This window comes from Squalius cephalus (assembly GCF_949319135.1).
Source record: "Squalius cephalus genome assembly, chromosome: 9".
Taxonomy (NCBI): Eukaryota; Metazoa; Chordata; class Actinopteri; order Cypriniformes; family Leuciscidae; genus Squalius; species Squalius cephalus.
The window spans coordinates 9626068-9770246 of NC_137130.1; the positions used below are offsets into that span (position 1 = coordinate 9626068).

Below are 144179 nucleotides of genomic sequence, written 5' to 3' on the forward strand. Positions count from 1 at the left end.
CATATTAGAATGATTTCTGCAGGATCATGTGACTCTGAACACTGGAGTAATGATGCTGAAAATTAAACTTTATCATCACAGCAATGCATTACATAAAAAAAATAGATAATATTTCACTATATTACTATTAATGCAGCCTTGGTGAGCATAAGAGACTCAATTATTTCAAACTTCAATTAAGATTCAATTATTCCAAGCTTTTGACCACCAGTGAAATTAGTTAGTATTTTCTTTAAAGACTAACATAATAATGAGGGTGCATGCTCTTATTCAGGCCCCTGGGATTAGAAAGTACAATAGGTGTAAATGTGTTACTTGCTATCTTTTCTGGTAGCCATATAGTGCTGTTGTTGGGGCAAGTAGCGTATATCTGCTGGCTTGACAAATCTCTTAATGTATGGGAAGCAATTTAATTTAGAGGTTTCTTCAGCTGACCTGCCATTGAGCTGTGCTTTCTCTGCTGATGTCTAGACAAATTACACATCAGATGCTAGGGTCACGGAGAGCAAGGAAAAAAGGAATGCTAAATGTATATAATAAAATGCAAAAGCATATAATGGTTGAGATATCTAAATAAATAGGTTTATAAAAGGGTATTACATCATCCATTCTTGTTGTTGATGTAGGCCTATGTTCAACTATTCAATATTCTGGCAAATATTAATTTGTAAGTTAGTAGAAGCTAGCAAATGATGTGCTTTTATCCTTGAAAACAATAAACAAAACTTTTCAAGATAACTGTACTTTATATGCAGCATAATGTGAAAAAAATGTGTTTTGTGCAGTGAATTATTTGCTTAAGGTGCTGGAAGCGATTTATTTGTAATAGTACACAAAACATCCTTACTTGACAGATCTGAAATGGGTGTCCTGAGAAATCACACTTGTCTGTGTGACAACCCCAGGCTCCGTGAACAGCAAAAAAGAAAAAAGAGGCAATCAGAAAACTAAACAATCAGAAACACTTTTCAACATTAATCTGACATTGGGTCTGTTCTAGTTTCAACTTAACATCTAGTTGTTTTTGTTGAAATTAGATAATTTTATATTCTATATTACATGAATTGAAGAAGATATGTTGGCCCATAACTTTATTCGCAGAGCACATCAATATTCCTGCCAAGATGTTCCTCAACTAGTTGTGTTCCTGTAGAGAAGACAAGCAGTCTGAATACCAGATGAATTTAGAGAATGACATACCAGCAGTTAACTTTTGCACGTGAAGCTGAAATACCAGCAGATAACGGTACACAAGGTGTTCTGTGGTTCAGCTGCTGGAGGCATGTCAGAAGAAGCAAGTTAGAAGAGCGGTGATTATGGTGCATGTAAACTTTTGAATTACCCACCCTTGAGAACATCTAAGACACACTAAGAACTCTTTTAGTATGTTCACTACCAGTTTCTACATCGAAAATATTACCCTCCAGCCCCGACCATTACCACAACAGCAAAAAGAAAAGAAGAGAAGAGAATAGAACAAATAACTGAAAAGAGCTCAGCAGGAAAACTATTCTTGGCTAGACTTCACGTTGCTAAAATGGGTCCATGATAAATGCATTTCAGCAAAAGAAAGGCATCAATCCATGAGAAATTACCCAGATAAAGGAATCAGACTTCCTTGAAAAAAGGAAAAGGAAAAGGAAGCTTCATCTCAGCTGTGTGAGTGCTTTTTCAATTGTCCAGAGATAACTTGCCAAGAGAAGTAGCATAGAAATGTTATGGAATCGTGACAATACCTGCTTAGTACAGAAAGGAAGTTGAACAGCTTACTTCACAGCGACTTCAACCCCTTTCTCGCTGGATGCGTTCTGGCTCCACATCCCCAAACTTCCCGCACACCGAATGTCTTGGGCAAGTGCCAGGTTACTGTTTTGTCAGTTGCTGGGAAAGGCTCCAAGACAGCAGATTTGCTGCTTGTATACTTTCTGAACTCATCATCATTCCCAGCTCTCCCATATGGCATATGGGATCACTGAAACCTCCCATACAGGGAGCACAGGGGCGTCTCCTCCTTCACACACCCTACTGTCATGGAGCACGAGAATAGCCTAGTTCGGGGATGCTATCATCAATGTTAGATTACAAGCCGAGGCTTTACATCTTTACAGTTTATCAGCCATGTGAGAGCTCCATTAGTTACCAGAAAGTAAATTATAGTTGTCACAGGTAACTGGACTTTGTTTTCCTGAGATTTCCTGAAAATCCCATCTCCATCTGTCCAGTGTAACATGCCATGATTAGGGTTTGCATAGGCATTTTATGTTTTCCTAATAGAAAATGACCACGAATAATTAAGACTGTCAGTTAATTAATTCAATTCAGTTCATTTTAGTTGAATTTAGTTTAAATTAATTTATCAAATTAATTCCATGATTTAATGATTTGCATTACAGTACTGTTCAAAAGTTTGGGGTCCGTAGGATTTGTTTAATGTTTTTGAAAAGATGTCACTTATGCTCACCAAGGCTGCATTTATTTGAGAATCAGAATATCAGAAATATAGTAAAAACAGCAATATTGTGAAATATTATTACAATTTAGAAGAACTGTTTTCTATTTGAATATATTTGAAACTGTAATTTATTCCTGTGATGACAAAGCTGAATTTTCAGCATCATTACTTGAGTCTTCAGTGTCTCATGATCCTTCAGAAATCATTCTGCTGATCTGCTGCTCAAGAAACATTTCTTCTTATTATCAATATTGAAAACAGTTATGTTGCTTAATCATTTTTGTGGAAACCATTTTCAGGATTATTTGATGAATGAAAAGTTAAAAAGAACAGGATTTATTTAACAAACTTTTGTAACAAAGATTAACAATATAAATAACAACATAAATATATTTAATGTAACTTCTTATCATTTTAATGCATCCTTGCTAAATAAAAAGGTTAACTGAATTAAAAAAAGATATTTGTAGAGAAAACTTTACAACATTGTCGCAGAAGTCTATTTCTTTATTGTGGAAATAGCCTCTATACTGTACATGCATCAGAGTGTGGACAAAAACCATGTCGAGATTGCTGCATTTTGTTTTATTTTGTTGTGCTCCGTGTAGCTATTTAATTAACAGCCCTACAAATAATATCTATTATTTTGCAGTTTTAAAAGTAGTGTGTAATTTTCCACATTGTTTCACCCAAATGGAATGAGTTTGGTGCAGGGCTATCTGGAAGACAAACTGAGTGTTTAAAAATAGTCTTTATAAATTTGGTGTCACTATAATGGAGAAATTACACCTCTACGGTATAAGAATAAAATCGAAGCAACTTGTTCTATTATATTATTTTATAATATTATATAATATTATACAACTTCTTAAAGCAACATGAAACATTTACATCCCCACTGTCTTATTTCCTTTGTAAACACAGGATGCTCACAGTGATAATCAGCACTCTGTTGGATAATGCATATCCACGCTTGGCTGTTAGACAGTTTGTAAGTGATTGCTCCAGAATTTAGCATAATTTTCCATAAGATTTCTTTTTTAAGTTTCAAAATGTGAGTTAGCTCACAAGTATGACCTTTTCAAAGATGTCTTGCTAGTGCATGAGGACTGGTGATCTCAGTGAAGGCTTTTTTTTGTTGGAAAGTGGAACTTTGCAGATACTGGCTGAATGAGAAGGTCAAGAAAGTTGCTAAATACTGCAGCTGATCAAAGGCTAATGTCTTTCCTCTTCTTTCTCCTTTTTGTCACCGCTGTTTAGAGGTTGGCCTTTTTCTTTTTTGCCGGTCCACATGCATCTAGAGACTTTGCTCTGTCTCCAGGAATACAGCTTTTGTAGAGAACAAGGCTCATTTGTCAAACACTGTTAGCGGCTCCCTGGCAACTGTTTTACCCTTTTATCTTTGTTCAAAAGGAGATTTGCTGTCGCACTTCCATATTTAAGCTGTCATGACATTCCTTTTTTTGTAGCCTGCACTTTGTGAGCCAAGTTTAAACAAGAGTGGTGGCTTAGAAAAATAAGAAAGCAATTTGCTGTTCCAACAAATGGCTGAATTACGAAGATCCACACTGCAGGCGTGTACAATGCTTTGAAGTGTCAGGGAATTGACAATGCTCTCTAGAGTGTTGGCCTTTTTTCTTCCCGTTGAGAGAGTTTGTAGCATCTCAAGTGATTATCCAGCTTCATGTCGCTGTATGAATCTCTAATGACCCGAGGTTGTTTTCTCTTAGCAGTCTGTGCTAACTGTATATATGCTATCTATTTAAAGCACTTAACTGGAGACATTTTTATTGCTGTTTAAAATGACTGCCATTAAATTATTTGTTATTTGTTGTGAGGATTGTGTCATTTAACATTGCTGTATCAAAGTAGTCTCAAAGTAAATGGCAACATTTCACATAGTGTTCTGAATAATACAATTAATATATTCAATTAAAAACCTATCAGCAGAATGTTATGACATTTCTGGCATTTCAGGGGCTATTCAGTAAACCAATGATTTATGTTATGCTTGATTCGAATAATTTGAATTCTTCTTCTCTTTTTTTTGTATTGAATTGCCTAATATGGTAATTGAAAAAGCTTAATTAGAACAGAACTAAGAACCTTTTTATGCCGTATTCAGTCTCGACTGTGTATGCCTAAGACTCTAATTTAAAATATGAGGGTTTTTCTACAGGTACTCCTCGTACTGTCACACAATGTTGAAGGAAGAACAAGATGATGATCGAGTTTCAGCACTTTATTAATCCACTTCAAAGGCAATCCAATCGCAAACAAAACACAACCTCTAACATAGACAACACCGGACCAATGAACACGGAATAGGGCTGCAACTTAAATACAGAGCAAATGAGAGAAATAATGACAAACACCTGAGCGAAACTGAACAATGTGACTGAAAATAACAAACTTAAAGTCCATGAAAATGAATCTAACAAAACACATGCGAAATACTACTTGGAAACAGTTGGCCAAAATATAGTGTGTTCAGTATTGGGATAATGCCTTATGGCATAATTATATTGAAATAATAAAACTAGCTGAGATGGATGTATCAGAATCTACCTTTTTATCTTATATTTGTTGGCAGCACTGGAAAACCCGCATCCATTTTTTTTTATTTTTTTTTTGTCAGGAGATACCAGCCATGACAGCTTCTGATACTGTGAGTATATTTCAAATGTGTTTTCACACATTTGGGGATTATAACAGATGTCATACATGTGGGGATTATGCTGTTTGAGTCCTCACAATAAATAAAAACAAATGTAGAAACATCTCTCACAACATGGTACTTCCGATTGAGCACGGTAATGCTGTGGTGCAGTTAGAGAGTAAATATTAGGGTTGTTAGGTGCATTAATTGCATATTAAATAATTGAATAAATTAATAGATTTAATATGCAATTAATTATTTCCACTTACCTATATGCATAAACTCATTTGGGGGCTTACTAAGGCAAAACATGATGTATGGTAATTAATTGGGATTAATTAATTGCCATATAATGTCATTATTTGATTGAAATGAATAGCCCTGATAAAGATGCTTTTAACTTTGTGATGCATGTGAAACTAGCAGCTATAATGCTGCCCTGGTAATTTTGTAATTTACTAGCTAGCATCTGGTGTCTGCTGGATCGAACACATCAGTAGCACTGGACCAAAGGCAATAAAGGCACAAACATTTATCCACACCCCCCAAGGGCACCACAAATGAAGATGGTAACACATACTACAGCACAACAGAGAATTAGAAACATTGCAGTGTTCACCTGTACAGTTATTTGATTAATTAGGACCTTAAGTGTGACCTGTAGAGCGTTGACTTCTATATGTCAGCATTCCCCAAATGTCAGCTGAAAACTGCTCCTAGATTTATACACATTGTTTTTTAGAAAAAAAAGAACAATATGCATGAGTCAGTGTTAGCATTTATTAGGATGCACATGATAATCAATCGTATAAAGGATTAGAGCTTTGATTATAATGGAACTGCCTTTTACAGGGAAAAGTGAGTCATCTACACAATAAGAACAAAATGGCTACTGAAAAAGTCCCACTCAAGGAAAAATAAACCTTTTAGTGGTACTTTACCAAAGACAGGCAGTGTATAAATTAAGAAAAATAGGCAGTATTACTTGAGAAACATTTATGTATTAAGAGGCTATTGCTATGTCCTAAAGCACTCTTCTGTCTTTTGAAGCCATGTACGTTGCTTTGCTACAAACAGACCAAAAGAACAGACCTTGTTTTCTCCTCTCCAGGCTGTTAAATCCCACAACTGATTGAGTCAATGAGTTCAACCCGAGAGCCGGATAAGTCCGATTTCTGAATGAATCATTCAAGCTGCTTTTGTGAACTGAATGCGCTGATTCAGTCAAAAGAGCCGACTCAAAAGAACAATCTGTTAGTGAATTAGGTATCGCTACTTACCGTATAGGTTTTTCAATTAATAACTTTAATTTCAGTTTATTTCACACAAAGCTATCAAATGCTTTCAAAAGACTTGAAATAAAGTGCATGAATCATATGTAAAACTTTTTTGATACTTTGTTTTAGCTTGAAAGCCTCAGTCCTCATTCATTAGGGCATTGACTGTGTGGAAAAGAGGGATTTCATAATTGTGTTTCAGTGAAGGAAGAATGGGTCTGGAGCAACATGAGGGTGAGTAAATGATGAATTTTCATTTTTGGGTGAATTATTCTTTTAATACACTACCCACATGATCACACTGAGACATGGAGAGTCTGCAATCTTCCCTGTGAGAAGACATTTACAATGAATGATGGTGTCTTTTATCAGAGTATTGTGCTTAGTCAAAGTTAAGCATAGATGAAACTCAGCTGGAGAGATATTGTATGACCTTGATCCTCACCGTGCTGTTTTTATCTGGATGTTTCTTATTTCATGAGGCACATTCTCTAAAAACCTCTCCTGAATCTCAATGAGTTGTTGATAGAGTTTTGAGATCGGGATCAGCTCCCGGTCAAGGCTAAAAGAGAAAGACAAATCAAAACGGAAAAAGAAAGTAAACCTGCAGAAAAAGAGTTAACCACGAAATAGCACCTACGGCATTTCAAGCTGTGAAATAACGAGGAAATAGCACACGTTTCTTTGATTTTCCTTAAAAACTGCAGGGGAACGTGCAAATTGACCTGGCTCCCGCAGGAAATGACTTGCCTCCTGAGCCTCCTTTGCACACTGTGCTTGTCACGGAGACAGAGCAATGGGAAATGTCGGTGTCAAAAGTCCGGTGTTTTAGCTTGTCCACAATGACAGGCAAGGAAATGGAGCGCTACCTGACCCGCATGTGAATCCAGTCAAGCCCTCATCTGTGGGGGCCGTTGGTAAACACACCTTTCCTCTGTCACTCAGCCCACCGTCCTCTCCATTCTTCCTGTCAGATTAACACAGCAATATCCCCCCTGTCAGTTGTCCACCCAGATAGCGCCTCTGAATTCATTTTTCATACAGACATTTTCTCTAAACCCCTACCTCCCCATCCCACAAAGAAAACAAACTGCGATCGCACCAACACACACTCACCGTCTCTGCTGGAATTATTTCACAGATAAATGAATCCAGGGCACAGTTTGGGATGTTGCCAGCAGCTAAGATCTGAAAGAACTTTTAAGGATTAACCATAAATAAAATGTTTATGTGACTTATAGGCTTTCACAGTTGTATAGCTCAGTGTAAAAGGAATAGTTCACCCAAAGCTGTTCCAAACATGCCCTGCAAAAAATATATATGATCAATACATTATGACAACATATGTTTTTACATTGATTTAACTCCTAAAAATAAGTTAAGCAGTTTTCAACTTTTTTTTATTAGTTATTCGAGATTCAACAAAATTTTTTAAATCAGTTTAATGAAATTTAAGTTGAAATGACTTAAACATCATCATAAACAATTTAAGGCAGCAACTCTTTTTTCTTTTTCTTTTTTTACAGTGTGTATGTTATTTTTCTATGGAACTTCACACAGCACTTTTATACAGTTTTTAGTGACTGGTATATCATTGAAAAATTGTGGTGGGTAAGATTTTTAAGTCAGTCTCTTGCTCAAAATGGGTGCATTTATTTGATCAAAAATAAAAACATTTATTAATTTGAATTATTTGTAACTTTATAGATGTCTGCTCAATATACAGTATATATTGTATATTATACATTTATATATTGTTCTGCTCAATTAAATGCATCCTTGATGAATACAAGTATTCATTTCTTTAAAAAAAAACCTTACTGACCCCAAACTTTTGAACAGTAGTGTATAAACTGTTTTTAAGCATCAGTAATGTCAAACATAGCATGAAACCAGAGCTACATTTTCAGTCAGATTCTTGTGTCAAATTTCATTGGTGCACTCTTTTCAACAGATTTGTGTTAATTACTATGTATAAAATGTGAATCACTTAAATGTTGAAATGTGATGTTCTTGAGCTAAATTGCTAAATTGATGTGTAAATGGTGTGTGACACTTTTATGAAAATCCAAGTCATTGTATCTTAAAGGGGTCATGAAATGCATTTAGCTTATGAAGATAGCAAAGTTTTTTGTATACATATACTGTATATATGTCTTGTGTTTAAATTATATCAATGATATCAAATCATTTTGATTTTCAATTTCATGGCCCCTTTAAATGCACTTTAGGATAGTCGAACATCTTTTTATAGAAATGTATAGCTGCAGACATACTGTATACACTGTGACTTTAGCATTTCATTTTTGTTTGCAAGGTTGTTGTCGTCGTCACCTGCCACCAGTGGCTTACTTTAATCACAAATGGTGTGTGTTGTGTAAAATCTAAAAAACAAAAGGAAATCCTGCACACTATCAATACTTGCAAAATTATTAGCAACGTTTCGGTCTCATGACCTTCATCAGGCATATGCATTTTTTGGCATATAAATATTTTTTGATACTTTTTTTGCAAGTATTGGTAGTGTGCTGGATTTCCTTTTGTTTTTTAGATTTTAGATTTGTTTTGGTCTTCTCTCCTACGCACCTATCTATACCTGCAGGTCACAGGTGTGCGATTGTAATTGTTAATTGTGTGTTTTGTAAAGAAATGGAGAATTTCCTTTATTTTACTGTAAGAAACTAAAAGTATAAACATTTTTTTCTTGTGAAGCACGTGGCAACACTGAACTTTTAAACAAGCTCTAAGCTGCATTAATTACTTGACACATTTTAATTAGACATTTAGTTCTACACCACTCAGTGTGATTTTGGTAATGGTCATTTGTTCTGTTTGAAACTTGTCTCTGGAATCTTTTAATAGTTCTTAAGTGAATTTTTCAATTTTGCTTATTTCTGTCAGACTGAATTGGACCCCATTCTCTTTAAAATCCCCCTGTCAAGATATATAATCAAACCAGATGTTAGCAGACCCAGGATACTCAAAATCTTCTGATGATGCCCTGTGGAAATAGTCGTTTTTGCTGTTTAGAGCCCATGGTTGGTGTCACAGATTGGTGTGATTTCTCAGGACACTTATATCAGTGATATATGTGGTAGTTGGGATTTTGTGTGTGCAATTCCATAAAAAAAAAAAAAAAACATCGATTACAGCATCTTTTATGTCTCCAGGTAGAAACCACATCAACACCAACCAAATGAAAATGTGTAAAGAGGCCTCGCTAACAATTCTAAATGAAAAATGCACACGTTTTATTTATTTATTTTATTTTTTACAAAAGATGGGGTGTAATGTCACGTGGTAAGTGTACAGTGATTCTTGAGGAGAAATGCACATGCTTTCAGGAATTTACCAGTTAGGAATCTCACAAGAGTATATGCAGGTCTTGCAGGCCTTGTGAATATACAGTGGCACTGATGTGGACTGACAGGGTGACCTCGGGACTGCTCTTGTCCCACAGTGACCCAGTTACCAAGCCTCTGTCATATGTTCTGTTACAACGCTGTGTAACTCGCTGTCATATGTCATGTGAGCCTTCTGCAAATAGTAGTTTGGAATGTTGTACACAAACTTAAAGGCCCCATGTAAGTTTTTTAGCTTTTAGTATGAATATGTTAGCCTTAAGGTTATGAATAAGCTGGTGTGTTCCAAAACAATGACAAAATTCGCATTTAGGAGATTCAAAACATACAGTCTCTCACTTCCGTTAAAATGGATCACAGATTTTTATGACATCTCCGTGGACTTCAGCTTCTCATCACATCTTCTGTCCAATCAAATGCTCTCTAGAATCTAAAGCGTCCCGCCCCCTATGCTATAAATACCACCTGGGCAAAGCGACCGTTGACACGTCATGGAGCAATATGGGTTGAGATATGTGTTCGGTTGCTTAAACGCTCGAGTTTTATTCTGTTTTCCAACTGTACGTTGGTTAACAATGAAATGGCTAGAATTTATTCACACCTCTACTATTGAACCCAACGTATCATCAGCACTCAGACTTTCTTCCATGGTGCTGTCAAGTGTGACTTGCAGTCTGTGAGGTAAACTAAATGCTATTTTTTTATATGGCTATTTGACAAGGGGAAGGAGCCATTCAATATGTCCCGGCTTAGCTTCCTGTTTCAGTGGAAATTACGTCAATGCGTTCCAAGGCACTTCAGTGGGCCTTTACAATAGCAATAACATGCTGTCGACTCAAATTATTATTTGAAGTTTGAAATACCAGGAAAGGAAGTCCACCATGCGTGGCCATTTTGATAACAATCAGCTTATTACTGAAATTTCCAAAACTATTTGTTAAGTAAATTTAAATCAGGCTATAAAATGTTTCAGGTTTATCCAGTGAATGCACATGTATTACTAAACAGCCTTTATCAATAAGGCTCTTTTAACTAAAAGGCATGGCTTCCTTTCCTACAGGCGTCATATTGAAAGTTGCCATTCATTTTTATAGGTTGTCTGTGCCTTCATACTCTCTGTCAAAGTTCACAACATAAAACCAATATTACTTGTGGGTTTGGCAGCAAAAAGTAATATTTTCTGATATTGAAAAAAATCTTTGTCTGCATTTGACACCTTCACCTCATACAAAGCAAAGAAGGATACTCCCCTCAGAAGAAATATGATTTTATATGACCGTTTCCATTTTATATTTCTAGAGATGAGAGCTCACTATAATATGTTCTGAATCAAATAAGGTGAACCATTTCACGGGTAATGTCTTTTTTATGAACGGTGCAGAGCAATCCAAAACATTCAGCGAAATGTTTCAATATAATGCTTTGAAATTCTAAGAAATATTATTTTTTTCCCAAAGTTTTCAGTTGATAATGAACCAGATTTTTGATCGAAATTTTAGAGGTTAAGGCTAATGTTACACACAATTATTATGTTCTGATATAAAGCATGGGCCATTGATAAATCCACAAATGGTGTTCACAAATTGTGTAGCACATACATTATTTGAGAAAATGAGTACTTGGAAAATATGGTTTGTGAAGGTCTGGACATTCTCTTTGAAATCTGTGATAGTATGTGTTGGGAGATGAAAACAATATCTTTCACTTTTGTGACATTGCAATGTGTTTCTCACAAAAAATGTCATCGTAAGGACCATGAAAATGTGTTTTGTAACATAGGACATTTTTTATTTTCCATTTCATATGCGTACCAGTAAAATTTGTGTTTTTTCCATAGCTTTGATAAATTTATTTATTAATTTACATTTTATCCACAAGTAATTGTACAGAATTGCAAATATTACAAAATACTGCTTGAATTATTTATTATTATTTGAAAGATTATATGTTTTATAGACAGACCACTACAAGACAAATTTAAAAGTTTTCTTATTTAAGACCTAAAAATCTTCTGAGCTCCCTGCATTGCATCTTCTCACTGTCTTACAGTTTCAGTTTTTGGAATTTCAGTCCATCAAAGCAACAGTTTGAACATATTTACACAGGGTATAGCATTAGGCTCCTAGCATAGCTTTAAAAAAAACCTTCAGAGGTCCAGGTCCCGGGGTCGAATGGGAGTGCTGTTGAATAGGACTACTGAGAATACAGCTGGAATACTGAGAAGTGGCCAGGCTGATTTGTAAAAGGCTTTTCACACTGTGAAGAGCGCAGGCAACCACATCTAAAACGGCTGTCCCCCAGGAGTTCCTGCCATTCTCCACCAGGGTCAGAGAGGCATTTGATTTTGTTTTCCTCCACCAGACTTCCCTACGGTTAATCCATATGAAATTCAATCGATATGGATGCCTCTCTGTGCATAAACGAATGCACCTATACATCGGTCCTCTCCATTTATGTCCATTAGAGAAGAAATACCTAAAAGTAAACACATGGTGCATGCTCACTAATTCAGAGGGTATGAGATCTGGTGAAACATTGCACTTTATCTTAAAGTGCATAATTATTACTGGTCATCTTTCATATATTTTGTGCAGCAAGAAGCTCTATCTCAGCCCACATGGTTTCTTTATGTGTTGGAAATTAATGTAAATGGGTTATTTGGTATGTCTGCCATTTGTGGTTTTGTTGTGTATCTGGTATACATAATTTGAGTGTGTTTATTAATAATTGTGTGTATACTGTTACGAACCCCTTTCTAAGGTCTAGGGGCAAGAAAAGGAGGGTAACAAAAATCACAGGGAGAGAGAGAGAACTCCCATCTCCAGGTCCCAGAACAGGCACAAAAGCACAGCAACACCAGATTTCAAAGTAAAAAGATATAACAAGTTTTATTTAAATATTCAGTGGGATATACAGTAATAAGACTTCAGGAGGGGAAACGGCCAGAACAACAAACAAAAGACATTCTTCCTGAGGGTATTTAGAAATAACTTCCCTATCTTCAAAAATAAAATAGAAAACTTCCCTTACTCCCTCTCCATTTTAACAGAGAAAACATGTAATCTCAAATGAAATGGCATCCACCTCTCTACAAATGATCCCACAATTAAGATATGACAAAAAAATAAGCAATGTATTACCTTAGAGAAAAACCTGACCCCACAGGCTAGAGTCCCACGGAGGAGCTCCGTTAGAATGAAAGGAGGAGTGACGGCAGTGGAAGAGAGAGGACCAGGACACAACCCTCTTCCTCCCTGTCGAAACCTGGGAGGAAGGATGGATACAATGTCGGAGAGGCCTCGCTGCTGAAGGGGATAGCGGTGACAGCTAGTGGCTGCTCGAAGTGGTGGAGCCGGAGTGTTTGAACAACAGGAGGGACAGAGAGCTCGCTACTGCTCCTGGGTCGAGGAGGGATGGCTGCCATCCATAAGGGGACGGAGGAGTTGCCACCGTTCGCTGGAGGCCAGGCCTGCTGCCGTCTCGCTGTCAGGCGCCCGTAGTTGGAGGAGCCATTGTCGTCCACCAGGAGGCGGAGGAGTATGGAGCCGTCCACCAGGAGAAGACAGCATGGCACTGTGAGTGAGGGCCTCTCGGCTGGCTGAGGACCGAGTGGCAGTGTGTCCACAGGTACAGGACCAAGATTTTTTTCCCTCTCTCTCCTCATCCTTACGTCTCCTTTTCTCTTGCCTCGTCTGTCCTTACCTCCAGGTGCTGCGGCTGCTGTGACGAGGGAGGCCCCCCGGCCTGCAAAGGGCGATTAGGGTATGTGGCAAGTCGGGCGGGGCCGAGAGCCATGGGAAAGGAGCGAGGCTGGTGGTGTGAGTGTTAATGATTGTCACCTGTGCACCACACCGGTCTCGAGCCCCACGGAGGAGCAGCTCTGGAAGGATAAAATGAGGAGTCACGACAGCGGAAGACAAGAGAGGACCAGCAGTCGTGCGTGAGGGGCTTCCACTTTACTTTCGTTTTATTGTTGTTGTTTTTTGGGATAAAAGTTTATGTTGAACATTTGCTGGTTCCCGCCTCCTTCTTCCTTGAACATAAACCTTAGTTATCTACTAACCATACTCACATGGAAGTTAGCACACAGCATACTTTACTTAATGTTCACTTAACTACCACAACTAACATAACATACACAATGTAAGCAATAAGTGCTGTGACTGGAAGACGACAGTCTTTCACAGAGGAAAGCCTTAGCCTCTCTCCTTTGTTTGAAACACTATGGGGTCTTATACACTGCTCCAGGTGGCACTCCCAAATCTGTCAATTAGATTGTGGGTGGAAACAAAGGGAATACACAGAGACAAGGACTGCATCCGAAATCGCATGCTTCCATACTATGGCGAAAAAACGTATGTGACAATAGAAGTAGTGGTCACAGTGTTCATAAAAGTGTAGGCAAAACGTACTTGGATGACCTACGTCTTCCGGCAATATGTGCATATGATGGACACTTTACTATCCCATGAGGCCACGGGAGAGGATTTGTGAATGTTAGATACCGTGGTTTTTGTTTACACGCTTTTATGTTGTTTATTAAATTACTCTACTATTTAAATGGATAAAGTTCTCTTCGTCATCCTTTGTGGACCAGATTGTTCTATATAATATAATGCAAAGATACAATTCATGAAGTGTATCAGTTCTGCACACTACGTTAAAATGTTAACTTTCTTGAATTTGTTCTTTGTGTCATGCAGACTGTATTCCACTGTATTTTCCAGTTGCCAGGCTGCATCACAGCTATGCAGGCATTCACTGGTCCAAAAACGGAGATAAACCAGCCAGCAAGGCTCTTCATCGCGGTCATAAGTTCCCATCTTTTTGCCACCCAAGGCTCTATTCTGTTCTCTGGCTATGCAACAGCTCTCTTAGCCTCCTTGAGTGCATTCTCATATGATTAGATTACTGCTAACTCACTGAGCTCTGGAAAAGCCAGAGGCGCAAATGGCTCCGGGTCTGGCTTTCAGAGCAATCTCACCCCTGGCCATTTGATCCAAACATTCAGTGGCTGCTGTCATTGTCATTTGCTGCCTCGAAAATGGGTCGTTACCTGCATTTTCATTATCAGTCACGCTAAAGTAAGCTTGGTGAAATGAACCAACATCAGAAGGGCACGAGGGGGGAGGGAAACGCTGTGAGGAGACACTGGGTAGCTCTGAGCAGCGTCTATTGTTCAAACTCGCTTTGAATGGTGGAACACCCACAGCTCCATCTTCCACTCCTGTCTGCCCTGGATTTTAAATATTTATTTCTCTCCCCCATCATCTATCATGCGACATTGCACTGTGAATTTAAAGTGAAAAGATCAAAAGCACTGAATGACTTTCTCTGCAAAGAACATTTGGATCCCAGCCATGCTGAACCACCCAAACAATTACTCTCCTGTCCCTGATATATCGGTGCTACACCACTGATACGCCTCTGATACTTTTCTGATAAATTACTGATCTGTTTGTACTGAGCTGAGGCAGGCAGACAATATCCACATCAGTTGTGCCTCAAATGTGCTGAATGACCAATACGATTCAATAATGCTAACTGAACAGTGTTATTTGAACAGGAATTACTTCCAAATGCCCCTAAAAAGGGACATGGTGGTGGGGAAAATATGAGATGGGAGGAAAAAATATATTTCAAAATATTTGCGATCCCTCGTCGCAAAGACCTCAAAAGTTCTGCGAGCACATGCAAACGCCTAATTGACATTAGGGCTGCACAATTAATAGCAATGAAACCGCACACGATTTGGCAAAGTTATCACAACTGCCTTATTCTGTGTAAGAAGCCACATCATCTCAAAGAAGGATGCTCAACTGTCATTATGAAGTGAGTTTTGAGTAAAAACATGTTATTAAATGTTGTCTGTTGTTGGACAAGAGGTTCATAAATGCTTCTCATGTTTGGAAAGATGTTTGACGCGTATTGCTTTTTCAAATGCATGTTATAAGTGACTCAAACTCGCAGTGATTTCAAATGGAGCAGCGTTTACAGAGCCGTACATCAATGACAAGCTGCACATAAAAACAATTGCAACCTTTGCGATTTCAAAATCGTGATAAGCCAAATCGGTTTAAGTGCGATTAAGTGCGATGGAAATTGCGATTAATCGTGCAGCCCTAAATTTTTCCATCACCATATCCATTTAGGGTCTCCATATTCAAATAACACTATTCAAATATCCAAAAATACACTGCAAATTTTTTTTATATACATTTTTTTATTTAATATTTTGCAGTAAAAAAAAAAAAAAAAAACTGTACCAAAAGCTACTAAGCTGCCCTTTCTTTCTACATAGACTGCATCCTATCTGAAATGGATCCTTATTAGTAAGTGATTTGGAATGGCATACATAGACCATAACGCCAAATAGTGATAATAATCACATGATTCAGCAATATATTTAGCTAAGATAACAATATTATAATCAAATAAGGATAAAAAATACAGGCTACTTTATTTTTTTTAGTTTAAACAACTTAATTTCAACACAGGTGTACAGTAGGCTGAAGCTCTTGCTTATAATGCCTACCCTTTTTGAAACATCTCATATTTTAATAAAAAATAAATAAAAATAATTATTGTCTTACATCATTATAATGTTGACAAACAAATATAAACAGAATACAAAAACATTAGTATTTCCTATGCAATACCATCCAAATACAACAAAAGCAGCTTGTTCATTTGGGTCATTCCAGAATTGGAGGACATTTAGGCATCCATAATTTTGAAAAATTGGCCCTTTATTTTACTATTTTTTATTATGTATTTCATAAAAACAGGCAATATACCATTAAATAATTTGATTCGTCCAGCTCAGGTATCAAAGGCACACTTTTTATAGTACTTTTTTTTTTTTTTTTTTGGTGCTGGATGCAACCCTGTTACCAATACTCAGGAACCCGAAAAAAGTATATTTATTGATTTTTTTAAATATAATTTCCTGCCATTAGGTATAGAAAGTCACAATCACTCTATATAAATATTTAATTTTAGATATCACTTGATTTAAATTGATTTAAATTCATTTCAGTAACTTTTGAGTTCCATCTTTGCCAAATTTTTTACTTTTGACATGTTTTATTTGACTGATTTCAGCATATATTTTCAAGTATTTGCTAAAATGCATAATGCATATAATCCTTCAAACTACGGTAATGACAATAGCTCAAGCCCCTGTGAGCTAAAAAAGGTAATTTATTATTATTTTAATAAAAATTATACGGTAACAGGGTTGAAATTTAAGTAACAGGGTTGCGAAAAGTTACAGGGTAATACATTAATAACATGAAATGTATGCTAAATTATAATCAAAATTATATTAATTATTTAGCTTAATGTAATGGGTGTTATATTTGTTAATATTTGTTAATATTTCACTCAAATTCTCTCCTTTTGTTATTATCATTTGTTATATTTCTTTCATTATTTTGTATTCTGGAATTATTCTTTTAAAATTTCTAGTGCTGGGAAAAAATTAATCGCGATTAATCGCATCCAAAATAAAAGTTTGTGTTTGCATAATATATATGTGTGTACTGTGTATAATTATTTTATATATGTATATATAAATACACACATATGCATGTATATATTTAAGATTTGTATTTATTTATATAAAAATTATTTATATGTATATATAATATAAATTATGTATAAATGTATATACAGTATATACATGCAAATATTTCTTAAATAAATACATGCATATGTGTGTATTTATATATACAAAATAATTATACACAGTACACACATATATATTATGCAAACACAAACTTTTATTTTGGATGCGATTAATCGCGATTAATTTTTTCCCAGCACTAAATATTTCATTAATTTATTCTTCTAATATTGATTTTTATTAATTAAGATGCTAAATATTTAGTTTGTAAATTAAATGAAGACCGGTCACATGAACTATTGATAATAGATTGTCCCTTATGAGTGGACTGAAGGAGATTCAACCCTGTTACTCTAATTATGGTAACAGGGTTGCAAATTAATGCTAATGTTAGCTTTTTCTCATGAATAGAAACTTGCTGTTTAGCTAGCTCTAACTGTTGTCTTTAGGACAAACTTACTTATGTAAAAAAGAAGAAGAAAACCTTCAAATTAATTTGTCTTATTCTGATAATAAGTGTAACAGGGTTGCATTTGTTAGAGTGACACATTCAATCAAGGCTAAAAATTGTATAATAACATGAAAAATCAAAGAGAGAATATACCTTTGTTCTACCCATTCTGGTGGCAAACTGCTTAGTGATGTTATTTCCTGTGTATCATGTCACTCACTGTTTTTTTTCTTCTTCTTCTGCCAGTCTAAATATTTCGGTAACAGGGTTGCACGATGTTGGGGACATAACTTTATTGCAACATTTCTATTATTTAAAATATTTATATCAATTAAAAAAATGCTTTAACAATTAAAAGAGGCATATATAAACAAAATCATGCAAAAAAAGGGATATTTAAAATGTATTTTAACAGTTATATTTAACATTCAATTTGGTCATCTAGAAGGTGGGACAAGAGAAAAATGGCATTTAAGTGGGAACTATAGACTTTTTTTTATTTTCATTAATATTTAGGAAAAAAAAAATCTTCAAGTCTATGTATATTTAGTTTCAGGACAAGTGTTTTTTACACAGTGACTCATTTTTTTGTATATTATACATAGATTATTTGAAATTTCATAGGTGGGACATGAAATGTCCTCCAATTCTGGAATGACCCATTTATCATTCTTTAAATGGATACAAGTGGGATTAAAAGGGAATAAATAATACTTTATTTTAATAGTCTACATTAAACATTCCACTATAACTATTGTGACTTTGCAAATACTTGTCAACTAAGTGCTAACTCTAATTAAAGGTAAGCAATGTTTGAAAAACTTTAAAGTTGGTTGGACTGACACAACAACAAACGTGTAGCCAATCAGCATTTTGGGCCGAATGACGGTGGAGGAGAGAGAACGAGCAAGAGGGAGATTTGAAGAAAATAGAAAGAGATGGCTGAGAGACATTACAAAAGAGAAACGCTCATAAGAATATCACTGGAAAAAGAAGGGTTATGATCAGAAAAGAGCATTAGGACCCGCGTTAATAAGAAAAGCTTTCCAGCGCTGAAGAGAGCGGGAAGGCCTTAAAACAGACACGGGGGTTGCTTTGATTCCTCTCCATAGGTGAGTAGCACTGGTATTGAGTGTCATTGTTTGTTTGGAGCCTGTACTGTTTGCAACTAACAACGAACTCTTGTTTGTATTTACTCTTGTGTTTGTATGTTCATTTTTTTGTGCTTCCTTGTCGTTCGTTCATCATATTCGCTTTATTTTTCGTGTTGTTGCGCGCGACGATAGACATCCACTCTTGCATTGCGTTAACGGATGCCAGCTAGTGAGAGTTGTGCAAACTGATGACTGTTAGAGAATGCGGTGTTTACTATTTAGCGTCCTTGTATGTCATAATGCACACCTTGTGTATTAATTATAGACTGTAAAAAAATAGGTAATAATCTAAAATACTGACTAGTACTGTACAGTATAAGCACACTTCATGCACTGCCGTCACTGCTCCGTCAAATAGCTGGAACATTTAGCATTTATATATGATAAATAATTAGTATTAAATGTTATAATACTATATTATTATTGCTATTGTTATTAGCAGTAATGCATTTCATTATTTTATCTTCACAAGTAAAAATGTCACAATTCCTACCTTACTGAGCAATGTTGGTTGCACCTGGTGGTGATTTCGCGAGCAAGTTAAGTATGACTGGGTTGGGTATTGGTACCCCTGGTGGTAATAGGTATTTTGATTGATTTCCTGATTGATTTATAAAGCACATTTAATAACAACAAATGTTGTACCAAAGTGCTGTACAATTAAGAAAATAGTTTGTAGAATGTCCGAAGTGAACTATCAAAAGTGTTACCAAAAACATAATGCATACACTACAAATTTTTGGGTACATTTTTAATTAGAATTAACCATTTTATATAGGCCTAGATACTTTTCAGTACTGAAAGAAATATACAGTATCTCACAAAAGTGAATACACCCCTCACATTTCAGCAAACATTTTAGTATGTCTTCTTAAGCGACAAAACTTGGATATATTTTAGAGTAGTCAATGTGTATAGCAGTATGTTGTATAGCAGTATATATTTACTGTACTCTGAAAATAACTCGAAATAGCTGGCAACAAAACTGAGTACACCCTAAGTGAACATGTCAAAACTGTGTCCAAAGTGTCAATACTTTGTGTGAGCACCATTGTTATCTAGCACTGCCTTAATCCTCCTAGGCGTGGAATTCACCAGAGCTGCACAGGTTGTTGCTGGGATCCTCTTCCACTCCTCAATAATGTCATCACAGAGCTGCTGGATGTTAGACACATGGCGCCTCTCCACCTTCCGCTTGAGGACGCCCCACAGGTGCTCAATAGAGTTCAGGTCTGGAGAAATATTTGGCCACTCCATCACCTTCAGTAGGGCCCTATAAAATCCATTTGATTTTTTCCCAAATTCCGTTTTATTTTTTCCCAAATTCCGTTTTTTCCGTTTTAATTTTTGCAAATTCCTTTTTTTCCGTTTTAACTTTTGTGAATTCAGTTTTTTTTTACCCTTTACTGTTATTTTAGTATTAAAAAGGGTGCTTTTAATGTTAATGATTAAAATGTACACAAATAAAATTTATTGAGGTAACAAACATCACATTTACTCAGTACTTTTCAGGACAAATACTGTATGATGCAACATAACACTGCACTCTTAGTACTTCAAGTAACAACAAAATATGAATGGTAATGCATGTATTTTTGCGCTTCCAGTCAATGGAATGTTGACAACTTACAAAACAGGAGTTCACCGGACAAATAAAAGTCACGTGGGAACTGCTCGGCTCGGTACTGAGGGCTTAGCGTCGAGTTTCTTTTCGCCGACGAAAGCAGAGCCGTGGAGAGCCGCTTCGCCATGCTTTCATTGTTTTGAAGGGGGAGCTGAAATGACTGGAGGGGTTGTGTCGCCCAGATTTGCTTCCCCCGGTCTGCATTTTCCTCAGACATTTTTTCTCCGTCCGCGATTCCGTGAATGCGGAAATTATAGGGCCCTACTTCAGCTTCCTCAGCAAGGCAGTTGTCATCTTGGCGGTGTGTTTGGGGACGTTATCATGCCGTTCGGCCCAGTTTCTGAAGGGAGGGCATCATGTTTTGCTTCAGAATGTCACAGTATGTTGAATCCATGTTTCCCTCAATGAAGCGCAGCTCCCCAGTACCAGCAGCACTCATGCAGCCCCAGACCATGATGCTACCACCACCCTGCTTGACTGTAGGCAAGACACAATTTTCTTGTTACTCCTCACCAGGCCGTCGATACACATGCTGGACACCATCTGAGCCAAACAAGTTTATCTTAGTCTCATCAGACCACAGGACATGGTTCCAGTAATTCATGCTCTTGGACAGGCTGCTTTCAGCAAAACTGTTTGCGGGCTTTCTCGTGAGCCAGCTTCAGAAGAGACTTCCTTCTGGCATGACGGCCATGCCTTTTTGCAGTGTGCGGCGTATGGTCTGAGCACTGACAAGCTGACCTTCCACTTCTGCAACCTCTAAAGCAATGCTGGCAGCACTCATGCGTCTTTGCCATTCTTTGCCATGAGTTGCCACGTTGAACATCCAGTGGTCAGTATGAGAGAATTGTACTCAAAGCACAAAATTTAACTGCTCTAATACAAGATACACAAATTTGTATGGTCCTGTCAAGCAGACAAAAACATGAACATGATGAATAGGACATGCATGGTTAACCATTGCATGGTTAAACGGCGTACAGCTATTATCACTTAGGGTGTACTCACTTTTGTTGCCAGCTATTTTGACAATAATGGCTGCGTGTTGAGTTATTTTCAGAGGACAGTAAATATATACTGCTATGCAAGCAGTACATTGACTACTATAAAATAAATCCAAGTTTAATTTCTATAGTATTTTCCCTTGAGAAGATATACTAAAATGTTTTCTGAAATGTGAGGGGTGTACTCACTTTTGTGAGATACTGTATGTTGGCCTATAGTCAACATTTCTCTCACTTTTTCCGACATCTTGGATGATGCTTTTTCGAAGAGCTTATTGGATTGTATTCTGGATCAAAGATGCCTATGATATACCTAAAAATGCTGTCTAGATAGACAGCACGTTTTGGAACTGATATCAGAGCCTATTTGTGCCAGGAGTTCTAGTGGCATCCAACAAAAAATGGGAGATGTCCAAAAGCTTGAATACAGATAAAATGATTTTTGGTATTAAAGTAAACTCTCTTTCATTACAGAACAACAGATGCTACTCAGGCTTGACAGATAAGATGGCTTCATCTCTGAGAACGGACAAAACGGCAGGACAAGGTAGAATGGAGTTTGAACAAAAATGTCAGCCTTTATTCATAAAAAGAGAGTCTTTCTTTCTTCTTTTTTTTCCCTCTCAGATTGCTTTCCATGAAGAATTTTAATATATATATATATATATATATATATATATATATATATATATATATATATATATATATATATATATATTTAACTCTTTAAATATTAAAATACCATTTTAACATCTGCAGAATCTTCTTGGGTTTCTCTTAAAATGGTTTTAATTCTCTTTTTGATTATTTTTGCTTTAGTAAATGCTGGTTTTCCACAGAAGACTTTCTCTTTTACATTAATTCATGTGTGATGTTAGGTGCTACCCCGTTAATTGTAATTCGATATCACCTTTTCCCATTAACGTGTTTATATACTGTACATTATGATGCAATGATTGAGTACAGTGCACATGAACTGTCAAAGAAAATAGTTACTGAAGCTTTAAAAGCTTCAAAGCATGCAAAAGCTGAACATAACAGCAATGTATGTGTGCTGTCAGCTGTTGAAGTCTGCTCCTGTCAGGCACAGCGCCAGACGTGTGGTATGTGTCTTCATTATGTTCAGAGAGGACAGTTAGTCATGCGTGACTCAGTAACATCCACAAAACAACAGAGTGAAGATCTGTCTGCATGAATCAAAAACATTTGTAAGTGTGCACATTCACAATCTTTTAAATCAATCAATCGTGACAAATGGTTCTCTGTGGTATTTCTTTTTTTGTTTTTTTTTAAACCTGTTTAAACAACATTTCTTTTCCACCATCCATTTAGTAATCCGTAAGTAATGCAACGATAAGTTTGGAGTCTGGGGCCACTTGTTAAAATATGTGTGGTGACCAGGGACAAGAGATTAAAAAGTGCATGGTAAAAGTAGTCTTATTTTTTAACAAATATATTTTGGATATCCTGATGCTTTACATCACAATACATAAATAATAATAATAAGGTTAAATGAAACCTTTTGTGAATTAATCTGATTCTTCTTACAATTATTCTACAAATTAAATATAATTTAAATGTGTTATATAATACTATATATAATATACTCTAAGATTATGCTACTCCTTAAACATTAAAAATGGACCAATATAATGCAAGTAATGTAAAATAATGTAAAATGTTTAAATCTGTATTACATTTGAAACTTACATTTCATAAGCGTTGCATTTTTAATATAATATTATATTATTATAAATTAATGTTATTATTAATATTCTAATATAATTTTAGTACGATTTTTACTGTGCATGAGAAAGTATACATTGGAATTTTAGTGTTTTAATTTATACTTAGTACCACAATGAAGTAATAAGGTAGTCATTAGTTGGCGTTAATTTTCATGTTACTGTATGACTACATGTTATATTAAGGGCACAGCCAAAGGGTAACATCAATTAATGACTTTCCTAAAATTGCATGTATAGCAATAAATGCTAAAATATTATGCTACCCCTGCATTGTTCAGCATACTTCAGTGTAGCTTGTGCTCTTTTATTCATGGGCTTTCTAAAATGCAAGAGAAATGCCACAGAAATGCTCTCGGAATCCTGATTTGTGCCTCCTCTGCAGCAGAGCATTAGTGACTGAGAGCCCATGAGTCTTCCAAGGTCATTGTTGAACACATCAGGGACCTGAGGAACTGTGTGTCAAAAAGCATTTAGCAATAAACATGTGTTCTGAATACAACACTCAAAAATAACTCTTGCTAAGAAAAGTGCTTCCACTATATGCAATTAAATTGTTTTTACATTATGGGTCCAATATTGGTTTAAATTTGCATATGTTTTGCTTTTAACAGAACAGAGCTCTTTTGTGCTGCAGTGTGGAGCTGCTCCTGTATAAAAGCTAAATCACTGAACCATGGTATACATTTAAAATCCATGATGCCGCAGAGGCTTAAACGTTACCGTAGTGGTATTTAGATATGCTTTAAATCCGTTTTGCGGCCTATCTTCAATTTAGAGATTGTTTCCAACTCTCTCATACCAGTTGCCGCCCTGGATTCCTAGCTTCCACTACCAGTGCCTAATAAAGAAACTGTCAGTTTGAGTTAAGAAATTCAGGCAAGAGTTAGAAAGGACTGTCATATCCATGCTAATTCATAAACCAAAGGCAGTAAAGTTTATTAATGTGTTTCTAGCACTTTTTGAATTCAGGGATCTGGGCGAAGGTTTCTGTACATGGAGATGTAGTATAGAGAAAAATAAATGGTAACATTTTGTGCTAAATATTTCATTACATTACATTTTTTACATTTTATTTTCAGGTGTATATGTACAACCCAAATCCAGAAAAGTTGGGACATTTTGTAAAATGCTAAAATCAAAAATCTGTGATTTGTTAATTATCTTGATTTGACAAAAGTACAAAGAAAATATTTCCAATGTTTTCACTGAACAACTTAATTGTATTTTGTAAATATTTCCAAATTTTGATTTTGATGGCTGCTACACACTCCAGAAAAGTTGGGACAGAGGCAAAATAAAAGTGACAAGCTTATAGACCTTATGTAACCCCGCCCCTTTTCAGCGCTGCGCTCGTTGTCTTTTGACTTCCGGTCTGTATTTTCACAGCGATCTTGCATATTTATGAATGAACGGCTCGTTTTAAAATCTTCCCGGTCTACTGACATTTGTTAAGACATCTGCTTTAAACATTACAATCCTCATGATAACTTTCGTTAACTTTACATTTAAAGGGGACCTATTATGCCCCTTTTCACAAGATGTAAAATAAGTCTCTGATGTCCCCAGAGTGTGTATGTGAAGTTTTAGTTTAAAATACCCAACAGAATTTTATTTACAGCACGTTTAAATCATCATCGTTCGTTTTCAAAACTACAACTCACCGAGTGGTTAGTGATGTTCGTTGATGTTCCAAAACAAGTAGCGTAGCGAAATACAGTTTCTGTCGTGTTTTATTTGGCATTTTGTAAAATCCCATTGATTTCTGTTGGAGGACTCATTGCTCGTTGATAGACTCAAATATCAAGCTGAAGTTTATACGCGGTTGTGAGGTATCTGAAAAAATAGTTTCACTATAGCAAATAACACGGATTGAAATCATACAATGCGTCGATATATTTGTTTTTAATCATCAACGAACTCCACTAACCACTCGGTGAGTTGCACAGTTTTGAAAACGAACGTTAAGGGTTGTTTTAAGGACATGTTTGTGCATGCCGGTAGCCAGCCACTCTGAAGCGGTCAAAGGCGATTCTAAACGAGTCAAAAAGTCGAGACAGGACCCATCGTCAAAATTTCTGTGTCCACCACTCTAGTTCATCCAAAACAAACCAGAAAAGAGACTCAAAGTGCTAAATACCGGAATTATCTTTTAATTAAATCCACTTCAAAAGCTAATTACTCCTGGACAGCAATGCTATAGAAATTTACAGAGCGACTGCAAAAACGGAAGTTCAAAGACAATATTCTAAAGATGGCCAGAGACCCTCGTTTCTCTGGCGCATAAGGTCTATAGAATATCCAAGTTCAACTCTTTTGAAACAGGTCACAATAAATAGGTGAATTGGTAATAGGTGAGGCAGGTATCGTGACTGAGTGCAAAAGGAGCATCTCAGTCTTTGCAAGCAAAGATGGGCCATGGCTCATAACTTTGTGCCAAATTTCATGAGAGAATTGTCAAACAATTCAAAAATCACATTTCTCAATGCAAGATTGCAAAGACTTTCACCATCTTCCATAAATAATATTGTTAAAAATGATTCAGGGAATCCAGAGAAATCTCAGTACTTGTAGAGAAAGGCCCTAAGATGGCATTCCATGAGAACCTATCATGTTAATCTATTAAATATAGCCACATGCTTGGGAGTGCTTTGGAAATCCATTGTCACTTAACACAGTCTGCTGCTGCATCAAGAAATGCGACTTGAATCTCTGTTACACAATGAGAAACTATACATCAGTTCAATTCAGAGATGCCACAAGTTCTTTGGGCCCGAGCTCATCTCAGATGACCTAAAACACAGTGGAAATGTGTGCTTTGGTCAGACTCCACATTAGAGCTGGGCGATTTTTTTCCCCTAAAAAAATCTGCGATTTTTTTTTTTTTTTTTTTTTTTTAATAAAAAACTCGATTTACGATTCGATATTTACGATTCGATTACCTCCTCCCTCCTATTGTATTTAATTAAAGCGCATCAACATAAACAAAATTGCAAAGGCAAACCCTTTCTCTAGCTGAAAAGTCACTGTGCAGTGTGCAACAAAGATTGTTAAACATCCAAATTATTTATACTGTATTTGGATTGAGCTAATAAAACAACAAAAAATTCTGAGGTAACTCTTATGCCTGGTTCAAAGATTACATGATTTGTTTGTCTGCTACGACAGTCACTGTGTCAGATTACACGATTTTGACTCAATAAAATTCTTGTCATGTCGTGGACAAGAAACATGTCAGACTACACGTTGTTTTCCGACCAGTCATCGCGAGCCGTCTCACACACACTCATTCACTCGCACATACACAAGCTCACTTAGCCTACACGCACGCACGCACGCACACACACACACACACACACACACACACACACACACACACACACACACACACACGCTCTCTCTCTCTCTCTCTCTCTCACTCTCACTCTCACACACACACACACACACACACAGTCACACACACTCGCTCACTCACTCGCCGTCCTCGTGGAGGACCGTTAAAAAATTAAACATGCTAGCAGCTAGTCTTTTTGTCGTGATGTCGTGAAGCATCAGGGAGCGTGCTACGGAAACCCGGAAGGAAGATTTGGCGAATGCAAAATGTATGTATTGTACGCTATACTGAAGAGGGGGAGAAAAAAAATAAAAAAAATCGATTTTTTGAAAATATGAATCGATTTGACCTACCAACTCGATTTTTAAATCAAATCGATTTTTTTCCCAGCCCTACTCCACATTTCAGCTTGTTTTTAAAGGTCCCGTTTTTCGTGTGTTTTTGAAGTTTTGATTGTGTTTACAGTGTGCAATATAACATGTGTTCATGTTTCGCGTGTAAAAAAAACAGTATTTTTCACACAATTTACTTATCTGTATACCGCTGTTTTCACTGTCCTAAGAACGGGCTGATGACTTCCTTGTTCTATGAAGTTCCTCCTTCAGAAATACGTAACAAGTTCTGATTGTGCCAGCGGTTCCTGTGTTGTGATTCGACAGCAGCTTAGCGCATGTTGCCCGTTGGGAAGGCCAAACAAAGGTGATTGGACTCCGGGATGAAAATAACAGCGTCTCGACGACATGGCGACAAACACACTCTACAAACGCAACTCTTCCTCTTCTCCGTGGGAGCGCAACAAGACCACGCCCCCTTTTTTGTGTATTCCTGTGGACGGAGGTTAGTCAAAAAACTGTTCTAGTGACGTCATTAAAGAAGGAAGTAGAGGGATGTAGTCCAAACCGGCCGTTCGATATAGGCGACTTCTGTTAAATAAAATATCTCGCTTGGCATTGAACTTTGAGCTTTATAATTTTACAGATATTATTTATACTCTAACAACAACATTACACACTAAAGTTTGAAACATGGGATCATGAAGAACGGGACCTTTAAGAAAAATGGACATTGTGTTCTCAGTCCTAAAGATAAAAAGTGACCATCCAGACTTTCATCAGCGACTGGTACAAAAGGAAAGATCTGTCATGGTATGGGGTGCATCAGTGCAAACGGCTTGGGTGTGAAGGTACCATTGACGTGGAGGCATTTATTGGGATTGTACAGAGATATTTAATGCCATCAAGATGACATCTTTCCTGGGAAGCAAGACAATTCCAGGCCTCATTCAGCATGTTCTACAACAGAGTGGTTTCTTTGACACTCTACACTGTAGAGTGGATGTGCCTGACTGCCTCTCTTATTGAAAATGCATGGCCCATCATGAAAAGGAGAATCAGACAATGACGACCACGGACTGTTGAGCAGATATCTTGTATCAGGCGAGATTGTGCACTTGCAAACTGCAACAATTAGTATCCTCAATTCCAAAACTAGGAAACTAGGAACAAGGAAAGGTGATGTGACAGTGGTAAACATGCCTATGTCCCAATTTTTTTGGAGTGTGTTGCAGCCATCAAAATCAAAGTTTGTTTATATTACAAAATACAACTAAGTTGTTCAGTGAAAACATTGGAAATCTTTTCTTTGTACTTTTGTCAGTCAAATCAAGTTGAAAGAGAATCAACAAATCACAGATGTCCCAACTTTTCTGGATTTGGGGTTGTATGGAAGCTTGTTTCTGCCATCGATCAAAAAATTTTTTTTTTTATTACAAACAAATTACAAATTGCAAAAAGTAATTGCAAATTTTGATCTCACATTTCAGAATTCAGAAAGTTTATCTCTCTCAATTTGTACTTTTTGTATATTATAATATGTATCAAAAACTAAAATAATTAAAATATTTGGGGTTTTTAATATAAAATTTATTTTCCCAATTTTTTAAAAACACACTTTCTGAGTTTGTAGTGATTTTCACTTTTAATTGTGCAACAATTCAGGATGCAAATGTGTGCCATGCTGTGAATGTGTTATGCCACCTAAGGGGCCTGATCAATCATTGTTAAAGTGACTTGCGATCACGCTTTCGTTGACGTTGTGTCACTGCTGTTTTGCTGGAAGGGCAGCGTCTGATCTGCGCTTCAACAGTCTACTATTTGCTTCTGTTGTCCTTCAGAAAAGACATGACGTGGCACTTTAGAAAAGGGATGACTGTGGGAAGATGCCAGGTTGGCAAAGGCTGTGATGGATATGGTGGGTGGTGGCTTGACTCCTGCCAGACTTTGAGACAGATGATTCTGCAGAGTCAACATTGCAATGTATGCAGTCGACGTGAATCAGCACAGAGTCGAATCAAAAAGCCGTTGCCTCCAAATAAGCCACTTGCGATAATGATCTCCCCTGTCTTTTGGCTAATTGTGAATGTGCTGTGCATTGAAGCAGCAAGTAGGGTTTTGTCTGTTAAATGCAGAAATGAGAATAGGTAAGATAGTCGGCTGTGTGAATTATTGCTGGCTGAAGGTGGTACAGTGTGAGTAGAAGAAATAGGTGGCATATATCAATAAGAGCCTGTGGTGTTAGATGAAAAATTAGTCTTCTGCACAATCCCCCTCCCCACACCTGTACACCATCAGTCACCTGCCCAACTCCTGTGATATCTTATTGAAACTCTAGCTTGTTCTTGCTTCCGCTGGCTAAGGCATGATGGCTTCACATTGCTTCCATTTGAATTTGTTTGAAAGCAAACCGCAGACAAATGTCGTATCGTGCCAGCAGCAGCGGAGGGAACAATGCTAGTTGGCAGAACGTTGCTATGCACCTGTCTTAGTAGATATTCCTCAAGTCGTGACCAATTTAACTTGCCTATGACTACTATAATGAGATTTTTTTACTGTACCACATCAAAGGGACCACATGAGTGTGCAGAGTTACGTTAATAATGTTTGAGGTAATTGCACTACACTACATTGTGACCTTTTGAGCCCGTAAGCTGGCGATAATTGGCTAGTCTATTGTTATGAAAGAAACATACAGTGCCCAATTAAGTGTAATTGACTGCTCCATACAATATAAAATACTGAGATAGATGGTGCCTTGTGCAGTATGGCAGTAGTGTTCAATACATATGGTGAAGTTATCATGTACCAAAGCAATTTTATTGATTGTGTAGCAGGGTAGGGTTGATAAATGATTAAAATATTGTGAGTGTTCTGAGTTACATTAATAATGTATGACCTCTAAAGGTAATTCAATTAGAGTATGTGTCGCCTTTGTGCTTCTAAGCTGCCAAAAGTTAGCCATCCTATAGTTGTGTCAGAAATGCATTACATGTCCAGATTTGTCAAATTGATTGCTCCATACAATATATTATACTGATATGAGTAGTGTGGTATGGGGAAGTAGTGAAGTACAAATAGTGAAGTAATGTTGGCCAGCTGAAAACGCTAGGCGTTCTGCTGAAAACGCTTGAGAGGGTTTTGGCAGCACAACGTTTTTTTTTCAGCTGGGACACACTGCTTGCTATGATACGGAATATCTGCAGAAGTGTTACTAGTATCTCATTTCACATATAGTCTGTTTCCGTGTTGTTTCTTTATAAAAAATGTTGATACATTTTAAATTATTTGCTTTTAAATTTATTATGCTTGTTGTTGTCATCTGTTGACTTTGTACAAGCAGAATGTGACGGTTGGTCGGTGTTGGTATTTGTCCCGCCCCTCCTCCACTGTGATTGGACGGATGGATAAAAAGTGACATTGATGAGTGCTGCATTTTACCGAAATTTGAACATTCTTCAACTCTTGGAGACCGTTAAAAAAACGCAGAGTGCTCAGCGTGAAATAGATGCTCAGCGCCTTGCTATGCTCCTGGTGTTTTAAAAATCCAGTCATTCAGATTCTGCATGATTGGGAATGTCACGTGAGGGCGAAAGATTTTCCCACAAGGATTTTTCATTGGGTTCAAGTTGGTCAAGCGAATTTGCTGCTTGATTAACAGAAAGCTGATTGATTTGAAAGTGACTTCTGTTTGAACTGTGCTTCATACATTGCTACACTATTGACAATAGACAATGAACCTTTTTTGGCCAAAAAAGTTTTGCTGAAATTTTGCTAATGTACCTTAAGACTGGATTATACAACATGACTTTTACAATCTGAACAGATTTTAAAACACTAGACATTATCCACTTGCTGACTTTGGAAATGGTTACTGAGAAAATCTGGGCATCATATACTAAACCACTGAAAATCACCAGACTTTCAAGTCTTTCCGAATACAACAAACATGCAGAAACATGCACCTGGTTTGGACAGAGATGCATGAAAAATGTTCTAAAATTGGCTCAAAATATTAAACATGGTTGATATCCTCTGACTGGAGTGAATCATAGCCTGAAGTTAAAAATCGCAGTCTTTACCCATCATTCTACAAATCAAGCAAAAATTTGTGCAAAACTTGTGTAGAGTAATCCAGCCTTTACTTTCAGTTTGCTATTTAGAATCAAACTAGAGATGTCAAATTTGTAAATGAATGAGTCTATTCTTTTCAGTGAATCAATCAACAGGTTAACAAAATGGTCTTAACAATTTTTGCTTTTTGCAATATATCAAATTACAGCTGATCAAATAAATTTCTGAGTAATTATAGTAGCAGTGTTGCAGAAAGTTTTAAAAGTAATGCTTTACAATAAAGCGTTACTCCCTAAAGATACCGTATTGCATTACTTTGTTACTTTTTCTGGGCTTGATTGTTAATAACAAAACAAAAACAAAAGTTATATTTTTGGCAAATGTAAAGTCCCTTTCACACCGAAAGTAAAAATTAAGATGTCCAACACTCTTGCTTCAGCAATAAAAACAACAACAAAAATGAAGCATAAATGTAATGTTTATCTTAAGTAGGGCTGCAACAAACAATTATTTTGATAATCGATTAATCTAACGATTATTAGAACGATTAATCGACTAATCGTCGATTATTTCGCTGGCTAATCAGTAAGTTTGGAACGATTATTCAGCCTTTTCAATTAGTTAAAACACTGAGTTATACATATTCTAACTATAATATAAAAAAAGAAAATCACTTCAGCTTTTCAAATGGTTGGTTTAATGAACTTTGAGCCAACTGAACAGGTCATTCTCTTTAAGTTTTCAGATTTCTGTCCAACTCAAATCACACACAAATGCTCTCTAAGCATTGGTTAAATATTCTGTTCTCTTTCAATAGAAAAAAATAAACCAAAAAAATTATCAGCTGCATTACAGACAAACTTAAACTGCAAACAATTATTATAAGAATACAATTAAAAAAAAATTGACAGCTGAGCTGACAGACATTCTCATCCACCTTTTAATTTACAGTATAAAAAAAAAACTGACATGATATTCTTCATAACATCTCTTTTTGTAAGTCTTCATGAATATGGAACAAAATACAGGCAAGTGATAAGACTATAATAACTAATAGTGTTACAATAATAAAAACAGCCCTGACTCCTAAGCTCGATCAAGCTTTATTCTATGCAAAAATAAATCATCACATTACTGTAATTATATTATTATTGTTAATATTATTGCTATTATTAGTAGTATTGCATTCTCTAAAACGAGATTTACTGCTAGTTATTTAGCTCCAGCTGGAGAACAATCACCTCTCACCGGCTCGTCTCGTGCCGGGTTTTTCCTCTTTAAGTGCTTTAACATGCATGTTGTGCTCCCGTGAAAAGCAAGTTCCGCCTTGCATGTATTGCACACGACATTATTCTTGGTTTGAAGTTTTGTGAAACTTTCACACACCTTGCTAGTTCGGATTCGTTTGCACTCCGTCATAATTCACGCTGTGTTTTCTTCTACCGCTATAGGGGTTATGCGGAACGGCCAACGTTCGAACCGGAAAACAGGTATAAGCATTTCCGGTTTGCACTGCTGTACGCATCTGCAGCGGTAGGTGATCTCTGGGGTAACTTATTTTTCGCTTTTTTAAGAATACAGTTCTTATTTCTGTTTTAATTAAAATGTCACGAATGCTTAAGTATCAGAAAATTTTTTTTTATAAAAAAAATAAAATGCAGTCTTCATTTGATTGTTTTAATCGTCTGCAAGCAAATATAAAAGGTTAAACTACTGATAGCATACAAGTCTAAACTAACTTACTGATAGTTAGCTAACTCTACATCGGGTGCCATTAGCAAAAGCTACATATACTAACTTACATACCTTCATAATCATGAATAAATGAGGAGGCGTAAAAACTTAAATCCTTTATCTAACGGAGTACTCGGGGCTCTGGACGTCCGTTTGGCAATACGATGTACATCTGAAATGGATAGAATGGGTAGCTCCTTTAAACACCGGCTATAAAAGTTCGCCATTCCTACGCTGTGTTTACCTCAGTAGCTGACGACCGGAAGTAGTTATACCCGTTTTGTAGAACCCGGAAGTATGTTCTGCATAACCCCTATAGCATTTGTAACGGCTGCATTACACTCTAGCGCTACAGCGCCGTAGCGGTCAAATCGCGATATTGCAGGCCCTTACATTAGGTCACGTGGGATCAAACGACTACTCGACAACAAAGATATTTGTCGACAATTTTTTATTGTCGACGTTGTCGACAATGTCGACTAATCGTTTCAGCCCTAATCTTAAGTAATTTTTGCTTGCATATGTTGAATTGGATCATCGTAGGTCAGCAGAAAAGACATTGGTTAATAAGTGAGTATTACATTTGTGTAATTTAACATATTTAATTATCACCGGTTTACCTAATATTCTGAGTTTGCATTTCTCTGTTTTTATTCATTTTGAGGAATACTGAATCTGTTTTTGTGCAAGTGAGATGAGTAAATTCCTGCTCACATTTAGTCTAGAACTACAATAACCATCATGTTAACACAGCACACTCAACGCTTCTGCATCTTACTCCTGATTTCTCTCAACATTGGACAGGTGTCAGTCTATAAATGGGAAAACAAAGTGATTGTGTTAATTATTTGAGAAAGTATGTGGATATTTTTTTGTAAATTTAAAAGTAATGCGTTACTTGAAAGTAATCTGATTAAATAACTCACGCTACTTGTAATTCACTACCCCCAACACTGGTTAGTAGCTGAGCTACCTAAATTGAGTACTGTAGCTTGTACAACATGGTTTTCTTTTGTATCATATAAAAGGCCTTAGAACAATAATATTTTAAGATGTAAGTGTGTACTCATTACATGTAGAACTGCTCTCTTAGGAATCATAATCATCTCTAAGGGTTTTGCACAGGTTGAGTGAGGTTGTCATTATGACAGTAGACAAAGAGCTGCCATAGATATAAAACTGCACATATATCAGCATTATACTTATCCATCTATTCAATACAGAATACAATGCAATACAGGCAAGCAACTGCAAAATCCAATCAACACCTCAATGACCATCAACACCTAGTGTTCCACATTGCATCACAAATGTGTCTCTTGTGATCGCTTTTGATTGGATTTTGTCGAAGGGGAAGGTCTCGTGACTACATACATCAGTTAATGTGTCAGCATGTCAATGAATTTTGGTAACACTTGCTACTGAATCTACATCTCACCATAGATTTTTGTTTTGTGTTAAATGAGAAAGGATAGGATATAATTGGGAAATTTCGAAAGCTGGATTCAAACTTGTCACCTACATTAACACCACTGCTCAATTTGTCCCACTGTAACTGTCAAGCTTGACCTGCTTTATTTTAATCTTTGCTGGGTCAAAAGTTTACACCAGACTAAATGAGAATAAAGCTGCATTGAACCATAATTATTGGACATATCTAAAACCCTGTGCATTTTTTCACCATCAGAGCCGTTCACTGCCAATGAAAAGAAATATGTAGATCTTTGATATGCTCTAGTAAGCTATAGAGCTCTTGTCCTTCAGTGAGTATGGAAGGTTGAGATCATAAAATATAAAAATTCTGCCACTGGCCTCTCAATGTGCATCACTGCTGAAATGCAACATGGAGAGTGCAGAGTTGAGACTTGAAAGATTTTTTCACTCTCTGTGATTGGAAAGGGGGAAATAAATCTAGTGAAACAGTAAATCACAGAGATGGCTTGTTTCTATGTATGCCTGCAACAAATGATAATGGTTCTAGATAAAAGGCAATTTCGCCTAAAACTATTCCAGCGTTATATGTAAGAAAATGGGGACTACAAAGGGAGACATATAATCAGATAATTCTGTTTGATAGATATTAGCCTACAATCCAGAATTCTAAATTGTATAAGGAAGCTAGTAGAGAAAACAGGGGCCAGCAAGGACACATGCCTGACATGGAAATAGATAAATGTAGATAATACCAGTAAATAAAGTCAAAGTCACAGTCTGGACATATGCATTAACTTAATTCAATTTCATAATAGCTCTAAAACTAATGCCAAGATCCAACCCATCCTGATGGTATTTAAGGGTAGCAACTCTGATAAATTAAATTAAATTTGACAAAAATGTGATTTTTTTTTTTTTTTTAGCATGGGGCACTTTAATGTTCAATTATGTTGGAGATTTAGAAGTTTTTCTATTACTTTGAAGTTGTTTGTGTTTCCCATTGTACTGAAAAGTAGAACTTACTGACTTTGCTCACACAGGGTATAGCTACCTCCCAAATTTTTTTTTTTTTTTTACTTTTTGGGGATTTTCCCCAATGACCGGACTACAAAAAATAGCTTATAAATCTCTAGTTACACTATATTATGACCATACATTAGATTCAATCCTTTTGTCGACTTGTTTTATTTCTTTGTATTTCTTTTTGGAACTGATTGATCATAAGCCTAATTTATTGAGCTTATATCTGTTCCCATTGTCTCACTGATGTTCTCTGGATAAGTGAGTTATCGGTATATTGGGGGTATCTGTAAAATGTCAGTAAAAGGCAAATTCTTAAGGCGAGACACTGCAGGCAAAAACATAGATTTTTCATGCAGTGGTCAGTTTTGAGATTTTGGGCTAGTTTACTCTGTTCTTTCAAGCTGCTATAAAGAAAACGTTGAAAATATACATTAAGATGTTTATTTTATTACATTTTGCTTACTTGCGGCAGTAAGTTTCTCCCGAATTTACCAAGAAGTTAGCATTCCAACGCGACATGCCGAGTTCCGTCTGTTTACTGAAGTCTGTCATCACGACCGGTATTGTTGTAAAGCTCTGAGTCTCCTGCACAACGCTATGTAACCCAAATATGGGCATTTCCTTTCTATTAGTAACCAATCATGAATGTCCAAAGGGGGATTTAAAGCTTGATAAAATTTTTGCATGATACGTCAATGTTAATTACAGTTTTTCTCAATTGCTAAAACATAATTTCTGAAACCTTGCTCCTTTTCCTGAAAACATTAAACACAAAACCTCATCTTCAAGCACTATTTACAAAACCTCTGACTCGTCTTGCAAAATGAAACTTTCGCCTCAAAACAGTTTTATCTGTGTTCAAAATCAAACACTGCTCTCAAATCATAAACAAAGTGATCAAAATGATATACACTATCAAGCAGTCAGTAAACAATACACCAAAAAATAGAAAACACATTGTTCAAAACATTTATATATAAAATTTTTAATCTCAAAACAAATGTAATATTTTTCCGTCATTGTCTTTTGATGAACGAAAACATGTTCTATCATAGTAGCTCAAAATTGATCAGAAATGACTACTCTGCTTTGCTCTTTGCAATTTTTTTTTTGTTCTTCCTCCTCCTTGTACCCCTATTTTTACAGTACGGTACCCTGCATCTCACAAACTTGTCCTTTGTCTCTGTGATACAGTAATTCTTGTTCTTTGTTGATATGAACCTGCAACCAGTCAAAATCTATTGAGTAGTCAGTACTGTTAACAATTGGAAAGCACAATGTTCATGGCCATACAATTTGTTCATTGTACAGTATACAGCCTACAATGAACTGTACTACAGTATACAATACTAAAAGGGACAAAAATCAAAGGAGTAAACGTGATCACTGTGCTTCTTGTCTTTGGACATCATTTGAAACAGGTTAAATCAGTTTTGAGTGGTTGTTCAATGACGTGTGTTCTCTATTTGTATTTGATTGTTGCCACTTGTGTTTACCAGTATGGATGACATGTGCATTAGAGTGCAGAATGTGTTTTGAGAATGAGAATGTGTTTAGAGTTTTGCTGAAAAGTCTAAGGCCCCGTCCACACTACTGCGTTTTAGTTTAGAAACGGAGAATTAAAACGAATACGATCTCCGTCCACACCAGCGTTTTAGCTGCGTTTTAGAATTGATCTCCGTCCACATTAAAACGACTGAAAACGCGGATCACGTGACCATTCACCAACACTGGGCATGCGCGTGCCGGTGTAAACCTAGAGACTTTCAAACATAGACAAAATGCTTTCAAACATCAAAATGTCATTTATTATATGTATTTGTGTCAAAATGACATATAAACATCTTTTCCTATTCTATTTTGCCTGGAAACGCTTCCAACACACTTGCGTGTCGCATGGAAAATAGGTTGGTTCTATTTCTAGCATGCATGCGTTTACCGTGCGAGCCGCACCTGAGACGCGGCAGTTTCTTACTGTAAGAAACTGTTCCAGCGGGTGAAGTTTTCTGGTACTGAATATTACCTGTGTACTCCATGACTGATGACACCCAATCATAGAGCCGAGCGTGAGCCTCTGCGTCATCGTTTCTAAAGTCCTCCGTTTTGACCCGTCCACACTAAAACGCCCTCCGGAGATTCAAAACGAAAAACGGGTCGGCAGCGTTTCTAAACTTCTCTGTTTTGGGTCTCTGTTTTTGCCGTTTTAGTGTGGACGGGAGGTGCAAACGTAGCAAAAGGTCTCCGTTTTTAAACGAAAATGCAGTAGTGTGGACGGGGCCTAAGTGAGATCTGCAAATTGTGTTTTACCATGTGAAATGGTATTGACAACAGACTGCACAATTAGCTAAATGAGTTCAGGCAACTGAGAACTTTGTTCATCCAATGGCTTTTAGTGTTTTAGCAATTGAGAAAAACTGTAATTGAGTTACTGCAGTTGTAGGCCTTGTATGCCTGCCATGTTATGTTAGTAAATAATCAGTTTTCATGAGCTTGAAATATTATATATTATTATCACTAAGGGCCTGAGCATTTATTCTGTTTTTGAGCATTTTTTTTCCCAATAGAAATGTATTAAATTCCCCTATTTAAATCTTTAAATGCTGTTTTCTCAAAATGAGTTTTTTGTCATTCTCCAGTACAAACATCTCAGCCTATGTAGCACATATGTACACCAAACTTTCCAGTTATACACTTAGCAGTATTCTGAAGATAGTTTTTTGAGGAATTTGTTAATAAATCATTCCTGGCCTGATTTATGTGACATTTTAATCAAAAAAATATGGCGCAAATCGATTTCCTAGGTAATGAAAGCATATATCCTGAAATCCCTCTGAATTTTTTTTTTCATCTTGTGTGTAAACACAATGAAAAAATAATTTTGCACCTGGCTTTATCATATGTTCAGATCTATCTACCGAAAATATATGCAAAACTGCGCATATTTAATGAGATACTGCCTAATTTGCATAATTAAACATACAAATGTCAAAAACTTGTAATACATTTTTTTTATATACTTGTGTAAGTAATCAACTGAGAAAGTTTCATGGTGATATCTATTATTTTAAAATTTTATCCTATTCACCTTTAGTGTCTCGCCTTAAGCTGTGCCATTATTTATAAAGATTAATTTATTGTATTTGTAGCACACAATGATGCCATTAGCACACTTCAAGTTTTCATGGAATGCCATTGTAATGTGTTTTAAAACCACTAAAAGTAAAGGATAGTATGACCTCAGTTTATTATCAGTATAATATAAATGTATGTACAACACTCTAACACACTGTAAACCCGAATAAGTTGGCAAAACTTAAGGCAATCAGTTGCCTTAGAATTTTTCAGTTAAGAAATTCAAAGTTTAAGTAAGCAGAAATTGCAGATTTTAATTTTGTACTCAAACTGTACTCAATTGTGCAGCATTAGTATACGCCAAGAATGAAGGCTCAACTTTTATTCTCGCTGTATTATTGTTGTCGCCGGCGCTGCCATGTCGTGGAGACGCTGTGTTTTTCGTTGTGAAAGCCAAACTAGCAAAGTTGATCGATCAGCTTGGTCATCTGCATTTTCCGGATCAGATTTGGGCTCGAATTGATAAGGTAGTATCGACATTATCACCTGTTATTATTGGTTTGGGAGCTTATGTTCCAAATATGGTAAGGGGTGTGACATTTTTGTCGCTTAAAGGAGAACTCTGGTCAATTTTAACATTGAGCTAATTTTTTTGTAAATTTGGAGTGCTGTCAGTACAGAGAACAACGACAAAAATCGGTGTTGCCTACACCGTGTTATCCTCTTTTTAAAATTTGCACCCTGTTGACTTCAATGGGGCAAGTTTTAAACCTGCTTTTAGCCTCTTAACATCCTTGATGTGTCATTACAAGTGCCCAGCCACGTGAGTGATTCCTTCAGAGTCAACACGCGGTGAATCTGACTGCAGTAGATGTGCAAGATATGAATAAAAATGATGTTATTTCAGCCAGCGCACATACCTGTATTTACATCCTGTTTGCGGTTGAAGTCCACAGTAATCAATTGTCGAGTTCACGCGCATAGGTTTAGTACGTACGATCATACGCCCGAACTCGACAATCGATTACTGTGGACTTCAACCGCAAACAGGATGTAAATACAGGTATGTGCGCTGGCTGAAATAACATCATTTAAAAATCTAAAAGCAGGTTTAAAACTTGCCCCATTATAGTCAACAGGGTGCAAATTTTAAAAAGAGGATAACACGGTGTAGGCAACACCAATTTTTGTCGTTGTTCTCTGTACTGACAGCACTCCAAATTTACAAAAAAATGAGCTCAATGTTAAAATTGACTGGAGTTCTCCTTTAAGGTTTTCAGGCCAATCACAATGCAATTGCACATTGTTTGTTTTGACAGAGTCTCAGTAGCACTGATGAATCAGAGTCAGACGGGGATGATGGAAGTGAATACATACCTACACCACCCTCCTCGGACAGTGAAGACTGGAGCGATGAAGGTCCAGATTTTCCAAAAGACAGAGAAATTAAAGTAAACAAGATCAACACTAGTTTTGCTCAAGATGAGCTCGACGTTGACTCTGGTGATGATCTGGAACATGCAACAGATGAAGGAAATGATGAGAAAGAAGAGGGTATTACAAAAATAACAGTAAAGAAATGCCAGAAAGGAGATAGAAGGATATGGGACAAGAAACATTTCTGTATTTATTGTAAAAAACACGAAATGATCTCCCTCGGGAAAACTCCCGCAAAAGAAAAAGAGTCCAAGCTGCAGCTTTCCGTCTCATCCCTATAAAAGTAAATACAACACAAAGATGTTGTAAAATCATTGGCAGGATGATGCATGACGAGGTGTCTCTTGAGGTAAAATCGGACGAACTTATTTGTGAGTACGGTGACAGATTATTGGAGAGGCATGGGAGCGATCCATCTAAAGATGGCTATGTTAGTCAAAAAATGAGAGAACTGGGGAGATTTGTAATTGCTACAAAGTCTCTGAAACCAAATGTGAAAAATCTTACTGATATCTTAATTCCACCAATGTTTAAATTGGCTGTTGATGCAGCAAAAAAGGCATCTGGTTACACTAACTCAAAGTACCGCTATGATAGACCATCTCTCGGTGTAAAACTCGGACACTCTCTTAAGACAGTTGGTGATATACTTATAGGCAATTATGTAAAATCAGAAAATGAGGTTGCTGCGAACAGAGTCAGGAGTTTTCTGGGTTTAGTGAGTTCAGAGTGGAACCACTATATCTCACACCGTGCTAGGACAAACCTAGAGGAAAACAAATGGAACAAGAAAGAAATGATTCCTCTAACTGAATACATTACACTTCAAAAATATTTGAAGTCAACTGAAGAAAATGCCAGAGAGAAACTAATACAGGGTCCTGATCCTAAAGCATACAGTATGCTAAGTGAAACTCTTCTTTCCCAAATCATACTTTTCAACCGAAGGCGCCAAGGCGAGGCAGCTAAAATGCTACTTCAGACTTATGAGAGCAAAAATACAGATACTCTTAATGAGGATGTTATGCAGTGCCTTTCAAAATTAGAAAAGGACCTGAGTAAGGACTTCACTAGAGTTGTTATAAGAGGCAAAAGAGGCAGAAAAGTACCAGTGCTTCTCACCAGAGAGATGACAAGATCATTTTAATTTCATGTAACCTCAATGTGAACATTTTTATCATTATAATCTTAGCTAGCTATAACAAGCTAGTTCAAGAAATGTTAACTTGCTAACATGTTAACAATAGCATGGTATAGCACGTGCTGTATGAGTGCAGCAATATTTGATAATAATGTTTTAACATACTTGCTCTCAAATCAAGCCGCATGCACCACTTGTCACTATGACGTAACTCTCCTAGAATAAATTTGAACAGAAATTATTCTGAACAAAACATTAATCACTACTAAATCTCCCACTTAACTTTAATTTTCAACAAAAAAACCCATTATATTACACTTAATTTCAGCATTTACTCTCCCTTTCGAGTGCCATGAGCAAAGCATGCTTGGAAATAGAAATCCCAGTTTCAGTTAAACTTAAGTTTGTCTAAATTAACATAATTTCATTTTTGTTTATTTATTAATTTATATAACTTATTTATAACTTATTTATTTCACTCAAAACAATGAAACAATTCAGTTTACTTGAAGGTGACATATGCCCCTTTTCACAAGATGTAATATAAATCTATGGTGTCCCCAGAATGTGTCTGTGAAATTTCAGCTCAAAATACCCCCTAGATAATTTATTATAGCTTTTTGGATGTGAGCAAAAACACTCAGTTTTTGTGTGTGTCCATTTAAATGCAAATAAGCTGCTGCTCCCCGCCTCCGTTCAGAAGAGGGCTGATCCTTTACACAAGCTTCGAGCAATAACAAAACACGCAAATAATCTCACTCATCCAAAATCTCAGAAATAACCAGTAGTGGAGTGCAGTCTACAGAGAGACTCAGGAAGGAAGGTTGCAACTTTCAGACTGCACCTGGACGTTTCTGAATGGTTAGTTAATAAATGCATTTATGTAGTTGTTGTGGAGTTACATTAACTCATGTTTCTGGGGGATTTCCGTTGAAAATAAAATTAATCCACTGCTCTCTTGTCTCCTCTGAGGCTGGGACTCTAAATAGTGTTCTGTGCTCGTCTGTGCAGCCAATGACAGAACAGTTTGCATGCTTTGCTCCAACTTTTGCCATTGCGTTAGAACTGGTTACACTGTTGTCGCTTGCGAAAATCAAATGGCGGCTCCGTGGGTGAAAACGTGCAGATTAAGGGGCGGTAATATTATAATAAGATCCCCTTCCTACAGTACGTCAGAAGGGGAGCGAAATCTGATCATCTTATTTTTTGACAGGTTTGCAGAGAAAGGATTAACAAAACAAGGTTACTGGGTTGTCACTTTTTTCACGTTTTCTGGGTTGGTAGATGCACCGGGGACCCGATTATAGCACTTAAACACGGAAAAAGTCAGAATTTCATGATATGTCACCTTTAAAATATATGTTTTGTGAACTTGAATGAAAAATAAAGTTCTAAATAGTCATAAAACTAATTAGTTCAATTTAAGTTTGTCCTACTCAAACCAATTAATTATTTTGAGCGTTAGGGTTTACAGAATTGCAATTGTAATGTGCACCAAAATACATTTGAAGTTCGTGCTGAGTGAATTCTGCATTTCAAAACTTAAATGCAAGAGTAGATATTTAAAGTGTACTTAAGTATACTTGGAATAGTTCCACTTTATTACAAACAAGTATATTTAATAAAACTTTAGTTGAACTTCTTGAGCACTGCTTTTGGACAACTAAAATGCTGAGTTGTTCCAATTTAACAGACTTTAACTATACCAATTTATAGTGGGCCAGTTATACTTAGTTATACTAAAGTGCATACGAGTAAATTGTGCTTAAGTATACTATTTTTTCACTAGGGATGCACCTCAGTTTTTGAGTGAAAATTTTGTCAATATTCAATAAAATATGAAAAAATTGCATTGTTTATCACACTAGTGTTCTTTAATGTTTAACCAGGAAGTTTGTTTTAATTTAACTTAATATTATTTAATTAATTTATTTTAACATTTAATTTATTATTAAAGGGGCTCTAGGTAACTTTTTAACCTTAACTGAACAGCTTCGGAGTCAGTGGAATGGTTATATTACTTATTTCGGGTTGAATGGTGGTGGTTTCGCACCCCCCCTGGTGCCCGAGAGCGGAAAAAACTCACTTGCAACTTTGGGACGCGGGTCGGTGTCAGGAAGTATCGCATGATATCAGGTCTCGCGATGTAACGAATTGCTTGACGGCACTGCACACTTAATTACACGCCCCCATTCAAGCACCGGCTAGCTAAGCAAAGGGCAACGATAGATTTAGTTATGGCTGAGCCTGTAAAAAGAAGCAGAAAGCTAGGAAATCTTTGTCGGAGGACCAACGAAAGAGGAAACGGGAGACTGACCGAGCAATAAGTCAGACTCGAGTAAAGTTAAATATCGGACCGGCTTTTTCAGAATGGTGAGAACTGAGAGAAACAGAAGCCTGCAAAACGGATGCTGACCTGGCCTTATTGCTGTTGCACTTGTAAGTATCTTTGGAATAAACTGTGTTTAATATTTAAATTTCAAGTAATTGTGACCTCAGGATGTTTGCTATTGTCTGTAAAGTTTTTTTATTATGATCGCTGTCTGTTACGGGCTTACTAGTAACGTTACGCTAGATACTATAACTTTGATGTTAGGCATTGTCATTAGCAAACACGTGTGATTTCTGTAGTTGTGTGGCCGTTCCTCTGTCGGTTTTATTTGTGTAACTTACACTTTTATTTTATGTCACTAAGTCAACGCGTCTGATCAGGGGCGCTGCTAAGGATTTTGGGCCCCATGAAAAGAATCTTGACAGGGCCCCCAACACAGCTGAGACTTTTTTCATATTAATTTACATAAAATCATGGTTTATGGTATTTTGACTATCATTCTCATATATTTAAGTCAATCAGACAATTTCCACACCCGTAATTTGTCCTCTCTAATACTGCACTACTTCAGTACTGTATAATGTATATACTGTGCATAGCTGTATGTGTCATATAGTGTATTCACATATATTTGTATGTATGTGAGGCAAAGCCGTGCACCCGCTGCACCCTGCTCTATCGAAACGTGCTAACTTGTCGAAAAATGCTACCGTAGAGACCTGGGGCCTCATGTACAAAGTGTGCGTACGCACAGAAAAGTGCCGAAGGCTATGATCATTGTCACAGGCGGTCCACTAACAATTTAGGCCTACTTACAAACCCACCTTTTCTTGTGAAATATTGGGTAACATACTGTCGACCCTTTGCCTCTTTCCAGGGTTTCCCAAGGTTTGATCACCCCAAATTTAAGACTTTTTTAAGACCACTTTAATGAAAATTAAGACCTACATCGCAACCAATATGCAGTCGTAAAACACCAGATCAAATCCCAATAATGACTATTACTAACAAATGTTTTAATTAAAAATACATTTATTATAAAAAAAACTCATTCAACAACACACTGCAAAGTGATGTTTTTGGTAAATATCAAACATTCATAACAATAAACAGATAAACTAACTTTTCAAATCGTCTTAGTAAAGTTTCTCAGCATTCAAATTGCTTCAACCATTGCTTCAGAGGGGTAGACAGATAGGTAAGAGAGATATAGATAGTAGGGGTGTAACGGTTCACAAAATTCACGGTTCGGTTCAATACGATACACTTGTGTCACGGTTTGGTACGTTTTCGATACAGCAAAAAGAAATAAATGCCAGAGAATTTTTTTATTATTATTATTATTTTATTTTATTAAAACTAACACACTTTGACCAATGATGGAGCTATAATAGACTCTTCTTAGGAGCATAAACAAAACAGCTCCTTGGAAAAAAATGAAATGTAAACTAATATTGTAGTAGTTATAAAGGTCTATTTTTAGTTCATATTAATATTTGAGGGCAGCAATTGTATTCATAATGTCAAAATAAAACCGACGTAATGTTACTTGAAGGCATTATAGCCTACTATTCCTGCCAAACTTCCATGGTTGCAGTTAGTGTTACTACAGTAAATCCATGGTGAATGTTGCTGATCTGTGGACACTAACGTTAGATAGTTCATTCATGGCACAATGTTTCTTCCTGGCTTCCACGCGCTGTTTGATCCGTTAATAACGGAGAAATGTGAATGTTTCTCACTAGATCTCGCAGCGATGTTATTACTTCTGTGGCGAATTAAAATGATTTATTTACTGGATCTCTTATTCCCGCTGTGTAACAGTGTCGCTTGATCAAGATCGCTCGCGCTGCACTGGTCCAAACTGATGAGCGGTCCTTCAACCACACAATAACGAGTAGCTCAGTTTCGTTCCGCTTACATTACGTTTGCACATTTGATGTTGGACAATGTTGTGGTCGCGCCGGCGTCTCTTACATTATGAGCGCGCTTGCCACGCGCCACGCGCGCGCCTACATTTGAAATAATGAAATTTTGGTCGGCAGGAAAAATGGTCCAACGAACCGTTCGGTTCTATGATACTTCATCACACCGGCGCTATAAGTGAAGTCAAGCTGTTTGTGTTGCCTGGATACAGTTTGGGCGGACTGAACCATTTTATGATTATCGAGAGGGGGAGAGGGGCCCACGGACGTTTGTGTTTCCTAAACAAATCAGTGATGCGCGGGTCAATGTATAAACAAACCGCACCCGACCGACGTTTTCAACTAACCCGCCCGCAACTCGGACCGCAAAAAACGGAAAAGAAAATATTGTACCCGACCCGCTTCCTGACCCGCATTTTTTTTAAAGTAGCTATAATGCTCATCGTAGCGTCTTAATATAACTTAATATTCTAATTTTGTCAAGAATTATAAAAAATCGTCAATATAAGCTCATAATTTGTACTAAAAAAGTCTAAATGTTTAGTTTTAAAAACAGTTTTAAAAAGCTGGCTATGTCTATTTTGATGTTTCTGCGCAAGTTCAGCAGACAGTGAGGTTCGGGTTTGTTCCGATCAGAGCTCGTGAGCGGAGAGCGCATTTCTGAATATTCCGCTCCGCTCATGGTCGCTCGCCCAACCCAGATGGCCTGCTGGTTCGAAAATATGTGGAATAAGGGCTGCCTCCGACTAATTTTTTTTCTAGTCGACTAGTTGTTCATTTAAGCCATTCGTGGACAAATCGCCCCTTTATTAATTACTTAAATACACTGAAAAAAATGATTCATTGACTTGAATTGAGTTGAATTTGCTAAAAAAAATTGTTAATTGGTTCCACATAATTAATTTTAGCTACATTTAAACAAATGCATTACGTTGAACTAAGTTCAACTTAATGCATTAGTTAAAATGTAGCTAAAATCAATTGTGTGGAACCACTTACGATAAAAACATTTAGTAAATTCAATGAATTTACTGAAATCATTGAATTTACTACAAAAAATTATCGTAAGTGGTTCCACACAATTGATTTTAGCTACATTTAAACAAATGCATTAAGCTGAACTTAGTTCAACATAATGCATTTGTTTAAATGTAGCTAAAATCAATTATGTGGATCCAATTAACATAATTTTTTTTAGTAAATTCAACTAGTCAATGAATCATTTTTTTCAGTGTAGGCTAGCCTACAGGAATAAGCGTAATGACCGCACGCATAAAGCTTGCCACAAAGAACCGGTTAAAGTAATGATTATGAATGTGTCTAAATTAGCAAGGAGACATTTAATTGTTTAGTAATAAACTGGTGTTTTCTGTGTCGCTGCAAAGATGAAGTTGACAATGCGTAGATTGCGGACTCGCCATGAACGCCAGAGAGAAATGCACATTTCATATGGATTAGCCTACATAATCAGAGAGTATAGCCTATTTATTTTGGTTTGAATATTTTCGTTTAAAAGTAGACATTTCAAGCTTTCTGTAATATATAGCCTATATTTATCAAATCTGTGAGGCACAAGCTGAGTTTCGGCGCCCTCCAGTTCACATGCAGTGATCGCGTACCGGCGCCTTATTTTGTCTGCTATATATTTGCTTCTTATTTAATAAATACGGGCAATTGATTGATAAAACATTGATCAAAATTAAGATACAATTTATACAAAACGAAAATCTTTTAAAAAGAGTTTTCTATAAAACAAAACTTAATGAAGTCGTCAAAATCATGTTTTACCAAAAACAGCACCGTTGCTAGGAGGGCGTCAGCGCCTCTGCCTCTCAGCGCCTCTGCCTCACGAGTGGATGATAGCCCTGAAGACGCCTAGCAATGATATACCTTTACTGGTAGTATACCTTTAGTTAAGTTATCGCAGCGCGCTAAGAGACAATGTTATCGGAAAATGCAGCCCAGGTATATGCATAATGGAGATTCCAAAGCTCTCTTCTTTGGTCAGAACCATGGAGAGCGATCGAGGATTTACTTTTACAATGCAACACAATATTTAAAGAGCATCAAGCTATTAAAATCTATATTATGTATACGCACAGATAATATAACAGTAGGCTATATTAGTCAATATTTTTTTATTAGGTTAAGCAGTGATTGGATAACGTTTTTTTATTTTTATTTTATTTAACGTTTTTAATTAAAGGCCCACCCACAATTGGTCTGGCTTATCCAAAACTGGAATCCTGGCGCCGTGCCTGGTTGGTCGTGCCAGTTTTGTGGTTATCAAATGTGTAAATAGCATCGCAAGAAGTAGCCTACACATGACAAAGCCAGCACTTTGGTCATCATCTTTCATTATTTCGGCAAATGTCTCCCACACTTTGCTCTTTCTATTTGTGTATTTGCGGAGCTTCCACTCCCCAGTCTTCACCTATTTTCTCTTGCCGCCTCCATCTCTACCTGCAGACTGAGCTCGTGCGTCATCTTCGCGCCAGTTATTCAGCCAATAAAGTGTAAATTAAATTTAAAACGTATTCATAGAAAATTGTGTCTAGAACTATATAAATGACAAAGGTTTAATTGGCATCTTTATTTCAAACGACCCGACCGACCGCGACCCGAATATCATTAAAAATATTTTTGGATGACTCGTAACCGCGGGTAACCGCGGGTGACCGCAGGCACCCGCTCATTTCGGATCAACCCGCGCATCACTGAAACAAATACATTTTTTTGACACCAGGAAACAGCAAATAGAATAATTTAAAGTTAATAATTTTTACTATCAAATATTTTTTTTAGCACCACAATTTTATTGGGGGCTTCTCTGGGTCCCCTCTTAGTCATGGGCCCCGAGAATCGTCATCGTTTACCCCCCATTTACAGCGCCCCAGCGTCTGATAATAGGCAATAAACATGTTGCACATATCATGATCGAGCTAGAAAAAACGTTCTGATGTTTTCTTAGACAGGCAAAGGTAACCGTCATTCTACTAGATGAACCTTGCTAATATAACTTTAGACAAATATTAGCCTCCGATATATATATATATATTATGCTCATGCCCACTCTCCCAAAAACAAACAAACACGAAAGCAGTAGTTCGCCTCGTTCATATCGTTCGTTCCCGGTAAAAATACTAGTATGCATGACAACACAATAAAATAAAAAAATCGCCATCAGTTGGAAAGAAAGTATTGCTTTACTTGCCTCGGTAGACATAACTGGTTTTGAAATAGCCGGTTCCTCTGCTCAGCTGGGTTGACAGCTGATCAGCTGGGTTGCTCGTGGCGAGGGGGGTGGGGTGACAACAGTTCGTTTTTACGACAGTGTATGAAAGCATTTACTACCAGACACTAGGGGGAGCTTCGTAGAGAAAAAACACTCAAGAGTTGCCTGGTGTCCCTTTAAATAAAGATTATTTAATATTATATTTAATGTAGGTTTTGTTTTATGTTATAGCATGCCATGAACAATCTGTAGCATGTGGTATTTGGAAAGGAACATCCTCTTGTATTTAAATTTTTATTTATTTATTTTTTGCAGCACATTGTTCCAGTTCACTAAATAGTTAAACGGCTAGAGACGCTTTACTGTTGCAAAATACAAACGTTGATTTGGAATCGTTTCTCACTCATGTAGGACAGGGTTATTAATCACCTGTCTTATCTCAGAAAGAATATGCACTACAGCCTATCCTAAGAGACCAAACTTCTGAGCATTCGCAGTCTGTCTGGCGAAGGGCTCAGGTTCGTTTGCTTTGCAGCTGATAGCGATGAGAGGAGATAACGTTTGACCTGGCTGTGGCCTGATTGGTGAAGTGTTTCTGAGAAAATAAATACACAAGTAAGGACTTTTGAAACATCTGCAAGGCAAGATATTTCTGCATGCCTGTCTGGTAGTATACTATACTGTGGATGGAGCCTCTATTATTTGTTTTAATGATAAAATGTGTTATTTATGCATATAGATGATGGAGTAAGATGGGGGCAGAATGCCTCCTGCTCCACTTTTAATTCTCCTCTTGACCATACACTACCGTTCAAACGTTTGGGTTCAGTTTTCAGTAACTTTTTTTTTTTTTAAATAAATAAATACTTTTATTCAGCAAGGATGCATTTGTCATGGTGCAGGCAAGGAGGAGAAACTGACAGCATTAAACTGACAGTAAAGACATTTATATTGTTAGAAAAAATTCCAATAATGCTTTTTTTGAAAGCTCTATTTTATTAAAACATATTTTAAAAAGTTATGGTTTCTGAACAATCATGTCACAATGATTTCTGATCAAATGAATGCTGCCCTGTGAGCATAAGAAACTTCTTTCAAAAGATTGACTCCAAAATTTTGAATGCTAGAATTACTATTAATTTTGACATTTGTAAACATCAACATTTGTAAACAGTTTTGACATTTGATCAACATATTTTTATTGAGTTTTGTATTTATATTATGCTACATTTTTATTTAAAAAAGGTAGGTAAAGTTAGGTAAAGATGACCTCCTTAGAACTGGGGCAGGAGACCCCCAGAGGCATGTTGTTGCTGGTGTTGTTATTATTATTTATCACACTGCTCTCTGGAATACATGGTCAGTCACAAAATTCAGTGGTCAGCTGTTTCTGAATAATATCTGTAGTCTATGACAACACTGTATAACTAACCCCTTACCTGGAAGCCTACGCTAACTGTATATAATTCCATAATGTAATAATTGTAATAGTGGAGTTATTGCAATTTCATTATTTTAAGTTAATTTCATGCATCTTCATTACACAATTAAATCTAAATGCAGAACAGAATCAGTTTCTAGAATTTTTGTTATTTTTAACTCAGCTGAATTAAGTTACAGTGATTAATTTAGTGTAGTTGTGCATGTAAATATATACTAGCAAAAAAATAAAAAGATAGAACATTACGACTGTTTTATGCTGTGTGTTGCTAACTTGTTATATTTGAAAGGCAGTAACTGTGGGAATTATTTTGTTCCCTTACATGTTTAAGTATGTTGCATTAGTATGTGTGAAATTGGCAACTCATATAGTTAACGGCAAAACAAATAAACTGATTTGAGTCTAATTGTAATGGGTTTTATGCAATTCAGTTAAATTTCAGCTACAGAAAGAATTGTAGTAGTTTATAGTTTAATGTTATGATCTAATGATGCACAAACATGTCATGATACTCATGATACCTCAATGAAAGTGCCAGTTGCAAATTCATATGCTGAAATCCAAATAACATTTCATTCAGGTCCAACAACAGCAACTTCTGGACCTCGAATCTGATTGGCTGAGAGGTCTCGTCAAAATCTACTGTTGTTGTGTCATGGAATGTAGTTTTAAGAGTTTTTAGGTGATAATGTAGTTGTTTAATAAATTTCAAATATGTGGTTTATTTATAAAGATAGTGCCTATTTAAAAATTTGCTTAAACGTTTTGGGATATGTGTCAGTGGCCGTTCAACGCTCATGTACCCCACAGAAAACAATCTTACCTCTGCCAGATCTTCTGGCTCTGGCTCTGATATCTTGACCAGATTGACCAGTGTAAGAAATTAGAAAATGCCAGGTAGTCTACTTGAGGAACGACCACTCCCTGAGTCCCACTCCCCTGTGTCTTAAAGGACCTTTCTGGAAATTAAGATTTGAACTCTCTCTTGTGAAACTAGCACCACCATTCGAGACGCAAGTCTCACCTAAGCAATCCTAATCTACATCTTTTTCCCTTGACCCCCCATTCCCCCATTCCCTCTTTCTATCATGCTGAGATCACCTGAAATTCACCCAAAAATCTATATGGTTTAATGTGAATAATTATCATACAGTATTACACATGTTTGGTATCATTTGAAATGTCTCAGTGCGACTGGTACAAAGGTCTCATTCCCAAAGAAGTAAAACAAAAGGTAATAAAGTTTTTAAGAGTTTAGAGAGAACTTGCACACAAAGGAGGGTGGGTCTTCCAGGCAAGTTGCCTCCTGCTCTAAAAAGGTGTAAACTCTGAATGCAAATTCCCATTGTTAGCAAATGTTTTGATGTGAAAAGAAGTTTCTGTATCTATATAATGAAATGCAACAAGAGGCTCAGGACGATTTGTAATGAGATCTGCCCATAATGCTCTTGAGTCAGGTAAATCTTTTTCTCTTTATTCCAGAGCATTTGATGTTTTGTACTGATTATCTTTGAACTGATTATGTAATTGGCATGATACATTTACCTGACATAATAAATTGTAAACATTTGATTTTATTCTGACTATTCTACTATTTTCAGTAAAGAGTTAAAAAGAATAGTCACACATTCGCTCACATTTAATAATGCACAGATATCATTAAAACATTTTCATTTATGGATTCAGATGAAATAACGAGATAATGCATATGAAAAAAAATATTTTATTTAATCAAATTACTTTGCCACGAGGAAAGACAGTAACGCGCAAAAACCTTCACCCGCTGACCGGATACCTCCATTGGGCCAATTGAGACGGCTTACGTAAACCAGTGTTATCATTGGAAATCCCCATGATCGTTGAAAGGCTACTACAACAAAGATATTGCTTTCCTCAGTGTATTATGAATATGAGATTGACCTGAAGAATAAATTCTGCATCAGATGCAGGTAATCACAATCACTCATTCGATCTCTCTCTCTCTCATAATACTCTACTCTAAATAATAATTTTAGCTCATAGCATATAGTTTTAAGTATTTAGTATTTTACATAATACTTTTACATACAGTACAATAGCTTTTAACTTCAATGAAGCAACTGAGCATTCCTTTGTTACTAGTTCAAAAGTGACGTTTTAAATGTAGTAATAGAGGAAAGTCTTTTGGTAAAAGTAACAGAGACTTGGACACATCTGTTCCAATTTGAGATAAATTGTAAACCTGTAAATTTGAGATTTGAATCCTTGGCGGAAGGAAGTAGTTCCACACACAAGGGTTTTTAAGACACCACGTTGTTGTTTCTTATTTATTTACACACTTGTGCTGTTGAACTGTTATAAAAACACAATATCACACTCATAATCATGTGATTTGGCTCTATATACACTCTTATATGTATAATAATAATACTATACTACAACACCACTGAAGTTTTAGGCTGCATATGTCCCTTGTGGTTCAGGTGGATGCTCTGTCGTCTTGTCATGGCTTCTTGTTTTCCAGGCCTAATTCTTCTTGGCAGAGTAACACAAGGCTATGCTATGTGAAGATTTATGGGGCAGAGAGAGCTACAGTGACAGGCCCTGGCTGAGCGTCTCCTGGGACAGAGTTCTTGGGCTGACACAAATGCTGCAGAATGTTCCCAAGATCCTTTCTTCAGCCAGTATATGGGACATTATATTAGGGTATGTGGCTTGCAATGTTGGGGAAGCTACTTTGAGACTGCAGCTTTGCAAAGCACAATTTTTTTTTTGTGCTTTGCAAATATATATTTGGGAATATATATTTTTTTAAATAGTCCTACACTGTAACTCTCTGACAATATCATTTATCATAATCAGATATGTATTTTTATGGCACAGAGACAATGAGGTTTGAATGAATAAATGAAGTGTGAAACATTGAATACATTTAAAGGGATAGTTTACCCAGAAATTATTTTTGTCATCATTCACTCACCCTCATTTTGTTCCAAACCTGTATGAGTTTTTTTCTTCTGTTGAACACAAAAGAATGTTGGTAACCAGACAGTTGATGGTAGCCTTTGACTTCACTTTATTTTGATGGTCCCTTTAACACATTCTCTTGACTATAAGTAACGTTACACCTGCATGTCTACAAACTCTCATTAGAGTGTTTGTAGAGTATTAGTTGACTGGTAGGGTTAGAATAAGTTAATGTACTTGCAAAGGTACTGATAGTCAGTAGAATGTATATTGGAGGACCATCACAATGTTAGCAGATAAGGAGACAGTCTACTAATACTCTAATGAGAATTAGGTGACATGTAGTTGCAAAGTTACTTATAGGGCCCTATTTTAACGATCTGAAACGCAAGTATCAAATACGAAACGCAAGTAACTTTGTGGGTGGATCTTTGTCCGACGCAAATCTAAAATAGGTTGGTCTGAAGTAGCTACATTACTCATAGGTGTGGTTTCGGTGTAACGTGAAATAAACCAATCAGAGCGTCATCTCACATTCCCCTTTAAAAGCAGGAGCGCTTGTTCCATGGCGGATTGCTATCATAATTGCGGATTTGCCAGGCACACGCCAGGAGCGGTTCACAGCCGAGGAGACCAACATTCTTGTCAGGGCCGTAAAAGACAGAGAATTGATATTGTATTAGGGGGTGGGAGAAACCCACTCAAATTAGCTTCGGTTAAACAGGCGTATAATAATTTGGGTAAATGTGTAAGCTAGATCTATGCCTATTTTTTTCACATCTTCATCATGGACACCACAATGATTTCCCTCGTGTGGAATATTTTTCCTTGTAATTATGTATGGTTTGCAAAAATGGCAACTGCCGCGTCTGTGTTGATCAGAGAAGCAAAGTGTATGCGCGTTGTGCACACGCTACATTATGGCCAAGCATGTGCTCTTAAAATAGCATCGGAATAACGCGCCACTGACTTTAGACTAGGTTTTTCCTGGTCTGTGGCGGTATTGTTTTCTGGAACTGCAAATAGCACCAGTTCTACCAGAAAGACTCGGGAGAATAAATACTGTGACAATTTAACATTTATTAACAGCCCAGCAAGCAATCAAGTTCTTTGGCGTAGGCCCCGTCTGTAGCTTGCAATCCGAGGGTCTGGACTCTGCATATCCTGCCTGAAGACGAAGGCAGGGGCGCAGCCGACCCCCTGCGAGGTATAGGAAGGGACCATCCTGGTGGTGGTGGTGGGGAGGATGGAGGTGAATGGAAGCGTCACCATCTGCGAACTCAGACGTGTGTAAGTACCAATCTTTTATACCACAAGTATAGGAATACGATTGGATAGATGAGAAGGTAATAAGTGATGTAACAATTGAGTCTTCCCGGCAGAACTTATGCTAGAGGTTCATGGAACGTTTGCGCCGGCTATTGTCAACGTTTTGATTAACAACATTCTTTAAAATATCTTCTTTTGTGTTGAACAGAAGAAATAAACTCATACAGGTTTGGAACAACTTGAAGGTGAGTAAGTGATTACAAAATGTTCATTTTTGGGTGAACTATCCCTTTAATTCCTGAACGGCATCTTGGACAAAACAAGTAAAAATTTTATGTTGACTTTGAAACAATTTTTCACACATAAATGGCTAGTAAAATTAGCAAATGATTACCAAAAAAAATGACAAGTAACACATTGAATTAAACTAAAGTATTTGCTTGTAAAATGTGCTCTAATATTTGTTTTTACAACTTTGAAAAGTCATTTACTGTGCAGCAGATGCAAATGTCACCTGAAGCATCTGTCTCTTATCAAGATACGAAAGTAGATTTCTATACCCATAATGCAATGTTGTGATCACATCAGCAGCCGAGTGACAAACTGCGCTTGACTTCAGGGACACACATGTGGGCTGGTTACAATATGGAAGCCAGGTTTATATGTCTTGCAAATGATCATTTATAAAAGCTGTAGGCAAGATGTTTATAACTGTCAACAAAATGAAAAATATGGAGCTTGTGGTCAATGCTTGACCACATGAAAGGTCCAATTAGTGCTGAGCGGTACTGTGTCATGACTGATCTCAGCATCCAACCCGAATCGCATCACCTCAGCCTCCTCCAGGCCAAAGGAAGCAGACTGAAGTGATAAGATGGCTTAGCTTTCACAGATAGAGCTTGTATTTCTGATAAAACGACTTACGAGACTGAAGTGATAACATTAACTTTTTCCACATAATCCAGTTGCTTTATCTGGTTCATTTAATTAATTAATTTTCTTTAATACATTTATTTATTGTGTATATATATATATATATATATATATATATATATATATATATATATATATATATATATATATATATTTATTAATGCTGGATTTGGAATCATTGAATCATGTAGCATTTGAGAAAGAACATCACAGGATCTGTATTTATATAGTAAATGTCTTTTCAGTAGAAAGAAATGGAAAGCATATCCAAAAGGCCATTATGGTATAATGAGGGCAAGAAATTCCTCTAAGGCAAAATATACAGAATTGTCACTATTTTTCCCCTCCTTTGACTCATTGCCACAGATTCACAAATAAACATACAGAGAAATGCACAATTACATTTATTGTTTACATCACCTCAGGGTCTAACATAGCTCAGTTCATCTGGAAACTATTTTGAACCATTTTAAAACAACATCACACAACAAACTGACAGGAAAACATACTTAAGCAAAGCACCACTCAGGTCACATATACTTTTCAATTCACACCCCTTTCCTGACAGATACTTCTAACAACATCATAGTGGCAAATAAAAGAGTGTGCATTGTTTGGTAGACCTTCAAATACAGGGTTACCACTGTGGTGAAAATTGCTTTTATAAAGTGCCTCCAGGCTCAAGAGATTTTCACTGCAAGTGAATGGCAAACACTATTCATGACTGCAACGAATCGTATTTTAGTAAAGCAATGGGAAATCTGGAAATTAAACGTTTTATCAAGGGTTGCAAGAAATAGGCGCTAGCTTCTAAAAAGCGTAAAAGTTACGTAACTGTAAAAAAAACAAAAAAAAACAAACAAACAAAAAAACGTATCTGTATATGTTAGTCAACATAAAAACAAAATGGACCCTAACAATGAAAAAATATAAAATAAAATGAAAATAGGTTCTTTATGCGGTAACATCTAAATTATACAAGTATAATATTAAAAATATTATTTAATATTTCTGAATCTTAATGTCTTGTCTGTCTGATTGTCTGTTATACACTCCTCAATCCAATCCATTTCTCTTATTAAATATGAAATATCGGTTTCACTTGTAAATATGTGTGATTATGAAAGACAATAGGTTGTAAAGCTGTGTACTTTTAGTTCAAAGAATCTTTGTTCAAAAAAGTGTGTCTGTATCTGATATCCGATTACCCAGTTGTTGTTCTCGTGTGTAGATTTAAATTATTTCTCTCCTGTTATTTCCGTCCGATTCTCGTTCAGTTATCTCTCATTTTTTTCTTTCTCTGACCTTGGCATTGCGCTGTCAGCAAGCTTTCCCTCCCAATTATCAGCACCGCAGCAGGGCAGAGAACCTGATCTGATTCAGCAATTAATGCCCCCTCCACCTGCCCCATCCTGCTCACAATGACACACCTCCTCTAGAGACTTCACTCGCCCCTCACATCTCTATGAAAGGACGGAATTGTTGAGGCAAGGAAAGGTGAGGAATAGGGGAGGAAGAAAAAAGTTACCTTCTAAGCATAAATAACACATCAGATTCTTTCCTCAAGTGCGTTGTCTTATATTTACCTACCACTCAAATAAACATGCCCTGTAGACATGACCATGCAGTTTATGAACTTTAATGTTCCAAAAGGTCTTAAACAACACTGGATTTCATTCAGAATGTGCATGCGCATGTACTGTATTTGTGCAAATATGGGCTTTTTACCTACTGTTTTAATGAGTGGTAGCTGGTAGCAAAATCTGACAAGGTAGGGCAAATCGACAGAATACTGAAAGAGTCTGGTGCCATGTGCAGTCGCAGAATGAACCTAAAATAGGTAGGACTAGAATTTATTTTTGTAAAGTGAATTTATTTTTGAGAATTAGGAGTGGTCTGACCAAAATAAATCTTTAGGAAGTACACATTTCCATGTAAAATACTGCAAACAGCACTGGACTTGTTGATACCACTGGTGTAAAGCTATGAAAATGACCACTAACTACACTTAAAACTAAATGTTCTAGAAGGGTGTTTTCTCAGTGATGCCATTGAAGAACCATTTTGGCTCCTCAAAGAACCTGAACATGTCTTAAAAGAACATTTTTTTTTTTCTTAGTGTGAAGAACATTTTAATAATCTAAAAAACCCTTTCCACTATAAAGAACCTTTTGTAAAATTGAATGGTTCCATAGATGGTAAAGGTTCTTCTTGTAATCATCAGTGCCAACTTTTATCTTTAAGAGTGTATATAATGACTCTCAGTCTTGATTTAGCATTGTTGTTGGTGTCTGCAGCCAAGAATTTTTATTCCATTTATTGTGAGCTGAAGTTTTGCGGACATTGCTGCATGGTTGGGTTAGGGTTAGGGTTAGGGTTAGGTTAAGTTTTCCTGAATATCAACAATGGTGTCAACGTTTTAAATGATTAAATGGTTTATATTTTTTGTTGCATTTAAAATTTTACATTTGGGCTTTTTACTCCTAGCCTCAGTACAATGTAAAATGCAACTGATCGTGTGTAGTCTATAGACCTATATAAAAGGTGAAAACAGGTTTTGAGAATAGCACACTTGTCAAAGAACTTGAGTGCATCTTTAGAGAGGTACGTTTGCAAAGAGTGACGAATGGCTGTACAGGAAAGGTTGCATGAAAAGCCCTTATATGGAGATGTTTTGGGGGTGCATTATGCTAATTAACTAACTCATTGAGATCCCATTGAGATCATTGAGTGCATTTCCATGGCCACAGAAAAACAGACACTTTCATTTCCAAGAAAACGATCAAGGAGAGAGGACTGGTTTTCTAAATGATCATGTCCGGATTGTTTAAACCTGTCCTGACCTCTGAGAACATCCCCAGACCTTTCTAATTCTAGCTCTCTATTTGTCATCATTTGCAGGAGAATCTAGCTGCTAACAGCAGTGATTATTATGATAATGGTCCTTGCCATTTAGGAAGAGTGATTGAACAATGTTTACCAAGACCAATCCTCTGCATGCTAAAGTGAACCTGCTATGACTTTTAAAGAGCTCCTGTTCGGTCAGCAGAATGAGTCCCAATACCACAATAGTTTTTGCCCAAATACTATAGTTTCTAAAGTTATCTGATAAAACTATAATAATTTAATAATATCACAACATTTATTTCCATTAAGAGGTGCATACATTTTTGGTCAAGATAGTCTACTCCATCACATCACAAAGACTTTCAATTAATTTAAGGTCTGGACTTAGAGGTACGAATTCATATGTGAAAATGATTCTTCATGCTCCCTCCCAACAAATCTTTCCCAGTTTGAGCTTGATGAATCTTTACATTGTCATCCTGGAATATGGCCATGATTTGTCTTCCTACGTGGTTGTTAATGATTGGATCACAGGTTTTCATTTCTTAAGGCCTGTTCACACCAAGAACGAGAACTATAAAGATAACTATATTAACGTCCACACTAGTGGGCACTATTGTTCTGTTTATTCTAAGCATGCGCTTGTCTGTCGCTTTAATTGTTTGAACTTGTTAGAGCAGGATGGATTCTGATTGGCTGCCAATTTGTTTCTCGTTCATCAGCTGGATAAAATCGTTCTGAAAGTGATTCCAACTATATTTTTTCCTTTGTGCAATTATAGTTATAGCTCTGGTGTAAACTCTGCTATTCTTAAATATTCTTTATAGTTATTGTCTTTGGTGTGAACGGGCCTTTAGACTCTTAAGCATTTACCTGTTTAAATCCAAACAGAAACTTTTTTTGGTTGGGTTGGTCGGCCTGCCTATCCATCTATCCTCTATAGAAGAGATTGAAACTTTGGATTTCAGATAAGGTGGAAATATTTTAAGGTGCAAATATGAACCTCTAACTATCAAAAAGGTTCAAAGTTGTACTTACAGGTTCTATAATGATACATTGTTTTTTTTTGTGTGTTTTTTTGTGGCTGTTCTTTTTTAACCTTTCCTTCATAGAGTATACCTAAAGTGAAATCAAAAACAATTTATGGTGAAAAAAATAACATGCTAGCTTTTGCTCATGCTAATTTCTAAAGTCATTATTACTAAAACTATTGGCTATATAAACATCTTCCATTCATGTCATTGATCTAGTCTTTGCTTTCTTTATCTAGTGGCAATAACATCATGCCTCACCTGCAATGAATTCCAGCCTCCTCTGCAGGAAAACCAGCTCAGAGGCCACTGTAAGCACTAAAACAACGAACCAACAAGCAACAATAATATTGATGTTATTTAAATAAAGCCACTGAGGAAATAATGAGCAATTGACTGAATTTAATATTTGGCAAAACCAAAAATAATGTATCTGCACTAAATATCTCACATTCTGTGGTCTCCCATTGCCATTCTGTTTGCTATGAGTGGTTAGTCTATTTACATTACAATTGGATGGCTGAAGTGATGTAAAATCAATGCTAAACGTGTTTACGTGAATCATATCGCCTTTTGCCAAGGTAAACGCAATCAATTGTAAAATATTGCTGAGCAAATTCTGTTACTCAGGGAAAGGCTTGGATGGATGATTTGATCAAATATAAGATCTGTGTGAGATAATACTCCACCCCAAGCGCAGCCTTGATAAATGTTTATTAGATAGCATCACTCTCACTGGTGTGAGTATTCTTCAAGGCTTGACAGTTAGTATGAATTGAAATGGCATGTTTGGTGGTCATAGAGCTACACATATAGCACACTGAATAATACACCTACCTGTTAGATGCATATTGTGATGTATTTGGAGGGAGAACTGTATGATTCTTTTGTACAGACAAAACTATGAAATTTTTAATTTGGTATTTGTCTTCTATAGTGTGCTATAAGTTCCTCTCCCTCATGGAGAAAGGTTGCTTAATTTCGCTACCATTTCTGCCAAACAATGGCCATTTTTCGTTGGTCTTCCTTCAGTGGTGATAATGCTATCAGACTTGTCCTCCTGCGGATGAGCGATGATTCTGATGATGATTCTGAATATTCTGAAATTTATCAATCTCTGAACTTTAGTGTCACGGTCATGATAACCTTCATGGGGTGAGAGAAAATGAGTGTCATAGGATTTTTTGGGATCTTTTAAGGTGACATTTTGGAAGAAAAACAGAATCAGAAAACATTAGATTATCCGTTTCCTCTTTCTTTTGGTTGTGCTTGGAGCATTACCCATGTAAAAATCCAAAAAGAGTTCTATTTAATATATCAGATGTGTCTTCTAGACAACACTGAGATGAAATGGAAAGCAAACATACTTTTCTTAGGTTATGTAAAAAAATAAAATAAAAAATAAATAAATAAATATATATATGCATATATATGTATATATATATATATATATATATATATATATATATATAATATATATATATTAGGGGTGGGGGAAAAAATCGATACTGCATAGTATCGCGATATTTTCTGTGGCAATACTGTATCGATACACGGGCGCCAAGTATCGATCTTTTATTATTTAAATTACACATGAGAATTTAACTTTGGTAGTAGAATGCTAAAAATCAATTGCTCATTCAGTCCACTAGATGGTGCTGTTTGTTTTCTGGTGAGGTCAGCGGGGTGACTGTCGGGTTGACTGTCAGCGTGCAGGAGGACGTAGATAAAATAAACATGGCAGCATCAGAGAAAGAAATCCCACACATAGACTAATTCGTGGCGGTGCGCCACAGAATCAACACCTGCCACATATTGCGTTTCGTTATAAAAAAAATGTTTACGCAATTTAAAACACGCAGCATATTCATTCAGCGGCATTTTCTTTCCCTGCTCTCCCTCCGTCTCTCTGTCACTCACGCGTCTCTCTCACAAGCAATTTTTTGTCTCGCCAAAGCCTTATTTGATCGGTGAGTGATGTACATGACTGCTGCGCTTGCGATAATGCGCATATTACTGAAAGAACGAGCAGAGAGAGAGAGCCCCGGTCGCGCGCGCGCGCACCCTCGCCGTCTTCAAACTGTCTTGCTCTCTCTCACTCTCGCTCCCTCGCGCATATTAATCAAAATCAATTGAGAATTGACACGATGGTAAAAGATCGGAAGACCGAAGTTTCACGTGCAGCATTCGGGTTCTTTTTTCCCTGAATTACTGCTGGGTGTTGTGCAAAAAAAAAGAAGAAAAACTTTTACGTTGCCTTATCTTCTCTGAAAAGCGTTCCGCACATTCAGCTGACATGAAAAACACTTTCAATAAACAAAACAAAATCCAACGATGAAATGTTTTCTGTGTTGACAAATCTTGTGCGATGTCCTAACTGCCGGGATAATCACACGCGTTGTACAAGTCCGCTAATGACACGTCTGATTCGCGAACTACTCCTTTGAACCGATTCAACCAAAACAATCTTTTAGTTTAGACTGTTTGCGGTAAATGCAGTTGGGTTGTCGAGGTCAAAACTCTAAATAAGATGTGAATCAAATAAACTTACTATAAATAATGTTATGTCATTGTTTTACTCTTACACTGAATGTTTGGATTTTGTGAAGGTGTGAATCATTTTTGATTAATATTTAATATAATAAAGTTCTTCTGTGTAACAGATTATTAACGGAGATTATTAAAATTGATGTGACATGAACAAACAGATGTTGACAGTTTTCCTTTGCGGACATAATTTGAATTTGGAAAAAGGTAATAAATTGCAATATATTGCAGAATATCGCAATATGTTTAAAATCGCAATAATATCGTATCGTGACCCAAGTATCGGGATAATATCGTATCGTGGTGCCTCTGGTGATTCCCACCCCTAATAAATATATATATATATATATATATATATATATATATATATATATATATATATATATATATATATATATATATATATGCATATATGTATATATATATGCATATATACTGTATGTATATATGTGTATATATATATATATATATATGTATATATGTATATATGTGTGTGTGTATATATGTGTATATATATGTATATATGTGTATCTCATGTCTCCTCTGAAGTTTCAGAAGAGGGAATCATGAATTTTAATATGAACTCAAAGTTCCAAACCAAATTGTAGTTCTATACCCTTATTGTATGTCAACAGATGTTTTTTATTTCACCTATGAAATAGTAATTTTAGGACGATCATCTGAGATGATGTTTGATGGGCAGTTTTATCACTAAATTTACCGTTGAATAATATAATTACAATTGTATAGACTCACCTGAGATGAAGGCTGCAGTCATTAGAATAGCCAAATACAATCTATTTTTTATATTTTATATAGACAGTCCCTCCAGAAAAACGTGATTATGTGATCGCATAATTCAATGCATAATCAGCCAAAGTATGGAAGTAAAATAATGTCAAATGTTTTTGAAATAAAAAAGCCTGTTGAATTGCACTACTTGAAAAAAGAGGCATTGCATTAACCATGCTTGCATTTTAATGCATTGTATTTTTAGGGCTTGCATTTTTATGGGCTGAAATTCAACATGGTTGAATATTTAAGCTGTGAATATTTCAATTAAAAACATTTCAAACACATTTTCATTATTAAAAATTCAATAATCCATATTCACCTTTCATATTTCACTTCCAAAATATTCAAACTGTTTAAAAATAAAACCTATAATATTCAACAGGCAATTTTCGGTCCATTTTATTTCGCTTTGCAAATTCGCTTCCACAAATTCAGTGGTTCAAATTCGACAGTAAATTCAACATTGACGTCCAGGAGCTGCAGGAAAAGCAGTAGATTACCGAGCATACTCTCCATCTGCTGTAGTTGACCTCACCAGCAGGTGGTGCAAAAGCGCGTGTTGTTGACAAACACCAGCAACAGTTAGAGCAAGCCATTCATTCATAAAATGAAAATTTGTGTCAGTATATATGCGGAAAAGATGATAAACACACAAAAGCTGTGTTTATGTTTCATTCAATAACTTCATTGTTACTTTCCCTGTGTAGCCTACATGTTATCAGCTTTCTCTATGATCGGTTTCCCTCAATACCTCATACTCAAGGATTCCCCTTCCGTTGGGACACAACGCTTAATGTAGCTTAATGGACTAATACAGTGATATAAAAGACCAAACTCGCAACTTATTTGGGAAGTAGGCTACTATATAGGCTACAGGCAAGCAGATGGACTCAGAATATGAACTTAACGCACAAAGTTTCATGCTGAGCGTTTCGTGATATACTGGCATACAATCAACACTTGATCAATTAATACTATCACTTTCTCTTCTCTTCTCTTCTCTTCTCTTCTCTTCTCTTCTCTTCTCTTCTCTTCTCTCCCTATATATATATATATATATATACACTCACCTAAAGGATTATTAGGAACACCATACTAATATTGTGTTTGACCCCCTTTCGCCTTCAGAACTGCCTTAATTCTACGTGGCATTGATTCAACAAGGTGCTGAAAGCATTCTTTAGAAATGTTGGCCCATATTGATAGGATAGCATCTTGCAGTTGATGGAGATTTGTGGGATGCACATCCAGGGCACAAAGCTCCCGTTCCACCACATCCCAAAGATGCTCTATTGGGTTGAGATCTGGTGACTGTGGGGGCCATTTTAGTACAGTGAACTCATTGTCATGTTCAAGAAACCAATTTGAAATGATTCGAGCTTTGTGACATGGTGCATTATCCTGCTGGAAGAAGCCATCAGATGATGGATACATGGTGGTCATAAAGGGATGGACATGGTCAGAAACAATGCTCAGGTAGGCCGTGGCATTTAAACGATGCCCAATTGGCACTAAGGGGCCTAAAGTGTGCCAAGAAAACATCCCCCACACCATTACACCACCACCACCAGCCTGCACAGTGGTAACAAGGCATGATGGATCCATGTTCTCATTCTGTTTACGCCAAATTCTGACTCTACCATCTGAATGTCTCAAGAGAAATCGAGACTCATCAGACCAGGCAACATTTTTCCAGTCTTCAACTGTCCAATTTTGGTGAGCTCGTGCAAATTATAGCCTCTTTTTCCTATTTGTAGTGGAGATGAGTGGTACCCGGTGGGGTCTTCTGCTGTTGTAGCCCATCCGCCTCAAGGTTGTGCGTGTTGTGGCTTCACAAATGCTTTGCTGCATACCTCGGTTGTAACGAGTGGTTATTTCAGTCAATGTTGCTCTTCTATCAGCTTGAATCAGTCGGCCCATTTTCACCCACAGGACTGCCGCATACTGGATGTTTTTCCCTTTTCACACCATTCTTTGTAAACCCTAGAAATGGTTGTGCGTGAAAATCCCAGTAACTGAGCAGATTGTGAAATACTCAGACCAGCCCATCTGGCACCAACAACCATGCCACGCTCAAAATTGCTTAAATCACCTTTCTTTCCCATTCTGACATTCAGTTTGGAGTTCAGGAGATTGTCTTGACCAGGACCACACCCCTAAATGCATTGAAGAAACTGCCATGTGATTGGTTGATTAGATAATTGCATTAATGAGAAATTGAACAGGTGTTCCTAATAATCCTTTAGGTGAGTGTGTGTGTATGTGTATGTGTATATATATATATATATATATATATATATATATATATATATATATATATATATATATATATATATATATATATTAGAGGTGGGCATAGATTATTTTTTTTAATCTAGATTAATCTAGATTAATTTTGAAATTAATCTAGATTAATCTAGATTAAAATGGCTCATTTGAATTCTGCCGAAGGCATTCAGAGTATGTGTGCTACCCAAATAATGACTATAAAAGTAAGTCTTTGAGAACGGGTTTCTCAAGCCAGGTGGCGCATTAGACCAGGGGCTCATCTCCTGTTTCCAAAATGCATCACAAACTGCTTGAGAAAGCTGTTCTACTCATAGACTGTAAAAGGTTACTACTGTACTGTTACTGTCCGTAGGCAACATTAGGTAGGCCTATGTTATTATCGACAACTACTATAGGCTATCAATTAGGGATGGGCGATATGGCCTAAAATCCATATTGTGATGTACATTGCAGCCTCTTGCGATAACGATATTATAATAAAACCATTTCAGAACAGGTTACACAGACCCTGCTAAACAACTGCTAAATGTAATTTTTTTTTTTTTTTTTTTTTTTTGAAAGGGTGTATGTAGTTTTGAGAACATATATTGTGCAAAACTGTAAGTATACAACATAATTTTGCAGATAAATAAAATGTAAGTACACTAGCTGCAGAGACTTAAGTAGGTCTAATGTTTATTAAGGCTTGGAGCTTATGAAACCCCAAATTTAAAATTAGAATATTGTCTAACTGATGTCTTTTCAGTTAAAAAGAAACACAACAACGATTCTTAAAATCGGGCGCTTTTAATAAAAAGAGATTATATGCTACACCACTCACTAAGATATATTGGGAATAATACGCGCGCGCTGGTATTCAGTGATATGTTTCGTTTTGAATTTGAGGTGGTAGAACGGATTAGTCGTGTGTTAACTTACCGAACTGTTACACCACACAGTCTACATCGGACGGCTTAAATACAAACCAAGTCCAAATAATGGATGTTGCACGGATCTTTTACACCAGCTTTCACTTTCAGCCGTGTTTACTTAAGATGACACGAATATGATGCGTTGCAGCCGGGTGTTCCTCGCGGCCGCGGGTAGATTGCGTCATCATAGCTTGTGTAGCTTGAGCCAGCTCCCAACCCAACTTTGAGAATAGATTAACGGCGATATTTTTTTTATCGCGCGATAAGAGTCTCGATAACGGCCCACCACTAATATATATATATATATATATATATATATATATATATATATATATATATATATATATATATATATATATATATATATATATATATATATATATATATATGAGTATTGCATTAGCTTAAACTGGGAAGAGTCATAGCACTTGCATATTGTTGTCCTCCTATTGTTAGTTTAACTGTAAATCGCTTTGGATAAAAGCGTCTGCTAAATGACTAAATGTAAAATTGGCTTGACATTGGACATTCACACATTTAGGGACCGTCTCTAAAGTTGCATAAAACATTGGCATACATGTTTCGAACTTCAATAACAAACTTAAATTTATTTGAATAAATATCAAAAATCCAAAGGGTGCGCATTATGCCTGACACTACATGAACACTTTACAGTTGGTTTTATGACTGCAAGTCATTCTATTCAAATGCTATCAAAGTTAGAATCGTGTATACCAAAGTCGTGTACTAAATGTGCGAATGTCCAACGTCAAGCCAATTTTGTGCCAGTCTATCACTGGGAAATGCTCAGCATTAAGCTTTGCGCGTTATTCTGAGTCCATCTGCTTGCCTGCGAGTTTGGTCTTTTATATCTGTATTAGTCCATTAAGCTACGTTAATCGTTTTATATGTCCAGCAGGGGAATCCTTAAGTATTGAGGGAAACCCTAATAGCCTGCATGCAGCACATCGCCACAATATAAAGTTAAGGCAACTAAACAACCAAGAGAAAAATATGTCAACCTCAAAAATGTAACATTGAATCTGTATATCCGCATCAGGGAATAACATTATAATCTCGTTCACGGTAGAGAAAGATGCATGTAGGCTACACAGGAAAAGTAACCGTGAAGACACTGAATTTAACATAAAACAGCCGTCATAATAATCACAAATACACTTACATTGCTATAAATGAGTTTTATGAATGAATGGCTTACTCAAACTGTTGCTGGTCTTCGTCAACAACACGCGCTTTTGTACCACCTGCTGGTGAGGTTGACTAACAGCAGATGGAGAGTATGCTCGGTAATCTATTGCTTTTCCTGCAGTTCCTGGACGTCAATGTTGAATTTACTGTCGAATTTGAACCACTGAATTTGTGGAAGCGAATTTGCAAAGCGAAATAAAATGGACCGAAAATTGCCTGTTGAATATTATAGGTTGTATTTTTAAACCGTTTGAATATTTTGGAAGTGAAATATGAAAGGTGAATACGGATTATTGAATTTTTAATAATGAAAATGTGTTTGAAATGTTTTTAATTGAAATATTCACAGCTTAAATATTCAACCATGTTGAATTTCAGCCCATAAAAATGCAAGCCCTAAAAATACAATGCATTAAAATGCAAGCATGGTTAATGCAATGCCTCTTTTTTCAAGTAGTGCAATTCAACAGGCTTTTTTATTTCAAAAACATTTGACATTATTTTACTTCCATACCAAAGTCCGCATATTTATGCAGGGGCCCACTTTTTTTCAAATACGCCGCACTTTCGCTGCATAAATTGCCGATTTCTGCGCGCAAAATATGCGGGGCTTGCATGATTTCATAATCCCCGCGTTTTCGTTGCAAAAAAGTCACATATATATTAGCAGAAAGTTGAAAATTGTTGCGTTTACTTCACACAAGAGCAGCCATTTACCCCTGTTGCCATGGGAACGTTATGAATTGACGTTATTACAGTTGTAAGTATATTAGTAGTATGTAAATTTACGTTACAGTAAGAGATTGCACTTTGTGCATTGGAAGCACTTATTTTAACAGAAGATGTCTGTTTTGTATAGCTACCTCTGTAAAACAGGAAGCACACATTTTATTTTTTATATTGTATTTATTCATTTTTACAGAAGTTGTAGCATATTCCTTTTGTAAAGCTACAGAACTTGTTTGACTTATTAATGTTTTGTAAGTTTGAGCCATGTGTTTATTAAGGTCTGAAATAAAACAAGATGAGAACTTAAATATTCCCAGCACTTTCTGTGATGTAGTATGGTTGCTTATCATAGGAAGTAATAAGAAATGACTCTTTACATTAAGGTAGTATCCTAGTGAGAACAGGGTGTTGGGGGAATCACTTTTTTTTCTCTTTTTCATCAAACCGCAGTTTTTGCAAGTTCCCGCAATTTTTGCAAGTTCCCGCAATTTCATCGCATAAAATTGCATAAATTCCCACATATTCCATCGCATTTTTTAATAAAACGTGCCGCATAATCAAGAACTTTTGCCCGCAACAATCACAAAAAAATTCCGCATTTTTCTGGAAGGACTGTATAGAGCACCTCATGAGGGTGCCATATTGAAGTCACATGATTAGCTGAATGCTCCATTTAGCTATTTCATGGTATAAATTAACTCTGTAAAGTCTGACATAAAATATTAGTTTTTTAAAACTGAACAGTGTTATTGAACTTCAGAAAAATATGAGAAAATCAAAATAGAGATGTTCTTTAGGGTCCATATAGTAGTATGATATAGTGAGAATATGGAGGTCATGCTCATGGAGGAAAAAACACTGTTTTATTCAGGTCCAAATTATGGCTAAAATTTTTGAAGAAATTCTGATAGCTAATGTAAATCAATGAGATTGTTTATAACAGTATAACAGACTAATTACATTAAAAGCATATACTGTAAATATCATTTGTCAATTCAATAAGATATAATGCAATGCAATACAATGATGACTGAGAGATGTACAAATGTTCTTCAAAAGCCTGATTTATTCACATTTTAACCCTCTGAGGTCTGAGCTGTTTTCTGGGCCCTGGAGGTGTTCTGACATGCTCTGACATTTCTGGTTATTTCTGTTACTTGTGACATTTTCATGGCTAAAGTCTAATTAAACTGTATTCAGCACAAACTCTGCTACAACAATATATCAACAGCATGTATGTAAAAGTTTGTAGTTTTGAGATAATGACATTTATGCGTGGTTTGTGAAAATACAAAAAAAAATTCTCACTGAAATAAGGCCATGAAACCCATACTGATTATTTCTTCACAAGACTTTTGAAAATTGTATCACGTAGCCTAGAATATTTGCTCCAAAACAATGTGAAAATCACCCTGACTGCTCATTCAGAGAAGACAATATATTGATTTAAAAATTTTACGACGTGTTTTGTGTTAGAAAGCCTTATGCGGCAGCTCATTAATATGTAAGCTTTTCTCACCTGAGAAAGACAAAGAACCTCCCCAACGGCCCTATTAGGAGCTATCCTAATATAGCTCCTAATAGCCCTGTCATTCTGAGCAACCTTGCACAATACTGTAAATGAGGAGATTTAAAAAAGAATGGCTTTTAAATTGTTTGGATTTATTTACAACACAACATAACCCAAAGATACACAACAAATGCCAAAAAAAACACTTCAAAGACAGACCTTTGTGCCATTCCTAAAAACATTGTAGGCTACATACCTTTAATTTCCAAGGTGTTTGATTTTCACTTTACCATGTTCATGTTCCAGAGACTCATGTGAATGTTGAAGTCGGCAGGACTCAGTGGCATCTGGGCCCTGAAAAAAGTGAACATACTGATATCAAGAGAAAGGCCTGCACGATTTTGGAAATAAATATTAGATATTTCTGGTTAAAATTGCTTTTTAAAGTTCACAAAATACACACACACACACACACACAAATGTTTCCAACAATATATAATATAATGAACACAAGGTTTGTTGTGCCTTGTAGGCATAAGCTATGTGCAGTGCTGGGTAAAATAATAATAACAATAGATAGCAGTATAAATCTTCCAAAATATTTCAGTAACAACCAAGCTAGAGAAAAATATATTGATTATCATGTTACTTCAAATGTTTCCATTCGTTATGATGATATGAAATGATATAATAGTAAAAACATGAAGCCGTTTGGTGCGTTTTGCTTTTCAAATGTTCAAATGATACATTCAAACGCGATCGCGCTGCAAAATCTGATACATTCAAACGCGATCGCGCTCAAATATAAAACATTATGGTTACCATACATATCTACGTTTGACCAGATATCCACAAACACAGTAGGCTTAACAGTAAACACGGGTCTAAATATTATAATATTCCCCATATATCTAGCAACAGTTCAACTGCAATGTGACATTTATGCAACAATAACAAACTAATATGTAAAAATTTCTTACCTTAAATCTTTCTTGTCTTCAAATCGCGTTCTTCTTCTTCTTCTGAGGTAGCCTAAATCCAATGTAAGCTCTGGCGCGTCTTTCAAACACAGTAAGGAGTAAGTTACGAAGTCTCTGCTTCTTTGTTTTGAGGTGATGAGGGCGTTTACAGGTCTGCGTTTCTCCGCATGGATCATTTGCATGTCAATCGCTCGTGCGCTCGTAGGCGTGTTCAAATTAAATTTAATGAGGACGCGTTTGAGAAACTGTACATGCCGCTGCTTTCGTATGGATTACTTAAAAATAGAATATTTGTTTTTTATATTATTTACATACTTTAAAAATAGAGATTCCAAGCGTTGTATAGACATGCGTTTCAAGTCTGTGTGACAAACATTCGCTGAGTTACAGGTCATTTTCTGTCGCGTTTCAGAATGAGTTTCACATTGAGAGAGACGGCAGAACGCGCATCATGTTTATTTTCTTTGTTTTACGGAAAACACAACATTTTGTTTTTATTATGAGTGTACACAAATAAAAGACGACATTTAATAGCTTTGAATGATGTACAACACAAGTATGTAAAATCAAAATCAACAGAGTATTTTGCACTGATAAAAAAAAAAACGAGTAGATCACGCCGGCGTGATTGCCGACCTCAGGGGGTTAACATGACTTTTCTAAAAATAAAAAATAAAATAAAAACAAAAAAACTTTTGGATAATCAAGTAAATCCAAGTTGCTTTAATCCAGCAAATGTTCATCTTGAATATTAATACAACGTTCAACATTCTTAATGTTTTAAGAATTATAGTAAAAGGAGTTTTTACTTGCTAAAGTATAAACTATCAATCAGATGACAGATGGCATCTGTACCTGTAGTACCTATAGTAGCTTGTTTGCAATAGGTTATCCAGTTTTGATCATGTTAATAATTTAAAAAGCTAACGGTTGAATGCTAAGGGCTGGTTCACATGGAAAGCGTTTTTTTCTTTGAAAATCGTGAGATGTCGGCAGTGGGGAATAAGCTTAAGGTCTCGAGACGCATCTGTTAAAACTTGAACTTATTTTAACTTGAGCGCCACGTTTTTAGAAGGCCGTGTCATGCATGAGACGCTGCAAAAGACGCAAGACACGAGTGCAACGGTCAAACACATCCGTCTAGCACGTGTTCACAAAGAAAAATAATGGAAAAATAGCACAGCGTAATGGAAAAATGTGTTTTGTGTGAATGGCCAATAATAGTGCATTTCTACAATTGCATTGTGTCCGTTATTTTCGCAGGATTCTGCATCCACGCAGATCGAAGACAAACCAGCACAATGTTAACAAAAAATGTTGCACAGTTAAATTAAACTAAATTCCAGCATTAAGTCCTCCTGAGTCTGTAAAACAGCATCTAATCAATTTAAAACTCTTTTGGGTATCTCTAAATGTAAAATCAAGCAAATGCTTGAGTCTGAAATGACTTACAAGAGAAGGTTTTGCTTTTCTCTAGTACACACTATGTATTTTTGCTTGCTAGTGCCTGTACATGTGCAATCCAAAACTGCACTGTCCCTTAAAACATGAAATGAAGCTATCACTCTTACTGCTAGCTGACAGGATGTGCTAAATGAGGGAGGCTGGGAACCCTGATCTACCATAAAAGCCCTTCTTCTCTGGAGTATCTGATTCCTGTTCACTGATGCTTTTGCTTGGCCAGTAGCTGTCAATCCAGACTTACCCACAATACAGGGTTCATTCACTCTGAGAATATTTCTAATGGAAGAAATGAAATGCAGCAAAAGAGTCAAGCAGAGCTATATGCAAACTCTGCAATTATGATTCCTGTAGCAGACCAATTTCAGCTCATTTGTCAAGATGGATGACGGGGCCCTGCCTCTCGTTCTCTAGATGTTGTGCACATTCACACAAGCGCATAATTTGCAATTCCAGGCTATTATTTCCAAAAGACAAGAGCCAGAGCCAGAGAAGTAGCTTACATACTCAAGTGAATATGGTTTTGGTGTTTTAGGGCAGCATCTTCAAATGTTTTCATTTAGAGCTCAAGGTTAAAGTCTAATGAATATCCATTACAAGAACATAAACAACTCCCATTCTCAGAAATACCTGTGTCGTCTTACTCCTCCTTTTCTTTTAAATTGCATTTCCTTCTCATTTTTCTTTCCCAGCGAGGACTGCTGCGTGTATTTCTCCAAAGGATGGTATTCAGGGAACATGAAAAGTTGAATCTCTTGTTTCTTGAACATGTTTAAAATTTTAGCTGCAGTTCGTAAGTAAAGTGCCTGGCTGAATTATAACGGAGCTGAGGCTCTTGATGTGTCATCCATTGGGAATGCCATTATAGAGGTACATCATTTTATGCTGGAAAGCACTGAAGCACTTTTAGATGTTCTGTCTTCTTTATAATTTATGGACGTGCTTTAATCTGTTTAGACTGGTGTTCAGTGGGTTGCGGTACCTGTCTTACAAGAACAAAACACTTAAAGAGCACACAAAGAAGGCTGTAGCTGCGCTTTTGGCCTCCCCAAGTTGTTTCCTGCTCTAAAGCTTAATCGCACCACTTATTGATTTACAAGAAAAACCCAGCCAAGGTTCCAAGTATCGTCCAAAGCAGTGGAGCCACGGCATCATACGTGGCAGCTTCCGAGTATAAAATGCGCTTGTTCGAACAGTCTATTTTTCATGCATTCCATAAGCAAATGCCTGAATAACAAGGTGGCAGCATTCCAACCATTCTAATGATACTATTAGCACAGAGCTAATGTATTCAAAGCCATAAAGAATTCATCTGTATAATGTATAGTTGGTGTTTACCATGCTCCACACGTGGCATGCAGTGGCTGAGTAGATTGTTTGGGTTACGACCGTCAATAAAAAGGTTTCGCCTCGGGTCCTGTACCTGCTTCCCTCTGCATTATAAAAAAAAAAAAAAAAAAAAAATTATATATATATATATATATATATATATATATATATATATATATATATATATATGTATGTATGTGTATATATATATATATATATATATATATATATATATATATATATATATATATATGTATATATATATATGTATATATATATATATATATATATATATATATATATATATATATATATATATATATATATATATATATATATATGTGTGTATATATATATATATATATATATATGTATATGTAACATTTTAAATGAATGTGTGTGTATATATATATATACACATATACTGTGTCGGAATGAGAATAGCCCATCTCTGGGCTGCAGTCTGGACTGCAATGTTAAATGACCAGGTTAGTGCTCGGATATGAGACTCTGCTCGTCATTACAGTGATTAGGGTCCACTTCTGAACTCCTTGTCATTGCCTGTGTGTGTGTGTGTGTGTGTGTGTGTGTGTGTGTGTGTGTGTGTGTGTGTGTGTGTGTATGTAAAAAACAAACAAAAAAAAAACACCTTATATATAGTAAACATTTAAAATGAACACTTTTATTCAGCAAGGACGCATTAAATTGATCAAAAGGCAGTAAAGGCATTTACAATGTTACAAAATATTTCTATTTCAAATAAATGCTGTTCTTTTGAACATACTCTTCATAAAGAATCCTGGAAAAAAATATAAAGTTTCCACTAAAATTTTAAGCAACTGTTTTCAACATTTGATAAAATGAAATGTTTATTGTGCTCCAAATCTGCATATTAAAATGATTTCTGAAGGATCATGTGGCACTGGAGTAATAATGCTGAAAATTCAGCTTTGCAATCACAGGAATAAATACATTTTTTAAAATAGATTACATCAAAAAAAGAAAAGAAAAAGTAATTATATTTAACTGTTGTACTGTATTATTTTTTATCAACTAAATGCAGCTTTGTTGAGCATAAGAGATTTTAATGTTCAAAAGCATTACAAAAATCTTACAGACCCCAAACTTTTGAATGGAAGTTTATATGTACTTTAAAAGTAAAATATTGCTAAAATAATTATTTGTACTAAAATATAAAATTTTACAAATCATCTATGTTTAGGAAAATCAATTAAGCAAATTTAGGCAGTTGAAGTATAAGTTGACTTATTATATACATTTTTAGCCCCTTTCACACAGCAATGCTGGTAAATTACCGTAAGATTGCCAGAGATTGCCAGGCATTTGTAAACGCGTAATAATTTTATGGATGTCCCAGAGCTGTTGCTCTTTCAGTGGCTTCTGATTAGCCCAAATCACTACTTACGTCAGCGCGTTTTGACCTCGCACGTGCAAAATACCGGTAATCATTCTGTGTTCACATACTGTAGCGCATATACCGGTAATTTACTGGTAATGTTACAACTTTGCTTACTGGTAAGTTGTCGGAACCAATTTACCCATTTGAAAAAGTCCTGTTCATGATCTGTTCCGGTAATTTACCAGTGAAGACTGTATGTTTGAGTCTTCTTCAGTTAAAGAACTGGACCATTTCAAGCACCAAAATGCCATCCTGTAATGACTGGAAACATTTTCACCACATATTTTACAGTGAATTTTTTGCTGAAAATTTCACAGGGCTAAAAAGTTCTTAAGAGTAGTAAGCCTTAGGGAATATGGAAAGAGTTCAAATCAGCCATGGCTGATCATCAAAGTTTGATCAGAACCGTTCCCTACAGCAAAACTGTAGGATGCTTTAAAGTACCTCAGATTCCGCAAAGGGTGTCTACATGTATATCTCTTTCTTTCTTTTCTTTCTTTAATCAAGGCTGTACATCTAGACACCAGACATGGTCATGATGCCCTTTTGAATTCCATAGTTCCATAGGCTGTGGTGCTGAAACGAGGAAATAAAAACTAAAATGGATGAGCCATCGTGCACTCATGGAGACAAATGGCTCAGGAGCCGGAACCATTTGAAAGATGTATAACGACAGGAGCTTGTCCGTTACGATGATGGCTCTCATATTTCAAACATGCATTAAAGAAATTCAGACACAAATGTGCTTTTATCTCGGGGGTGGCATTTGTGAAATAGGGAGTGCTCTGACTTGGCTCTGTGTTGGAATAAGAATAGCCCATTTCTGGGCTACTCAGTCTGGACTGCAATGCTAAATGACCAGGTTAGCGCTCATGAGACTCTGCTCGTCATTACAGTGATTAGGGTCCACTTCTAAACTCCTTGTCATTGCCTATGGGTGTTGACTGCACTACTCAGTATGGTGGTCATTGTTTGATGACTTCTCTAGTGTGTTTGAAATGATTATGATTGCAATAACTGTACAGGAAATTTGTATTATATGTAAGTCCATTTTAATAGTGCATATTAGCACTGAATGTAATGAAAAAGCCATCAAATATTCACAATTGACCTTCATCAGGGTAAAACGCTGTATTGAATTTTACATATATTTACAGTCTTTACAATGGCATGCACTGTACAAAGGACTTTGATCAAATGTAATTTTCAAAACTATTAAACATTGTCTATTAAACATTGTCTATTAAACATTTTTGGGAGGTGTTTTGTCAGCTAAACAATTTTATTAAACAGTCCATTGAACACACTATATACCGCTATCCCTCATATCCTTGTTTCATTCTATGGCACTGTAATGAAATAATTTCTGGAAATAAGCACTTTACATATTGTCACAGGTAGCCGATGAAGGAAGACACATATCACCGAATATAGTCAACATAGAGTTTAGTGGCGACAAACATGCAGACAAGCTTGACATTCAACAATAACTGGGAGTATAAATACACAAAGTGAATGAGGGAACTAAACAAGCACAGGTGCAGGAAGATTAATGTAATCAGACACCGTGGTAACTAATAAGAACATGACAGGCAATGAACTACACAGAACACACGTGATATAGTACCAGTCAAAATTTTGGACACATCTGCCCATTGTTTTATTATTACTATTTTACACTTGTTAGAATAATAGTAAAGCCATTGTAATGGATTTTTTAATAGATAAGACGGGGCTCCAGACTGCGACCAATTGGTGCGAGATCCAGTGAGAAACATTCCGATTCTGCACAGAGTTTTCTGTTATAAACCATAGATATCAGATCAAACAGCGCTGATGTGGAAACCAGGAGAAACACTTATAGAAGGCTTTCAGTCCACAAATCAGCAACATTCACCATGGATTTAATGTAGTAACTGTAACCATAATGTGACAGAAATAGTCAAACGCTTAAAAGTACTACTCATCTTTTTCCAGCACTTCAAAACTATCATATATAAATGTTATTGTTAATGTGATGACCAACACATTTTTTGTTCATCCTTCAAAAATTGTCTTATTTAAACTCTTATTTAAACACTTATTTAAAAATAGTAAAATAAATAAATTACCATTGTAAACAGTAGGATGCTTATTGGCTATTTTCACTCCCTAATATAATTTTTTTTCACTCGGTTTGCTTTTTAATTAATATTAAGACATTATGAATGATAATAATTAAAGTTAATTTCATCTACACCCTAAATTAAGCTTAGCGCTTTATTGTCAGCCCCAGTGCTACCAGATATTTTTTTGTAGAACTCAGTGGCTCCGGTGCCGCTGCCCTCAGATGTTAGTCTGGAGCCCTGTGAACTTAAAATAAAACTGCACATTGTAATATCTGTATGTTAAGTCTATTTATTATTAAATAATTTGTCAGTATTACAGTTATTTTGGGGGAAATTTGAATAATTGAATTGCAAGCATTGATTTAAGGTGTGCCCCTAAATTTTCTGCTTGCGCTCCTAAAATGTTCAGTCAGGGGCTACTAAAAAGTTAGTAAACTCGAGAAATGCTCCCGGCTGTGATCAAAGCATTTAAAGGACATTTGCTGAACTCGCTGATAATGTTTATTATTGCTGCGCAGCAAGTTAGTTAGGGAAACAAGTTAGGGAATACTGACTCGGCCGAACATTTCAACATGCTTTAATTCATTCCAAAATAAACAAACAACAAAACAAAAGTAAATGCGGCAGCCTCTCACGGATGACTGGCGCACACACATAGACAAAACATAACATAATGTCCAGGCCTGGTCCTCTCTCATCCTTAACTGTTGTTGCTCCCCCTTTTATGCTTCTGAACTCCTTCGCGAGAAATTCTCATTATCAATAACGCCACCGGCCTCGCCCTGTTCTCACGGCCCTCGGTCTTGTCCTGCTTGCCAAATACTCCCATCACCCCTCTCACAAGACTGTGCTCTACTGTCATGACGGCCGCGACACCTGGGGGTAAGGGGGGACGAGGCGAGAGAAGAGGAGACTGAAGCATAAGGAGCGACAAAGACGAGAGAGACATTCAAGCATAAAACAGAGAGTTTTTCATAACCATTAAGGAAATAAACTTTTTTATATAAACCACAGCATATTCATGCTGACTGACCAGAGAGGAGCATAAGGTAAGGCATGGACTCCCACCAGGGATGAGTTTGTCAGGCACTTCAGCATGTTGCCATGGTAAGAGCTCCCATCACACAGGGGGATTACACTTGGCTAATGCTCTCGTAGTTGCTGCCATGATCCTCTTTTCTCATGTGGGCTGTTCTGATAACCTCCGTACCCGGGAGGTCTCCGTCATCTGTCACACTGTATAAACACGCTGGTTCCTTTTCACTCAGAACACACACTCAGTACGACCAAACAATCAGACTTAAATGAAGAGAAAATTTGTGTGCAAATGATTATTTGTCATCGGTTCAACAATGTGATTAGTTTTCATTGAGTTTTTTTTATTACATATAAAACAAATATATTGATCTTTTAGGTTGTGATCTATGTATTTATTTAATTTATGTAGTCTGTACTAGCATGTGGTTGATTGTGGACAAATGCTTTGTGTCGGTAAGTGCTATGAGGATATTTGATTGGGTTCAGAGGGGTTGCTGTTCCAAGTGCCCTCTGATTAATAATGTGCCTGATTGCTAATTATTTGAAATAAGAGTAAGAGCCCTTATAACACACATTATGAATGAACTTAATCACTGGTGATAAGACAATAATATGTGCTTTAAACAAACTGACACACATCAAATAGGCCTACTAATTGTCAATAAATTCATTTTCTTAGCCATATTTAAGTATCATAAGAAATATATTAATTTATTAATGCTTTATCCATTGTAACACACAGCACCATGGAAAACCTATAGGATAAACAGCAGTGTTAATTGGATCAAATAAAAACACTTTGTTCTATCAAAAGTATATGTGCTCATTCATGTGTAATTACTTCCACCAACTAATAAAGTATTCTCGTAAGCGTAAAATCTGCCATTTATAATACATACGAGTGAGTCGCTCGAATGGCGGCAGCCATGTTGCGCCTCCATCTTGAAAATACATTCGGAGGGACATACTTGGAAATTCAAGCTTCGCCTTTCGCGTTTTACACTCAGTGACACGAATGCGAGGGGGAGATTACTCGCGACTGCCAGCAGATTTGAAAGATTGCTGATGGAGGATCACGCCTATTTTCGAGGACATGTAGCAGAGTCACCAAGGAAGCGAAAGAGAGAATTAAAACGTCAACGCGACAGGCAAATCAGCAAGACCAAAGTCAATATTGGAGTAACTTTTCCCAGATGGAAAGAGCTCATGAGGAGCAAAGATTTTAAAACGGACGCCAAAGTTACCTGCTTTCTTCTCGACAGGTAATTCAGCCTATTTATGTAAATTCAAAGCTTTATAGTTGCTTGTCTAACCATAGCATGGTTGTGCATAACGCCAGAACGACCTCTAGTATAACTTGCGTTACTTTTCCTCACGTCAATGGTGATAAAGTATTGTTTACCTTGTAACATAAATCTGTGCTGCGACGGATCACAGGTGATGAATAGTTTTAAATGCGCAATTTTTTAAGCTATATAAAAAAAGGACACTGTAAATTTGAGTTATTTTTAATTGCTTTTACTTTGTACACAATGTAACGTTAGCCTAATCTGATTATGCTGGGATAGCCGATTCCAAAAACATAAAACTATTATTCATTTTACATAGAGGTCATAACCTACATGTTAACTGACTAAATAACTAAATGCACTTTGTAATAGTTTTCTAAAGTAACCTCATCACTTGAAGGAACACTCATGGACAAAATCGATCTGGAAGCCATGTTAATCTTGGAATAATACGGCCACCGTAGGAGTTAAAACGCCCTCGGAATTGAAAGGAACAGAAACTAATATTCACTAAAATCACGCAGTGTAGCTTTAAATTATAAAGTGATACAAAAATATTTATAAATAATTTACAAATCCATGAATTAATTAAAAAGGCTTATTATAGTTAGAAAGCAAAAAAATTGTTTTTAACATATGGACTTTAATAAGAAATATCTGTAAAATATAAAATACAATGCTTTGCTACATGAGAACATGAAACATGAGAAGCATTTATGAACCTCTTGTCCAACAGAAGACAACATTTAAAAAATCAAAGCGTTTCAATCTTCTGTTTATTTAGCTACAGCAATAGTATGATGCCCATAGGGATTTCCTAATGACATGTGTTATCATACTTCTGCAGCGGGGCATATTTGGAGTTTCTCCGCGAGAACGCCCTCTGGCATTCAGATGGAGCAGCATTTACTACTGATCACAGAGCCGTACTTCACTGACAAGCTGCACATAAAATAATCGCAGCCTTTGCCAAATCGCATGCGGTTTCATTTCAATTAATCGTGCAGCCCTAGCTGTGAGAGAAAAAAAACAGTAATGTGCATTTGTGAAACCCACATCAGAGATTTTAAAAGTTTATCTGTGAAACAACTGAAATAGTGACTGAAACTGATAATATAATGTAAAATTAACACAGTCAATTATTGAGTCACAAATCACAAATCCAATACTTGCTTTACAAAGAGATGCAAGTGGCAAGGGTAAACCTCAGCAATCACAGCACAAAATGTAATGGAGAAATCAAAATATAGGTACAAATAACTGATTTCCAAACTAATAAAACAAACAGTAATTATAACTAGACATGTGTTGCTTGCCATTGCAAAACTTGGCACTAGGCAGTTACAATGGTCTTTTGCGTGATTGCTAGAAAGCTAAAATCCAATTCTGTTTAGTGTTCTAATGCTGAGATATGGCATGTTCATGTTGGTATATGGTCGCTAAGATGCTCTAAATGGTTACACAGTTACCATGATGATACTTAGGGTGTTCATACTTGGCATGTTTGGTTCAATTAAAACGAACCCTGGTGCAATTGCTCTGTTAGTGTAGTTCATTTGAATAAGTGTGAGCGCTGCAATCTGAACCCTGGTGCGCACCAAACAAGCGGACCGAGACCGCTGAAAAGATGGGTCTCGGTCCGCTTCCAAATGAACTCTGGTGTGGTTCAAATAATATATGAATGCAACACCAACCAAAGACATGTAAACAAACCAAAAACGGGACATGATGTCAAGATGCGACCCTGATAAGGACAGAATGCTCAAGTATTCCTGTTTTTTCTCGTCATAGTCGCAATGTTGCCCATCACAGTTCGGTACATGAATCCGAACCGTGTCTCCTCACAGCAGATATTCATTTGTGTGTGTGACGGAGGGATTCTTGACGCTGATTCGACTCCTTTACACATTTTATAAGATCTTCATGAGTTCTTAGCTCAAAATACCATCATATGTAGGCTACGCACATACAACGAGCGCATTTTGCCCAGAACACAGCATTGTTTTGGATTTTCGGTAATTTCCATCTCTAAATATACGTAATAAAAGCTGACCAATCAGGTTGTGAACATATCCTTATGCCTTAAGATTATGTATCTTTATAGGTTCAGTGTTAAAATGCCGCTGAATGCTAAGCGGACCAGAACTAAATATTCTTTATTTTTATTTTATTCTTTATTTTTTACCAAAAAGTCCAACCAAAACAAATGATCATAAATATGCAGATTTATTAGAAAGTACTTAATCTGCACTGTAAAAAGGAACTGTTGAAAAATGTGAAAAAAATGCATTAAGTTTTCTCACCTATTGTTTTAATAATTGTCCATACGCTACGTTTTGTCAAATTGAATTTGTTCATTCACTAAATGCAAAAATGCCTTGCTCAACCAATGCACTTATTGTTATTTCCACATAATGCTAGCCTGACAAGACAGACCCACATCAAGGTGTTGGGTCTGGGAACTCACCATTGGCAGGGCTCAATCCGAGGGGTGGGATAAACGGTTGTCTTTCTAATTCCCTCTGCACGCAATAGGATAGCACTACAACCAACCAACAGGGGAGCTAGTTGATAGATTAAACTTTTTCCGTATCTGGTCGGCAAAACTACGAACACATCTTCCTTTTTTAAGAATGACTTCAGTGTCGTTCTTTGTTCTTTTCTCAAAGAAAAGCTTAACTCCAAGTCCTCCAGAGGCCAAAGCTGATTCGAAAGGCCGCTGTTCGCCAGCAGCAGCAGCCATTCTTTGTTTTCAGGCAGCAGGGAACTGTCACAACTCTGTCGTCATTATGTTAAGCCCGCCCGCCGACTCTATACACGATGTGATTGGCCTGACTGGAGTTTGGTTTTTCCAGCTCAAAAGCCAACGGAGAATTGCTAGACCACTCTGGTTGCAAAATAAAATTTGCTGCCGCTAGGGTGCGTCTAGATTTCTAGGCTAACATAATGCATCCGCTTAAATTATCTTAATTTGGGAACTTTTTTCACCAAATATTGAGATGTAATTATTTCTGATTCAGTTGATTAATCACTATATCATGTAATTAATTTAATCAAAAGTTTAACAGATTGACAGCCCTAATTTTAGAATGAGTAAAATTACCTCTACCACCTTTAAGTAGAATGCTGTGAAGTACATGAAAACCAGATATTAGGTAAAAATACATTTAGTTTATTTTAAACTTATTCTGATTAAAAACATATTTCAAAATTATAGTTTAAAAAAAAGATGATTTTAGAATTACTTGTAATTACTAAGTGTCAGGTGACCTAAACAACTTAATGAGAGGCATTGCTATGGCAGTTATGTGCAGGGATACATTACTAGTGGAGAGAGAAATCTGCAATAGACAGAACATCTTCCTCAATACAATTAAAATTTTTAAATCAAGCAAGCAGGTAGATGACTTTATTTGCATGGCTGCAGTCCTCAGCATCGCTGCATCAACCTGACTAAAAGTAAAACATTTGGCTTCTTGCAGTGGGCGATGACATGTCCTCACTATATTCCATCAGAGATACATTATTCATATTAGCATCCTAAATCTTGGTACAGAAATGTTGATTCTCATTTTCCTGAGTAGAAAATTGAGGATCAATGAGGAAATTATTCCTCATTTCCTACGTATAAATATTTTGTAATTTTATTTATCTAGTTCTGGCATGGGTAATAGCTTGGGAGAAGGTGAAGAGGACATTTCTGATCTATCTGCTAGGGATCAGCCATGTGGAGTATGATAATCACAATTTAAGTGAGTTATTTTGAAGTCTAAATAATTTAGCTCAAAATAGAAAATTGCTTCCCTGGACATTAATAGCTTTAGCATTTTTTAAAGGAACAGTGTAGCAAAAAAAAAAAAAAAATTCTGCCAGTATTTAGTCACCCTTATGTTGTTTTAAACGTGTTTCACATTCATTCTTCTGTGGAACAGAAAATATATTTATTACAATTTAAATAACTCTTTTAAATATGAATATGATTAATGAATATTCTTTGATTAATAGAAAGTTCTAAAGGACAGCATTTATCTGAAATAAAAAGCTTTTGTATCATAAATGTCTTTACTGTGCACTTTTGATAAATGCATCCTTACTGAATAAAAGTTGTAACTCCTTTCAAAGAAAAAAAATTGTACTGACCCCAAACTTTTAAACGGTAGTGTAATGTTACAAAATATTTCAATGTTCTATTTCTTTGTAATCAAATGAATCATAATGAAATTATGTTTTGATATTTAGATATGGACCAAGTTTTGAGCGATTTGCCAAAGATAACAGATGTTTCTGTGGGCAATTCTCTCTGGATAAAATGGCAATTAAATGTCAACGTTGACATTTGCTGTCCGAGAAACAGATTCATGCTTGTATTCATAATTTCCTTGGACATCTATCCATAATAATATACATCCTCAAAGATCACATTGCACATTAACTTTTTTTTTTTATGAATTACTTTAGTTCTCAAGCCTCTTTATGAGCCTCTGTTGGGGTGAACAAGGACAGACACAGTGGTTGATGTGTCAAGCCTCAGAGAGGTTTTTCTTAAAATGAGCATAATATTATAAAAGAGGGAAAAGTGTCCATGGAAAAATGCTGAACTGAAAGGGGTGTGGCCTTGGTGTAGAGTGGTGATCAAAAGGATGAGGCAAACTCGAAATTTGGCAGTCGTTTTGTCTTAGAGCCAAAGTCATTTTAAGAAATGGGCATTCAAAATGATGGTGCTCTCAGATTGACATATTTAATCAAGAAATGGACAATCATTTAAAATGATTGAAAATTCATTTAAGATGGACTATGACACTATTTTCTTCTAGATCTGCTGTACAGCCGAAACAAACTTGCATTATTTTCCTGCTTATTGTAAAAAGCACTATATAAATAAAGGTGACTTGAATTGAACATTCATAGATATCCAAATACAATCCATTTTACACACTGAATCAAAAGTGAACTAGCATTTCTTCTCAATCCTAAATCTGAGGACTTATTATTTGAAGTCACTGACCTGGCAGTGGCCATAAGCTGCTTTGTACAGTGTCTGATAATAGGGCACTTTTATGAGCTACTCTTGTACTTGCTGTTTTAATCACACTTTAAGAATCTATTCCCATTCTTATCATGAGCCCCTACTTCCTCACGGACCAAATGTAGTTGAGCTGCCATTGTCAGAGTACTCTGGCCTGGTTTAACATACAAATCTCATGACATGGATTTGGGGATATATGCTAAATTGAACAATACTGACAAGTCGTGATTACTAAAGGAGGATAACGGATCAATACTATAATGCCGCTAATGCGTATGGAATGAGATGAGTGGGATGAAACTGACAAAACACATGAACACTCGATGCTGACATAAATGCATCTTCAGGGTTTTAGAAGTTATAGATCAGGGCTGGATTCGGGCCCTTGTCACCATTGCAAGGCACTTTCCTCCAGGTTGCTTCAGGAATCTTTCCTTGCAGTTAGTGTACTGTAAATGAGTGTTCTTGCTGAGAGTGACTAAGCAACTGGAAGCCATTTGTTTTTAATACGAGTTTAGTGAAGCGACAATGTTTCCATCCACCTATTTTTATGCGCAATTTGGGATATCGCATAACAAAATGCAGAGTGGAAATGCCAAGATGCACGTAAATTCTAAAAATCCACATAAGAAACTTATGCACTCAATTGAGGTTGATACATTTTCGCGCATAATAAACTACGATGGAAACACATTTACCGAAAAATCCCTCCAAAAAATACTGTGACTTTGCCTCAACAGTGTATGTGATTGGATAACTGGACTAACTAGCAGACCAATTTCATTGCACAGCATCTCAAATGTTTGTTTGATCATTCTGAAATGCCTGAGCCAAAGTTTGTCATCAGAATGATATGGAATAATGACCTCCCAGAATTGTCTCAGATGATTGCGTTCCCAAACACCAGGCATCTGCCTCCAACTGCAAGATAACATGATAGCGTTTATTGCGTTTCATCTGTGCGAGACGCAAGTCTATGATGTAGGAAAAAGAGCCACAGTGGCTTCTCCGATTACTGCAACTTCCATTTTTGTAACCGATATTTTGCGCCAATTTCCCAAAAAGTGACAATTTTGTTCTCGTAAACACATGAGATGGAAACCCTGCTTTATTCGCAAATGTTTCATGCAATATTCCAATTTTGCATTTCTACATTATTATTATTATTATTCTACATTACAATCTACATTATTAAAGGGGATCTTGCGCCAAAATCTTTTAATTTCATCATAATTTACTCACCCTCATGTTGTTCATAACCTGAATGACATTCTTTCTTCTGTAGAAACATAGAAGATATTTTAGAAAATGTCTGTGTTTTTTTTTTTTCTCCAGACTATGGAAGTCAATGGTCATCAAAACGGTTTAGTTACCAACATTCTTCAGAATATCTTCTTTTGTGTTCTGCAGAAGAGATTCATACAGTTATGGATTTTATATAAATGTTTGGGTGAATTATCCCTTTAAACCAAATGCACAATGAAAATATCTTAAAATATTTAAGTACATCCAGACAATGAGATACGCTAGTGTTTTTTAAAAGGTCTTCACATAAAACTAAAAAACAGCCACATTTCTGCTCAAGCAACTGTAGATACTGAAGCACTTTTGTGTGATAGACAACATAAGCGCATGCAAATTCCCATTTAGATTCACATTAGGTTTATAATCAAAGAAATAAAGCGTAAATAATTCATCTTCCTCGTGTATTCCGCAGGCATATAATTTCCCCACATATAATATGAGGCATCACATCAAGGTTTGGCATACTGTCAGAAGAATCTTTTTAATGGCAAAACAATAACATTTCAGTGACATTTAGTTCACACAGTTGAGATAACAAAGTGGTTATTTGCATACTGGTGAAATGTTAAAGTGCTGTGGAAAGAATGTCACACCATTTGTTGAGGTCCAGGTTTTTTCCGTTCTTGTCATTTGTAATTTCCTTAACCACATATTTGTTGAACACTTTCATCAGCTGATTTGCTCTCTTTTCACAGTACTCCATTATGTGCAAATGTGCGCCATCAAGCAGAGTCGTGTGACAGCATTGAAAAGTGTGCTGTAATTGGTGTGTGAAACTGATAGAGGGGAAAGAACTACATAATTATTTTGCCTTACAGAATAGCATACTATAGTAGGAAATTGATTAAAGCAACATGTCACTCATTTGATCCACATTCCTGTAACAAATACATTTCTGGAATAAATCTTGCATTTTATCAAAACATACTTCAGCAATCAGCACATGTGCATTTTTCCTCAGGTTGAGGAACTGTTTTTGTTCTGGAGCTTTGATTTCATTGCTATTAGTTAATTTAGAGCCACACATAACTTAATATTAACTGTAGCAAGGTGACAGTGATTAATGCATTTTAATATGGTCACGGCTCCGTTAGTGCCATTTAAAATCATTCCATTAAAGCTTTAAGGTTGCTGCTTGGTAATCATGTTGGCCAACTAACATACTGTTGTACAAAACTTAAGGTTAGGTTTTATACCTTGACTCCGTTTTTACTCTACTCCTTGTGCTTTCAAGCTAAATCTGCCAAGTCTTTTCTGATTAAATTGTTTAGTATTAAATATGTTCAGTGCTTGACATTAACTTTTTTGCTCACCAGCCACTGTGGCTAATGGTTTTCCAAAGCCACTCTAGTCAATAGTCACAATTTTGACATCAATACCATGGGGAAAAACTACAAAATAGATATTTTTAATATTATCTCATAATTTGGCTGCAGGTATATTAGGCTGCTGTCACTTTAAGACAATGACACACAGAAACTTTATACTGTTATACATGCGTTTTCTTTCTCTACTGTTCACGTTAACTTAAAACCTAACTGACTGTGTTTACGTGAATACTCGCCAAGACAAGCATTTTTTATGTGTATTTGAGTGTTTAAGCGCAGTGCCAGCCCAAGCCTTTTGGGGGCCCTAAGCAGAATTTGATTTGGAGGCCCCCTCCCACCACGCGGAGTCACCTGTGCTTGACGATTATTGACACAAATGTCACACTATAATGTTACATTATAAATTAATACAATGAGGTTATGTATTATACAAAATACAAAATAAATACTTAATAAAAAATAGATACTTAAAAAGTTTTAACTTTTTCTTTACTCTTTTACTAACTCTTTGAAACATCTGAAAACAAACTCACAAAACATATTATGTTTTGTATGAACATGACGGAGTATGTTTTTATGTTTCAACTGTTCGATCGCGCCTCTAATATAAAATAGATCAATTGAAATCAATTGAATCCCCTAAAATAGTCAACCTAACATATAAAAATTACACTGCTCTGTTTAAATAGTCAGTAATACACTTCGTACATTCAGCGTAAGCACCAAAATGTTTCCAAGTACATTTTTGCGCGTGTGAAGAGGATGATTTTTTCCGTCAATATTGTAACGTGAGTGAAGTACAAAGCCTATAATAAAGAATAGTTTACCATCCAAATACATCACGAATGTTGAAACATTTTGATTCTAATGAGAGAGATACGTGAGCCCAACGCCTCTTACTTTTGCTTTCGCTTTAAATTATTTCGTTTTGTCTTGTTTATAGTTATTTTTTATTTTGTTCTGTTCTGAATATTATTAAATTTAAAGGATAAATCATTGATTAAAATGTCAATCATCAATCATTGATCAAATCAAATATTTGTGATATGGCTTAACATTACCGTAACTTTGCGCACGAATTGTCTATGCATGCGAGGTTATGCGCATGACTCAAACACTGGCAGACACAGCAGCAGTTGAACTAAGTTGAGAGAGCGAGAAAGTGCAACTGGTATTGTTTATCTATCCTGCAGGAAATGAGTATTGGAAACGTTTCAGATATTTCAGTATCAATATGTATCGAAAAATAAATATTTTTAACACTTCATTGCACTTAGTTTATTATTTCAGTCAGATGCCTTTTTAAAAGACTACGATGGAAATATATATATGTTATATATAAAATTCAACTCGCCAAAGTGGCTAGGAGAAGTGACTGCGTTATTGTTGAAGAATCACCCATTTGAAATGGTTACAACACTGTAAAGAAACATTGACCATAATTTATCTTTTAAGAGATGTGTAAAAGTACCATTAGTTTTTGCTACATTTAAGTTGATAACCTAAGATTTGACACCGTTAGCCGCTGATAGGATTTTTACAGCCTCTTTGTGACATGTTGGACAGTCACATTTAGTCACCTCTCTCTTCCAGGTGGTGTTTGTTGCGATCTTTCTCACTCTTGCTCCAGCCTACACCAATCAGCAGTGCTGTCACACAGGATTACATCTGACCCCTCTATTCATTGAGGTTACACTTGCCTGGGTGTTAAAATCAATTTTCCAGCCCCTGTCCATATTAACCTGTTTGCTGTGCTCTGTCTTGGCCTTACTCAGTCAGACTCTTGAAATCCACTTTTTAGTTTTAAAATGACTGCTGCCCAGGTCAATCTATTCTGCGACATGCCAGATAGGAAAACTGACACACCTCTCTTTTATATATATATATATATATATATATATATATATATATATATACACATATACATACATACATACATACATACACACACACACACACACACACACACACACACACACACACACACACACACACACACACACACACACACACACACACACACACATATATACATATATACATATATACTGTGCAAAAGTGTTAGGCATGTTAATACCCCCCCCCCCCCCCCCATAAGAAAAATATGGTTTTAAGTCAGTTATTTATATCTTTTGCTGTAGTGTGTCAAAAAGGATAGGAAATATCAGTTTACATTTCCAAACATCTTCACAGATGTTGCAGGCAGCAGAACGTTCTCCACGGCGTCTCCAGACTCTGTCACGTCTGTCACATGTGCTCAGTGTGAACCTGCTTTCATCTGTGAAGAGCACAGGGCGCCAGTGGCGAATTTGCCAATCTTGGTGTTCTCGGGCAAATGCCAAACGTCCTGCACGGTGTTGGGCTGTAAGCACAACCCCCACCTGTGGACGTCGGGCCCTCATACCACCCTCATGGAGTCTGTTTCTGACCGTTTGAGCAGACACATGGACATTTGTGGCCTGCTGGAGGTCATTTTGCAGGGCTCTGGCAGTGTTCCTCCTGCTCCTCCTTGCACAAAGGCAGAGGTAGCGGTCCTGCTGCTGGGGGTTGTTGCCCTCCTACGGCCTCCTCCACGTCTCCTGATGTACTGGCCTGTCTCCTGGTAGCACCTCCATGCTCTGGACACTACGCTGACAGACACAGCAAACCTTCTTGTCACAGCTCGCATTGATGTGCCATCCTGGATGAGCTGCACTACCTGAGCCACTTGTGTGGGTTGTAGTGACCAAAACATCAGCCAGGAAGCATAGGAACTGAGAAGTGGTCTGTGGTCACCACCTGCAGAACCACTCCTTTATTGGGGGTGTCTTGCTAATTGCCTATAATTTCCACCTGTTGTCTATTCCATTTGCACAACAGCATGTGAAATTGATTGTCAGTCAGTGTTGCTTCCTAAGTGGACAGTTTGATTTCACAGAAGTGTGATTGACTTGGAGTTACATTTTGTTGTTTAAGTGTTCCCTTTATTTTTTTGAGCAGTGTATATTTTTTTAAGGTTTGGTCCAGGAAAGGAGGAGAGGTGAGGCAAGGATCTAATTGCAAAACGTGTATTTATTAAATAATGAGATAAACAATGGAGAATAAACAAATAAATAAAGGAGATGATCCACACAATGAATATGAAATTCCGCAAAAAGAAGATGATCCAACATGGATGAGGAAACCCCAAACACAACAGCTTCACAGCAATCAAACAAGTGAAGACAATGACAAATAGACTGAAACACTGTAGAATGAAGAGCAGAGGACCACAAGGGACCACTACTGCGGGGCAGGAGACCACCACGGCGGAGCAGGAGACCACAGTGGATCCGTCGGTGATGGAGATGACTGGAACTGGGCAGACAGAGGGTTCAGAAACAGCCATCTTGGCCGTGACAGGTTAGATGGAAAGTTCAGGAATGGCCTCTTTGGCCGCGACAGGGAGAACAGAGAGTTCAGTTATGGTCTTCTTGGAGATGATGGTGATGGAGATGAGTGTAACTGGGCAGACAAATTGTTCAGATTCGGCATCCTTGGCCGTGTCAGGGCAGCCTGAAAGTTCAGGAATGGCCTCCGTGGCCGTGATGAGGGAACAGAGAATTCACTAGCAGATGGCGCCGCCTCGGTAGGAGCTGTAGTGGACCCCGCCACTTTGGGAGGAGCTGTAACGGACGCCGTCACCTCAGGATGGAGGTAACTCACACAAGATGGAGGTAACATCACAGAAAGCGCTGTCGATAGTGGAAGTATCTTCAGGACCACTGGACTTGATACCCCTTGACTTGGAAGCGCTGGGACCACTGGACTTGAGATCCCTGGAACCACTGGACTTAGAACCTCCGGATTTGGGATCACTGGACTTGGGAGGGCTGAGACCACCAGACTTAGAAACACTTAGACAGCCAGGCTGGAGAGCACTGTGGGCCGGTACCAATCGCCTCAGAGGTTCATACATCAGTGGTGCACGCTCTGGGACCACCTCTATGAACTCTGACAACTCTGGTGTGGTAGTGGGCTCACTACCCCCAGCTTCACAGTGATGAATTAAACATTTGAAGACAATGACAGACAAACAAAGACTGAAAAACAGGGCTATATACATAGGCTAACAAGAGGCTAACAAGGAACAGTTGTGGTTAATGAGTTACTTTGGTGACTAACAACTAACTAAAACAAAGGCAAACAGGAACTAAACCGCAGGAAATGAAAACCAGACACAGCAAGAGAACAGAATATAAAATTAAGAGTCCTTGAACACAAAACGGGAAATCATGACAATATGTATATTAACTTTTATTCAACAAGGACACATTAAATTGATCAATAATGACTGCAAAACATGGATAATGTTACAAAAGATTCTTAAATAAATGCTGTTCTTTCTATTATTCTGTTCATCAAAAAATCCTGATTTTTTTTTTTTTTCTCCACAAAAATATTAAGTAGCACAACATTCAACAATGATAATAAGAAATGTTTCTTTAGCACTAATTTCACAAATTAAAATGAGTTCTGTTAGGATCATGTGACACAGAAGACTGGAGTTATGACTGCTGAAAATTCAGGTTTTATCACACAAATAAATGACATTTTATATAGAAGTTATTTTAAAATCGAATAATATTTCACCTGACCTGCATATTTACATGCCGAGTGTTAATTATCTTAGTCAATGATTGAAACGACACTTTTCAGTAATGTTCTCGTCACATTAGGGGTTTCTTTCAGTCACGAAGCGGCTCAGAGCGAGACTGATGTTCTCTGTAAAGAGTGATAAGTCTGTCACAGACACAGAGCTGTGCCATAAGGGAAGCGACCTTTTAGTATAATGGAGTTCATAAAAAGTATTCTTGTGATGCTTTTACTGCAGTCCATAAAATAACACTTCATGGTGAGTTGCTACAGTGATATAGAGCTGGTGTGCAACAGAAAAGTTAAATCATGAGAGATGAATATGACCCATGATGTAACAATATGGGACCAACGTATACTCGTATATTTTACATTTAGACAGATGAAGGCACTGTTCATCAACTGACCAGATTATTCGTATTTGATTTTAAAGCAAACAACCTTGGGTTAGCCATTAAAGCATCATGGAAGATTTGTCTCTGAAAATGATTAAATGTTTGCTTAATTTAATTTCCTCTTCATAGATGATACAATAAAATGATCATTTTAAAGGGCTCAGCCTCTTATTGTGTAATTCATCATGATTTATGGAGTGGGAAAAGTAGATGTCACCTTAATGAAAAAGAATGGGTGTTTAATGACATTTGAAAGCGGTCAGGAAATGAACACTGTTTTTTCCCCCCACTATACTGTAGCTTCCAAAAAACTATATATGTTGCAGAAAGCCACATCTTAATGGTGGAGAGAGGATACCTCAATGATGCAAATGTACACAACACTGTTAAATTAACTTTAAAGTTCAATTCAATTGAATTTGATTTCACTTTTCAAAATACAAATTGCTCCAAAGCAGCAAAGTTGATTTGCACTAAATGAATCTTGGGGAAGATTTATTGGCATTTGAATCTTATTGGCAACTAGATCTGTAACACAATAACAAGGAAATACAGATAAATTCTTAATGGAGCTAAAATTAAACTTTTCAATTTTGAGGAACCATTATTATGTTTTTTTTTTTTTTTTTTTTTTTCAAATATCATTATCTGTCCTGTCAAATTTTGTGAAACTAAGTATGTATATACACTACCAGTCAAAAGTTTTGGATGTGTAAGATTTTTAATGTTTTTAAAATAAGTCTCTTCTGCTCACCAAGGCTGCACTTATTTGATTTAAAAAATAAAAAATAAATCCCCCCCCCCCCCCCCCAGTAATATTGTTACATATTATGGCAGTTTAAAATAACTGTATATATATTTTAAAATGTAATTTATTCCTGTGATCAAAGCTGAATTTTCAGCATCATTACTTCAGTCTTCAGTGTCACATGATCCTTCATAAATCATTCTAATATGCGGATTTGATGCTCAAAAAACATTAATTATTATTATCAATGTTGAAAACCGTTGTGTGCAATTTTTTTTCAGGATTCTTTGATGGATAGAAAGTTCAAAAGAACAGCATTTATTTGAAATAGAATCTTTTGTAACATTATAAATGTCTTTACTGTAACTTTTTATCAATTTAATTCATCCTTGATGAATAAAAGTATTGATTTTTTTTTTTTTCCCAAAAAATGTAATAAAAATTCTTACTGACCCTAAACTTTTGAACAGTAGTGTTTAAAGCTACACTGTGTAACTTTTTTAGTTGATTCTTAGCAAAAAACACTTAGTTCTTTCAAAAATGTAAGTGCTCATTAATGTATATTTACTTCTTTCAAGTCATAAAGTATTCTCTTAAGTTTATAATCTGCCATTGAAAGTACATACGGGTGAGGGGTTCGAATGCCAGTCGCCATGTTGCCCCTCCATCTTGAAAGTACATTAGCCAAAGAGGGACATACCTGTAAATTCAAGCTTCGCCTTTTGCGTTTTTCACTCAGTGACACCGTGACGAATGCGAGGGGGAGATTACTCGCGAGCTCGCGAGTGCCGGCAGATTTGAAAGATAGTGTGGTGTGTGTGTGTGTGTGTGTGTGTGTGTGTGTGTGCGTGCGTACTCACACTTGAAAGAGAGAATTAAAACGTCAACGCGACAGACAAATCAGCAAGACCATAGACAATATTGGAGTAACTTTTCCCAGATGGAAAGAGCTCATGAGGAGAAAAGATTTTAAAACGGACGCCGAGGTTGCCTGCTTTCTTCTCGACAGGTAATTCAGCCTATTGTAATTCATTTGTGTAAATTCGAAGTTTTATAGTTGCTTGTCTAACCATAGCATGGTTGTGCATAACGCCAGAACGACCTCTAGTATAACTTCATCCTCGCGTCAATGGTGAAAAAGTATTGTTTACCTTGTAACATAAATCTGTGCTGCATAAAAAATCATTTTTTTACAGTCTATGGCTGCGACGGATCACAGGTGATGAATAGTTTTAAAGGCGCAATTTTTTAAGCTATATAAAAAAAAGGACACTGTAAATTTTAGTTATTTTTAATTGCTTTTACTTTGTACACATTGTAACATTAGCCTAATCTGATTATGCTGGGATAGCCGATTCCAAGGGTGACGTTTACCTCCTGACATCTGTCCTGTAGTTTTATTCATTTTAGACGTATTGTTTATTATTGTCATGGACGAAGTCGATAACTGGAAGCCATGTTAATCTTGGAATAATACGGCCACCGTAGGAGTTAAAACGCCCTCGGAATTGAGAGGAACAGAAACAAATATTCACTGGGTAGTCATATACAATTTCACCGCTAGATGGGGGTAAAAATCACACAGTGTAGCTTTAATGTTACAAAAGCTTTATATTTCAGATAAATACTGTTCTTTTGAACTTTCTATTCATCAAATAATCCTGAAATAAAAATGTAAATAACTGTTTTCAACATTGATAATGATGAGAAATGTTTCTTGAGCATCAAATCATCATATTAGAATGATTTCTGAAGAATCATGTGACACTGAAGACTGGAGTAATTATGCTGAAAATTCAGCTTTGATCACAAGAATAAATTACACTTTACTTTATATTCACATAGAAAACAATGTTTTAAATTGTAATAATATTTCACAATATTACTTTTTTTATTTTATCAAATGAATGCAGCCTTGGTGAGCAGAAGAGACTTCTTTTAAAAACATAAAAAATCTTACAGATCCAAAACTTTTGACCAGTAGTGTATATACACAATAAAATTATAATAACTTAACTAACATACAATAACTTATTTAACATGCATTTAAAATATTCTATGTTTGCCAAATTCACTTAATTTCTTAAGGGAAATACCAGTGCTTTCAATGCAGCAACATATTATTCTTAATGTTTAAAGTAAAATAAAATTAAGAAACTGAAATAATGTGAAAGGGAGAAATGGTTATATCCTATAAAATGCAATTTGGATGCATTATGCAAGGAAGAAAAGACCAATTACAATTCAAATATTATGCTGACATCATAATATTCAATCCATGTAAAATAATAGTTATTAATGTTTTAGGTAAGCTCAGGTTTAATGCTTTCATTCTGTATAAATAAAATGCCATTTTAAAGCCCAACTGAGTCAAAGTATTTATGCTTTTTGGGATCATCAACCTTATTTCAGCAAACTGGGGTATGAGGAAATATTTTAACATTGAAAAAATGACATACAGTACCTTTAATGAAGTGCTAAATATTTGCTTTGTGAACAAGCATGTCTATTCTGTTTGCATTCGATTGTCCAGTCTGACAACCTGGCAGGTTCAGTGACTCGAGAGCCATTGTCTTTGAGGGACCCGGCGTGGTCTGGTCAATGATGAGGTCCTGAATCCCGCTTTGTTTCTTTTGTGCCCCTCAGGTGGAAGATTGTGCTACACAAACTGTCAATGGAGCGTGAAATCCGCCAGCCATGCATTATGGATGGGGCAAAGTCCACCTTATTTTTAGTTTGCAGCTCTCATTGTGTGGCAGTACAGTGCATTGTGTGCTTTACTGTATTAGTTAGGGCAAATAAAGTCTGATATAACTGACAACACTGCTCCCCAAAATGTAAATATTTAAGCAGGCATACCACTAAAGCATTTATGATCAAAGCAATAGTTCAGAATGCATATTTCATTAAACAGAATTTTTCCCTGCTGGGAAAAAAATAACTCAATCAAACAATCGCTTAGATCACAAGGAACTTGACCCAAAAAATGGGTCTGTTCTGATAGGATTGTGGACAGTAAAGACACAATTCTAAATCTATTGTAAATAATAAAATTAAACAATAATCATACACAGTTAGGCTTTCAAAATACATTTCTTATTGATCTTAAAAGTCCACTTGCAATAAGGAAAAACATGGTTAATGGAAATTATGTGACTTTACTTTGTTTACTGATGTTTGCTTAAGTCCTTATATATTGAATGAAAATATTGATTCAATTCATTATATGCGTGATACAACTTGATCCCAAGCATTTCAGTATTCATGTTAAGATAAAATGTTTTTTATCATTTACCATAAAATGGCTGACATCCATATTTAGAAAATGCTATTTACTAAGGAGACTACAGTCAAATTACAGCTGTAATATATTCAAATATTCATCATGCTAAATCCACATTAACTACATTTTCATGTACTTTTTCTGCAGGTTACAAGTGACTGTATTTATGAGTTAGTCAGTGAATTCATTCACTGAACCGATTTGTTCAAATACACTGATTCATTTAGTAAAGAAACAAGTGACTGGCTGCATCTGAAATCGCATACTCTGAGTAGGTACTTATTTTGAATAAGTACATTGCGAGCGTTAAAAAAAGTATGTTCTATATATTATAAATGTGTGTAGAATTAATGTAATCCGGACATACTACATTCGCCATGTTCATAAATCCTCTCCCGTGGCCTCATACAGTAGGATAGTATGTCCACTGTATATGCACTTCAGAATCACGCTGGAGATAAGGATGCATTTCGGGTACTTTTTGCCTTTTACTTTTTGAGTACTGTCAATTTGGACATTCTTCTTTTGTCACAAAGTGTTATTCACCTATTATATAGTAGGCGAGTATGAGATTTCCTAGACAACATATAGCCACTGTCTTTATAATTGAGTTATTGAATCATTCACTCATTTGATTCATTCAAACAATCACATTGATTCATTCGGGAATGAGACAATTGTCTTTATGAGCAATTCACTGAACAAATTCCTTCAAACACACTGATCCATTCATTACTGTGTTAATCAGAGACATGCAAAGTGAATTCTGCCGTGGTTTTGCTGAGCTTTTTTGGTTGCCGTAGCAAAAACTGTCAAAATAACAATATTATTTCTAAAATGTAACATACTCAATACTAACTTAATGTTTATTAGCTATTCGTCCTCGTCTGTCAGTTGAGGCTATTTGCAAACTGCATATGCTGGGAAGTCACTAGTTCAAACACATACTTGCCTTTTATACATTGTTGACTGAATGCTGACAACCAAAGTCCAAATATAAAGAGAAGAAGCAATAAATGACATCGCCTGTAAAACTGGAAAAGGAAGTAAATTGTTGCTATTTCACTCTTGCCCAATTTGCCTTGAGTAGGCTGTCCATCAGTCCAACTGCACATGCCTTTCTGGAAGATTTGTTGGGGCTTCACAAAATAAACAACCTTTCTCTTCAGAGTATTTACGGGATGTTATACATCATGTAGATAGGAAGAAGGACATTGTGTCAACATGTTAGAACATTGAATCTGGCTCTGAAGGGCACATGTAATGTTCACATGGAACGGTATAAATGCTTTACGGAGGCAATGACTGATGTGTTACTGAATGTTATTGTACATCACTACAAAGGCATGAAAGAAATTATTCTCTAAACAGTCTACATGTCACATCCACTAAGCAAAACTGCTGGAGTGAAAATGCCAGATGCAATAAAAACAATCTGAGTGAGAAATACTTGAAATGAAAAATGGAAATAGTGTATGAAAGGAAATTTGAAAGAACAAAGGAACAGCACCAGACAAGAGCTTCCTGCGGCTGTTTTCTTTTCTTTTCTCCTTAAACCAGTGGAGAGATATGTGGAACAAATCCAGAAGGATAATTTGACATGGGTTTAGTCTGGAAATTCAAATGGGGTTTTAGAATAGTGTCTTTAACAGCTTTAATAACTCCATCATAACATACGGTCTAAGACCTTATGTACCAGAGAAACAAGCGCGCAGCCACTTTTAGAATATTGTCTTTGAACTTCCGTTTTTGTATATCTCTATGGCATCGATGTCGAGTAGAAATTAGCTGGTGAAGTGGATTTACTTATTGTAAAGTTAACGAAAGTTCTCATGCGGATTGTAATGTTTAAAGCAGATATCTTAACAAATGTAGGTAGACCGGAAAGATTTTAAAACGAGCCGTTCATTCATAAATATGGAAGATCACTGTGAAAATACAGACCGGAAGACAAAACACAACGAGTGCAGCGCTGAAAAGGGTTGGGGCTACATAAGGTCTATAATGGCTCATTTCCACTGAGCGGTATGGTACGGTACAATACGGTGCGTAATTATTTCCGTTTCCACTGTCAAAAGTTGTGAATGGTACCAAAATGCCAAACCACGTACCACTTTTTCGGTACCCTTCCGTTGGGGTACCTAGCACAGTGGTACGGTACCTAAAGGGTGGAGCTAGACTCACTGCAGAACGTTGATTGTTTGAAAGAGAGAATCGTCACTTGCGCGTGCTACAAGGGGAATGACAACATAAGAGGCGCCATTTTTTAATATACAGTTGAAATACAATACTACTGTTATTGTGTCATGAAAAGTAGTTTTAAGAGTTTTTCAGGCGAGAATGTAGTTGTTTAAAGCTCAAATCTGTGGTTTATTTATAAAGATGTATGCAAATTTGACCCAGGTTGTGAGATCCATTCCAGGCGATCACCGGGCGCTCGTCGCTCATGTATCCCGCCTGGAACAGCCTTAACTTGGCTAGTCGTTCTGACGTTTGCCGCTGACGTCTCTGTAGTGGTTAAACATGAGATATAATTCGTCTTTTGTATATCTAACAGGCGATCTTTGGTCTCGTGAATCTATAATTTGTTCCCTGGCCAATCGTTTTGGCTGAGGGCTAAGTGAAATTTCATAACTTTATATTTAGGCTATTAACTTTACCGTTGTAAGTTAACGTTAGACTAGAGCGTTGACTTTGTATGTTTGACTGAATTGTTTGCTTTATTTCTTATTGTATAGCTTCTTGTACCTTTCACTTATACTTTTATAATGGCTATTATTGATAAAACTGAAATTTAACAAAAAGAGACAGGGTTGAGTTTTGTCATTTTTAATTTTATTACAGTGAAGATGATCAGAGTACACAGTCACATATTGCCTGAACCATATTAATACGTTTAATATTTTTAAAATTTAAACGCAAAGTTGTGTTTTATATTTCGTTTTATTATAAATAGGCTAACGTTATACATGCAGTGAATATAATCAATACGCGTTGCCTGAACCACATTTGTGTGGCTATAATGTTTAAGATTTCTTTAAATGAAAATGAAAAGAGGCAGTGTGGTGTTTTTAACATATTTCATTTTATTGTTGCCTAAAATATACATACAGAGATAACCGGAGTAGCAGAGTGAGCTGAGTGGCGCTTTCAAGAACGCGCTGTTCCATTTACAGAATTACCAGACTCGCGTCCTCGGGAGTCATTCTCCTGAGTCGGACTTAGCAAGTCCGAACTTTGTGTACTTGGTATTGAGAAATGCCTAATGTTGGCGCTTGTCTTCTTGTGACAAACCATGCCGAGAAGCAAGAACAAGATCTGCTGTATGTCATCCATTGTTGTTTACTATGTCGCTTTCTTCTTTGTGCGAAAATTACGTTGATCACTTCTTTCTGGCATAGGCTACACCACGCCTATCAAGTAAAGGGTACTGTTGGCAGTGGAAACGCAAGCCGGATCAGGGTTTACCGCCCTGAATCGTACTGTACTGTACCGTGCCGCTCAATGGAAACAAGCCATAAGTTGCTAGATTCTTCAAGCATGTAAACTTACATCCTTGTGATTTTTTTTTTTTTTTTTTTTTTTAAACAGCATCTACAAAACTCATGTTTGGGGTGTATTTTCATGTATGATGTTAAGCAAATAGTATTCTTCAAATACACTACTATTCAAAAGTTTCAAAAGGTAAAACGGTAATATTGTGAAATATTATAATATATAACTGTTTTCTATTTTAACATATGCAAAATATAACTGTTTTTGATTTTAATATATTTTGAAATGGAAGTTATTCCTGTGGTGGCAAAGCTGAATTTTCAGCATCACTTCAGTCTTCAGCGTCACATGATTCTTCAGAACTCATTCTAATATGCTGATTAGCTGCTCAAAAAACATTTCTTCTTATTATGTTAAAAACTGATGTTCTGCTTAATATATTTAGCTAAAACATGATACATTTTTCAAGATTTTTGATTAATGAAAAATGCGAAAGCAGGATCTTAAAGGGATAGTTCACCCAAAAATGAAAATTAGCCCATGATTTACTCACCCTCAAGTCATCCTAGGTGTATATGACATTCTTCTTTCAGATGAATACAATCTGAGTTATATTACAAAAATGTCATGGCTCTTCCAAACTTTATAATGGCAATGAATGGCCGTTTCTGTTTTGATGTCCATAAAAGTGCATCTATCTATCATAAAAGTGCTCCACACGTCTCCTGGGGGTTAATAAAGGCCTTCTGAAGCGAAGCGATGAGTTTGTGTAAGAAAAATATTCATATTTAACACGTTACAAAGTAAAATTCTAGCTTCCGGCCAAACGGCCATACGCAGTCTACTTGCGCCTAAAGCCCCCGGAGCCGTGTGGAGTAATTTTATTTTTTAGCCTTATTTTATTTTTTATTTTTATTTTTGGGCGAACTATGCCTTTAAATAGATTTTTTTTTTGTAAATGTAAAAGTCTTTACTGTCACTTTGATACATTTATTGTGTCCTTGCTGAATAAAAGTATTGTATTATTATAAATAAATAAATAAACATTACTAACCCTAAACTTCTTGTAACAGTAGTTCAAAAGTTATTTTAATAAGGCTCGGAATGATAATTATTTTCTGGGTTTAATAACTACAAATTGAACATCAATTCTTGCTATTGCCTTTTAGACACTTAAGTATATAGTATGCGTTATAAATCAGTATCTTTCCTAACGTGAGAGAGATTTGTCTGGAAACCCATGAGTCAGTTGTCCTTTTATAGCTCTCAAATGGGATGTGTTCTGGAAGGGTCAACGGTTTAAGACTATAAATAAACCAAACTCTTGAAAATGAGCAGACAAATGAGAAATTTATGAACCTCACATTTTACTTTAAAATAGCCACATAGTTCTCCAAACCCATAACCTTTTTTTTTTCTCTTAATTTAAGAGGGAGGAATAATTGAGAGGTTGAGACCCATGTCTCCACCCTCCTGGTGAACAGAGGCTCACCTGTCACTGTGGGCGTGCTGAGGGCTTGCAGACAGCCCGGTTCCTGCTGGCTCTAATTAACAACCCTAATGATCTCAAATCCTCAGTATGCTGCTCTCCACATGATCCCCTGTGAGAATGGCTGGTTGGACCCTCATGAACCCCAGAATCGGTCATTATTAGCACCTCTCTTAAATGAATAGTTCGCCCAAAATGTAAATGATGTACTCATAAATAGACTGAGTCATTCTAAAACCACATGTCTTTCTTTCTTTCTTTCTTTCTTTCTTTCTTTCTTTCTTTCTTTCTTTCTTTCTTTCTTTCTTTCTTTCTTTCTTTCTTTCTTTCTTTGATCACATAAGCCTAATTTTAAAGAATATCCTGGGCATTTGTTTCATTATAATGCAAGTGAATGAGCTGTCAAGCTACGAAATAACAACAGTATCACCATGAAAGAAAGGAAGTCAGATGGGTTTGGAACAGCATGGGTGGAAGTAAAGAATAACAGAATTTACATTATTGGGTCATTATTCCTTCTACATCTATATATCTGAGTTGCATTATAGGTATGCACACCCTGGTCAAGTCATAAAAAGAATATGTTTTCTGCATAGATGTTTGTGACACTGAGACAGCTGCTTTTATCAAAGATGTTTTTCTTTACAAAAAAACATAGTTCCATATTCCGAAAGCACGTCGAGTCATGTTTATTTATAAAGTGTATTTAAAAACAAGATAAGCCAAGGTGAAGCACATATTTCAAACAATTAAACAATTAATGGGACAACAAGAAAGTAACAAAAATGTATAAGATAAAAAAATGCATTAAGCACAATAAAAAGAAAATATTTTTTAAAAACAGAAATTCTGAAGTCTGAATTTTCAGCCTTGAACCTTAATATTGAAATAATATAATGAAGCTGATTTGCTCACTATGGTATAGTGCAGATTGGTAGTTAACTGATCTAGTTGATAACTGAAATCGAGATGCAGGATCTACCGTTTTATTTTCATTATGTTGAAGGACGTTTATTTACAACATTTGATGTCAATTAAGCATTTAAAGAAATTAGCTGGGACCGGCTGTCTGGTTAAATGTGTCACTCGATGATAAGGAAGACGAAGATGATGAAGATATAACACAGGGTTTATTTACACGACACAGAACGAGATAGCCAACTTGCGAAACAGCGTGTGCACATAAATACGAACAATACCGGACAACTGAAGAGTGCACAAGCAGGTACTAAATACGCATGGTGATTATTTAAAAGATGAACAGTGTCCATTCGTGTCCATGGTGACTGATGAGTGGCAGGAAACTAGAACAAGGAACACATGTGATGAAAGCAAACAAAGCAGAAAGTCCCTAAAACAAACTGAATGTGACTGACAAAATTAGTTTATTGTTATTAATAGAAAAAGTTCTTAAACAAGGCAAGTGGCATTTTATAACAAGATCTTGGATGCCAATCAAAGACTCAAGGCCTTTTAAAAGAATGTCATGGTCAATCATGTCAAATGCTGCAAGCAGGACTAAGACGGCACAAGATCTTGAGTCAAAATGTCAGAGAAATGCAACTTTTTTAAAGGGTAAGTTAGAAATAGGCCTGCCGATCAAAAGTTTCAAAAATGCAGTAAAACAGTATTATTGTGATATATTATACAATTTTTAAATAACTGTACAGTTTAAAATGTGATTTATTCCTGATGGCAAAGCTGAATTTTTAGCAACCAGTACTCAAGTTTTGTTACGCATAATAAATTTGTGAAAACCGTGGGGTATTTTCAGTATTCTTTGATGAATAAAAAGTTCCAAAGAACATAATTTGAAATAGAATTACAATCTTTATCACTTTTGACCAATTGAATGTGTCCATCCATCCATGATACATTAAATCGAATGATCAATCAATCAATCAATCAATCAATCAATCAATCAATCAATCAATCAATCAATCAATCAATCAATCAATCAATCAATCAATCAATCACAAACTTTTGAACAGTAGTTCAAAACTTATTTTTCAGATCTACAGATCTGTTCTTGTTGTTTTATAAAGGGAAGATTAGATATTGGCCTGCAGTTTTACAGGCTTTTCATCTAAATGTTAATTACAGCATGTTTATAGCTCTGTTGTCTAGGCAACTATTACCTTACATTACTAGCAGTTAAAAATATAGATTTTTTTTTGGGCTTTACAGAGCTTTGATATTGCCTTCGACAGTCTCTGAGAATTTCACATAAAAAACATGGATCTACACTCATTCCAGAAAGTGTGGGTGAACTCATTGAGCCATAGCAGAGCCTTAGATCTCCTTGGTTTAAGAAGAGACACAGTATGGATTGTATTGGTACATGTAGGGTTAAAGAGACTCACCAACTGCTCAGTGTCCAAACCACAAGGGTTTTCGTGACATGGGACAGATGGATAGCTTTGTAGGCATCAGAAAACTGCTGGGGGAGTATGGGCAGTATGCATTCAAACACAACTAGATTGTGGCCAGAAATAGCAACATAAAATATACTATAAGAAAAAATTATGTGGACGTAAAATAGTGAAGAAACAATATAACTTGACTTTCTTTCATCTCTATGTTAATTAAGCCATTTTGGGGATGGGCTCATTCTAAAATATATTTTGGAGTGGACTCTGGGTCGAGGCAGAATTTTTTTACAATACATATAGTCACAGTAAAACAATAACTGATAACATTTGTTTCTCACATGTGTCGTTTCAGGTGTGTGTGACCTAAAACTTATTTTATAAGGTTAAATGAGTCCAAAAGTTTTTTAAAATTCTTTAACCACGGATTTAGATGGACAGCAAATGTGAATATTCACATCTTCTAAAATTCAGCCTGTTAGAGCGAGATACCAGGGGTGACAAAAGCTCTTGGATGAAGTCCTTATTAAATTTATGAGGTCTGTAATCCAGTGCACAAAAGACAGGACTAAAGAGGTTGATCTTTATAAACTTTACTTCAAAGCTACAAATTCATCAATAGGTGATCAAAGTGATTCCTGAAGATATAGCTAAGCCTCCATCATGACGAGAAGTCCTTCAAGAACTAAAGAAAGAGGAACAGTTTGCTGAGGGAGGTAAGATCACTGACAATGTGGAACATCTTGAATAGGAAAAAAGAAAAGAAAAAGGAATTAAAAAGAAAGGTAGTTGGTGACCTGACCTTCAACTAAAGCCAGCTTACCTAGAAGTAAATCAGCAGGTGATGCTGTGACAGAGTGTCACATTCAACAACAGAAACTGAGCAAAGTCAAGGTTTTCAACAATGTCATATATTTATGAAAAAGTGAAAGAGCTAAAGTGAAAAACACACCACTGTTGTTGGCATCTTTGAAACACTTAAAAGTTAAATAATCAAATCCTCAACACTACCCATGCTAATTTTATTTTCTCTAATTTATGTAAATAATATGTTCAAAACCCACCCTGTCATACAGTATATATTTCTGTCATTAGTTTTAAAATGACTAATGGTCTCTGTCGAAAGGAATATTCTGGACTCAGCACAGTTGTTTTATAGCTGACCTCCATCACACTCACCCCCCTTAAACTTCACTCCCACCCGGGTCACGGCACCAACGTAACTGGTCGTAGTCGCATCGAGCGGGATTCGTACCAGTGTCACCATCATGGCTGGCAGGCATGCTAACAAGTACATTAGACCGCTCTAGTGCAGTTGCTAGTGCGCCTCTTGAGGCCAGAGGAGTGAGGTTTTACACGCACAGCTCTTAAAGGAATAGTTCACTTTAAAATGAAAATTCTGTCATCATATACTCACCCTCATGTTGTTTCAAACCTGTTTGAATTTCTTTCTTCTGCTGAACAGAAAGGAAGATATTTAGAAGAATGTCAGTAACCAGACAGTTTCTGGGTCCCATTGACTTCCATAGTTGGAAAAAAATATACTATGGAAGTCAATGGGACCTAGAAACTGTCTGGTTACTGACATTCTTCTAAATATCTTCTTTTGTGTTCAGCAGAAGAAAGAAATTCATACAGGTTTGAAACAACATGAGGGTGAGTATATGATGACAGAATTTTCATTTTAAAGTGAACTATTCCTTTAATAGCTGGCCTCAGTTACATATGCATTTGACAGACTACTGGCTACTGGGAAAAAAATATTTCCACTTGTATCTTCTTTAAAAAAGTTAGAATCTGGGTTACACTGAGGTACTTACTATGGAGGTGAAAGAGCCAATCCTCAAATGTTAAATACTTACTGTGTCAAAGGTATTGCCTCAAGATGTAAACAATTTTAGTGTTAACATTCATACTAACCTTCTGTGTAAATTCTACATCTTTGTCACCATGACAGTGCAACATCATAAACCCTAAAACTACAGTAAAATGGATGAATAAAAAGCTTTACAGATACAAAAATACACAAGTTTAAACAGAACTAATGCAAGTTAATTCCAATTATAAAATTGTAAACTTCCTGTTTCTGCCTTCAAATTTTCAAAAAATGTACCCAATCCACATGTACAGTAAGTGCATTCTTGTAACCTCCAACCTTCTTGTAAAAAGGGACGAGTCAAAATAATTTTCTGTGGTAATGGACATTATTCCACAAATGCTGTTGATTGAAATTGTACTGAATATGGTCTTACTTTAACCAACAACCCAGCATTTGCAATATGAAAACAATAACTTCAGCTCAGTTAATTAAAAGCTATTATTACTTCTAAACTTTTTAATTACAGACATTAAGACATATCCATTGCACATTATGCAAAAAAAACACAGTTTTGTATTTCACCAGCCATTTAGTTTGAGCTATTAATTATTCGTATACCAAATTAAATTTCAGTGTGGAAAAGCAAATAAACCCCTTGTAAGAGATACATAATTAGTATGTATTTAGAGAATTCAGAGTTTTATGATGGTATACAAACATTCAATGACAATTGTTCCCGCAGGTTTTTCATTCAGATAAGTCAGCAGGCTGGATTCTTCAAAGTCGGCAAGCATCATTGCCTTTGAGCATAATGTCTCACAGATAAAAAAAAAAACGGAAAAAAAAACCCCTCTTTGAATTGCTCTTTTTTTGTGGAGTGTAACCTTTCCTGTTTTTATTTTTTTATTTTTTATATGGAACTGTGACATGAAATTAGGGCACATTGTGCCTAAGACCAAATGCGATTGTGTACCCTGAACAATCGTCTGGTATGCCGGCCTTGGGTAACACTGCTGCTGTCATTTCTGAATTTTTTAAGTTATAATTTTTGAGAATCACAGTATTTTTGATTCTGTCCACATAATACACACGCACCTTTTCAAAGGCCTCTTAAATGACTTTTGAAGTGCAAAATAAATAAAAAAAAGAAATAAATAATAAGCACTCCTATTCGCACAGGAAATAAATCAAGCCTTTACAAAGAACCCGCCTAAATGTAACTGCCTCTGGTTCAGTGGCTGCAGAATACGAAAGAATAGGAAAAAAGGCCAGTGAAATACTATAATGACTTGTTTGTCCTATTAGTTAAGGTCATTCACTGGGACAAAAAAAAGTTTTTTTTTTGTGACTGATTTTTTTGTGAGGGCTCAGTTCTGATCCCTGAAGTCAAAAAGATTGACAATATGTATTTGGGACAAGAAGCCAAAATACCCTTTGGCACTATAGAAAATGGAAGGAATTCCAGGCAACTGAGTGGCATTGACTATATAAAAGACATCTGCCTCTTTATTGGTCAGCAGTGAAAGTTTTCAAAGGGTGCCACAAGAGAAGTTAAATAATGGATCTCCAAACTTTATCCACAGGGAATTTATGTCTGGTCAATTTACAGCTCAATAGTTACAACGTCAGAACTGTTTCTTGAAAGTGACAGGCTTGAAATGATGAACTGTTCACAGGCATGAACAAAGGACAAAGAGTATAAACAAGAACAGAGATCTTTCCGAGGTCCGCAGAAGTCACCTTTCTGTGAAAGCACCAATGTCCTCCTAACTTCCTGAAGTTCTCAGGATAATTTTAAAACGAAAACATCTGTTTTGTCCCAATACGATTCCATAACTTTTGCATCACAGCGATTATGTTAAGCATTTAACAATTTGAGGTTTATGAAGTAAGAGGATTATATGGCATACATTATTGCATTGAGAATGTTTTAATATTTGAATTTAAATTGAAAGGTATCAAACAAAATGCAAAATAGACCTTAATCAGGGTAGCGCCATTTTTACGTTTTGACAGGAATGAAAACGAGGCGGTGAAGGATAGAAGAACAGGGTGCTCAATGGATTGTACTATTGTTAAACAACATACATTGTTCAGCTGACAAACATCTTTCCAGGGGGAAAAAATCAGAAGGCAAAACTCCATAAAAGTTGTGAGCTGTTATAGCCTTCGTTTTCATCCACATTAAATTGAAAGTTTGCTAACCTGACTAAGGTCTATAATATTTGTAATTTGCATGCAAGTATTTAAAAGTACTGTAAAATGTATGTGTGTGTGTGGTTGTGTGTGTATGCACACACACAAGCCAGTCTTTAGTCCACTGACTTAATCCCCATTGCTGTATTCTAAAGTGCAACCTAATCCATTAATTATATGATCACATTTTTATTGAATCTTGGATAAAAACCTTTTTAGCATTGACTGTGACTGCATTTACCGCAACAACTAAAAGACATCATAGTGTCACTGACTGTAGATCCTTTTACCTCACAATGCAGAAATTATTTCATTATGCAACATCCAGCTGTCGGCAGAATATTATGGAGTAGAATAAGGACATTCAGTGCAGGCACTAGTTGGTTTTAATGTTGCTGTTTATCATTTTTTCCCAAGACATTGTTTGCCAAGAGTATAGTTAGATAACCCAGCATGAAACATTAATTGAGCTAGTTCTGTGTATTTTCTTGCAGAAATTGTCTGACAGCCCTGCCATTTGCGTGACCAGATGAACGCATGCAAATCCAAAAAAAAAACAATCTTCTTAATTAGTATTTCTGTCTTGGTTTCAAGTACAAATATCTGAACATAAAACAATTTCATTGAGAAGCAAAACTACTTAAAATGTCAAGACTTGAAGCACAAACACATTTTGCTTCTCAAGTAAATTAATTTTTGTTTATGGATGTAAGGTTTAGATATTTTTTTACCAGAAAGCAAAACAAAAATGATGATTAATGTTTTTTTTGTTGTTGTTGCTGTGTGCTTAGCTACAGTCTCCATTTGTTTCACTGGCTATAAAGTTAAACATTTAATTCAATTATTTTTTTGTTTTACTTTTGTTTTGTTTGTAAAAACCCATTTCTCAAATCTCCTTGCACATCACTGCCCAGTGTGAGAAGCTTGAGTTTCTAAGAGCATCATTTGTCTCTGTGGCAGTAGCCTGCCTCTCATGTCAGATCCAATAGACTAACCCATTCACACTCTGTTCCAAAATCTCAAAAAAGACTAGAGACATGATACAGACATGTGAAATAAGGACAACTGAAACCACAGGATCAAACGGCTCAATCTAAGAAGAGATGCTTTGCGGTCATCGGTCAAAGAACCACTCGCAGAGTTCATCACTTTCAATAAATCATCATGACAGCTAATCTATTACAGATATAATTCATGCAATTTATATCGATTAATGCAATGAGATTACTGTAGCTACATGTCTCAATGCAAGGTATTTGAAACTGCTATCAGCTGAGCATTGCAAAAACAATGCATCCAATTACCATTATTGTTTACGTTCTCAAAATTCAACCCATGCCACATTTTATAAAACATTCGTTTTTTCCAGATTTGCGATGGTGACCACACTGCTCACAAAATGAACTGTGATAAAAGACTTTGCAGTGTGTCTCACTAAGGGAGTTTCCCTGAATAATTGCACACTGTTTGTCTTGTAACCGTTAATAGGGTGTAATGAGAATGGGATGTTAATTAATAAACAATGCCTAATGGTTCATGAGTGGCCAATTAATAGTGCTTAACAAGCAAAGGTGATGGATGAGTGAGAACATGACAACCCTTTGCTCAGTGTCCACGGACAGCCAGTCGAGGTTGATGTCTCTGGTTATTAACACTTCCATACTACTCATATTATGGGTCACAGTGATTTTGCCAAGTAAGACATGTTGCTGGATCAACATATTTTGTTGATCCTGGAACAACATTCCTGTGTGGAAACCCATAAACCTAACCCTACTCATAACTTAACCCTGAAATAGGTGAATAACACTGATGTAGAAGCACCTAACCCTGGAACTGGTTGTACTTTGTGAAATCACGTTCACCATATTGGACATCATGGAACAACATTCCAGTCAACCAATTAGGGCTGCATTTCCCATAAGCATTGTAAGCCTAAATTGATTGTAGAATCATTGCCACCAATGGTCTCTACGATCAACTTAGGCTTACGATGCTTTTGGGAAACGCAGCCCAGATTTGATGGACAAATTTACAGTTTATATCAAGTTCAGGCTTACAGCATGATTAGGTGCTTCTACATCAGTGTTATTCATATATCCTTTCCTTCTGATTTCAGGGATAAGTTGTAAGTTGGGTTATGTTTTAGGGCAAGGATAGAGTTAGGACTATATTTTCATACAGGAATGTTGTTCCAGGATCAACAAAATATGTTGATCCAGGAACATGCATTACTTGGTGAAGACTAACATTTTCGTAATTTCATAATTTATTTTATGAGTCAAGAGTATGTTTGTACATGTCCTGAGCAGAGATCTTGGATGAGCTATATTTTGCATACAAGTATGTGTGCAATGTAACACGTTCACTGAGCAGAGATGTTCCACTGATGATGATACTTTCTTTACAAGGAAAGGAATGTTTCAACTGATGCAAATGTACCACTAATGTATACACAGAGGGATAGTGGATTGTACCTTGTGTAAGCACGTGGTATACGTTCCATTTTAAACATAAGCAACATGTTTTGCTACCTTACAAGGAAGTTGAAAGTCGCTCAGTGTTGTATTTAAGCTCAATCTTACTATACCAACTCAGAGAAACATAAAGGCATGAGGGGGTGAGGGAGGAGAAAACCAGAGAGACCAATTACAGCTGGCATGATGGGGTGAGGGAATAGAGAAACAGGGAACAGAGAAATCTGGAATGAAGATCACCATGTAGCCTTATTCGTCTATGCCCGTTTCTCTCTGTCTGACACATGTATACAAATAATAAATAAGAGATCACTTGGCAAAATATCTTGGTGTAGCTTCCGTGATTCAACAATAACAGGGAAAGCATGATTTTAAAATCTACACTTGGCAAACTCAGGGTGACCATCAAGGATGTATCCTGTAAAAATATCTTGTTAAATTTATGGTAAAAGTGTACGGTAGCACTTTACAAAATGGTTTCATTTGTTAACATTAGTTAATGTTATTAACTAACCTTAAGCAATACATTTGTTACTGTATTTGTTAATCCTTGTTACCATTATTTAATAAAAAATACAGCTATTCGTTGTTTTTTCAGTGCATTAACTAATGTTAACAAACTTTTGATTTAAAAAATAATAAATGTACTAATTTAAAAGTATTAGTAAATGTTGAAAAATTTTTTTAACAAAGATTAGTAAATGCTGTAGAAGTGCAATTCATTATTAGTTCATGTTAACTAATCCAGTTAATTAGTTAATGAAACCTTATTGTAAAGTGTTAACTTTTTCACAAAGTGAGATAATGTTAATTTACAAAGAACTACCAAAAACAGTTTTTACTTTAAAATATACGGTTAACCAGCATAATAATAAAGCAACATGACGAATCACGACCTGTTCACACAAAAAGGGCCAATACTCATGCATCGATGGTGCACATGATGCTTAAATAATGCAATACAAATGAACTAAATAACAGAAAATGTAACACCAAAAAAAACGTACATTACCAATAACAAAAGTGAGAAGAAACAAAATTATTTTAATATTATATCATATTTGATGTGATATGTGATGTATCATGAGGGATTTCTTGGAAGTCTTATACAGTTTTTCACCATAAATTATATGGTAATCCATAGTTTTTCCAGTGAAATTACATATATTGCCATGTTAAACCATTTACATTTTTTTTGTTTTTACTGGTATATTTTAAGGTAACGTCAGTTAACCAATTAACAGGTTTTAATATTTTTTGATAGAAAAATGTACTTTTTTGTAAAAATGACTTTTTTCAAACTTTTATGTACTATGTACTTTTATGTTAATATTACATGTGCCAAATGCTTTAAAGGTTAATGTGAATTGTTATATCTTTGAAGAGCCTTTTTTATTAAGTATTACTGTTGCTAAAACTGAAAAGGCTGCCCATGTTTTTAAACACAAGAAATGTGCAGTATTCCGCAGTGGATGAGGCCCATACAGGTATAGTTGGTGTGATGCACACTTTTGGCTCACTTACAGATTATCTGTGGTGCATCGAAACGTGGCTATTTTTTTTTTCTAGAATAACAGAAAAGTCAGACAAAACATCTGCCTCTTTTTGGCCTGTGTTGAACAATGGCTGAGTGAGTCTCATTCGAAGTGGCGATTTGTATTGATTACTCTCGTCCTTGCCAATGCTGAGACTGCACACATTGACATGGCACCAGATCCCTGGGGTTCTCTAGTGCCTTCCACTACCGGCCGAATGACAGACAGATGGCACCTTAATCCTTAAATGAGTTACCGCCAATCTGTGAAAGTAATTTGACATAAAGGGAAGTAGAGTAATAGAGTCAAATGAGAGAAAGACAAAAAAGAGTGAGATATACTTCCCCTATACTCTCTATGACAACCAGAACTCATTAGTTAGTGCTCATAACTCTGTCAGTGGTGAAGTATGATTCTAGCACTCTAGTACATTTTAGACACTTTATTTAAACACTGGTACATGCAATATAACATATGTCAAGGTTCACAGTATATTGAGTTCATGTTTAGTTAATTAAATTATACTAATTATGTTATTATAATTATATATTATAACATATTATAATTTTTTTTTTAAACACAGTTAGCACGTTTACATAATTGGAAACTATAATAGTTCCAATCTATTCTGTTCAGAACAATTATGACAATCAATGAAATAGTTCACCAATTTTTTTTTTTAAATTCTGTCAAGACTGCATGACTGACTTCTAACATAAAAGAAGATATTTAGATTTTTTAAACCAAATAGTTTCCATCTACTTCCATTGAATGGACAAAAAATACAATGGAAATAAAAGGGAACCAACTGTTTTGAAGCAAATGAAGGTGAGTAAATAATGACAGAAACTAAAATATTGATGTAACACAATTTGTCACACTTTATATTAGGGACCAATTCTCACTATTAAAGGGGGGGAGGGGGGGGGGGGTGAAATGCTATTTCATGCATACTGAGTTTTTTACACTGGTAAAGAGTTGGATTCCCATGCTAAACATGGACAAAGTTTCAAAAACTAAGTTGTACGTTTGAAGGAGTATTTTTGTTCCAAAAATACTCCTTCCGGTTTGTCACAAGTTTCGGAAAGTTTTTTTCGAGTATGGCTCTGTCTTACGTAAGATAGGGCGGAATTTCCTTATATGGGTCCTAAGGGCACTTCTCCGGTAAGATCGCGGCCGCGCGCGCACTCGTAGACTAGAGCAAGAGAGTGAAAGCAGTTCGCCATCAAAGCGCCCTGCCCGGCTTTTGGTAAGTCAATGTCACCAAAGAAGTGTGTTTTTGGTTGCCAGGGCAAGACAACCCTGCACAGATTCCCAAAGAACCCAGCGTTAAGGAACCCGTGGATGGAGTTTGTTTTTTCAGAGCATAAACGGAGTTGTGTAAGACTGTTGTTCCCTGCATTTCGACGATGATTGTTTTCAAAGCCCAGATCTACGGATTTGCAGATCGTCTAATGCTTAAGGATCGAGCAGTCACAATGATAAAGGTTCGCGATCGTGCGTTGGAACCGGACGGTGAGTAAAACTGTTTGTTGAACAAATGTCTCTGTGTGTTGTCACTAGCTCGGCGCGTTAGCACAGCTAAGCTCCGCCCACACGGCCCGCCCCCAGCCGCTCGGTTTTTTCCGGAAAGACTCGGTACAGCCTATCTTTCTGTTAAAAATTTAATAAAACAAAAGACTTTTTGGAGATATGAAGGATGCAATATTACTCTATAGGTACTCAAGATTAACAGGAGATTGAGTGAAAATGAGCATTTCACCCCCCCTTTAACTACAACTTTTGCCTAACTAAACTCCTAATTACTACTTATTAATAGTTAGTAAGGTAGTTGTTAAGTTTAGGTATTGGGTAGGATTAAGGGATGTAGAATATGGTCATGTTAAGGCATTAATATGTGCTTTATAAGTACTAATAAACAGCCAAAATCCTAGTAATATGCATGCTAATAAGCAAAAACCTATAAAAACACTTATGAGATCCCTCTTATTATGTAGACACATTATAGACATTTTTCTTTAGCAGGAAAAAGTGCCAGTGTGTAGCCTACTAGTAATACATGTATTCACAACTCCTTATAACTCCTACAACTTTCCTGTAGCTCAAACAGTAGAGCGTTGGCGTTTAGGTCATGGGTTCGATTCCCAGGGAAAGCAAGAACTGATAAAAATGTAAAATGTGTACCTTGAAATGCAATGTAAGTCGCTTTGGATAAAAGCGTCTGCCAAATGCATAAATGTAAATGTTATAACAGTCAAGACTGACTTATCCATCCCACTCATTTTGTCAAATTAATAACTTTTTTCCATTGACTGACTCTCATATCATCTGTCTCTAATACTGCTTGGCTTATGAGCATATTGAGAGACTGCACATTTTCATCTCTGCTCCATAATAAAACTCCATGTATCCACTATAAAAGACTGCGGCAAGGGTGAACAAAAATGTAAATTCTTCTGCACATCTCTTCTTATCTTTCTTTATCCATTTCTTTTTCTGTCTTTTTCTCCTTCTCTCATTTTCTCAAATCCAGAAAATGCTCACTCCTGGCCGAGAGTCCCTGCTGTGCACTGTGAGAGAAGAGAGATCTTTTTCACAAGTGGTGTCCAGGCTGGCAGTGTAGTACAGTTCTGGACTGAGCCCAGGATCAGCCTCCTGCTGCTGACATACACACACTCTCTGAACACGAGAGAACACACACTCACAAAGAGAGGAGCTTGTATATCATTAAAATGCAGCGTTTTTAAATGCGTGGTGGTCATATGATAAGTCACATGACATGCGAGAAACAATAGAAAAATTTTGAGATAGGCATCCAAAAGCTCCATTTAACTTGACCGATGTCAGTCGCGATTAATCACAATCTGGAATATTTTTTAAGCATCCAGTTTATTTTGAAGAAAAGAAAATAAGCAATCGCATTGGTTCTGGCATGTCACTTGAGTCATAATAGACAACATATCAATCAATCAAACAAAGTGAGATAGTGGATTCAACTTGAAAATACATTAATTATATCACTTTAAAGCATTTTTATTTAACAGCAACCTGTTTGTTGCTTAAAGCAATAATTCACCCAAAAAATAAAAACTCTTGTCACTACAATATGGTTTTATTGTATTTCTTGGAATGGAAACGAAATGGAGATCTTAAAGGGGTGGTATAATGCCCCCTTTTTCAATATGTAAAATACCCAACAGATAATTTTGTACGGCATGTTAAAGTTTCCCTTTTTGAGGGTCAGTAAAAATGCATTGTTTCGTGTGTGTCCCTTTAAATGCAAATGAACTGCTGCTCCGGAGCAGTGGCGGAGCTTCAACAGCTTCAACAGCTCCTGTATGTGTGTGTGTGTGTGTGTGTGTGTGTGTGTGCGCGCGTGTGTGTGTGTGTGTGTGTGTGTGTGTGTGTGTGTGTGTGTGTGTGTGTGTGTGTGTCACCAGCTCCGATTACCTCACGCAGACAAGCACTAAAATGTCAGAAACTGTTCTGCCTTTTATGTTTAAACTGGAGTTGGACAATGATGGAGAGACTCAAGAAGAAGTGACAACATGTAGAATCCATGTCGGGATTTATGTAAATTTTAGGGTTGGTGATGTCACTAACCCAGGAGGAATGTCATGTAGTCCCTACCAGCTGTTTGCTGTAGTCCTTAAAAACTATTTCTTTAAAAGCAAATATCTTCCTTTTCTGTGAACTTTGAGCGTTGTAACTTTGCAGATGTTGTTTATGCTCAAACAACAACATTACACTGCCCTGGAAATCCAGCGTTCTCAGCGAGCTGGCCAATTTTTCATTAGTCGATGCCAGACCATTAATCTTTTAGATTTAGGCCTGGATTTCCAGGCTAACATTACACACTAACTAAAGTTAGAAAAGTGAATTCATAATCAACCACCCCTTTAAAGGGTTAGTTCACCCAAAAATGAAAATTCTGTCAGTAATTACTTACCCTCATAACGTTCGAAACCCGAAATACTTTTGGTCATCTTCCAAACACAAATTAATATATTTTTGATGAAATCTGAGAGCTTTCTGCACTGTCCATTGACAGCTATGCAACTGACATATTGATGCTTCAGAAAGTTAATAAAGAGACTGTAAAATTAATCCATATGAATTTAGCAGTTTTGTCCAAAATTTTCTGAAGAGACTTGATCGCTTTATATGATGAACAGATTTAATTTAACCTTTTATTAACATATAAACAAACATTCATCAACTTGCATATCTGTTATGGAAAAGCTCAAGAATGTTTTCTTGACGTGCAAGAACCAATGCGTTACGCCGCACGTTTGAGCTTCCGCAAGAGGTTTGCTCTCGCACCTCAAGCAGGTTCGGTTGAGCTTCTGTGTATGTTCGCCGATCATTGTTTATATGTGAATAAAAGCCTAAATTCAATTTGTTCATCATATAAAGCAATCGAGTCAAAAATTTGGACTAAACCGATCAATTCATATGGATTAGTTTTTAAACGTCAAAGTGGTAGTTGCGTAGCTGTCAATGGAGGGACAGAAAGCTCTCAGATTTCATCAAAAAGATCTTCATTTGTGTTCCGAAGATAGACGAAAGTCTTACGGGTTTGGAACGACATGAGGGTGAGTAATTAATGACAGAATTTTCATTTTTGTGTGAACATCTTTAAGCAGAATGTTCTGAGCTTGGCATTTAAAATCCATCCACTTTCATTATATAGAAAAGCTGCATAGATTCTAAGATTTATTTTATGTTTAGCAAAGGAAAATAATATTAAATTGGTTGGAGCAGCATGAGGTTGAGTAAATAATGACAGAATGATCATTTTTGGGTGAGTTATTTCTTTAATGCTTAAAATATGCTGCCTGCAGGGTGCATGTTTCCATCAGATGTCTCTACTCATGGAGTTTGTAATGCATTTGAGATCTTAGCATTTTTCAGCTGGCTTTCCATATTGATTAAATACAGTAAATGTCGATCAGCATCAGATGATGGTATGGTTTTGATTTAAGGGTTAAAGGGTTGCTCATTCCACTCCGTCCTGCCATGGGGAGGGAGTTTAGTGTTTAGTGCCAACACAATCTAAATTGCTTTAGGTTGAATATATATTTGTATATTTAAAATGTGTGGTCCTGATTGGGTTTCTGTCTAGACAACATTTATTTATTTACATGGATGTATATTATAAAAAAAAAAAAAAAAAAAAAGTTTTACCATACTTTATGGATTCCGATTGTACAGACTCCAGACTTCAAATTTAGTGATTTAAACTTTTGTTTAACTGTAACAAATGTATGTATTTCAAGTGTAATATATCTTATATTTTAATCATTTTTTGCACATAATAGTGTAACCTACACAGATCACAGACACAATTGCTATATTTATTCTTATAAAATGCACATTGTTTGGTGGACGCCACAGGGTATAGAATTAGAATGTGGAATAACTTTTTTTTATATATATAATAAAATAACATGAGATTTTTTAGGCAATTAATCAGAAAAACAATTGATAGATTAATCACTTAATCAAGGCGTGAACATGACATATTTTTCAACACTGTAAATACAACAGCTAACTAGAGTGTTTACAATGTTGCTGTTTTTTGGGGCAGTGTGAAACAGCCTTTAGTCATCATTGGATTTGGCATTGCTATAGTAACAAGACCAAGATGGTTAGTTTTCTAAGGAACTTGCAGCCTCACCCAGCTACAGGCCCACTACCGTCTGCTTCTCTCTGTGTTACAGACATACATTAGGTTAAATCATTAACTTCAGAAGACATTGCAAAGCCAAGCCACCCTTATCCCAGTTAGCAGTCCTCTAGAAAAATGGCCATTTCATGCCAGTTCTTAGTGGCTGAGCGCAGGTTCAATTCTGGAGTAAATTGTTTGTACAGTCTACCTTGTTCTAGCCAATATGTGTAGAAATAAGCTCTGTTCTCAGCTATTAGACACACGGTCCTCCTCACCAGGAGTCTCCTAATAGTCTACTGCTTGAGACAGGTGCTCTGCAAATTGCTTCTTCAAAATGATTAATGATTTAACGTTTATTTGGGCTCTGTGTGTGGGTGTTGTTTAGTAGGGTCTAATCTGTTGGCATAGTGAACTATGATGGTGCCATGTTATGGCCATGGACTTGTTTGGCTTCCATCTTCTGATGTTTGCAGATGAACAGATTGATTAAACATTTAGGCAGATTGCAGAACATTTTGGATGACATGCTGGATGGCATAGTTCCAAAATCCCAATATATGCCTTAAAATTTGTTAAATGGACAAGCGGTTCATTGATAACACCTTACTAAAAAGAATGATTTGTTCAAAAATTGTTCATGAATACAGTTGAATCACTTTGTTGAATCATGCATTTGCAACCCTCTACAATGTGAGTAAATCCCTTGCATACGCGACTAAATCCTTACTCTGGGTGACTAAATAATGTCTGTCAATAGCCATTGGCTAATAAATTATTCAATTTTACTCAGTGTTATTCACTGTGTGTGATAAAGGGACACACTTAAGATGAGACGTTAAGCTGAGGTCCTGACTCTCTGTGCTCATTAAAAATCCCAGGGTGCCAAATTTGCAATAGGACATTGCAATAGCAGTGGGACAGTCAGATGACAATGACTGGAAGATAGGTAGTTAGTTAGTAGGATGCTTTTCTACTAGTATTTCCTATGAATCCAAAGAAAACACATGCCATTTAAAGGGAACCACTGAATTGATGCATATCCCCAAAAGTCAAACTGTCAAAATTGTATGTGGCCTCTAAAGGACTTCGATCTGTGGAAATCTGTTATGATACAGTGTGGAAGTGTCATCTTTGCACCTAAAGCCTGAGTACAGTGTCTATGAATTCATCCTTGACTGCAGTTACAGTGGAAGGTGTTTTTTTTTTTGTTTTTTTTTTGTACATGTAGATTGGAACACTATGTGTGTGATGCAATCTTTAGCTTGTTTAATTTTTTTACCAAAGACACAAGATTAAAAAATACCTTTTTTATGCTGAAGTGAAGGAAAGATTCCTTAAGGAATGTGATTTATTGGAGTCAATACAACATTGATACATATATGATTTATTTTTATTTTTTAAATAACACTTTTAAATGAATTTTTTAAATACAGCTCTACACACCCTGCAACATAATGGGCAGAAATGCCTATATTAACTAATGTAGCTGTGGCTTTTAAATAATTCCTTATGACCTAGAGTGTTTTGAAGTCTTGTACATTTGAACTTACCATTGAATTTCTCAGAAGCTTTTGATATCCTTAAAATGCCTTTCTTCTTTCATAATCCTTTTTTTGGACCGTGACCTGAAGTTTGACATCATATCAAGTTTGACATTTTTCCTACCCTTTTATAGCTTTATTTTGAACATGTTTGTGTCAAGCCAGTTAGATGTCACCTGTACCTCAGCTACATTTTGGGAGGTGGTTGTTTTCCTTCTTTAAAATAACTACAGCTCCTCATTCAGATTAAGTGTGCCTGCAGCCTTTTTACTTGTCATTCAATAGAGAATTTCAAACACTTTTCTTGCTAAGAATTATGGGTTCAGTTATTGACATTTCTCACTAATGCCTGTCATGGCTGCTTGCATTGTGATTGGGGATGAAGTTCCACAATTTTTTCCTGGATTCTAATATATTGTTTTCTATTCTAAAAGGGATTTATGTTGCAAGGCGTCTGTGTAAAATATCTGTGGTGTTTTCAAGCCATTGCAAGTCTTCTCTTAAAACTGAAGTGTTCCACTATAACGGCACCCAATGTAATTGCAAAAATAATGTTTTGTGTGTTTGTTCTTTTTAAAAAAAATCATGTTTCCTCAAAACCTCCTCCAGCTGACATTTGTCAGATTATTTGATAGTCTCGCCCCAAACTAACACCATTTTTGAGCCAGTGTGGTTCTTTTGGACTGGATGCTCAAACCATGTACAATGTTACAAAACCAACCCAACAAGCTTTAATTCAATCTGTCATGAATAAATCACTGTATATAATACTGTATAAATAATATTGGTCACACTTTAGATTAGGGTCCAGTTCTCACTATTAACTAACTATTAACTATGACTTTTGCCTCAATAAACTCCTAATTACTGCTTATTAATAGTTATTAAGGTAGTTGTTAAGTTGAGGTATTGGGTAGGATTAAGGGATGTAGAATATGGTCATACAGAATAAGGCATTTATATGTGCTTTATAAGTAGTAATAACCAGCCAGTATATCAATATGCATGCTAATAAGCAACTAGTTAATAGAGAGAATTGGACTCTAAACTAAAGGATTACCATAATTTTATATTAAAGGGGTCATATGTTGCTTTTTAATGTTTTCCTTTAGTATGTAATGTATGTTTGTGCATGTATAAGATCTGCAAAGTTACAAAGCTCATACACTTTAAAATCAAATTATTTAGTCATCTTTTGGAAAAAGCATACAAACCGATTGCCTTAAACTATGTAAAGTGAAATAGGAATAGTATGTTGTACAGATAAATGCTTGGCTAGTAAAGTTCTTACACGAGAGTTCTAAAAAAGAACTATGTAGTACTTAATAATTTACTTTAGATTTACTGTTGTAACTGACATAAGTGTTTGCAGTACAATGTTAAAAGATCATTATCCGACATGAGAAATAGAGTAGTTAATGATTTAGTTAGAAGTTAGGTCACCTTTTAAAACCTTCCTTTGAAACCAAATACTGTAACTGATTTTCTTGTTGCATCACTGCATCAATAGGAAGAGAATTACAATAATATAAAAGAAGTGCCCAACCAAAGGGAACACTAATCACAATAATGGTGAGTTCAAACAAAAGCATTTTAGAAAAATCAACATCAATTTATGATGTCGGCTAGTGTGATGTTCTCTCAATTTTTTCAGTTGTATTGACAGTTAAACATTCAAGATGACTTTGGGACATGAGTGAATGCAACTTGGGAAAGATAACTGCAGAAGTGAAGGAAATGAGTGAGAACTCTATTAAGATTTTCCCCACCTCAAAAACTTTTTTTTTCTTGACAAAATGGCACTCAAACCAATTAAATTAATCAATTAATCTTAACTTGGGGTTTCCTGAATAACCAAGGCATAGTATGTGAATAGTACAGATGACTATATTTTTACAATTAAGTTAAGACATTAAGTAAAGTTATCTAAAAAGTGTTAGTTAGAACAACTGTTGGATTTTACAGGGATTTATTGTATTTAACAGAGAACACTTAATCCAGAACTGCAAAACACCTCGATCAAAGTCCAGATATTACTTCCTCAAACATCCACATCACAATGTAAAATGTAAAAGCTTTTTTTGAATCCTGTGTGTTTGGATGCAAAAGCAAAACTGCTTTGTTTGGCCTTCCAAAAAGGATGAAATTAGGAATCAGAGGTTAGGATTTATTTTTAAATCTGTTATGAGCACCACAACTCAAAAGTATGCTTGTGCACTGCACATTTGAGAACAGCTTCCTGAACCTGGGAGCTCTTACGGAACAAAAATATATGCTATACTGCAAAATATGCGATATATTACATAATACATTTCCATATATGTGACCCTGGACCACAAAACCAGTCACATGGGTCAATTTTTTTAAATTGAGATTTATACATCATCTGAAAGCTGAACAAATAAGCTTTACATTGATGTATGGTTTGTTAGACAATATTTGGCCGAGATATTCGAATGCAAAGAATTCGAAACATTGAGAAAATCACCTTTAAAGTTGTCCATTTATGTTCACAATTGTGCTGCATTCACTCACAAAAATAAATATTTTTTATATTTACGATAGGAAATTTACAAAATATCTTCATGGAACTTGATATCGATAAAATATCGATCATTTTGTCCCGTACAATGTATTGTTGGCTATTGCCACAAATATATCCGTGCGACTTATGACTGGTTTTGTGATCCAGGATCACATATGGGAAACTACTACTACTACTCAATATACTGCAGTGCATTGACAATGTATGGCTATATATTGATACATATAAATTTATTTAGAAATGAAGACAAACATAGCATTACATGTAATATTCATAAAGTTTTATCATTTATTGTGTTCATATATTGCACACACATGTTCCCATATAAATGGGAATGTATTGTACACACATATATACACACATTCACTGAATGAGATACAATCAGTGGTTACAAAAGATTTCTGTGTGTGTGTGTGTGTATGTGTGTGTGTGTGTGTGTATTCTGCATGGGTAAATATATGTTCAACATATTTATACACATGCAGTACCATATCTTATCAAATGTACATCTATATATTATGAAGTGTATTTCTGAATATGAAATTATATATATTATAGTATATAAGTAATATACATATTTTTCAGTATATGAAAGCTACAATTTCTTATGTATTATTCAATATATTGTAATATATTTACACAATATATTAATCTTAAGATATTGATCATTCATATATTAGGAAATATATTCTCTTTGCGTAAGGGAGAGTACACCAGCTTTATATAAAGACTACTTTCCACTGTGAAATGTTCTGCTCAAGTCTTGCTTGCAAAGTTGGTTACGATCGATCGGCTTGATCATCCACAGAATCCAACTTGAGCTCGAACTAATATGGTAAAACCACTGACATTATTAACTGCGTTTACAATTGCTTAAAGCCTTAGTAGCTAAAGCTTGTGATATGATTGTGTAATGTGCATCAAGAGACTTTAAGAAGTAAATTCTGCATTTGTGTAAATTATTTTTCTCATTTTTGTTCATTTTTATTTGAAAAGTAAATTGAATTGTACTGTTCACATAAAGTACTTCCCAATGACTAGACTTACTCTTTTGCATAAGAGTAAGGTCCCATGTTATGCTTCAGTTGATAGCAGATATCCTACAATATAAAAATATAAGGAGTAGTTTTAGCTCTCTCTCTCATTTCTCCGGACCTAAAGGACATTTAAAGGACAAAGCAAAGGACGAGTAAAAAGTGTCACATCTAACCCCAATCTCCTTATATAGAATTTATGACTAACCCTGCCATGAAATATTAATTCTTTTTGACATTTTGACCACATCTTTTTAGAGAATTTTTTTTGTTACTTCTGCCCCATTTGAACTCTTTCAACACACATCCTTCCTTTTATATAGGAGACGTTACGTCTCATTTTGAAGGGCATAGCAAATTGCATTGGTTGTAGAGGACTAGGTTGTAGAAGTCAGGGATTTCACCTTTTTGTAGCAACACATTGGTCGAGCACTTGCAATCTGTAATACCACGTACCAATGTCATCCAGCAAACCAAAAATGTAATCATAAACTTTTGTTGTTTTTCATTGAAACAAAGGAAAAATGTGTGTCTGGAGGAAACCTTGACAGCTGTCAGATGTGTTTTTATTTATTTATTATTAATTCATGCCTGCTAGTATCACCTTTACGTTTGGGAGCTGTGACCTTTTTTCAGTGGAGCATTTTTAAGGGAACCTGCTGCTAGCTTTAAACATTGTACACCAAACTGTAGTACACAATATTGCAAATGTTGCACAGGATTTACTCATCAAATACGTTTATACTTTTCTAGTGACACTGATGCAGGAGTAGCCTGGAAATCCAGACCTAAATCTAAAAAGATTAATGGTCTGGCATCGACTAATGAAAATCGGCCAGCTCGAGGGGCGGCACCAAGCATGCATTTGAAAATCTCACAGCACGCAATTGGATAACACTACGATCAATCACAACAAGCCCCATACGCTTACTGTAGCTACCAGCGGAGCTAACTGGTAGATTAGACTCTTGCCGTATCCGATCGGAAAAACAGCAAAAACGCCCTTCTTGCAAAGGAACGATTCGAGCGCCGTCTTTTGTTCCTCTTTTAGATAAAAAGCCAAGTCTAACTTGTTCATTGTAGTGGCCAAAGCAGTTTCTAACAACTTGTGTTCATCCATGGCCATCTTGCAATGTTTACTAATGACTTCGACGTCACAGCGCTGTCGTCATCTGTTTAGCTCGCCTCTGGCCCGCCTATTTCAGATAACCCGATGTGATTGGGGCAGCTCGGATACAAGGGCATATTTAATGAGCATCATTACTCAACACCAGAGTAAACTCGCTGAGCAAATTCAACTTGTGCTCTTGTGCAGTCTGGTTAATGCACTTGCTGTACATCTGAAAGCTGAAGTCTGTAGCCTGTATAACATTTGCTTTTAAGCTGTTGGATGCCCTCTGGAAAAGCCTTTTCAGAATATCTAACAGAAAAGCATCCTTACTTGACTGCTCTTGACCTATCACATATGAGCCACGTGGACTAGCTTTGAGATCAACTGTTCTTAAATTATTCTTCCAACTGCAAGCCACAGCGACTGAAGTTCAGTAACTATACTGTTTTCGGTTACACTTTATTTTAAGGTGTCCTTGTTACAGTGTAATTATATATTTAAGTACAGAGTAATATTAAGTAACTACATGTACTTACTATAGGAATAGGGTAGGATTAGGATTTGGTTGAGGGTTAGTTGCATGTAATTATGCATCATTTACTGTTATTACTACGGTAAGTACATGTATAACATATGTAACAAGGACACCGTAAAATAAAGTGTTACCCTGTTTTCAGAGAGACGTTTTTGGGTGCCAAACTGGAATAATAGATTAAAAAAGCTAGCACTGTATATAGATTGATTTTAATTCAAATTAATTCTGTGATATGCCCATTTACTTGCATACACATATCACAATTAATTGCATAAATCATTATATGCTGAGAAAAAAAACAAAAAAACAAAAAATGAAGATCATTCAAAGACATTACATTGTTGTGTTAAATGAATAGTTCTTTCGTAAAATCTTTATGACTTTCTTTCTTCTCTAGAACCCAAAAGGAGATTTTTTAAATTAAAATTATGTCTGTTTTTGTCCTTACAATGTTAGTCCGTGGGGTCCAGTTGTTTTGTACCCTACTGACATTTGATGTATGGACAAAAAACTGTTTAAACATTCTTCAAAGTATCTTTGTGTGTGTGTGTGTGTTTTCAAGAAAGTGTGGATGAGGTAGAACATCATGAGGGTAAGCTTCCATCCGTAAGCTTCTTTTCGCACTGAAGAACCGACAAGCCATTGTCCTGCTCTGACGTCGTCCAAACCTTTTCCTGAGCAAACACAAAGCCCAATATTGAAAACTGCAATTGTTATCCATAGTGATTGTGTAACAAAACATTTGTCTGTGGTTCTCCTACACTTAAATTACTAAGAAAAGAAGAAAGCGGAGGCAGAACATTCTGTGGTTGTTGAATGTCAATCTTTTTCTCACTGCGTGGTATTCAAAAACGCATCAGCCTTTTAAATCTGCCAGTTTATTTATTACTACATATGATTTATGTGTGGATAGCATGCATCTGTCAACTCTAAACTTTTAAGCATCCTCCAGATTAACAAAGAACACATGTTTCACCTTAACTTGCAATGCCATTAATGTCTCAGTTGAAGAATTTACATCGTACACTTGGTATAAATGACATTAGAGTTTTGGAGTGGCATTTCAATGGACTTCAGTTGCACTGAAGCATCCAAGAAGTTCTGCTTGCTAAATGTTTGATTACGGTTCATTAAAAAAAAAAGAAAAAAAAAAAAGAACTTCTTTTAATTAGTTGCTGTAGCATTAATGAGAGCATGTAACTCAGTGTAGTGTGAACAACTGCTCTGCCTGCATAAACACGATGAATTAGGCTAAGTAACAGATGAAAAAAAGGTTTTATGACGCCAAGTGTTAGTTTTAAACTGACAACCACTGAAGGACGGTCCAAACGATTAATAAACTGAGGGATGGATGTACATAGTCATCAGAGCTGTAATGTAAACAAGCCATCTGCTGATAAACAAATGAATGAGCAGTTGAGGCTGGCAGAGAGAATCGAGAGGCGACTGAATAACAAGAGAGCACAACCATGAGCAGGGGCAGCTCAGAAATCCAATTACCTTGGCTAATAAGATGACATTCTGACATTAACCCTTCCAAGAGACCGTGGACAGAATGTTTTAGTGCTTGCAGCCAATACATTTCCATAAACACCCATATGTGGACATAAAAGTCTTAAAATAAGTTTGAGTATACTGTGGTAAGCGCCTGTAGTGGACCTTCTCCTAGCATATCAAATGATAGTGCATGATTTTTGTTACATGAGCAGTTTTTGGTAAGGATGTTTGTTTCACGTCTTAAATATAAATACAGCCATATTTATATTTGTATCTGTCATCCTTATACAGCTAGTACGCAAGGATGCATTAAACGGATCAAAAGTGTCAGTAGAGACATTCATTATGTTACAAAACATTGCTATTTCAAATAAACGCTGTTCTTTTGAACTTTCTATTCAGTAAAGAATTCTGGAAAAAAATAAGAAGAAATATCTCTTGAGTACCAAATCATCATATTAGAGTGATTTCTGAAGGATAATGTGACTGAAAACTGGACTAATGGCTTCTGAAAATTCTGCTTTGCCATCACAGCATTTTAAAATGTAGGCTATTAAAATAGAAAATAATTATTTTAAATAAATTAAGCTTTAGTGAGCATAAAAAGACTGCTTTCAAAAACATAAAAAATCTTACAGACTTCAAAACTTTTGAACAGTCGTATATGTTCACATTTTGAATGTGTTTATTATAATTTTTTTGTGAATTATTATGTATTAAAAAAGTTGCAGCTTCATGCAAAAGCTATTAGTCATTAGTATTATATTCGCTATGAGTTATTATTAATTTACTCTGTGACAGAAAGGGTCAGATAATTTGGAAGGTTACTAAGATAAAGTATTCGTGCTGGACGAGATATTAATCATGCACTCCATGTAAAATAATATCACTTTTAATTAGGCTGCAAGAGATAGATAACAATGGTGAGATATCGTCATCTGATCTATTTTGCAGGCAGCATAGATACTATCCTTTGCTACCTTTGATATCCCACAATTCTGTGTGTTCCATTCTGTGACAGTTGGGCTAAAAAATAAAGATGGCATCTGAAAGTTGTGGTTGGTGGTCAGTTTGTATGTAAATGTACAATTTTTTAACAACGTTTTCCACCTTTGGCTTTGATTCCATTTCTAGCAAGAAATTACTATTGTGCAAATTAAATATTCACTTGGTTATCACTAAAGTTCGCTCTATTTTGCTTTAGATCATTAGGCTAAACCATTACGCTGCCTCAGAAGTCTATCCAAAATCTGTTTCTTAATGTACCTTTATGCGCAAACACTGCCTGCAAAGTCATTGCCTGATAGGGGAGCAAGGTAAGGCAACAAGTCATCAGTTTTCGGATGCACCCATGGTGTCCATTGACGTCTTTATGTGGTTGAAACCACACACCTTGTGTTCATTCATGTTTATTTCATGCTATAACTCTTGAACTGAGGTGTTACAGCAATCTGTTACAATACATTGCAAAGGGTCACAGGCGTCGTCAGGTTCTGCGCTCCTGTTGGTTTATGATGGTCTGAGAGAGAGAACTCTGATTGGCTGTTCAGTTTAGCGGACGAGTCAGTGCACGAGAATAAAAGCGAAAGTGATGAAAGCAAACAAAGAAGTCAAGCCGGTACAGATGGAAGGCAGTTCTAATTTTACGTCATCTCACCTGAGCATTCGAATGCATAAACATTTTCATAATAACATGAGCCGACTGGAATTGATCAGCGTGATTGATATTCAAAATGGTAAGCAAGTGCTGCTTTGTTTACGGTTTGTATATCTGCAGTCCTAGTTTCAATTTCCCTTTTTGAATAAGAAAATAGACTATTGATACCTGCTGATATGAACAGAACGCACATGCTAGCTGACATTTGCCTTTAGTCCTTTTGGTCTGTTCCAAGTGTGCTTTTTGGCTGAGACGCAGCTGACAAGAGGCAACAACACAGTCAGCTTTCGTCGTTGCAAGTTCTTTGATGTCGTTGGTCCCAAGCTTTAGGGTTCTCAAAATGTGTCTCAGACGGCCAAATCGTGGCCATAATCATATAGTGTGAACAAATGTGGGAATGTGTTTTTTTTTAGATTGCTGTGTTTTGGAGGCATTTGAGTGAGAGATAAAGACCAAGAAACAAAGGTTGAAAATAAAAGAAAGAGTGAGAGCATGAATGGAAAACATAACATTAAATGCTAACAAAAGGAGCAAGGGCACAGTGTCTGCCCCTTTGCATTTATATATAATAAACTGAATGACCTTATCTTTTGAACAGATTCATACCCAACACACAATCTCATCCGGTTTTTCAAGATCAGGGTAAATAACGCTATCAAGAAGTAATGCCTTGACTTGGCACTAACACTAGCTGCGTTTACATGGACACTTATAATCGGATTGACGGCTCAATCGGACTAAAAAACCTTCATGTATACACCTTAATCGATCCGAATGAAATTTCGAACGGATTAAAAGGTTTGGTTTATCCCTTTTGTAATCCGATCGAGAGAACATGTAAACACTTGATCGGATTGAAAACCTAAACTGAAAGGACTGCGCATGTGCAATGACGTTAAATAGCGTAATGATGTATGACGCGCGGAACGAGCTGTTCTTCCTGTTGAATAAAGTGTCATATAAATAAGTTTCCCGTCATTCTAAAATTCTCATTTCACTCGCGACGCGAAAGCGACCAGTCCTTGTTTTGGATTCTCATCCACAGACGTCTGGTTTTGGCCGCGGGGAGGGTCATTTTTACTGCGTGATCAATAAGCAGCACGGCAAAACTGTTAATATGCTCTAAATTATGACCAGAGACGAATTAATATTACGTCTGCTGTTTAAAACAAATAAAGATCCAATAGAGGAGAATATTTATGCGCGAAAAGCGGGAAACTCTGTATATTCGTGCAGTGTGCGCATGTCAAAACATCAGATCCGATTTGAAACTTGTGACATATAAACGCGCACATCAACCCGATTACTTTATTTATCATTCATGTAAACACCTTGTTCGGATTCATCAATCGTATTGATTTCATTCCGATTGTGTCCATGTAAACGTAGCTACTGATTAATTTATCAGACTCTATAGTTGCTTCTGTAAAGATACATAAAGCAGTATACCTTCTTTCAAACCACATGCTTTTAGAATAGCCTTCCAAGCTGTTGTGTTCAAGTGAAGACTAATCTGTTGAGCCAGACCTATAGTTGGCTTTCTGATCTTTCTGCAGCTCTGTATGCTGGGAGAAATTGTTTCTGTTGTTTCTCTTTTTTCATTACTTTCATACATCCTTTACTTATCAGAGGCACTAACAGCTTTTTCCATTCCTTTTCTACACCCACATCTTCTATGTTACTACCCAGCTAGCAAAAAGTCGTCTATTAGACGTTGAATAGACGTAAATCTTCAACGTCTAATTACGACTTTTCAACGTTGAAAACAGGTCGATCTTCAACGTCTTGATGGAATATGTAAAACTCTTTACATTTATTTGAGATAATAATGAACATGGTTTGGTAGTTTGTTTTTCTCCGTTATTTTAGCATGTATAACAGACTTGTCCTGTCTTAGTTTATCAGTTGAAAACATGTGGTATCTTAGATGATCAGTTAAAAACATGTAGTCAAACAGTCCGGCCGAAACTACTTAGTTGAAATCACGTCATAAACCAGTCCAAGGCGGACCGACTTATTTTCAACCATATTTCAACGTTGAAAGACGGTAATTGTTTACTGGGTAGCTCTAATGACGTTTTGAAGTAGCAACTGAGGCATCTGATAATAAGAAATAGGACAAAAACCTGACAAATGTCTCGAAATACAACATCTGTGGAGGAATAACTGACGACGAGCCGTTGAATTGCACTTCGAGTCGTGGCTGCATAGGCCTTTTCAGAATGTTTGTAAACAATAGGCGCCGAGTAACTTCCGGGTGGCAGAACGCGAGCGGCTTCCACTGACTAACTGAAGAGATCCAGCCGGCGACTGCAACAGTTACAAAGTTAAAAACATTGTTGTTGATCAAAGTTGAAACGATGATGAAAACGTGTTGTGTTTGGGGTTGCGCTGCCAGATATACAGCAAAAGGTGTAGGGTTTTATCGATTTCCTGTGGGTGAGGAGGTTATAGCGACTGACCGTGAGACTCACGCAATTGTATGAGGCGCCACGTAGGATTTAAATCAAACTTCGCTTATCAATATAACACACGTGCATATACACCTATAAATTACCCGCATATAGCCTACATGTAGGCTATACTATTGGATGTTCAAAATACATATGAAATACACGTGCACACTAATATGAAATTCATACCAATGTTAGTAATGAAAGCATATACTTGTGAATATTGCATATAAACTTGACGCACGCATACACCTATAAATACTCGCATACATAGCCCACACAACTAAAGCATGCATCCACGTTTTATTTTGTATGCGCGAGTGTTTTATGGATGTGTATGCGCATCGAGTTTATATGTATGTGCGAGTGTTTATAGGTGTGTCTGCGTGCTGTGAGTGTATGTGCGAGACGAGTGTTTATAGGTGTATATGCATGGAAGTTTATAAGTATTTATAGGTGTATGCGTGCGTCAAGTTTATATGTAGCATATATGCAAGTTATTCACAAGCATTCATTACTAACATAATATGTATTGGTATGGATTTCATATTAGTGTGCACGAGTATTTCATATATGTATTTTGAACATCCAATAAATGTATATGCGAGTAATTTATAATTGTATTGTGTTATGTATGTATTGATAAGCGAAGTTTGATTTAAATCCTACATGGCGCCTCATACAATTGTCACTTTTCACACGCTCTCACTACACATCCATTTTCTCACGCAACTTACCTAAATGTATATTCCTCATACATAATATCGACCAATCAGTGTTTTTCAACCGCGCAAAGGTCGATATAGCAGCTGGAGAACAATTGTCACATAACATTTACCTCAGGAAAGCCATTTAATGACCATGATATAGGCTATATAGCACGTTATTTTGGCTAGAAAAAAAGAGCTATAGAGAGTATTTTGCTAATTATGTGTAGGCCTACTATATTACATATTTATTATATTTTTTACTTATATAATTAAACACAGTTGTTATTATGATTAAAAAATGCATTATTTTTAATTAAATTTTTTATTTTTATTACATTTTTACTGTCGACGGTGGGCCTCCTTTCCAAGCAATTTACTAGCGTTGTCATAGGAACGCTTCGGCTTTTGCCACCCGGAAGAACGTCTATTACTGTTGTGACGTCATGGTGAATTGTCGTATTGCAACCTCGGATGTGCATTATTTTTCAAATAATTCAGCAGCCCGCCGTCAATCATTCCCAAACCTAGAGTTATAATCTGATGGAGAACACTGACTAGTGAAATGCCTCACCCGAGAACAGTCTATCTGGCTGCAATACACGCGATTCACACCAAGTAACGTTAGGACAGTCGAAAAAGGCGATTTTACGAAGTTGAGTGCAACATAACATAAAATAACAACAAATAAATAAACTTACCTTGAACAGTTTCCTTCTTTAGTAGACGCAGACGGTAAGAGTTTTGAAGAGATGCCGTTGACCGACTGCTTTCTGCAGACTCGAGCTCGCGTTGAAGAAGCCCCGCCCCCATGTGTTGCTTTTTACAGCGCGAGACCGTTTTTCTCAGAAACAAACCGGTTTAATGTTAAATGCTGTAAATTTAATGCAAGTGCTTAAGTTAACAACCATTAGCTGTAAATTTACACGATTTAGCTGTTTATTGAAATAACAGTATTTTACTGTTGGAAATTGCGTGTCATTTTACAGCAATTTTTTTTTACAGTGTAGGCCTACTGTTAAAGAAGTTTGTTCGAGTAGACTAATTTACACACGCACACACTCCTGAGTCAAACAGAGAGTGGATTTGAGTTATGGTCTGTCACACATCGAGAGAGGAATTGTTTTGGATTGTTCTTTTGGATTGTTTTAATAAACCCACTTTCGGAGCATATTGCACATGGCCCCTGTTTTTGCTTCTTTTGTTTAATTGTTACAGCATGTTACAACCTACCCCGGTAGTTGGCAGACCATGTATTTGACATCAACTTATAAGGGGTGTGATATTCTTAAAGATGTTTGAATTGGTGCCTTTTGTAGTAAACAAATATGGGTACTTTGTATAAAAGTTTTTGCACTCTATAACTAATAAAATTCAGAGAGATACAGATGCAAAACAAAAAGTGTTACAACCATCCCTGTTCTCCCCCTACTTGAACTCTGTATTATGCTGTTCAGGGTGTCTTGTTCATAGGTGATACATTAACATAGTAAAGCTTTTTGGCAACGACCCGCCTCGTTGCCAAAAACAATATTTCAGCTGAACAAATTTCCATATTGCTATTCTGGCATAATTTTTAGTCACGGACGGTGAAGTGCACCTAAACTACTGACATGTTTACCTGTTGTAGCTTATCCATGTTGTGTACACAATCAAAACACATCATCATCATTGTTTTTTTTATTTTATTACATTTTTTTGCTGTTTTGGGCAAATATTTTTGGATGTATATTTTTGCAATTTCGGCATATCACTACTTTAAACAACATATCAGTATTAACAATTATTTGATGCTGGATTACTTCTGTTTAATGTAACGGTAACACTTTATTTCGATAGTCCACTTTAGACATTCTAATAACTATAAGTAACTTTGGAACTACATGTCAACTAACTCTCATTAGAGTATTATAGACTGTCTGCTTAATATCTGCTGACTTGGCAACTACAAGTCAACTTATTCTCCTAACCCGAACCCTAACACCTAACCCTAACCTAACAGTCTACTGACAATCTACTACAGTCTACTAATACTCTAATGAAAGTAAGTTGACATGTTGTTGCACATTTACTTATAGTTAGTAGAATGTCTAAAGTGGACAATCGAAATAAAGTGGAACCAAAGTAACTTTTATATACTGTTTCAGAACAATGTGTTCTGTGGAAAGTGCTATGCAATAGAATTGAAATGAATTTAAAATTTATGATGTGAACTTCATAGTTGTGGTGTACTCTCTTAAAATATCAGTTTCTAAACAACCAACTTTGAATATAAAAATGAGATGTTGGCAAACACATTGTCAGTTGGCCATAACTGATTCAACAGCACTCCGATAATATCATCAAAAGAAGTTCTTTAGAAAGGAAAGGACTGTTCTTTGAAGTCATTTGGAATATATACTGAAGTAAATTAGTTATACATTTCCTATAATTAAACAAGCCGTGTGCAAAATGAGCCCAGTAGCAGAATTCGGTTGTATTTAGTCAAATTTTAGTCCCATGTGAAGAACTTTAAACCACTTGCATGGTAGCGAAACCCATGAATATGTCATCAAAGTGGCCGTCAAGAGAATTAGAAATCTCTTCCCACTCTTTGCAGTATGAACTGCTGCCCAGCTGCATTAAGTTGCTTTTCCCCATTTACTGCCTTGAAGCCTCTCACCACTGCTATTTTCCATGCCCTTTTGTCTCCCCAGAGTGCATCTCAAAGTCCTATTATGGGTCTACAGTTAATAAAAGCTTGGCCACAAAATGGATATATGCTCCTATATATGCTGGAAGAGCCTACTTTTATAGAGCCCTTCTGACCCACTTCTGACCCATAATACATAAACATGATGAAGAAAATGTTTTATGTTTTAGGTATGTAAATATCATAATGGCCCGCGAGGCTGCAACAGCTCTTATTTTTTTTTATTTATTAATTGTCCATTGCCTGACAAAACGATTTTTCCATTCCACTGTGCTGCTTTTCCATTGTTTTTCAAGCACTCTATACCGACGTCTTTAACCGCTGTGCTCACGTCTCGCGTCTTTTGCAGCATCTCGTTCGTTCATGACACGCGGAGGTGGACAAAGTCCACAACTTCCTTACTTGAGTGAAAGTACAGATAATACTGGTCAAATATTACTCCGTTACAAGTAAAAGTTGTAAAGACCAATTTTTACTCAAGTAAAAGTACAGAAGAACTTGTTTTTAAAAGTATTAAAAGTAAAAAGTAAATGTCAATGCATTGTTTAATTATTGTTGCATTGTTGTATGAAATACTTACCTTATGCCTCTGAAGCAGCCTAGTAAATAGAAATTAAACAACTGAATTGACAAAAAAAAGACAGACATAATAGTCTTCATTTTTTTATTTATTTAACACTCCTACCACTTCAACAAAAGAAGTGTACACATCTTTGTGTATCCATTCATGCACATTTGAATCAAGTGGTCTGTAAAAACTGCTTTAAAACCCAGCAACACAACCATTTATGTATAACATAGCTGTATGAGTGATTACTGATAGGCTGTCTGTCACCTGCAAAAAAAACAATCACGTTTTAGAGATGAAAAAAAAAAATCATCCCCTGACTGACGTTACTTCTTACTCTTACTACTTTTTACTCAAGGACATTGACAGAAATGTAGTGGGGTAAAAAGTACGATATTTGTCTTTAAAATGTAGTGAAGTTAAAGTAAAAAGTTTCCAGAAAAAATAATACTCAAGTAAAGTACAGATACTCAAAAAGTGTACTTAAGGACAGTACTGAAGTAAATGTACTTCGTTACTGTCCACCTCTGACACACGACATTCTAAAAATGCGGCGCTCAAGTTAAAAGAAGTTCAACTTTTAAAAAACGAATGCTGTTAGCAGAAATAGTTCTAAGCATGTCTTGTATTCCTTCAAATGTTTCTCGTTTTCCTTTCTTCAATAGTTTTGCACATAAAAGGGCACTTTAAATTTGTCTCCTGTAATATTAATTAATACTAATCTTTTAAAGCCTTTTGGTGGATGGGGCAAATTAAAGCATGCAGGTTTTACAAGTTGTTCTTACAGGAGTCATAATATTTTACATAATTAATTTTGCAAGTGTATTGTAATTTATAGTTATTTACATCAAATTATTAGTTAACATTATTCATTTTGTTTAAGAATGGGATTGAAGAAGAAGTGACCATTATTTAGTATTTAGTGGAGCTGTTTCAATTGGCAAGCTTTTTATGTTTTTGAAGGTCTCTGCTCAACAAGGCTGCATTTATTTCATCAAAAACAGTAATATTATGAAATATGAATACAATTTAAAATAACTGTTTTCTATTTTAATATTTCATATTTTAAAGTGTAATTTTGTCTGTGATGACAAACCTGAATTTTCTGCAGACATTGGTCGGATCCTTCAGAAAACATTCTAATATGCTGATTTGGAGCTCAGGTAACATTTCATATTGGAAGGTTTGTGGAAGGTTTGAGGCATTTAATCAGGATTATTTGATGAATAGAAAGTTCAAAAGAATAGAAATTTTAAATGTGATTTGTTTTGTAACAATTTAAAAGTATTTGCTGTCACTTTTAATTGAATGCATCCTTGCTGATTGGAAGTATTAGTTTCTTCAAAAGAATCTTACTGACCCCAAACTTTTGAAAAGTATTGCATTCATTTAGTGTGATGGATTGAAAAGGCACTTGACTTAAGCTTCCACTATAGTGAAATAAACTCAACAACCTTTTGGTACTACCAAATCTTTTTAAAGAGTGCAATTCTGAACTGAACAGAGCATTTATTGATTCTGAAAATAAGTTTGTAGTTTGGAAGCGCTGTTTCTGAGTTTTGATTTTGCTTAACTTCTCTTTTGTGTTTCCTTGCCAACTCGACCTGGCAGTTTAACCTTTCCTGCCGATGTGGTTAAGAGGTAATAAAACATTTATTAAAAATAGGTTTTTAGAACATTCTGCAACATTTTTCATCAATACTGTAAAAGATTCAGTATCAAAACAAACTGGTCTTAAAATAAGAGCAGATTGTGTGAGTGATTAAGTTGCTAAAATAGTCAGAAAAGATGGATGGTCTGATTGATTCGTAATGTGTCTATTTGTATTCTCAGTATATCGTGATTTTAAGAGTTTTGGCTGCCTACTCATTAGTACTCAATATACTGTAGTTTAAGACTCCTAAAATGAAAACCACATTCACTGGTCTGTTTTTAAACATTATTGAACTGAACTGCAATAAATGACTTCAAATACAGTTTTAGTGCTCACTGCCATCCAACATCTTAAACGTTCAGATACCTGAGCAGGGGTTGTAAAGGTCAGAAGCACATCATTCACAGATGAACTTTATCATCTCAAGAGGGAGAGATTTGAGCAGCATGTGGAAAATGAAAGAAATAATGTGGAATTTAATCAGCTGCAGTCTGTTTCACTGTTATTCAGATTTAATTTGAGTGTTGGGGCTCAGTGATGCATAATGTATTTTTCACACCAGAAAGAAAGAAAAAACAAAAACAAACTGCTGCCTCCTATCTTTAGGATAGATTTATTGCTTTATTCTTCACCCCTCAACAGGAATAAATTCTATTTTTATCGCAGAAGGCCATTTTGTATAAACGTCTTCAGTTAATTACACAACCCAGTGGCTTCGGTATAGGCTGCACATTTTCTCATTAGGAAACACAGGGAGCCTGGACTGAATACTCATGAGGTTATTAGTTTAGCGAACTTAATTTCATCTCAAGAAAATAGTTTGTACCTGGAATTCTGATCCTGCCATCACCATATCAACCTTCTACATTAGCTACATTAGACGCAAGTCACCATGATTACCTTAAGCTAATTTTGTGGTTGAAATCACAATGTTTCTGATTTAACCCACACCTGCAGGTGAGCTTTTGGGAATTAATCCCCTTTCATTAAATAGAATGCTGCTTGTCTTGTGCATTTTTAAGAACCGATTAGCATTTTCAGCTTGTCAAGCTCAAAATATTAAGCAATATCACACAAGCAAACAGGACCTGCATTTAAAATTTGAATGTAAGGAAGTAGAATTAAAATGGAATTGAAATTCAAAGTAACAAATTTTTCAGCTACTGCAATTTTTAACTGTTTGAAAAGCCATCTGACATTTGTATTTAGTTTACATATAATTTCGTCATATTTAATGAACTTTTTTTTATCTTCATTTCCCAGAGATGCATTACCTGTGTTCTTTGAATTCCAATTCAATGATTTCCTCTTCCTGTCAGGTACTTCCTGTAGGTGTAGCCAGTTCAATTTAAATTCACACGTATAAATCGGAGTTGATTTTGACATTTTGAGGAACCCATCAGAAGATAATGTTAGATTAGTATAATGAGTTGCACAACATATAGCCTTGTCAAAACTGTCAACATTCATTCTCACCCTTAGTTCAAAGTGAGGATATTTTCTCTGAGGATAGATGTTTCCTTAACTCAGAGTTAGCATCTGTTCTGCTAGAAAGCATGTTGCTTCATGAGAATAAATGAAGTGATATTGTCATTCACTTTGGCAAATAGAGGTCAAGGTCACAGCAATCAGATGAGAGAAAAGCAATCTTGCGTGACTAGGAAATGAGATCAAATTAAATGAAAATGGCAGCTTAGAAAATACTGAATTCAATAGCACAATGGAGTGTATGCACAATCGCTTCAGCATTTAGCCTCAGTGGCCACTGCAACTTCCAGTACAGCGCAGTGTATGGAAATTATGAGGAAAATTATGAGAACAAAATTAAATCTTGAGGAAGTCTCCCACAACAGGACAGCAATATTGATCCGATCCACCTTTATGCTAAAGGTATTTTAAGTATCTGTAACTCATTACTAACACACTATGTTTTATACAAAATTACTATGTTTTCTGTATTTAATATATATATAGCCTACTATATTAAAATACATTGGTGTAGGCAGTTGGTGTGCATAAAGTCCGTTTAAATTACTCCAGCAAATTTCACTGGGAATTCTACAAGCACGTGAAGGCTTTTAGTTCAGAATTACAACATGGCGTGAATGCACCTTTAGTTATCTTGGTTGCTGATTTGAGTTCCACACCTGTTCGCTGTTCCGTTGATTACTCCCTGTGTATTTAAGCCCTTAGCTTCCTCTGTTCATTGTTTTGTGTCGTCTGTGTCCTTCAACTTGGTTGATGTTTATGTATTTCTGTGTTTCCTGAGCATTGTTATTAAAGACGTAGTATTTTCCTGTTCGTGTGATTTACTACAACTAAGACACCTGACACAAATGTCTGAATTCAAATTTACATGACTTCTCAAGGCTGAGGATGATGAAAAATGATAATGACCAGCATATGCAAATGCATGGAGAAGTAAACATTTTTCTGGGCGGTAAATAGTTTCCAGATACAATATTTTCTGTTCCTGTATTATTATCATAATGTATTCTAGAATAACTTTGATGAAATATTACAATATATTCAAGATAAACATTTACACAAAGTCTAGGAAAATTGCTTTATTGCTGTGGGAGCAGAAACCCTTGACTCACAACTAGCTACTCTGTAAGACTGTATAACCTTGAAGCCCATCCATGCTAATCCCTTTGGGTCATTACATATACAACCTCCACCCTTGAATCTCTTTACATATGGTCCAGGCCTCCTGTCCATCTCTTTCTGCCATTTAACATCTTTAACAAGTTGACTTCCACAGCATGCACCAATCACTCTTTCAATTCCCTTTATGCCCAGCTTTAGACTTTATCTACCTAAACAGCTGCCAGTGCGAGGGTGAGGTCTGTTCCCTTCTCCCATGCACCTCTGCTTTCTCTGACAAACAGATGGATCTGTCCGTTTCTCTGTATGCAAACCATCATGGGGTGAGGCAGAGAACAGACAACAGGCTGATACTCGGGGTGCATCCCAAGCAGTTTCTCTGACAAAGTAAGAGGCAGCTGGAGACATTTCACATTTCAAAAATACTTACAGGTGACTTTTCAAGAACACTTTTAACACACTTTCACTGCTGAGAACTGAACTGTTGTGGTCATTTATCCAGAAGTATCATATGTCGCTTTTGTGCCATAAATGTCACTTTGAAGCCGACCTCATTTTGGAGCATTAGAATCACAAACGCCAAACTTTAACGGTTGAAATAAATATTCTGTTATTTAGTCTCAAAAGGAGTGTTTCATACATGAAAAACTGGACACTGACTTTTACTTTCAGGATCGAGAAAATGACATAAGCACCAAAAGTACTTTGTATATCTCATTTGCTATGTTCCAACTTTCAAGTCTTGTAAAATTATGCATTATTATCGTATTGTTAAAGCTAGATGTGAGGAACAGTACAAAAAAAAAATCCCCTAGAAAATCTTTCTTTCTGTCAAAGCTCTTCATACTTCAAAGATGTCATTCATACTTTTGAGTTCAAATGCAATCCGCTCACACTTGTCTTATAAACAATTGTGAATATGGTCGTTATTTAAAAAATAATAATAAATGACTGTACATTTATTGTAGTTGTAGGGGGGGCTCAAAAATATCAATATAATAGTTTAATTTATTTTATACTTGTATATGCCTAATGTGATTTGAATCAGACATGATAATATTGAATCAGCAAGCAACAATTTGCTGGTTCACAGATAAAAGTCACTACAAGTTTCTGTGCCTTACTCATTTTCGTCTTATTAAACCAGCATACTTTCCTCATTTTAGGTTTGTTAGTCACAGCTATGCCACTAATACCACACTATAGAATCTATTATAATGTTTGAAGTTTATTTAGAGACTTTCTGGATCAATTTGACATCACTACTGTCTTGTTTCAAGATAATTACAGAGCCAAAGATGCAAAAGGGTGCATCATGATATTTGCCTACATGTAAAACAAATTGGAAAATGAACTATTATTTCACAACAGTATACCTGTCTGCTTTAATATTTGTTGCATGGTAATGCCTGCACTGTCTGTTTGTAATTATTTGACCCACCACCCCTGTTCTAGTGCTCATTTGCATATTCATGCAATGAATGTCTGCTTTCCTTTTGCTAACAAATCACCTCTCACCCATTTATTTGTACTGTTATTTGATTTCTCTTACATATTTTATCACTACTTCTTTCTCGCTTGTTCTGTTTATGCAGAGGATTTTTACTATGCCTTGAGAGAGCTGTTAGCTTTCCCATTAATCTCAATGAATGATGGATGCCTTGGCTCCCTAAACTGTATTTTGTTCTGCTAGTACATCTGTGTAAGCGCTGAACGACGATAAAAACGAACCTTGATCCTTCATTTAGGACTGAAATTTGCTTTGAAAACAATCTGCTAAATGAATACGTGTAAATGCTAGCGTCTCTTTCAGCAATTCTGAGGCAAAGTTATTTTTACTCCACTGCAATTTAACTGCTGACAAAATGTGCACTGCTAGAAATATTTTAAAGCTCGCTGACCTGTACTTGTTTTAGTTTATTTTTAGCCAACTTAATAAATTTCAACTTTGTGGATCATTCTAATTCTTTTTCCATTCCCTCTTGGACAGGTAGTTAAGACCAGCAGTTGTCTAGGATCTATTAGTACTACAGTTTGTGCTTTGTTGTTGTAGTATTATAGTAGGAAGTGCCTATCTTCCCTCAGAACTCGTTGCATGTGCATGCTAAACTTTTGGCATTCTAGATGCTTCATTTGTTTTAGCTTCTTGTTAGAATAACACATGTGAGATTGAGTATGGACTGTAGACTGTCTCAGATCCACTTTTACAATTGAAAGAGAACAGCTAATTATGTAAGCCCCCTTAATTAGGGATATGGAAACAAACAAACTTATGAAAATCAACTAAATGGGAGCTGGCAACTGCTAAAAATGTTCACCTGTTGTTAGCTATCTTCCATAGTTTTACAAAACCAATGGTCACAATAAATTGTTTTTTGGTATATTTTGTATTATTCTTAACATTTTGTCCTGTTGTTTGTCCAGTAATATAGACTAAAACGAATAATAAACAATAGTTCAGTCATGACAACTCTCTGGATAGTTTTTAAAACATTTTATTAATGCAAATGGAATGGTTTGGTCTTGGCGGACTAGACCTGTTACGCTGCTGCTTCAATGTCTGAAATGTTTTTTGTTTTTGTTTGTGATTAATGTATACATGCCAACTTTATCTTTAAAAAAAGGACGAAATGTACAAAATCGCAAATGCTTGAAATTCATTAAGCATGAACAGCAACGAAGCCACCATTTATCTAAACAGATACTACACACATGTGAACACTTGTGAATGGGATCCTTTGACAGACACATCTTAGGAGAGCACAGCTTTACGTACTAATACGTGTGGTAAGGAAGATGATTCATTTCCATCAGTATTAACTTCAGGCTACCCTTGCTCTTACCTTCACTTTATTAAGTCACTGTGAATAACAATGACCAAATGTAATAGAGTGCCAGCTAACAGTTTGTTAATACAAACCCAATGGCTCAATTGTCATGGGCCTATTCAGATTATGTTGAAGAGACTTTGCTTAAAGCGGCAAAAGAAAAATACATGCATCTGGTAGTTTGCTGTATTCTTCCCAATGGTCTATGATTATATCAGCTAGAGGGTTATGTCTAGTTAGATTAATTTGTGAACTATACTTTGTGAACTCTAAACTGAATAGTATATTGTTGCAATGTGCTTTTACTCAATGTCAAGCATGATGGAGTACAAAGAGTGACTTGGTGGGTCAGGTAACATTTCGGCTGTACCATTGTCAGGGTTGGCTGCAATGTAAGAATCGCACAAACGAAGTGGAGTCAGTATAACAATATTTAATAACTAAAGCTCAGAAGATCAGAAACGGGTATGGAAAACGCAAGTAGGCTAATGTTAGTGGGGACTCAGGAGGACATGTTGCTAGTCTATTATCCACACCATTTTCATGATTAACTTTTTAAAGAAAAGCTGTATTTAATTGGCAAAGGAAGACCTACACCAGAGCTTAATTTGGTGCAGAAAGACAAAGCTTTTGAAATCATTTTAACCCCAGCAATTATAAACGATACCCCTGGATGACATCATCAACTAAGAAGCTATAGCTTTACTACTGGAATTGTTTGCTGTTTGGGAAAGTTATTTCAAATCGAATAGGTCACGTGGCATCCGATTTTGATCTGGCCGCCACTGCCATTGCCATCAAGAACATAAACAATTGTGGGAGGAAAAACAATCGAGGATAACAAAAGAGAGCGCAACAGATCCGCTGCCGAAATCCCGCCACCCAGACATGGTAACGAGGCTTCTTATATCCCTCACACACACAGCTCAAAGGTGCAGGAAATCAGTTCCCAATAAAACAAGAACACACATAACAAGAACATTTCCGCCCCCTAGGACAGACAAATCATTACACAAAACAAAATAAAAAAATATATGCACATTGTAGACTTGGAATTAAGCCTTTTCCCCATTATTATTTGATTCACGGGACTGTGAATCACCAGTTATCTTGCCAAGAAAAATCTTTATTCTTCACACTCGTCAAGCATAGGAGAGAAACTTGAGAAGATGTTGTATTCGTGCCAGGTCTATGTGTTCCCGGTGTTTCTCTGTGTTTCTCTTCCCTCACCCCCTCATGCCTCTGTTTCTCCTTCCTCTCACCCTATCATGCCTCTATGTTTCTCTGGGGTTACACTATACAGATTGAGCTTATATACACCACTGAGGGACTTACAACTTCCTTGTAAGGTAGCAAAAACATTTTGCTTATGTTTAAAATGGAATGTATACCTCGTGCTTACACATGGCACAATCCACTTTCCATATTAAGAAACTATCCCTCAGTGTGTACATTTGTGGTACATTTGTATCAGTCGAAACATTCCTTTCTTTGTAAAGAATATGTCAACTGTACACATTTGATGTATCATCATCAGTGGAACATGTTACACGTACTTCTATGTTTATCTTGCTCCCAGCTCTTCTCCCTCTGTCTCTGCTTACACATGTACAACATACTCTGACTTCACAAAATACATAATTAAATTATTATGAAAATTAATAAAGAAAAATAATACAAAAAAATAACATTAAACAGTAAATTTTAGATTTAAAAAACAAAACAAACAAACAAACAAAAAAAAAACCCACCTGAGCTAGTTTAGTTAGGGAAGATGGAAGTGTGAATAGTGGTGGAACCCTTAGTGCATTACACTAAAAAAACAAACAAAAAAAAAACCTTCTGTGTATATTTAAACGCTGAAGCCCATTGTGGGCTGCTTCCATTTAATAAAAAATTGATTTCTGTTTCATAGTTGAAAGCATCAGTGACTGTATCCGTTTGGAAGATGTCAGTCATCATTATGTAGATTTTGAGATTTTGATCAAATATTATAATGTCGCTCTCAGTAGGTGGCTTTTGAATTGAATTGTGTGGAGAACGACAGGAGGTGTTTCCCCCAGCAGTTGTTTTTATTGAATTGATATTTTATATTGTTTGTGGTGAAGTCTTTTCCAGAGTTTAATGGAAGGGTAGTGAGGCCAAAGAGAGTTTATGGAGCACTGTTATAAAAATGCACTATGAGACTAGATGTACAGTGAATAAGTGGGTTAGTGTTAGTGGGTTAGTCCTTTATGCTCACTGAGGCTGCCATTATTTGATTTGATTTAGGTATTTATAATATATTTAATACATAAGCTGAATTTTTCATTACAGTCTTCAGAAATCATTCTAATATGCTAATTTTCTGAAAACAGTAATGCTGCTAAATATTTTTGTGGAAATATCAAACAGCACAGGATTCTTTGAGTAGAAAGTTCCAAAGATCAACATTTATTTGAAATAGAACTCTTTTTTAAACATTATAAATTATTTTTACTGTCACTCGACCAACTTAATGCATCCTTGATGAATAAAAGTATTAATTTCTTCTTTTTTAAAAAAGTTTACTGACTCCAAACTTTTGAACAGTAGATTTTATGTACAAACAAATATACATCAAGCAGCGTCAGCTATTACACTTACCTTATTAATTTGTTACCTTAATTACATATATAACATTTTTAATGTCACATTTTGAAGTCTTATTTATTTCAGTGGGATTTGTGTTAATAATTGTAACTCGCATGCCGTTTACACATTTAAACAAATAAAATCCCATATTAATAGTGTTTAAGGCTCAGTTGGACACAATGGTAGACAGATGACAGTTATTTCTTTCAACATGGTAGCATACGCAACATGGAGAGAGAGCAAATGTTACTGTCCTTGTGCAAATGTTTAAACATTGGGTTTCAGTCTGAAAGCCATGTTAATGTAATCAGAGCATGAAATGTACAACAATATCCCGTAGATGAGTGACTGAAGCGCCTGTGAGAGAACAAGGCAGTTGGCTTCTGCATTAGCATTACATTAAGGGTTTATTTAGCTCGCTTTCCCCCACCGTCTACCATTCCTCTGATTTATTTTGCTAATGTCTTATCATCGCTTGGACTCGGCCATAATCGTGTGTCATCTGGCCGATTAATGAGTCGATATGGCCTGCTAAAGTCTTCAAACATTTGATCATTCATCTCTTTTGAATAGTGGGGGAAGCCTGTCAAGTGAGTCCGTAAACAATCAAGGTTTTTCATTATCCGAAGAAAAATAATCCATTCTAATAATCCATCTATTCAGTGTGGTAATGAATGAACCAAGTGTTGCGAGAGACTGATGACTTTTTAAGGATCATAAAGCAATCCAGAGGGACGAAGCGAGGCTGGATTATTCAAAAGTGTTTTAATTTATTAGGAAATTCAGAGAGAAGGACTTCCCTTATCAGCGCCGATGCTTCAGTCTAAATGAGATTCTTTTGACATTTCATTTGCCCCCATGGAACAGCAGCTAAAATTGCAGCAGTTGAACTCCCCTCCTCGGAATGTCATTTAGAAATATAATTTCCTATTTTGGAGTGAGGAAAAAAAAATCTGAGGTTACCATCGGCATGTGAGTTATTATCTGCAATGTGGAATCCATTGAAGGGTGGGAGATTGTATGGTACAACGAACAGCACTCAAGAATAGTGTTAATATTGTATGTAGGGAAATAAACAGTATATATGTAGTGAGAGAGACAGGATGATAGGTTAAGCTGTACATGTATATTTTAAAGGTCATTTTTTATATGACTCTATCATGACAATATGCAAGGAAATAAACTTTCCAACCTAGGATTACATTGACTGAGATAAAACCTGCTTTATAAATATTTCTTATGAAACCATTTTCAGCGCAGATCACTGTATGACCTCTTACGCATTTGATATGTCATCCCATGTATTTTAAATAATGGATGTCTGGCCTCAGTTGTCCATAACCATTAGTGAAGTGACAATAGTCATTATGTGTTCTTTAAAATGATGAGACAAGCTTTTAGAGGTGAGTTTTTTAGTGAGTAGTGATAATACACTTAAGGCAGACTTTATAGACAGTCACATTTTGTTAAATCAGACAAATCCATAAATATAGTGTTAGATGTTGAAATTTGCATTATAACATTATTGTAATGACAGTAGATCTGTTTAGTCATGATCTCAATTTGTAAGTCAATCTGGAGGGCATTTCTTTTTCATGGCTTCCTTATGTTTTTAGGTATTTTTATGTTTGTGGTATGGCCGTTTAATTTATGTTGTAGAATACAACGTTAATGTCTCTTCAAGAAGTGTGTAATATGTAAGTGATATGTATTATAATGAAAACGGGATGAAAATGACTTAATTGACATGAAAATGTCAATGCAAAAAAAAATTATTGAAAAAAAATTATTCAATAGATGTTTATCTTTTTTCTTTTGGTTTGAAATATGGCATGGAAAGGTTTTGTTTTACTCACCCAGTTGATCATGAAGAGCTT

General features: G+C 36.1%; 1 long non-coding RNA gene across 1 annotated transcript; it reads left to right on the forward strand.

Moving 5' to 3' along the window:
* The first annotated feature begins 18717 nt into the window (after window positions 1–18717).
* On the forward strand, window positions 18718–59265 carry LOC307164859. Its single transcript, XR_013822351.1, has 3 exons — window positions 18718–18940; window positions 22085–22157; window positions 59135–59265. It is a non-coding gene; the product is annotated as an uncharacterized lncRNA (long non-coding RNA).
* Window positions 59266–144179: the final 84914 nt, after the last annotated feature.